At 41.2% G+C, this 144179-nt stretch overlaps 3 protein-coding genes across 3 annotated transcripts in view; 1 reads left to right on the top strand and 2 right to left on the bottom strand.

The window, feature by feature from the left end:
• LOC121713482 (guanine nucleotide-binding protein G(I)/G(S)/G(T) subunit beta-1-like) overlaps window positions 1-10361 on the top strand; it is a 12820-nt gene extending 2459 nt beyond the window's left edge. The window contains 11 exon segments of the mRNA XM_042098101.1: window positions 857-969; window positions 1414-1452; window positions 1677-1782; window positions 4498-4561; window positions 4794-4832; window positions 4834-4957; window positions 7678-7744; window positions 8218-8419; window positions 8788-9004; window positions 9450-9565; window positions 10260-10361. Coding sequence (XP_041954035.1) covers window positions 1712-1782; window positions 4498-4561; window positions 4794-4832; window positions 4834-4957; window positions 7678-7744; window positions 8218-8419; window positions 8788-9004; window positions 9450-9556 — 891 coding nt within the window. The 5' untranslated portion in view covers window positions 857-969; window positions 1414-1452; window positions 1677-1711 and the 3' untranslated portion in view covers window positions 9557-9565; window positions 10260-10361.
• Window positions 10362-18788: 8427 nt separating this feature from the next.
• On the bottom strand, window positions 18789-30727 carry LOC121714199 (transmembrane protein 198-like). Its single transcript, XM_042099424.1, has 5 exons — window positions 30456-30727; window positions 25277-25575; window positions 23735-24322; window positions 20526-20662; window positions 18789-19945 (listed from the first exon to the last, which is right to left on the bottom strand). Exons 2-5 carry the CDS (start codon window positions 25431-25433, stop codon window positions 19781-19783), a joined length of 1047 nt encoding a protein of 348 aa, XP_041955358.1. The 5' UTR covers window positions 25434-25575; window positions 30456-30727; the 3' UTR covers window positions 18789-19780.
• A 33126-nt stretch (window positions 30728-63853) lies between these two features.
• LOC121714016 (very low-density lipoprotein receptor-like) lies at window positions 63854-114333 on the bottom strand. Its single transcript, XM_042099140.1, has 12 exons — window positions 114317-114333; window positions 113834-113950; window positions 110925-110975; window positions 110816-110839; window positions 110337-110453; window positions 106028-106144; window positions 103119-103169; window positions 103010-103033; window positions 102531-102647; window positions 78132-78401; window positions 64704-64826; window positions 63854-64463 (listed from the first exon to the last, which is right to left on the bottom strand). The coding sequence occupies exons 2-12, from the start codon at window positions 113904-113906 to the stop codon at window positions 64408-64410; spliced, it is 1023 nt and encodes a 340-aa protein (XP_041955074.1). The 5' UTR covers window positions 113907-113950; window positions 114317-114333; the 3' UTR covers window positions 63854-64407.
• Between the last annotated feature and the right edge of the window lie 29846 nt (window positions 114334-144179).

Below are 144179 nucleotides of genomic sequence, written 5' to 3'. Positions count from 1 at the left end.
TGAGACATTCTATTATTGGGAAACCAGGTTGTCTCCCAGCACGTTAGCAATAGAATGATATTGTTTGTTTTTTTACCAAGAACCGGAATTTCTTCTATGTGTGAACATAGAGATTGCATTTTTTTGTCTAAAACTATCGCGCTAACTTGCTAAAAGTAGAACAATGTGCCTTTCTGTCCCCACCACCTGCAGCGATGGTTGGCACAGCTAGCTGTCTTGCAACCAACAGTAGTTTGCTAGCTGCAGTATTCGTATGGATGGCTCTGTTAGCTAGCTTCCTAGCTTCAATTGGGTACTAGATACATCTGTTAGCTAGCTTTTGTATTTATGGCACTATTAGCTATCTTGCTAGCTGCAGTAGCCTATTTCTTTGGATGGCGCTGTTAACTAGCTTGCTAGCTGCAGTAGCCTTTTTTATATGGATGGTGCTGTTAACTAGCTTGCTAGCTGCAGTAGCCTATTTCTATGGATGACAGTTTTTGTATCGATGGCACTTCTTAGCTGCAGTAGCCTGTTTGTATGGATGGAACAGTTAGCTAGCTTGCTAGCTGCAGTGTTTGTATGGGTGATCTCTGTTTGGCAATGTTGCGCTGTGTAAGTGTAGGCTAGTTTCATGTGGATTTCCTCAAATACCAACCTGCAGCATAAGAAAGTGTGCTGACAACAAGTTGCTGAGGAGATGTCGGCTGTGGCTATTCTCCTTCATAGGTCACTGTTGCATCAGTATGATCCCAGATCAAGTCTTTAAAAACCTGAATTGTGTTTTAGTTATTAGCCCTCGAACATTTCCTATGTGCATGTGTGTAACTCTCTCTCTCCCCTCCCTCCCCCTACCCCTCTCTTTCTGTGTGTTCAGATCAGTGCGTTTCCCAGAGCGAGGTCGGAGAGAAGCACACACACTAGCAGGGGAAAATGAGCGAACTGGACCAGCTACGCCAGGAGGCTGAGCAGCTCAAGAACCAGATCCGGGTCAGTCAAACACACGCACACACATGCTCACACACAGACACAGACGTGCACACACCACAGACGTGCACACACGCACACGCATCCACACATGCTCACACACCTACACACGTTTACTGCTCACACACATACACACATTGTGCTTTTTGTTCCCCTTCTACTCCATGACTTTGTTTATGTTCTATAAAAGTCTTCCCTCTCTCTCATCACCACCTATGTGTGTGTGTCTGTCTATCTGTGTTCTCTCTATCTTTCTGTCTGTGTGCCTTTCTGTCCCTGCCTGTCTGTCTGCCTTCCTTTCCGTCCCATACATACACTCGTATGCATACACATTCAATTATACTCTTGTCAGTTTGTCCTGGACCCACATACTGTCTAGTCAGGCTGGTTGCCTGAGGCTTACGTTTTGACTGAAAATGGTGTGTGTGTGTGTGTGTGTTTCCTCAGGATGCCAGAAAAGCTTGCGCCGATGCCACCCTGTCCCAGGTAAATTAACGTCACACACACCCACACACACAGGATGAGGATGTGAGATGGTGTGTGTGAGAGGGAGAGATGTAACTCTACTAAATGACTAGTGTTCTCTATTGTGTGCATGGGTGTGTGATTGTGTGTGAGATAGAGAGAGAAATGTAGCACCTAATCTGTTGCGTGATCGATGAATGTGTGTGTGTTATGGAGGGACTACAGTGTGTGTTGGGTGTGTGCAGATCACAGCCACATCGACCCAGTGGGGCGGATTCAGATGCGCACCAGGAGGACACTGAGGGGTCACCTGGCCAAGATCTACGCCATGCACTGGGGAACCGACTCCAGGTACCGCACCTCTCCGCCCTCCCTCTTCTCTCCCCCCCCCCTCTCTCTCTCTGCCTCTCTTTCTCCCTCCTTCCCTGTCTCTTTCTTTCTTTTTTTTCTCTCCACCAGCATCCCTTCTGTCCTCCCTCCTTCCCCATCTCTTTCTCACCCCCAGCAAGTTGCTCCAGGGAGACTGGCCCTGCAATTAAATGACATCTGCAAGTCGCTTTGGATGAAGGCATCAGCCAAATAAAGAAAGACCTCTCCATGTCTTTCCCTCTCTCTCTCTTTCTCTCCCTCTCTCTCTCTCTCTCTCTCTCTCTCTCTCTCTCTCTCTCTCTCTCTTCCTCCCTCTCTCTCTCTCTCTCTACTCCATCACAACCCATGGTTCCTATTCATCCCTCTGTCCTCTCCTCCTCTCTCCATCTCTTCAAACTTTTTTTTTCTTCTCTTTTCTTCTCTTTTCTTCTCTTGTCTTTTTATTCTCTTCTGTTTTTCTTCTCTTCTCTTTTCTCTTCTTCTCTTCTCTTATCTGTTCCCTGCTGTCTTTAGTGTCATCATTACCCGTCATTGTTTTTCAGCCAGAGAGAGAGAGATGATTGTTTGGGTGTGGCTGAATCCTCTGATTAACCATGATCCTGTTGGAGAGCAGTGTTATTTTCCATACTCTCTCTCCCTCCAACTCTTTCCATCTCTCTCTCCCCCCTCCCTCTCTACCTGCCCCTTGTCCTCTCATCTCCCTCTCTCCCTCCATCTCTCTCTCTTCTCACTCTCTCTCTCTTATTTCCCCCTGTGCACATGCATCAGCTGAATGTTGGGTAGCTAATTGCTAGCCAGCAGGTGTGGCCCTTCCCGGAGGGAGCCAAGCTGCTTTGTCATGTTGCTTCTCTGCGTCACACACACACACACACACACACACACACACCATCCACACACACACTCATAGCCACACAGACCAATTCTCCTTCTTTCTCTCTGAGTATGGTGGTCTGTATGTGTGTGAGAGGGTCATATGTGTGGATGGTGTGTGTGTTTGTGTGTGTCAGAGAGAGACTAGTGTGGACCCTGAGCTGTGGGAGTGTGTGGTTTAAATTTAGTTGCTAATGTTGGGAGTTAATTGTTGGAAGCACCTAGTCTTGAGCACAGAAACCAGGACACCAGTCTGCCAACACCAAAATAGCTTTGCACCTCGTCAGGATAGCCAGGGCTAACAGCAATAGCTATACACCTCCTCAGGCTAGCCAGGGCTAATAGCAAAAGCTATATACCTCATCAGACTAGCAAGGGCTAACAGCAATAGCTACGCACCCTCCTCAGGTTAGCCAGGGCTAACAGCAGTAGCGTTGCATCTCCTCAGACTAGCCAGGGCCAACAGAAGTAGCTTTGCACCTTATCAGACTTAATAGGGCTAACAACAATAGCTGTGCACCTCATCAGGCTAGCAAGGGTTTTGCAGCAATGACATTGGACCTCAGCAGGCTAGCTAGGGCTAACAACAGGGTGGGTTAATGTTTTGGTGGTAAGAGGCTAACGTTTTTATGCTTCTAGCAGGGTAATGTAGTATTTCTGGTTGTAGGGTAGGCTAATGTGTTTGAGGTTAGGAGCTAATGTTGTTGTAATAGCACAGTAGTCTAAAATTCTGGTGGTAAGAAGCTAATTAGCTGGTTGTTGCATTGGCAGCCAATGTGAACTGAGGAAATACAAATTATTTCCCCAATTAAGCTCATTGGGTATCGCATATTGGTGCTACCATAACATGTAGGATAACATGCAGGGTGTATATTATCATGCTATGTTCTAAATCAGTATACCAAGTGTGTATGAGAGTTGGTTTCGGGCTGTAATCTAGGAATGGACAGTGAGTTTAATTCCACTCTGTCCTTAGTGCTTGAGTATGCAAGGTAAGGCTGATGCTCTCAATCTCCCATAAGCATCTTACTACCAGAGAGACACTGTTGTTGTGGTATAGCATCTCGCTACCAGATAGTGTGTGTGTGTGTGTGTGTGTGTGTGTGTGAGAGACATGCTCCTAGAGAGATTGTGGTTGTAGTTTGACATTGAGTTTGTTTGTGTGAGTGTTGTTGAGTGTTTCTGTGTCTATCTGTCTGTCTGTGTATTTTGGAGATGGGTGTGGTGTGTGTGTGTGTCTGTGTGTTGCTCAGTAAAATCTAGATCTGCTCTTGCTGTCGCCATGTTCCTGTTTAGTGTGAAGATGAGTGGCTTTGCATATTCAAAACACTACAGACAAGCTGCGTGTGTGGGAATGCGTGTGTGGAGTTTGCATCTGAATAGGACACTGTGTGTGTGTGTGCGTGTGTAGAGAGGTTTGCATCTGCATAGACACTGTGTGTTTGTGTATGTGAGTCTAGAGATGTGGGCCCGGTTTGGCCGTGGTACTGATAACAGTCCTTCAGGTTAAATCCACCTTTCCATATGGAGTCAGCTTCACGTAACTGTGTGTGTGTGTGTGTGTGTACGTACGTACGTACGTACGTGACAAAAGCCAGTAAAGAATCATAGAGGCAATATTTGCATTTTGTTTTGCATGTCAACAAGGAAATTCCACTCAAGTCCATTTGATTATTAACCTTTCTGTTTTTCTGTTCTCTCTATGTCTCTCTGTCTCTTTTTTTCTCTCTCTTTCTTCTTTCTTTCTTTCTTTTCTTTCCTTTCTTTCTTTCTTTCTTTCTCTCTCTCTCTTTCTCTATATATATTTTTTTTTTTCTCCCCCTTTAGGCTTCTAGTCAGTGCATCCCAGGATGGCAAGCTCATTATTTGGGACAGCTACACCACAAACAAGGTAACACACACACACACACACACACACACACACACACACACACACACACACACAAACACATACGTTAGCCAGTGGTAGATCTTTGATGTTTGTTTTACTAAAGCACTGAGAGATCTTCGCCTCTGGTCAAACCCCTACTGCATGCATGAAGAGTTGAGCTGATTGGTTGGCTAGCCCTGACGTTTTTGTGTGTGGTGACTCCGTGTGGTGACTCCGTGTGTTCCGTTCCCAGGTCCATGCCATCCCCCTGCGCTCCTCGTGGGTCATGACAGTGCGCGTACGCCCCCTCTGGTAACTACGTGGCCTGTGGAGGTCTGGACAACATCTGCTCCATCTACAACCTCAAGACCCGTGAAGGCAACGTCCGTGTCAGCCGTGAGCTGGCAGGGCACACAGGTAACACACACACACACACACACACACACACACACACACACACACACACACACACACACACACACACACACACACACACACACACACACAGGATGGAAATTGGCACAAGCCAACAGCTATAAATGCTGGTAAAATATGAAAGTGGCTGGTAGATTTCAGACACAAAGTAACAATTGAATATTGAGTGCCTGGTGAATTTGCCAGTGGCTGATAGATGTACACATTTTTAAAATTTGATCTCCATCGCTGACAAACACACACACACACACACACTCATCACCTACAACGTGAAGTACAGAGAGGTTCTTTGAGCCATGAACTGAAGGCGGCTGCTCCACCCAGTTAATAAGGCTGCTAGTGGTATACACTGTGATGTCATTAAGCTAGATGCACAACAATCACACACACAAACACACACTAGTCATCTACAACCTCAAGATCAGCAAAGGAATTGGCAGGGTAAACAGGTAACACAGACACACTGCGCGCGCGCGCACACTCGCATTCAGGACTAAGGTGACATACTCACACACCAGTGTTATGCACAGCCTGTCCAAAATCAGCTGACACCCATGGTACGAATCAAACAAAATATTTGTAATTAATTAATGAATTAATAATTAACTAATGACATTATGGTCCTTTGCGTTCCAGTCAGTACAAATTTAACCAAAAGGCTTCAATCAAGTAATAGGCCCTAGTTATCAGCAAATATAATTTGCTGCCTGGGCTAGTCTAGCAACTCTCCGTTGGCTTGCAAAGCTGGAAAAATTAAAACTTCGATAGGGCCGATCACATCGTGTATAGAGACGTTAGGCGGGCTTAACATAATGATTGATGGCAGAGTTGCAACGGTTTGGCTTGAATTCCCTGCTACTTGAAAACCAAGAAGATGGATGTTGCTGTTGGCGAACCAGCGTGACACGAGTTAAGCTTTTTTTAAGTTGGCAAAAGTTTGAACTAGCCAACTAGCTCCGCTGGTGAGAAAACACATGGGACTCATGAGTTGTAGCGCTGTCCTATTGTGTGCAGAGGGAATTTGAAAGACAAACCGATTATCCCGCCCCTCGGACTGAGCACTGCCAACGGTGAGTCACCAGACCCTACATTTTAATGTAGGTCTGGCTCGTCAGGCTATTCTAAAGCATCACTGGCTGACTAAAGATGCAGAGAGTGTTAGTTGTCCCAGCTGGTCAAGCTGTGTGATTGGAGAATGGAGAATGGCGAGTGGATGAGAGTTGTGGACAGAATTCAAACCACCAGTGTTTGTTGTGCTTTCTGTAATAAACCGTTAAAGGTTCCGTAAGATTCCGTTCCGCAACAATTCAAGGTTCTAAAACTTTATGTTGAATTCAGAGCCCTAGAGAGAGATAAGGCTCTGATCAGACTGAATTTAACAGGGGTGGAATTCAATGGGAGCCTATGTGTAGTCTTATGGAAGCTTACTGTATTTTAACTGGCTATTAATTGATATATGCAATTTTGACACAGGATAATAAACAGGCCGGGTAAAATAATGCTGACACTACTGCATTGTTTCCATCGTATGTCACAACCCCCCCCCTCCCACACACACACACACACACACACACACACCTGTAGGCTACACACACACACACACACACACACACACACACACCCTCACCCTCTCCCTCCTGTAGGCTAAACTAAACGTTTGTCAGACTAGAGAGAGTTGTGTTTGTGCTGCATTTGTAGTGGATGCTTCAGATAGGTTAAGCGGTCACAGAGGCCAAATCTGTTCGGGTTAGAACTTGGGATACAAATTAACATGCAAAAAAAGCAGGTCACATCATTTTCTCTCTAATATGAAGTCACAGTTGGCTTGAAATATAGCATTGGTTGTGTCAGTGTATAGTTCGGTTTGCCTGTGAATGGACCCCACGTATCACTGCCACACACACACACACCACACACACACACCTTCATAAGTTCATTAGCACACCTGACACCTCACACAGATATGTTACTACTATACACACATACACACCTGCAGCACACCACATCACCCGACACACATACACGAAACCACACCACACTTGGAGCAGTAAGATGGGATCCAAGCACTCGGTGGATCCAAGCTGTGTGTGAAACTAAACTGTGTGGTGTGTGTGTGGACCTGAGCTTCCTGAGCTACGGGGCTGACTGCTCTTCACTCTTAATTACTATGTGATAAATGAGAGCCCATCCTCACACACACACACACACACACACATACACACCAGAGAACTATCGTCCCACTGGTGTCTGAAGCTGCCTCACACAAGTGGTAGCAGCCTGTAGATGTCCTGAATCAAGACAGATACACACAAGTACACGTACGCACGTACACACGTTTATGTCAGACATGGAAGACACGTCAGACTGTGCACACACACACACACAATTGCACAGGCAGGTGTGTGGCACACACTAACATGCATTACATGCAAGACTACACAAATACTCACACACTCATGCGCACACAAATACACACTTCCACACTCTCATGCGCACACCTGTAGGCTTTGTGTAAGATTACAAGACTACTGAAGAGTGGCAAAGAAATAAATGTATTCTCCTTCCCTCCTTCTCCTTTATCACCTCTTTTTGCCCCCCCCCCCCCCCCCCCCCCCTCTCTCTCTCTCCTTTGCCCTTCCTCCTCCCTTTCTCCTTTTCCCTCTCTTTCTCCCTTTCTCCTTTTCCCTCTCTTTCTCCCTCAGGGTACCTCTCCTGCTGTCGTTTCCTGGATGACAATCAGATTGTCACCAGCTCTGGAGACACCAGCTGGTGAGTTTGGGTACTGCAGCACATGAACACTTCAGCCAGAACACACACACGCACACACAGTAAAGGTGTGTGTGGTGGAGTCTAGGGCTGTCACTTTTTATTCGATATTCGAATATGCATTTGAACATGACATGAAATATCAATGTCAAACTATAAATGAACTATTCGGTTTTTAGTGCCATGTGTAGCACATTTTTACAGTCTTAGTTTGTTTTTTATTTTATTGTTTGCTATCTCATCCAGTAGCGAGTGCTCTAAACGTATTGTAGCGTTGGCCCATGACCAAATCAAGCCAATAATAGCCAGTAGCCACAATAATGACTGGAGCCAGAGCCCTCAATAGCCACCCTGTTAACCGTTAAAGATAATGTAGTTTGCCGACTCTGCAAAAAACAGTTTACTTACGCATTTGTGTGTGTTTGTTGTCTGCCTCCTTAACTGTGTGTGTGTGTGTGTGCGCTCCCCCCCCTCAGTGCTCTGTGGGACATTGAGACTGGGCAGCAGACGACCACCTTTGCGGGCCACAGCGGAGACGTGATGAGCCTCTCCCTGGCCCCGGACACACGCTCCTTTGTGTCGGGGGCCTGCGACGCCTCAGCCAAGCTGTGGGACGTCAGAGAAGGCATGTGCCGGCAGACCTTCACTGGACACGAGTCCGACATCAACGCCATCTGTGTAAGGCTCACTCACTCGCTTACACTCTCTCTCTCTCTCTCTCTCTCTCTCTCTCTCTCACTCGCTTACACTCTCTCTCTCTCTCTCTCTCTCTCTCACTCTGTATCTCCCTCTCTCCCTCTCTCTCTCTCTCTCACTCTGTATCTCCCTCTCTCCCTCTCTCTCTCTCTCTCTCTCTCTCTCTCTCTCTCTCTCTCTCACTCTGTATCTCCCTCTCTCCCTGTCTCTGTCTTCTGTCTCACACACACACACACACGCACGCGTCCATCACATATACAGCCACACACTTGTCATTATGGGCTTGGTTGTATGTTGCTGTATGTTAAGGCCTTGTGTGTGTGTGTGTGTGTGTCTGTGTGTGTGTTCAGTTCTTCCCCAATGGGAACGCGTTTGCAACGGGCTCGGACGACGCCACCTGCAGGCTGTTTGACCTGCGCGCTGACCAGGAGCTGATGGTCTACTCCCATGACAACATCATCTGCGGCATCACCTCCGTGGCCTTCTCCAAGAGCGGCCGCCTGCTGCTGGCCGGATACGACGACTTCAACTGCAACGTGTGGGACTCCCTCAAGGCCGACCGCGCCGGTGAGACACACACACACACACACACACTTGTACATGTGTACCATGTTCACACACACACTCAGTCACACTCAGGTCACACTCAGGTCACACACACACACACACACACACACACTCAATCACACTCAGGTCACACGCGCACACACACACACACACACACACACACTCACACTCACACACACTCAGTCACACTCAGGTCACACACACACACTCAATCACACTCTGGCATAGTTGCCAGCAGTGGCCTAATGTTTAGGTGACCCTGTCACATACTCAGTGTGTGCGTACTTTAAGTGCTTTTATGAGTGCTGGTGTGTATGCTTTGTCGTGTGTTTGTGTGTGTGCTTATGTGCTTCGGTGTCGACTGGGTCATGTGTTTCTATGTGCATCACTGTATCGGTCTGAACTCTAATTCACTCTCTCTCTCTGTGTGTGTGTGTGTGTGCAGGAGTGCTGGCGGGGCACGATAACCGCGTTAGCTGCTTGGGCGTAACTGACGACGGCATGGCAGTGGCCACAGGCTCCTGGGACAGTTTCCTCAAGATCTGGAATTAAAGCCAGCAGGTAAGCCAAACACCCGTGTGTGTGTGTGTGTGTGTGTGTGTGTGTGCGTGCGTGCTAGGTGTTCGGCCTTAAAGCGCACAGCTATATGGTAGCATATCAGTCCAGGGTCCAACATAAGATTGTCCTCCCATTGGTCCCTCTGGCCAACATATCGGATTTGTACTGCCCCCATAGTCCTTCTGGCCCCGAAAAAGTCACTTACATAAAACTGTTTTTATGGCATTGGAATAAAGCCCCTCTTTCTGTTAGCAGCTACGTTTAGCTCCAACCAGTTCGCATCACAGATGAGCCGAAATGACTCGTGCTAGTGATGGGCAGAAAATCACAGTAACTGGCCTGACATGCTCGTCTGCTTGCCCCGGGCCAGTAAACCTTGGTCAGTCCTTCACAGGGTCATCTAAATGATTTTGGAAATAGTGCATCTCCAAATCAACCCCATACTGTAGCATAGCACACAAACACACACACTTAGAGCAGCAGAGCTAGTGTTCCTTCATGACATAACAGGAAGTGATGTCATGTGAGCGTGGTTGACTCTCTGCTGCCCCCTGCTGTTTGACGGTAAAAGTGCAGCTCCCCTCTCCAGACTCTTGGCCTTTTTTCAAAGCTGTGTGTGTGTGTGTGTGTGTGTGTGTGTGTGTGTTTTCAGCTTGGTCCTCACCAGTACGTTCTGCTCTCTGCTCGTCTGTTGCAGGTGGCATCCGGACTCCAAAGTTGACTGGAAGACCATTCTAACATCAAACAAATCGTTCAATTTTATTGCATATCCAATTTTCTCAAACACAGCGGAAGAAAAGAAAAAAGAAAACCTCACTCACCCCACCCGCCCCCCTCCCCTCTCCCACCCCAAACTAAACTCGGAAGGGCAGAAAGCAGACAAACTAAGAGCACAAACCCCCCCCCCCCCCCCCAACCCTCCCTAGACGCATGAGCCTGATAGGGCGGGGCCACTCAAACATGATTGTGATTGGTCATTCCTCTCGGGACCATGATTGTGATTGGTCATTCCTCTCGGGACCATTCTGGCCTGCCCCCCAACCCCACCCTGACCACACCCACACGCCCCGTGCCCCGCCCATTTCCCTGCTCTCTGTTGGGTAGGTTGGTTTTGTTTGGGTTTGATTGTTTTGGTTTATTTCTTTGTTTTGTTTGTTTGTCGTCCCAGTTGATAACCGCAGGAATTAGTGTATCCAAGAATCACAAGAACGACACATCACACACAACCCAATACCACTTCACACACACACACACACACACACACACACACACACACACTCCACCCAATACCACTACACACACACACACACACACACACACCACCCAATACCACTGCTCAAACACATACACATACGAGCATCAGCCAATGCCACTGCTTCCTTTTCTGTCAAACTATTATTAGACTTTCTGACACAAACACACATACAGAACAGACACGCATTCACACACACACAGGTATGAATGCACACTGTCATTTTTAAGCCGATTTCTTAAGTCGTTGGCCAGATAGACACACAGATGATTACGTCAGCAGGCTTCAGTTCCTCCTGCTGCCAGGAGGCCTCAGTCCAGCCTTCAGGGTCATGTCCACCCCCCTCTCTCTTCTCTTTCTCTCTCTCTCTCTCTCTCTCTCTCTTCTCTTTCACTCTCTCTCTCTCTCTCTCTCTCTCTCTCTCTCTCTCTCTTCTCTTTCACTCTCTCTCTCTCTCTCTCTCTCTCTCTCTCTTCTCTTTCACTCTCTCTCTCTCTCTCTCTCTCTCTCTCTTCTCTTTCACTCTCTCTCTCTCTCTCTCTCTCTCTCTCTTCTCTTTCACTCTCTCTCTCTCTCTCTCTCTCTCTCTCTCTCTCTCTCTCACTCTCTCTCTCTCTCTTCTCTTTCACTCTCTCTCTCTCTCTCTCTCTCTCTCTCTCTCTCTCACACTCTCTCTCTCTCTCTCTCTCTCTCTCTCTCTCTTTCTCTTTCTCTCTCTCTTTCTCGTCTTTGTGTTCTCTTCGTTTGCACAACTGTAAGTGTGTGTGCTGTCTATAGGATCATGTCTCTAACCAAGCACATGCTATTCCCATCATGGAGTCCCAACCCAATCCAACCCAGCCTGACCCTGAACCCCCCCCCCTCCCCAAACCCCACCCCTCGCAGTCTGGGTCTTGTAGAATAATGAAATGAAGAGAACCCATCGTTTATTAATTTAATTTGTCTCTGGTTTTGTTCTTTTGTGGTTTCTTTTCCTGGGTCTGAGTTTGGACTGGTGTTATGCTTGAGGTGGTGGTGGGGGGGGGGGAGGGGGGGGGGCATTGGGCATCAGGCATCATTCCGGATTTCCTTTTGGAACGCAGGCGTCGGCGCGGCAACACTCCCCTGTCCGACTGAGCTCCGCCTGCCAGAGAGAGACCTGTTGTAAAAATCAATGTTTGAAAATAATGATATGAAAACTTTTTAAGTTAAAAATAAAAAAAAAATGATTTTGGTTGTCTGCCATGGATGGGGTAACTGTTAGAATCGCATGCTGTAGAATTGCTTATAAGAGGTGCATATGGAACTAAGTCCTTTTGATGTTTTTCTTTGAGAAAATAACCTGTTGAGTAGACCACCTTTCTCACTATGATATTTATGTTCTTTTGGTACTCTGTGCATAAATACCGAATTCAAATCAACTGTCAAAGCTATGCACCGAGACCACACACACTGATTACCACACACACACACACACACACACACACTTCCAAACACATTTAGCTGCACTTACACACTTCTGAAATGTAAAATCATTCTCTATCATACATGAGCCCACACACACACACTCAACACAGCCTCACACACAGGCAAAGAATAGAACAAAGAGCTTTTGGTTGTTTTTGTTTCCTGTAGCGAAGGAGCCCCCGTGAGTGTGTATGCGGACGGCCGAGCCCTTTTGTAAGCAGCAGGTGTTTGCGGGAGGCGTTTGGGCGGCAGACGTGCCGGTCGGTGTCGGTCGCCGTGGCTCCCCATTGGCTGGCCGGCCGCCAGGCCAGGCCCTCTGTAGCAGTAGCCCACCTCCCCCCCTCCCCCCACACTCTGTACAAACAATGTGCTGTTATTGTGCGATAGGCCTGGAGTTGGCAAAAAATACAGAAATAAAAAAAAAAAAATACAATTAATTAAATTCCCTTTCCTTTTCTCTCACGCTGTCTCCTCTCTCTCTCTTCCTCTCTCTATATATCTCTTTATCTTTTCTTCTATCCCTCTCTCTCTGTCTATCGCTCTCTCTCTCCATACAATTAGCTGTAGACCTCTGCACCCACCTGTACCCCTCACTTTTGTATTTAAGTTTAAAGTCAGTGTACAACCGAGAGCTGGATGCAGGATAGAAACTATATTAAAATGTACTGTTATTTAAAATGTAATAAAAAAGCAGTTTGAGACGATGTGGCGCCTTACTGCCTCATTTCTCTGGGAGGGGATGGGAGGGGGGGATGAGGGAGCTACCAGCCAATCGGAGTTGGAGAAGCTTGCAGAGAGGTGGGGCTTTCTGGCCCCTCCTACACCTCTGGCCCTGTCTTGACAGCTGTCATTAAAAGATCCCCATGACAACTGAACTGGAAAGCATGATGTCCTGTCAGGATGGTGGAAGCGTGAGATTTCAGTCTGAGATACTGTGTGGAGCGAGACCTGCACTTGCGACAGTCTGGGCTAGACAGGTCACACCGCAGGACTCCGCTAGAGAAGTCACACCGCATGACTCTGCTAGACAGGTCACACCGCATGACCCGGCTAGACGGGTCACTTCGCAGGACTCTGCTAGAGAAGTCACACCACAGGACTCGGCTAGAATGGTCACACCGCAGGATTCGGCTAGAGAAGTCACAACGCTAGGAGAGTTGGCTAGGACACTAGAACGAACTGAGGATCGAGGTGGTCAGCACACACAGCGCGAGACGAGTCTGCTAAAACGCTGGAGCGGGACGAGCTCCGAGGTCCAGTCAGAAACACCAGGGCAGTGAGGAAACATCCCAAGAGTCGGGACTCAACCACTAGACACACCTGTGTTATAGTGAGAAATGCTCATCAGACAGCCTGGAAGTATAGTCTATAATTAAGAATTAAGAGAATTATGGAAGTATTGTAAGTGCTAATGCGAGCTAACTCAGCTGTTGAGCTGTTTGGGGAACCTTAGAGCAGATCCAGACAGGCCACGATGCCCACTGAGGATCAGAATCCTCCACAGTCTCCCCCTATTCATCTGCCTGTTTGTGTGTGTGTGACTGTCCGTCTCAAAGTAGCACAGTAAATATCCATCCATTAGCCTCTTAAAGCAGGGATTGTGAACAGATTGCGGCCCAGGGCCCATCATTCTTAGTAAGGGAACAACCTGAGGACCAGCACTGAGTAAAACTAGTGATTCTCATAATAACGGCATTATTGAATCCATGGTCCGGGACCACCAGCAATACCTTCACTGTCCTTCAGTAGGCCGTGGACCCCTGCCTTCAAGGGTGGATTGTCTTGAAGGCCCTGCCCTACCAATGGAGAACCACAGAGAACTGGCGTGGAGCACCAGTCACAACCAGTGGTTTCTGAAAGAACATGAAGGGGGACCAGAAGTGCAGATGAGGCGCTAAGGGGAGAACCTGACGGGTGCTAAATGGGAACCTGAGATGTGCTGAGAGGGGAGAACCTGACGGGTGTGAGGCGTTCGGTCCCAGCTCCCACAGTGTACAAGCCCAAGCACAGACAACACTGCCCCCTGGAGCCGATTCCTGCCACTGCAGCCCAGCCCTGTACTCCCCAATGAGGATGATGACCTGGAAGATGTTCCAATTTTGCAGTCAAGGAGAATGAGAGAGTGGAAAAATCACCTGCTTACCTCCACATTCAGGTTGGATGAGATCACAGTGAAACAGCTGTGTGATAGTGAATTAATTTAGGCACAGGTGGACTCCAACCAAGTTGTAGAAGCATCTCGAGGACCATTGTAGGATGCACCAGAGCTCAATTGCAAATGTCATAACAAAGGGTCTGAATACTCATGTAAATGGAATATTTCAGTCTTTTATTTTTTATACATTTACAAAACACTCCAGACACCTGTTTTTGGAGTGTTTGAGTATTGTGTAGATTGATGAGAAAAAAAAAATTGAATCCATTGAGTCTGAAACATAACAAAATCAAGAAAACTTGAAAGGGTCTGAAAACTTTCCATATGCACTGTTAACTCTATGGAGTTCTAAAACTTTGAAGCTCAACATCTCAGAATGAAGATAGAACCTTATAATTCCAAAGGGACAATGATGTAAGTGGGATGGCTCACCATGAGGTCCAGAACATTTTAGTGGACAGTGTGATGCTCGACTACCATGTCACAGATCACTGATAAAGTCCAGGAAGGAGTGGGAACTGTGAGTTCTCTTAAGGCCACAAGCCCCGGGAGTCCTTTTACAGTGTGCTGTTGATCGTGTCATTCATCACTTCAAGTGTTGTTTGGGAGCCGTCCTTTCTTAGTTTAGATAGATAGAGAGATAGGTACTTTATTGTCCAAGTTTTTTTTTTTTCCAGGGAGTAGCCTAAAACCAAAGATTCTAGAGCGGAGTGGTAAATATGACATTTATTTACCAGGAGTGTCACAGGGTTTTCAGGCTCTGTCACAACAGTGCTCTGTTCTAGAATCTTTGCCTAAAACATGTCAGGTCTTTGTTGCCGTGACAACACAGACAGAGTAAACACAGAGATTTTGACCATTAACCCTCCTGTTATCCTTGGGGTCATTTTGACCCCAAGCAACGTTTAACATCATAAAATATATGGCTTATAAATATTTTGCTTCATGTTTCATGACTTTTCCTCAATTGAAGGGTACAACAGAGTTAGCATGACATTTGTACAATAATATGTTTTCAATGTCATGTACAAATATTTTGTAGGTACACTGATGTTCCTTGGGGCCAGTTTGACCCCAGCTGTATGAAACATAAGATACATTGATATTTGACACATTATGGATATTACTATTGTAATAGTATGAGAACATATTGTTATTATCATTATTACATACACAAGTACATTTTAAATATAAGTAATTTTGGCAGGACTGTATAAGTCAAAAGGGGAAGCAACAGCAAGCCTTTGGGCTGCTGACACTGGATGGGCAATATTGCCAGCAAGGGTTCCAAGGTTCATAAAGGGGTGTGTGTGTGTGTGGGGGGGGCGGGGTTTGTAGGGCTTTTGATGGTGGTTATTACACACTTGTTAGGTACCTGTCACAAAAAAAAACTGGGTAACAATATGAATTATAATCATTTTCTGAGGGTTTATTTAGCTGGGGTCAAATTGACCCCAAGGATAAAGCATGTCGGTAAGATTTGAGGGTAACAAGGGTTAAACATAGATGCACCAGTCATGTGGTGTTCTGGAGTTGAAGTACCTTGAAGCTGCTCTCTGGGACATTCTTAGTCATTTATAAGATTTACCTAGTCCATAGTTTCACAACTATGGACATGGATGGTTTCCCAGTATTTCTGTGGATTTAATTTTCATTCACGAATGTCTTTATGGTCAAAGAAATGTCATTAAATCCCTGAAACAGAAAAAAATCTCTGGCTACTCTGAAGTAAGGCCAGGAGATGCAGACTCCTCTCCCTCCACAGGACCCACAGCGCCATCTGCTGGCTAAAGAGGAACTTGGATTTGAAGAAGGAACAGAGCAGGTAACCCTTTCTATGAACTTTGTAATACTTAAAGGATAGTGATACTGACACATTTGGGTTTATGAAGCCTGATAATGATTGATATAAATCTACATAACTCATACTTTTAACTAATTCATACACAGTCAAGTCTGCTCTAATGAGAAGCTATTATATGTAATTATAGCTTAGAACTTAGTGTATCATATCACAATGCTTTCTAAAGCTTTATAATAATCTTTACTATTATGAAAAAGTAAAAGACACTTTATACACATTATGATAGTGTGAATGTAATGGAAAATATCGTTCCAAAATGTGTTGCTTACAACCCTGTACTACTATATTTGCAGTTGTTAAATTCCCCTTGGGGTGATTAAAGTGTCTATCTATCTAATCATCGAATCAATCATCTGTCAATCATGTGTTACTGGTGGGCGAGAGTGTGATCTATCAGTCAAAGGTTATATCAGGATTGTGTTTATGTGACAACACCGCCCCCTGGTGTATCCACAACATAGCATTGCACCATGGCTTATAGTTCATGTCGGAGTTGAGGATAAAGGGCCCTATCATGACCGTCTAAAGCGCATCGTCACTATGTGCTAAGCCACTCCCTAGGTTGTTAATTGCCACACCCCTGGGCGCATTGTTTAAAAAATAAATGTGCAAAATAAGAAAATAAACTTTGCGCTGGGTAGAAAACGAGTTTTACACCATGCGCCAGGGTGCAAGATAGGGCCCGAAATGTTCTAGAGTGGAGCCACAGGTTGATCTAGAGTCCACGAGTGTGTGGAGTGTGTGTGTACTTCAAGACTCGGCAACAGGAACTTGTCTTTCTCTAGCAGGGAGATTACAGGAAAATACTTGAGCACAGCAGCTCATGGGACAAGGGCTCTTTGGGAATGTTAAACCGCACACTCTCAATAACATCTCCAGTAATTGTTTAGATCTGGTCTTGATATGGATTAAGACTTGTGCATTCCACTCGGTTTATTAGAAATTTTAATCATTTTGAAAATCAGTTTGATCAGTTTACATTGAACTCCATCCATACGCACAGACTGGGCAGGAACTATGATCATTATTGAGTGTCATCAAAAACAAAATATTTCATGTTCTGCCTTAAGGCTCCGACACACAGCTGCGTTCCGTCAACGCATTCCAGTGGGTGTTCCCGACGGTAGCTATGCAAATTACTTGAAGTAAAACCGTAATGTGATTGGTTGGTGCCGTCCGTAGATTGGCTTGATTGGCCGGTGCCGTCTGTCGGTGCAGCAACAGCTGAACTCCTCAACGTGAGCAGCGGGAGAAACGCGACGCGACAGACCCACAATTCAGTTCGGCAACGGATCACGTAAGCCCATTTAAAGTGAATGGGATGCGTCTCCAGCAACGCGATGCACGCAGCTGTGTGTGGGAGCCGTAAGACACACAAAAAGCCCCAGCACACTCTGTCCATATACAGCCATACGGGACATTCGACCAGAAATATACATTTTCATATGGAAGACGTGTTATACTATGAGAAACAATAATGAGTGTTTTTATGCCTGAATAAAATACGTTTTGAGACACATTTCACGCTAAAACTGTCAGGCACTGCCACAGACAGATCTATGTCTGAATGATATCCTAATTAATTTTCTGACACAAATTACATTTTCTAATTGATCACATGTCCCTGATTGTGTCTAATATAGTTTTGTCATCCCCGTAAGTAGCCTAATATTACAGGAAAAGTGGCAACCGCCAGGTAGGCTACTAATATCACTGCAAATAAACACCTTTGCAACAGATTTTTACAAACACATAATGAAGGAAATATACCCCCACCTTCATCTTCTCAAATCATATTTTTTTTTATATCATGTTTCGTATGACAAGACTGATGGTGGTATGATAGAATTTACTTTATGGAATGTTTTATACGGGGAAACTTGTTTTGTGTTTTTCATGTGGCATGCATTAAATGCATTTTGCAAATGTAACAGTAGTGAAAAAGTAAAAATGACATTTATTTACCAGGAGTGTCACAGGCTCTGTCACGACAGTGACTGTCAAGCTTTAAAGGGATATTCCACCATTTGGGGGATTAGACCTACACTCATTTTCCACCTCCCCTTGAGTTAAACAATTGATTTTTACTTTTCTCCAGTTCATCTAGCCATTCTCCGAGTCTGGCAATACCACTTTTAGCTCCAGCCTAGCATAGATCACTGAATCGGATTAGACCATTAGCATCTCGCCTGCTAGCATCACGTTTAAAAATGACTAAGATTTCCGGTAATTTTCCTATTTAAAACTTGTCTCCTCTCACGTTAGAAGGTGTAATAAGACCAATGTAAAATGAAACATAGCAATTTCTAGACTGATTTGACATACTATAGGCCTACTCTCATTCAGGCATAATAATCCAGTCACTAACCAATTTGTCTGCTGCAGCTCAACCTTTTTGCTGGAAGTTTTAGCCTGATAAAATTATACAATTCAATGGCTCAATAACTCAACTCAATAAAAACTCAATGTATGTCAACCTGTGTCAAATGATTTCATTTCCCCTGAAAGGTGTATTGGACACTTTTTTTATGTGGCGTTTTATGAAAACGTGACAGGACATGAGGAAAACATGGAGATAGTTGTAAAATACTTTGTGTTCATGTTTTCATGAATATGGAATCAGGATTTGTAATTTTGAAAAGTGATGCTAATAAAGAAAACAAAAAACATCAGATGACCTAAAGAATGACATATTCCTTTACAGAACTAACAGAAATCAGTTATCTAGTCAGTTTAAGACTTTTTTCACCGGTATACAAGTTGTATTCATTATAACAATTCCAGGACAGATCATGTAAGATTCTAGTAGAATGTCCCATACAGCGAGAGTACACCTCCATACATGACAGTGGGCAGTAGGGGGCAGGCTGGAGTCAGCCCAGACGTGATGAGGATTGTTGTCACAAATGCAATGTGCCTCCCCTCAGTCAGGTTGGCAATCTCTCTGAGCAGCATTGGTTCCTGCTTTACGTTTCTGTCAGCTTTTAGTTCTGCTTTAGGTTCTTGTCAGCATTTAGGTTCCCATAAGCATTTAGATAGATAGATAGATACTTTATTGATCCCCAGGGGAAACTCATTTGTTCTTCTTTAGGTTCCCATAAGCATTTAGTTCTGCTTTAGATTCCCATCTGTATTTAGTTCCTGCTTTAGGTCCCCATAAGCATTTAGTTCTGCTTTAGGTCCCCATCAGAGTGTTCTTGCAATGGGATCGGACCAGTCGGAGTTCTCCTGTAGAACTATTAGAGGTCAGACTGATCTCCTGGAGTACAGGTCAGTGGGGTGGGGTGTAGTCGTGGTTACGGAGTTAGAGTCCGCGGCTTTGCTGAGGTTAGCGGAGTGGGGTGGCGTTGTGGCGTTACTGAGTGCTGCTCAGTTGTGTAAAGCAACATCACACGCACACAGTGGGATCCAGAGCTTCATCGACCAGGTGAGGTGTGTTGGGAGTATATGTCGGAAACACAAGGCAATCTCCATCAATGTGTGTGTGTGTGTGTGTGTGTCTCAGATGCGTAGCGTGGAGGTAGAGGAGGAGGGGGAAGTGAGCGGAACCATTGAGCCGGTCTCGAAGTCGAAGTCGATCATGGTGTGGTGTGTGTGTGAGGTGCTCAGGCTGCTCTGAGATGACCCAGTCCCACTCTGGCGTTCCTGCAGACTACGCAGGTAACTCTGCGAAAGGGAGGAGGAGAAAAGACATAAAAAGGAGGCGAGGAGGAGAAGACAGAGGGAGGAGAAAACATGAGTTTTACTGGTGCCAGCATATCTCCTGCGTAGCGTGTGAGTGTGTGTGTGTGTGTGTGTCCTCACTGGTGCCAGCATATCTCCTGCGTAGCGTGTGAGTGTGTCCTCACTGGTGCCAGCATATCTCCTGCGTAGCGTGTGAGTGTGTGTGTGTGTGTGTGTGTCCTCACTGGTGCCAGCATATCTCCTGCGTAGCGTGTGAGTGTGTCCTCACTGGTGCCAGCATATCTCCTGCGTAGCGTTTGTGTGTGTGTGCTTGTGTGTGTACTCACTGGTGCCAGAGTATCTCCTGCGTAGCATTTGAGTATGTGTGTGTATGCTTGTGTGCACTCACTGGAACCAGCATATCTCCTGCGTAGCCTTTGAGTATGTGTATGTGTTTGTGTACGTACTGGTGCCAGCATATCTCCTGCGTAGCGTTTGTGTGTGTGTGCTTGTGTGTGTACTCACTGGTGCCAGCATATCTCCTGCGTAGCGTTTGTGTGTGTGTGCTTGTGTGTGTACTCACTGGTGCCAGAGTATCTCCTGCGTAGCGTTTGAGTGGTGGTGGTCGTCGTGTCCTGTAAACTCCTTGAGGTCGACGGCGAGCTTCTCTCTGTCTGATATGCATGAGGGGGACCTGTTTCTGGCGGTGGCTTCCAAACACTAACATAAACAACACAACAACAACACATTACATTTATATAGCGCTTTTCTCGATACTCAAAGCGCATCACATGGATGGGGGGACCTCACTAGTAACCACCACCAATGTGGGAAGAGTGCCACCTACTGGCCACCCACCAACACCACTTCCACAAACACACACACACGGGTGAAATAAGGTTCAGATGGTAGACTCATCCGCTGAAGGCCAGTTTGTGTGTCCTGTCCTGCCTGGGCAACCTTTCTGTGCTACGCAGATGCTGTGGCCACCTGTTCCCCTGACTACTGTACACACACTGTCTAAGCGCTCACCTGTTCACCTCACGTCTAAGCGTTGACCTGTTCACCTGTGTCAGTGATGCGCTGGGCTTAAGCCCAGTGAATGGGGACAGCTGGCTGATTCACTCCTGCTGTCCACACTGTTTACCCCCCATCTGCTGCTGTTAGTGGAGCTAGTCTACTTAGTAGTGCTGTTGTTGTTAGTGTTGTTTTGTTGTTGTTGATAGTGTTGTAGATAGAGATAGATAGATAGTTTATTGATCCCCAAGGGGAAATTCAAGGTCTCAGTAGCATACAGACATCACACACAACATTCACTAACAGCAGAAAAAGTAATAAAAGTATATAATATAAAAAACACAACTAAGCAATAAGGACAGTAGAAGATAAAGAATATACTAAAAAACAAATTATACTAAATAACACAAAAATCTAAATCAAGTCTAAAACAGTATCCACATAGTGTGCTTAGGGGTGATTAAGTATAAGGCGCTTGTTGTCATTTCTTGTCCACTGTTTTCATATGTGTGGCTACTCACCTTCCATGTGTGTGTGAGTTTGTAAGCTTTGAGTCTGTGTGTGTGTGTGTGTTTGTGTGTAGCTACTAGGGATGGGCGGTATAGTCTTGCAGCACCTTCCACATTTATTGGCCTCCCTGGTAAAGATGAGCTATAAAAGGTGTAAGAAAATCATCTTTTGTCATCTAAGTTAAGACCAAAGATTCTAAAGTTAGAGCGCTACGCTGTAAGATCTTTGGTCAAGACAACAATGAGGAAAACTCCTATCTTGAAGGGAAGCGAGGAAGAAAAACAATCCTTAGAAAGAAAATAAATATTTTAGCAACAACACATGTACATGGTTTTGGCTCCTGCACCTTAATTTGGATGTGCACACATTCCCAAACTTAGCAACAACAAATGTGCCACAATTATTGGCACCCCTGTATTTAATAAAAGAGCCAATAAAAGTGCTCTTAGTCGGCTCCTATAATGTCTCTTGTTTGAGAGTACAAAACAGGGTCCAGATGAGAATGCTGGGCTCTCTGGGCATTCTCCTCTTTAGCTCACTCCACTGGTTTTCTACGGAGTGCAGACAGACCAGAGGACTGAGATAATCGTGGCAGAAAATGTATTTTGTGTTCAGTAAAACCATTTTTGATGCTAATCTGGTCATGTATTTTGGGGTCACTGACTGGCTGGATGATCATGACCTATACTACTTCTAATGTCTTGCAGATGCATCCAGATTTGGATTTAAAATGTTCAGGCATATGATACCGTTCATGATACCTTTGGATTAAAACAACCCCAGAACATCACAGACCCTCCACCATACTTATACTTGGGCATTGGCTTCTCATGGGTCATCCCTCTATGTACGGCAAAGCCACCTTGAATGTTTATTGGCTATAAGTACACTTTTCTTTTCATTTGACCATAGAACACGATTCCAGGCAAATTCCAAGTAGCATTTAGTAAATCCAGCCATTTGCAGTTGTAGTTTAATTGCAAGAAAGGCCTTTAAATGATCTGTTTGCATGTACCGTATGGTTCCTAGCGATTGCTTTACTGTTATCATCCATTCGTAAGCTGTGTGTATGTGTGTGTGTGTGTTTTACTGTTACCATCCATTTGTAAGCTGCGTGTGTGTGTGTGTGTGTGTGTATGTGTGTGTGTCAGGGTTGTCCGGTAATTGGCGGACATTGGACAGAAAAAAAATAAAAAAATTAAATGTCCGACAAAATTAAATCTCTCCGGTGAAATTGTCTTGAAAAATTTATTGAAATTGGCTAATAATCCCGTCCCCCAAACACAATTTGAGAATAAGCCTAAAATGTAGTCCTATACTAAAGCAAGAATACACTGTCCTTTGGCTATGTTTTAAAGGAACAGGCTCTACCATTTGGAAGTTATTAAACAACACGCATATGCTGCATTTCAAATAACAACAAATGAGTGAGACGGTTCAAACATGGCCAGGCCCAGGCAGACTAGCCTTAAAAGCTTTTTTCATAGGTCAGACGCGATGGATGATGGTAAATCGGTAACGCTTGAAGCCTAAGATGTCCGGTCAGCTCCACCACCACCAGAGAAAAAGCCGAAGTGTCGGGCGTATCGGTTAGAATCAGTGACGTTGGAAGTGGAGGTGCAGGGGGTGCGGCCGCACCAAGACACCTATCATTTTCCGTGTAGACAGATCCATGGCTACACTGGACATGCAACCAACGAGGAGATTGCTGGTCCGTGGATAGTTTGTGTCACAACGAAATGGTATCATGGAACCGCGGACCGAAAGAAAAAAACGAAACATTTTCCAGAATAGGAAATATTTCTTAATTTAGTGTTATCAGATAAAGAGGTATAACAGAGACTGGCTAGATCTTTTCTTGCATTCTATACGGCCTGATTATGTCATTCTTTAAACAACCTGTCTCCAATTTTCCTCAACTTGACTAATTAAGAAGCGATAATAGGATGTTTGACCGGCATATCATCAAAATGTCTGGAAAACGAAACCTCTTTGACTGGCACCATTTTTTTCAAGCAGAAGTGCTGGTGTGTGTGTGTGTGGGTCTGTGGGTATGTGTTTTACTGTTACCATCCATTTGTAAGCTGTGTGTGTGTGTGTGTGTGTGTGTGTGTGTGTGTGTGTGTGTTCCTAGCCATTTTTTACTATCCTCTGATTTGATTGGAACTTCTTAATTATTACTTTAACTGTAAATAAATATGCCCATTTTCAGGCAAGTTCAAGTTTGTCAGCTGTGTGTGTGTGTGTGTGTGTGTGGCTACTCACCGTCCATGTGTGTGAGTTTGTAAGCCGTGAGCCTCCACTGGACAATGATGCCCAGCACGACAAGAGCTGGCCAGACTCCCAGCATCACCCAGGTGTACCAGCACATCAGGTGTGGCTCCGCTCTGACCACGCCCTCCTCAGGCTCCGCCCACAACAGGCCGTCCAGCGCTCGCATCGGCAGCGTCCGAGCCTCCACGCCCACCCCTGCCGTTAGCATGGCAGCGCCCAGCGTCGCGGTGGACAGCACCACCATCGGCTTCTCCCAGAACAGCGTGAGGACGGCGGTGGAGGCTGCCGTTCCCACGGTGATGCCCAACGGCAGCCAGAGTGGGCTGAGGGCGCAGTACTGGCCCACGGCCAGCAGGGCGACGACAGAGAGCAACAGGCCCAGCTGCAGACCACTCAGGAAGAGCGCCACGCTCCGCACCAGCGCCGTCACTATGCCGACCAGCAGGGCCACGCCCAGACAGACACCCCAGTACGCCTCCAAACGCAGGTCAGGAGCCAGCAGCTTACACAGTGGGTAGGACACACACACACTCAGTGCAAACCCAGACACAAACAGCACCAGCTTAAAACACCGATAACCTGAAGAGAGGGAGGGAGGGAGGGAGAGAGAGAGAGAAGTGAGAGAGAAGTGAGAGAGAGAGGTTACAATGAGAGGAAGAGGAAACTAAACTGGCAGGGGACTCACACACACACACACAGACACCTGTGGAGTTTGATCCTTAGCAGTTGTAAGACTATTGTCATGAGTACTGCGACTGCTCCTGCCTGGAAATGCCTTCATGGTGATGCTGTGTATGTGTGTGTGTCTACTCTACCCTTAAGAACTAAGTATTATGCTTATTGAATGTTTCCACTGGTCCATGAGTTTGTGCATGTATTCTAGTTCTACTGCATCCTTCATGTGGACATAAATAAATAGTTAACATGTGTGTGGGTGGGGGGTTTGGGACTGAAGCATTTATCAGTTGCTACTCTTTTCTCTCTTTCTGTCACTATTGTATGTATAGTGTGCGTTTGTGTGTGTGTGAGTGTGTGCACGTGTCTATGTGCATGTGTATGAGCTTTAATGGGATTTGGTCAAAGGACTTTGAGTCACCCAGCTGACATTCACTTTGACCTGCCAGTTTCCAAAGCATGAGTGTGTGTGTCTGTGTGTGTATATGTTTATTTGTTTGGGTATGTGTGTATGCTCATGTGTTTGTTTGTGTGTGCATGTGTGTGTGTGCGCGTGTATTTGTTTGTTGTGTATGTGTGTGTATGTTTGTGTTTGTTAATGTGTGTTGTGCAGTGTGCCATCTGTCTCTCAGTGATCTTAGAATCTGATCCAATTAACCCAGTCTGCATCATCCACATGGTCACTCCAAAGACCTGTCGGAGTGTGTGTGTGTTTGTGTAAGTATGACTGCATGCTTCTTTGTCTATGTGTGTGTGTGTGTGTGTTTCTGTTTCTGTTTGTGTTTGTGTGCATGTGTGTTTGTGTGTGTGCATGTTTGTGTGCATGTATGTGTGTGTATGTGTGTGTGTGTGTGTTACCCCAGAAGCAGTAGAGTATCCCCAGCAGACACAGTGTGGCGCTGGTGAGCGCAGGCAGCAGCTGGATGTCTGCTCTCAGCTGGAGGGCGCAGGGCTCCAGGTCCACCAGCAGGGGGCGAGCTGTCTCCGTCACGAACATGGACGAGGCATCCGCCATGATGATGTCAGAGGTTGGGGGTCACTCCATATTAGCAGGCTATCTGTGGGAAGTTCTGCTGAGCTCTTCAGGTCAGTTCCTTAGGTTCCCTCCAGGGTGCTTGAGCAGGAGGCGGGTTGTCAGGAGCCGTCAATCACCAGATCTGCATCAGTGAGGACACACCCACCAGACATGAATCACATGTAGGGCTGTCACTTTTGTGAAAAAATCTTGTTCGATTTTTGAGACATAAGTGTTCATTGAATCGATTGTAAAATCGGTTTTCCATGTCTAAATACGTTTCCATTTTCAACGCCAAACATAGACCAATCCACGGACAACTAACAGGCATTAGGACGAACGTAAAGAGGGCGCTTGAAGACGCACAAGCCAGCAATATTTCTGATGATTTATTGGCTTTGTGCAGAATAACAAACAGGAGTGCAACATTCTCGAAAAACAAAAAGCAGTGAAACACATTACTGCAGGCTTCAACGTGGCTGTGTTTACGATTAGAAATGTCAAACAAATTTCGCCTACGTAGGAACTCACGACTGCACAGTTTGCATACCGCTTTGTCCTTCTCCATAGTTCCCAAAACCCGAAGTGCTTCCATATCGAACTTCTTCAAGTTATTAGGGCTTATCACTCATCTCTGTCATGTCGCACAGGTTGATCGCATTGTCCTCCATTTTTTGGCAAAACACCAGCAGCACAGCAGCCGATTGAAACAGCTGTTTCCGGTGTGTAAAATTGGTGGGAATTTTCTTTTTAGCTATCGCAATGCCTACTGCACTTTTGGAATTCTTTATTTTCTTTTTCTGTGTTTTCTTTTGTGCAATCGATTTTCCAACATAAAGTGACAGCCTTAGTCACATGGTACTCAGAGAAACAACCAACACTGTGTGTGTTTCTGTTTGAGTGTGTGTGTGTGTGTGTGTGAGAGAGAGAGAGAGAGAGAGAGAGATAGAGTGTTTCATAGTCTCTCTCTAAAAGGCTTCGGTGAGTCTGAAGAGCCTGTAATTCTTTGTTCATACACATGCACACAAGAACACACACTGCTCTGAGCTACAGGAACCACAGAGGCCATAAAACTACCATACACTAATGCTAACCACACACACATCCTGTTTTGGACCTGGCTGCACGGATATGAATAACCTGCTAATGAATGTTGCTCCATCTGTCACACACACACACAGCATACTGACTGAATGACATTAGCACTCCAAATACTGAGCCAACACAAGAGCAAGACCACACACACACACACACACACACACACACACAAACAGACACACGCACATCTCGACCAGCCATTGTTTCATAAGGCAAATATTGATGGAAGTTCTGTAAGAGCCAATTTAAGGCTGATAAACAGTCTGATGAGCCCAGAGACCAGGCAGTCAAAATAAGTGTGTGTGTGTGTGTGTGTGTGTGTGTGTGTGTGTGTTTGTCTGTCCAGTCTGTCTGTCCAACAGTATCAGACCGCTCTCATCAATGCAGCTGTAAAGCAGGTCACCCGGGTTCAGAACCAAAGCGCGCGTGTGTGTATCTCTGATTTCACTGCCAGCTCCACTGTGAAATCTTAATCCATTGTGTAAGAAATGTTTCAATTCAGTTCAGTTTCAAGGTTTGTGTGTGTGTGTGTGTGTGTGTGTGTGTGTGTTAGTGTGTTAGTGTCCATATGTGTGCTTCCTTAAGTTGAGATCTCTAGGAAAATAGCAACTCCTTCCATTTCCGTTAGTTGAACTTTGACCCCCATCTGGTCCTTTTGGAGATCCCCTGGTCCAGAAGCCAGACACACACACACACACACACACACAAACCTTGAAACTGAACTGAATTGAAACATTTCTTACACAATGGATGACAGACAGACAAGCACTTTCCTCTCTTAAAAGCATAAAGGTGAACAAACAAACTCGTCTACAAGCACCCCCCCCCCCCCCCCCCCCCCCCCCCCCCCCCCCCGCCACACACACACACACGTAGCTGTCCAGCCTGCTGTTGGCAGTGGGAGACACGACCAATCAGCTTATTACGTAACCACTGCTTCGAACAAGAGCTGCTGTGTGTTTTCAGGCCCCAGTACCAGCATGGTCCCAACCAATGGGTGTGCCATATGCACAAACACAATATCGATTTTCTGGGATTTTGATAATAACCATGATCTTTTGCAACGTTAAAAAAAGACTGCCAAGTCTCATATTATACTGGCATATTTTCTAATAGGATATTGATTGTTCCTTATCAATGGCATTAATAGAAACAACATACCGGACCGGTATTTAAGAAAAACAGGTCTTATGTATTTAAAACTGATGCATTCAAGCATAATTAACAGGAAAACACTTCACCACCAGGGCAAGTATTAACCATGGGTCAAAATGACATAAATTTCTTCTGAATTTCTGAGGGTATGTACACGTGACTCTGTGCACACATGTGACCACAACCTAAAAAGGTTCATGTAATGTGGCCAAGTCTTCTTAAGTACCATATTGTTTGTATTTAAGTTTTGCTTTTTATGGGATATTGTGATGATGACCTGTGAGATGTCCGACAGATTTGGGGATCACTGGATGCTATTTTGGAGGAATTTTAAGCCTCAAGCTTTTCGTTAATAGACGCACATGAAAGACAAACACTTGATGTAACATCCAGATTTCTGTTTTGATTTTCTACAGTTTGGTTCTCGCTGATTACCATTTACCATCTTTCCCAATATGAACGTGGACTACAAGCAGACCCTAAAATGAAAGTAACTCTGGGTCACTCTTTACTACCTACAGATTAAGGTCAGGGGTCAGATTTGGTGAAGGAGAAGTTCAGTAATTGTTCAACCACAATTTTACATTCTGAACTTGAATCTAATCAGCCGCCTGATAAGACACCAGGCAGTCACCAGAACAGTCTGGTGTGGAGCCTCTGCCTGAAGTGACAGGGGGATTTAATTACATCTAATCCATTGGCCTTGATTAGATCACTGTAGCCCAGGCCAGTAGCCATGCTCGGGGCTGGGGAGGTTCGCCTGAGAGCGGACCCCCCTCTGCACCCACCAAACCTCCAATCTCTTTCACTCCATTTTCTACAAGTTTAGAAATGTGTTAGATAACACGAGAATGAAGAACAAAACAATGTGTCTGTTTGATTCGGTTAAGTAACCCCCGACCCAGGCCTCTCTACTTAGTGCTACTACTCAACTTCTCTAGGTATCAAATAGGGTTGGGATAAACGATTATTTTTTAAACGATTAATCTAGCGATTATTTTTTCGATGCATCGATTAATCTAACGATTCATTTTTTCAGTCCGATTCGATTATCGAGACTATACAAGTGCAAAGTAATGCATTCTTAGTCAGAGGTAGCATTCAATAAAGTTCAGTAGTGTATGTCTAATTGAGTGCCTGTCATTTTAAGACGTTTGTGTGGGAATCCTTGCAATTAACATTAACACAGTTAAAAGGCTGCTGATGTGTGGATGCAATTCATAACGTAGTTAGTTCAAATAACGGTTCGCACTTCTCCTTTGGACAAGCACTTTTGAGTCTTGGAAAACACTTTTCCATTTACATCGGGATTTTGCAAACATTCAGAGTCAATAAAATGAGCCCTGCATGAGTAACGAATAAGCAGCTGCAAGTAAGCATGCTAAACTTGACACCCAAACAGTATTCTAACGTTAGCTTTGAGATACTGCTTGATTGCATACTGTAACTTAACTTAGTTTAGTCTCCTCAATGTACTGTGTTGTGATAAGACCTTAGCAGAGTTTACTTTAACTTTAATTCAGCAGTTTTAATGCTGCAAATTTGTAGCCTAGAAATCTAGACGCACCCTAGCGGCGTTGGATTAAGCATGGTGAATGGTTCGATTCCAGACTATATTTCAATGATATAGGATGGCCCGCCAGGCTAGCAAATTTGCAACAACAATCCTTCAACAATCGTGAATATTTTGTTAAATGCTCATGCAGAGGAGGAGCAGCGGGCTCTTTACGAGAGAGAGCGGGTGGGCGAGGAAAGACTGTGAGTAAAAAGTGCAGCTCAATGAAATTATTTTATCTTATCTTTAATTTAAATAGTAGGCCTACAACATAGAACATCAATATGTGGTGGCCGGTTTTGATTTCGTGGTCCCCAGCCACAGATTAGTCAACGTATGGAAAACACTGAAGGTGTCAAATTAAAAATATTTAGCAGCACATGCTTGACGAATCGACGCTCATATTTTGCGTCGACGCGTTGTCCCAGCCCTAGTATCAAACTTTCACTGCTGGGGATTAAGACATCTAAAATCCGTTTCCCTGTCCGAGCTAAGCCCCCTGGTCCTGTTTTCTCCCTCGGGCTCGGTTTCTTGGCCCCCGTTAAGCCCTCGCGCCCCTCACTCCTCCTGCTCGGGATCTGCGGCCGGCGCAGGCTCGTTCTGTCGCACTAAGCGGCTTTCGCGCTGCTGCTCGTGTCGCTACTAAATTTAATTACCGGGAGAATTAGGTGGTGTTTGCTCCATTCCCTGCCTTCCTCCCCGGACTGGGCTCTCGGGATTACAGTTGTGGAGGAGAACTACGAAAGCTCTCCAGGTGAGAGTAGGCTAGTGACCGGGGCCGGTCTCGGCTCGTGTCCCTATAGCCCCCCGGTCGTTACACCGCTGCGCTACCTCCCACATTAGGGAACACAATTTTAGATGTGCAGTTCTTATTCAGACCAACCTAACCAACCACTAATGTCACATTACCACTACGGGACAGTCTGTGACACTCCTTTTTGATCAATGAATTTGGGGGAAACGGCGCGTAGCCTACTTTTTTTTACTTTTTTTTTTTACAGAGAAGGCAGATTCAATTGTGTAAATCTAAAAGAAAACTTAATCTAAAGACCAGAAACTCGAATGAAAACATTACGCCAATAATCAAATAGCCTACGTTATTTGAGGAACACCTCAGAAGACGTTGCTTCTAGACTTAAAACACAAGAGCTAGGGGTTCATTTGTCCGACTCGACTATAATGAAACGTCAGAAAATTTAAATAGGCCTACTCACCCAGCGAAGAGAAAACTTCGTTTCGGACTTGATGGCATATTATCCAACACTAGGCTTTTTAAACCGATGCGGAATGTGAAGTTTGTTCTTGCAGTCTATTAAACGCAGCCCTTCATCAGTTGGCTGATCTAATAATGCATCTAGTCCTCCGTCTGTGATGCGGGGGTAACGGCAGGCAAACTGTCCGCCAGTCATGCACTTGAAGTTTAAATCTGCGTCTGCCACCACACGCTCAGCTGACGACGTTTGACATCATAGCGCGGCCATCTGCTGTGGCGGTAATGCGCGCAAAGAACCAGCTACAGAGTGGATGCGATTGCCAGAAAATCCACGCCTAATCGTCCCATTTCCTGTGCTGGCGATGAGCCCCGTCTTGCGCTGGAGCGAGGGATCTGGCAACTCGCGCTGTGGTTCGGAGAGGAAAGCAAGCGTTGTTTAGAAGACAAGTAAGAGGCCCGCTAATTTCCATTTGAATTGTACCTGCTGGCCGTCATCAGGGAGTCAGCCAACGGACTTATTTATTTTCAAATCTCACAAATCAGTTTTAAACCCCGTTGAGAGGCGCCACGCGTGTGTTTCCCCCCAGTAAACAACCTTCAAAATCGTATTCTTATCTCTGTAGCATTGTAATGTAAAGCATAGCCTACAGCAGGCCTAGTCCTACCGTAGCCTATACAAACATAAAATACAGAGATCTGATCTCCAGCATACGCGCTAGCAAACCTATAGTGGTTAGATCTATATCATGACTTCAGTTGGTATTTTCCTTAAATAAAGCTTTTTGTTTGAGTTAGGGAGGGACATACGAAATACATTTTAGACATGAGGTAGGCTATGTGGGCATGACTATTGAATGTCACTCAAATGAAACGGTCACAACCAGGGATGTAGTGGAGGCTAAACGCAAATAAACGCAGTTTATCCACCTCTGAAATTTCAGGAATAGGCCTGTTTATCCACCTCGTATTAGAGTTTATCCACCTCTCAAAAGAGTTTATTTATTAACTTTTAACACTGTGTTATCCAATATTATCCTATATTCACAATATGTACACTCATCAACACTCTAGGAACCATTTAATACCACTGGTATTACTGTATAAACATTGTACATTATCACCCGGAGAGAGGAAATACTCTTTTCTGATTGGCTGGTGGGGTGGCTATTCATTCTGAATAACAGGACACCGTTCCATATCAATGCTTATGAATGGTAACTATACATGGATTTCTATGCAACGTCACAAAAACATGCGTGCGCAACGAAGAGGCAGAAAGCACCATCGAACAGCATAGAGCAATGCAAAAGAGCAAAAGAATAAAATGAGTTTTTGTGCTGAAAACTGCACCAATTCGAAATCACGATGGTTAGAGAATGTTAAATATGTTCAATATCCCTAACGGAATGCATGTCTTCGCCAAAAATGACAAAATACGATGTTATATTAATAATCCAAATGAACGTCAAACTTTGAAATATAGTCTGAAATGAGATGTTATTATCATTGAGACAACAGGGGTATACAAAAAAATCCGATTGTAGCTAACAGCAGCCGACTATGTAGGTTAAGTTTATAACGTTGTGGACGGCCACCAAGCGTCTTCTGCCTCACGGCTGCGCGCGCATCTAGTTTTGTTGGTAAACGGGAAACCCGTGTATAACAACCATAGTAGGACGACGGTTGCAGCGCTCTAGAATCTTTGGTTGCAGGCTTCGCAACAATGGAATCAACTGTAAACAAGCTAACTGCCAACGAAAGTTGTACAACAAGCTGAACTAGTGAGCTTCTTTTTAAACGGAACCGCGTGTTTCCTTTGCGTGCTATAAAGGCATGGCTTTACAGTGGCAACTGGGTGATAAGCGGGATAACGGCCTTCGAGGTGTGTCCAGTTATACGGAATTAATGGACTTGGGCAGAGGTTTTTTGCCCCTCGCCCTCGTCCATTAATTCCGTATAACAGGACACCTCGGCGGCCGTTATCCCTTACATAACCTCCACCATCATCAACATGTTCTGATTGCCTTTTTTAAAAATCTGATACAGCATGGCGCAGTCCACCTTACCGATCACAGAATTCATAGTTTAGGCCTACCTACCTCTTATTTTACCACTACATCCCTGCTCATGTAACGGATGCCAGCTAGCTTAGTTGTGCTTGTGGAACGTTGGTAAACCTCACTCCCCGACGCCTCAAGAGTGCTGCTGACATGCGAGCCAGTAGCCTGGACTATTGGCTCAATTGTTAGCGCGCTCGCCTCCCGATCCGAGGTGCTGCTGTTCGCGGGTTCGAGTCCAGGCGTGTGCAGGGCTGAATCGCACAGGTTCAACACAACGCAGGTTACATTGGTGCCTTGATCGGGAGTGAGGTTTAGCGGGGTGAGTGTAACGGATGCCAGCTAGCTTAGCTGTGCTTGTGGAACGTTGGTAAACCTCACTCCCCGACGCCTCAATAGTGCTGCTGGCATGCGAGCCAGTAGCCTGGGCTGTTGGCTCAATTGTTAGCGCACTCGCCTCCCGATCCGAGGTGCTGCTGTTCGCGGGTTCGAGTCCGGGCGTGTGCAGGGCTGAATCGCGCAGGTTCAACACAACGCAGGTTACATTGGTGCTGTGACCGGATAGGGAGTGAGGTTTAGGGGGGTGAGTGTAACGGATGCCAGCTAGCTTAGCTGTGCTTGTGGAACGTTGGTAAACCTCACTCCCCGACGCCTCAAGAGTGCTGCTGCTGCTGGCATGCGAGCCAGTAGCCTGGGCTATTGGCTCAATTGTTAGCGCACTCGCCTCCCGATCCGAGGTGTTCGCGGGTTCGAGTCCGGGCGTGTGCAGGGCTGAATCGCGCAGGTTCAACACAACGTAGGTTACACTCACAATGATGCCTTTTAAGGTGTAAAAAATAAGAAAAAGAAAATAGAAGAAAAAAAATAGAGCCCCATAGAGCTTCTCTTTAGGAGGATCTAGCCCAGATCGGGCAGACATGCTCCCAGTCACCTGTTATGTGTTTGCTGAGTCTCCTCTAGTTTTCCTACAGTGATGGGGGTGAGATCATTAGCAGTTATCTCCCCACCCCCCCATGATAATCTAATCTAGGGTGTAACCCCCACACACACACACATCACACTCTGAGGGTGGTCACAGCTCATAGTGGTGAGCCTTTAGATGTCTGTTATCTCAGGCTCCTCTTTAGGCTGGCTGAGAGGTGCCATGTCATTGTTCTGACTATCAATTATTCCAACCGCTCAATAGTTCGACAAATACACATTGGCCCGACAGCCTGTTTTTCCGACAATACAAAGCCCATTACCCCAACATCCCATTGGTCCAACCATTGGTGATGCTAAACTCCATAGGCTGGCTGAGACTAGACAGGCTAATTCACTCACTCATTCTGTAATGTCACACAGACAGGCTAACTCACTCACTCTCTAACGCAGTGGTCCCCAAACTACGGCCCGCGGGCCAGATACGGCCCGCCACTTCATTTTGGGTGGCCCCCCAAAACATATCCGTGGTATATAGCATCTGGCCCGCATGGGAGTACGACATCGTCAAACTATAACCTCCGTAATTTCCCCCATTCATTGTCTATGACGAGTCTTAACAGTACCAATGTAATACTCTTTTTGTCCACTGGTGGTTGTTTTGGCGCTGTTTCGCGTTTGCCATCGAAAACGGAATGAAATGTAGGCCTACCTGCAAACAATGTAAGAGGCCTATGCTGACTGCATCAGTGCTCAAAGTATTCTAAAAGTTTATCAATTAATTGTTAATAACTAACTAACTTTTATTCAAGTCATATTTCTGGGACTTTCTGGGATAATTATTTCTATTTTTATTCACTTGTTCAAATGTACAAATTCACAAAGTTCTCATCAGGTGAGTGAAAGTGGTCATTTCAGATGTTTTTGCCAGCACTTCATAAAACTCATAGTTTGAGAACTTCAAATTATTTGTAGGATATTGCTTGTTCACAAGTTGAGCTGTGTATGCAAAGACACAGAGTTCAGAGTTTTGAATTAAACATTTTGAATAAAATACACTTTTGGGACTACCTGCTAATATTATTTCTCTGCTATTAGTATTATTTCATTTGAGCTACATTTTACACTGATATTGTATGATGGCAATATAAACACAGCTAACAATGTAAATTGCAGTAGCCTATGATTAAATGTAATGGAATATTCAACTAAGGTAGACTGCTGTTGTTAACAGCACTAAGCTATTTATGCTTACTAATATACTCCGAGTCTCTGGCCCTCTCTTAGAGCCGGGCATAGTGAGCTGGCCCTCGGAAGAAAAAGTTTGGGGACCACTGCTCTAACGTGACACAAACATGCTAACTCACCCACCCACTCACTCTAACGTCTAACTCCTGTCCTGTGAGCAATCCAGACACAGCTCCATGACTCATGTCACCCATGCTGTAAGATCATGAGTAGAGAAACAGAGGTGTGTGTGTGTGTGTGTGTAGCTGAGTATAGCCCAGCTGTGTGTGTCTTTTGACCCATGCCTGTTAGTCTCATTATGCTGTTTTGGGTTTACATATTTCATTCAGATGAATAAGAGTGAGGGTCACTGTGTGTGTGTGTGTGTGGTCAGTAGAGGAACTGTGTTCCCACTGGCTTCATCATCATCCTCTTCCTGTGTGTATGTGTGTGTGTTTGTTTGTGTGAGTGTGTGTGCGTGCGAGATCCTCTTCCACTGTGTAGGTGGACAGGAAGTGGTGAGGGAGCTAGGGTGTGTGTGTGTTTGTGGATATCTGGGAGCTGAGCAGAGATTTGGCTGCGCAATGAACTTGTGCAAAGTGCAAATTTGAACAATAACAGGGTAAAGTTTTTTGATAATTTGAGGTGTTGTGTGTGTGTTTTAGAAACATAAAGTCATGAATGATAATGAAAGATATATATTTGTGTCTGGATATTTTTCAAATGGAATGCAGCTTTATCAGAATTTAGAAGAACAACAGTTTTAACACACATCATTGGTTACACCACACACATCACTGGTTACACTGCACACCTGGTTACACCACACACATCACTGGTTACATTGCACACCTGGTTACACCACACACATCACTAGTTACACCACACATCACTGAGTACATTACACATCACTGATTTCATCACATATCACTGGTTACATCACACACATCACTGGTTACACCGCACACATCACTTGTTATACTGCACACATCACTTGTTATACTGCACACATCACTAGTTACACCACACATCACTGGTTCACTTGGAAGAGATTATGGTTGTGGCTTGTGGGCGGTAGGATTTTCTGTTCGAAGACTTTCTGAGATTTGTGAACTTGTGAGCTTTTTTGTGAGCAATTACCCTATTTTAAAATATATTTTTGACCTATTTACCTTTATTATGATGGGGTGGGATTGGGAAGTGACATGGGTCGGACTCAAACCCAGGTCCCTGCACCTGGACCCGACTGTGGTAGGGGGCGCTGCAGCCAGTTGCACCACAGTGGCCCCTGACAAATAACCTTTTTAATGTCGATATATTTTTTTGTGTGTGCAAGGCTCTTGGAGTATGCATTGGGTGCATGTAAATCTACAACTTTAATTATAACCATCTATCAGTATTACTTGATTGGTTAGGCTGCAGGGCCGGCCCGAGGCATAAGCGAACTAGCGGCTGCTTGCCTCCAATCAAGTTCTTTTTTACATATTAAATAACTCAAACAAGTGACATACATGAATGAAGGAATGAATGAATGAATAATTCAAGACAAGAAAATTCTAATTTCATGAACAATATACCTGCCTATTGCTACTGTGTCTGCAGCGTTTGAGTCATGCGCATAAACTAGACACCTCGCGTGCATAGACAATTTGTGCGCATAGATACTGCATCAAGTTCAAAAGTCGGAAGAGACAGTAGCCAAACCAATGGGACATGGGACTTATCCTGCCTAAGAAAACTAAGAAAAGTGGCACTGGAATGCCTGTCGAAGTAGAACCTCCTACCGGCGAACTCGGGGGAGCTCGACCTACCACGACCTCACCAAAATTAAATCGGAGGATAATGGCGGCGCCCGTGGAGTCACACGTTGTGAGAGGTACAACTTCAACTAATAGGCTATAAACTTCTTTGCGTGTAAGGGTCGTTTTATACACTGCAATTTTAACACAACTTGTTTTTCATATTATAGCGTAAACTTATGTTGTTATTATCTGTTAGCATGAAGATAATATACTGTAAAAGTATACCCAGTTACCTTACATAGCGATATGCAGCGCTTTTACATAATAGCTCCAGAACAGACTAAATATATTCATTTATTCATTGCCGGTTTGTCCACTGCAGAGTTACAGGCACCGAGGAGCGAATGGTAAGTATTTATTTTTTGGAACATTTTATTTATGATTATATTAATGTTTGTCTATTTTGGTTTTATTTTGCAGTTGAATGTTGCTCATTTAATGCACATTTGCAGATTTGAAAGATCTGTTCTGAAAGATCTGACAAAAAACCTAGCAGTTATAATTGACCAGGACCTATCACTAAAAAATCACATAAAACAGATCACCAAAACTTCATTTTACCATTTAAGGTACATTTCAAAGATAAGGAAGTCATTATCCTTACCAGATGCCGAGAAATTAATCCATCCTTTTGTCACCTCAAGGATAGACTATCGCAATGCTCTATATGGCTGCAATAATACCTGTAAAGAGCTTACGGCTTATACAAAATGCAGCTGCTCGCACACTCACTAGGACCAAAAAATATAAACATATTTCCCCCCATCCTAGTGTCTTTACACTGGCTACCTGTTGCATTACTTCAAAATATTACTTCTAACATACAAAGCCATGAATGGCCGGGCACCTGAATATAAAGATCTCCTAGTCCCATACAACCCACCTAGACCACTACGATCACAGAATACTGGACTTCTTGTAATCCCAAGAATAACAAAAACTACAGTAGGAGGCAGAGCTTTTTGCTACAGCGCACCCCACCTCTGGAATAATCTCCCTCCCTCTCGATTAGCAGACACCCTCCCTATTTTTAAGTCTAGACTTAAAACATACCTCTTTAGTGCCTCCCATAGTATGGAACTTCAACCATCTCAGGGTTTTTTGGAATGGACCACCCTGCTGTGTCCTTGTGTGACTGGCACCCCAGTCATGCATGCGATGGTGGTCACTGACCATACCTGTGCATGGTGTCTAGAGTTTTTCCTCACCCCTGTTACTCATGGGCCTTCTCTGATTGTTTAACACTCTGCAAAGCGCCATGAGACATGCGCAATGTTTTGGCGCTCTATAAGTGATATTAAATTGAAATTGCTGAAAAGTCATATACTTGTTTACAACAAATACAAACGCGGTTGTATTTTGTAATTTTTCAATTCAACTTCAGTAAACCACACTTAGTGCTTCACTTTGAATATGAAAGTTTAAAATATATCTGTGATTTTAGTGCCCTCTAATGTTAAAGAGCACTATGCAACAATTTTAGCAAAAATGACCTTAATTATGTAGGTTGAGAGTCGTTCTGATGGTTCTACAACACTTTCTGGGTTGTTTGGTGGGTGCTTCGTCTCCCCCTATCACTTCTCCGCGTAAAAAACAAATATGCAACTTTCTGGACCCGGTCCGGGTAAATCCGGATGTGACTCAGCGGAAGTATCCAATCGCGCCTTGAAAATGTAGTCAGATTGTAGTTTCAAAGAAGACTGCAAAATAGACGCCGAATTGGCTTTGTTGCTGTTGAAATGGTAAGTAGCCTACCCTTGGGTGAACTTTGTCTTTGTAATGTGGTTTGATAGTCTCTTGAACAATGTGTTTCATCAAAAATGTTCATAAAAAAGTTGATTTATGTCAGTAATTCCATTCAAAAAGTGAAACTTGTATATTATATTCATTCATTACACACAGACTGATATGTGGACTGTAGCTTGGTTTCTTGATGGCTAGCTCGCTAGCTAGTGGGGGTTTAGCGTAGCAGTCACTTGCTACCGAAGCTGCAGGGGGAGCTGTGTTGGGAAAAATGCGAGCCCAAAACCAGCAAAACCCAGAAACAGCAAAGGAATAACCAGACCTGCATAGTGCTTTTTTAAAAGGTGACTGGATTGGTGTAAAATAACAACTATATTAATACAGGGGTTTACCAAGCCCAGGGGGCCAGAAGTCTAGAGGGGAGCCCCAAAAGAGGTCAAGGGGCCAAAAAGCAATCAAAGCAAAGTCAATAAGTCAAAAAGCAAAAGGCTATGAATTTCATATTTGGGTATTGTCCTTCTCCAGCTGACCAACCCAAAAATGCACCAGAATACAGGAAATACAGGCAAAGTAGTTCATAATCCATCACTGTAATACATAACCGTATTGTATTATTTTATAATGTAACATTATAGCGTGTCCAGACCACTCAGAGAAGCCACTGTTCTCATTCTAGAGGTTCTCATTAATGAAGGCTGGATGTGCCATCTAGTGGTGGTGGACTAAAAGTTCAGCTAATCTGAGAATGTTTTTTCATGGTTTATATCCCAGTCAGTTGTCTGAAATAGGTGAAAATAAGGAATAATTTCCAATTAGCAAGTGACTATAGAACTTCAAAAAGTCATATACCACTTGTTTTTCCATTTTCCATTTCACTTCCAAAATAGAATAATGAATGAACGCAAAATTACACAGACCAGGGACCTTGATATAGTCCCATTACATTACATTTTTAACCTCCATGTTGACATAATGTTGTATCTTTAGTTTGTAATAAACAGGGACAATCATAAAATAATAATTAATAATATGTTATTCACTGCATTAAGAAGGAATATGATTTGCATATGTATTCATTTTATGAAGATATTATCATTATCAAGATTTGTACCTGACAATATCTAATACAACATCTGTAAATAAATTGTTACATACACATTATTCATGAATGTAACATAAATTACTCATCAAGCATCATTAAACGTATTCACTTTCACTCACATTCAAAGTCTTATTCATGTAGTTCAAAATATCCTTTACATTTTAAGCATTTACCTTTACATTTTAAGTATGTCATACCAACCAATAAACTGTCATGAACAACATCACAATTCTTTTAGGTTAAAAGATGTCTTATATGCTTCAATTCTATTAATTAAAATTTGTACATTTATGCTTTTTCTACAGAGACAAGACAGTTGACCTGGGATCATGTGAAACATCTAATACAAAACACAGTTATAACACATGTTACTGTACTAAAACAAAAGGAAAAATTGTTGCAGCTTCAAAAGCTAAATGCAAAACTCCCAAAATTAATGAAGCTGCAAAATATAATGGCACAATTTCTGCAGAAATCACTTCAACAAGAAGCTAAAACCAGATGCATCAACCAACGTAAAAAAAAAAGAGACAATATTCAAAATATAGGTATAGGCAACCAAATGTCCATGAAGCTGCACTAGTTCAATATAAACAAACCCTTTTTGCAAATGCAAAAGCCATACAGGCGCAATGTGTATGAAGTGACGAAACAAAAATCCAAAGCTAGATACAGACAGCCACACGTGTATCAAACAGCAAAAGAAAAATCTAAAGCCAGGTCCAGACAACCAGGCGTGTATCAAACAGCAAAGGAAAAATCCAAGGCTAGGTATAAACTTCCAAATGTCAATGAAGAAGCAAAAGAAAAATGTAAGGATAGATACAAACAACATCATGTACAAGGACAAACAAAGCTAGCAGCAAAAGCAGCAAAAGCAAAATATCACACTGACGCTGTCAACAACAAAGCAAAAATCTACTCCCGCAAACGATATCAACATAATATTGTTGTTCAAAAGAATACAAAACAAAGAGCATCTTTTCAACATGTAGCTATACAGTTCAGAAAAATGCAGATATTTACAATGTATTGGCTACATTTAGAACGGACAAAGATGCCTTGTGTGAATATCCTTATATGTGCCACAGACTCTGTTGGCGTACAAGAGTTTACTACACTAAAATGAGATGATTCCTTTATCCGCAAATTTTTACCATGTAACAGAAATATACAAAAATGGCATGCAATGACTTTGTCACACCTGAAAAAGACATATCAAACATGGCCATATGCCACCTCAAGCAGTAGCAAACAATCTCTCCATTCCACATGTGAATGGATTACAACCACTGGTTACAATGACCAGGAGAGTCACCTCATTTCTCCAACCATTGCATTCATGAAAATATTGTCACTGCCAAAAGGCTGCCAAAGAGGAATACATGGACCAGTTGTATGTGTTCCATCTGATGTACATAAGGCAACACAAATCTTACCTCGCAGTGTGGATCATAACGGCGTAATGAAACTGTAACGGAAATTAAGCTACTCAGGTCAGGTCACTATTTGTATTGCAAAGTTGATTAACTCAAACTCCGTCGTTGAGTCAACTACTCGAAGACCCACCATCCTGGCTGTCAAGTTAGGGATTGGAACATATCTCAATCAGCAACTGTTCAATCTTCATAACACTCTTGATTCTGATCCCACCTACATTTTCTGGGCACAGTCTGTGAAGGAAATGAAGGAGATCTCAGCTTGTGTTTCTGTCACAATGCGCAAATCTTCAAACACACACAAGGACAAAAAAATTACATCTGACGAACTACTGGACAAAAACTAGATCAAAGATGTCTTCATAACCGATGAAGGATATAAATTCATGAAAACAGTCAGAGGTACACCAACATTTTGGGAACAAACCCTCCGCAACCTAAAAGCAATAATACGCCAGCTAGGCGTTCCGACATTTTTTGCATCCTTTTCAGCAGCTGACAGATGATAGACAGAAATCGTCAAATGCATATGCATCCAGCAAGGCAATTTATTTTTATTTTTTCAAATGGAAATACAATTTGTCCTACCTCAACCATTTATGTGACCTTGGAATCATATAGCTAGGCAAAATTTTGATGAAAACATGGACTGGTCGACATACTGTCAACTGATCAATGAAAACATTGTCACAGCTTCTTGGATGTTCGATCACCGAGTCAACACCTTCCTAAAAGATTTCCTGATGTCAAAAGCCAATGTCATAGGTGAAGTATCAGATTACTCCCACAGAGTAGAATTTCAAGCCAGAGGTTGGCCACATCTACTGTACACTGTCTAATCTGGATAAAAGATGCCAAGGAATTCGGCAAAGACGATGACATCAGTGTGTGCAATTTTATTGACACACATATCACCTGCTCTAAACCAAACTCTCAAACAGACTCAGAACTCCATGAGCTTGTTACAAGTTACAAACCCATTCCAAACACCATTCCAAGTCATGCAGAAAAGGAAACAAGACATGCAGATTCTACTTTCCCTGTCCACCGTCATGTAGGACTTTAATAGCCATTCCATCTCACCCGAAACCAGAGCAAGACCTTGAAGCACAACAACAACTCAAAAGATACTGGGATATTGTCTTTACAAATCAAGATGAAAACATAACAACAGAAGCTCTCCTAATGCAAGCAGGTATGAGCCAAAACAACTTTGAAAAATCAATTTGTGCAATAACGAAACAGCAACCATCTCACAGATTTCCCAACAAAGCCCTGCAAAAAGCCCCAATAAAAGAACAAGTCCTTAAAAACAACAAAACAAAGTGTAAAGGTGTCGTTATTTGCGCTCTTTGCCAAATGGAGTTGGCATACCACACCAGCACAACAACAATGTGGGAGCATCTAAAATGGAGGCACCCCAGCAAACAGCTGCTAGATCTAGATAACAGTAGCAAGCGGATTGCAGTAGCTTTTAACGTTATCTGTCTAACATTAGCTACTCACGAGTCACGACTTAACATTAGTCATGCTGTGGTCGTTTACAAGTCAAATGCATAACATTTAAAACATCAGTCCTAGTGCTACTGGACATTAGTGCAGCATTTCACACATCATCTTGGTGTATTAATAGTGATCTAAATTTCAACAGCCACATGAAAGCGATAACTAAATCAGCTTTTTACCACCTCAAAAGTATTGCCAAACTTAGAGGGCTGATGTCAAAAGATGATTTAGAAAAACTCATTCATGCATTTATCTCCAGCAGGGTTGATTACTGCAATGGACTTTTCACAGGCCTTCCTAAAAAGACTATCAAACAGCTTCAGGTGATACAAAATGCAGCAGCTAGGGTTCTCACAAAAACTAAAAGAACTGACCACATTAGTCCAAAAGTCCCTGCACTGGCTTCCAGTAAGTCACAGAATTGACTTTAAAGCACTACTGCTTGTTTATAAATCACTAAATGGAGCAGGACCTAAATACCTCTCAGACATGCTTCAGCAGTACACACCCTCCAGACCTCTCAGGTCTCAGGAGAAAAACCTGTTAGTAAAACCTGCTGTTAGAACTAAACATGGTGAAGCAGCTTTTAGCTGCTATGCGGCTTAGCTCTGGAACCAACTTTCGGATGACATTAAAAAGGCCCCAACTGTAGCCAGTTTTAAATCTAGACAAACTGTTCGCAGATGCTTTCTGCTAGCTGCACTGAGTTATAATTTCTGAATCTGTCTTGAAAATTATTATGACCGCCGTGCAGCGAAGTGGCGGTCATATAGGTTTAGTCAGATTTTTTTTTTTTTTCTTTTTTCTTTTTCGCATGTCCAAATTTCCGTCAAGGATTCCCGGGACACTGAAAGACCGGGGTAGACGAAACTTGGTGGGCATGTAACCCCATATGGATAGCATGGAACCATCATTTTTCGTTTTGATCTGTAGCCCCCCCCGCTGGACTGCACCCCCCGAAAGGAGGGTAGGGCAGACAGTTTTCTGTGAATATCTTGAGAACCGTAAGGTTTAGGAGGACCATTTTTTTTTGTTTGTTGATCTCAAGGGGCCATGTCAACCCATTCCATAACCACTCATTTCATGTATAGCGCCACCTAGTTAAACACAAAAAAGAAAAAATGAGGTGTTGTACTGTAATCGCAGGTATCTGTGACCTAACATAGTCAAAACTGCACGAAATCGGAAGTGTAGGATCATTATGGCACCCTCTGAATGCACAAGTTTCGTCGAATTCCGTTCATGGGGGGCCACACAATAAATTAATTTATGTTACTATACACCAACTGGCCTGTAGGTGGCCGGAGACAGTTTTCTGTGAATATCTCGAGAACCGTAGGGCCTAGGAGGTCCACCTTTTTTTAGTATGTTGGTCTTAAGGGGGCATGTCAACCCATCCCATTACCACTTATTTCATGTATAGCGCCACCTAGTTAAAAATTAAAAAGCAAAAAATTAGGTGTTTTCACCACAATATCTCTGGCTGACATGGTCAAAACTGCACGAAATTCAAAGTGTAGGATCATTATGACACCCACCGAATGCATGCCAAGTTTTGTGAACTTTCGTTCATGGGGGGCCTTACAATAAAATAATTTATGTGTACATTTAGTGACCGTACACCAACAAGGATTCCCGGGACACTGAAAGACTGGGGTACACGAAACTTGGTGGGCATATAACCGCACATGGATAGCATGGAACCATCGGTTTTCGTTTTGATCTGTAGCCCCCCCGCTGTACTGGACCCCCCGAAAGGAGGGTAGGGCAGACACAGTTTTCTGTGAATATCTTGAGAACCGTAGGGCCTAGGATGACCAATTTTTTCCGTATGTTTGCCTCCAGGGGTCATGTTAACCCATTCCATGTGCATAAACAGATACACACGCACACACATACATTCACAGTAATCATACGTATGACACATACTCACACAGTAGACATATGTACGCATGCATGCACATGCACAAACACACATACGCAGGCAAACACACAAGCACGCACACACACACACACCCACACACATAAACATAAACATGTACACGCACACAATTCAAGAATTTCTCAGAATTATGAACAGGCAAGATGGGGGTGGGGTTGTATAAAATTAATTTTACATGTGAAATCTATGAACTAATCATGTTTTGGTACTTGTTGTCTAGCAGATACCAGTGAGAATTGAGCGTGAGTGAGAATTTAGTGAGACAGTTAGAATCATATAGGCCTTTCAGCGTGATTTATTTTTGTTGAAAAAATGTGCTGGACTGGGCGGCAGTCATATTTTGTACCGCTCTGCGGTACATCTAGTTGATATTCAGTGTCAAGCTGTTAGATTGACACCACTGTGCCACCTCATCAACCTGATCCAAGTAGAGCTGTTCATTGTTGTTACTAATCAGGCCCAAGATCACTGTGTCATCTGCAAACTTGATGATGGAGGTATGACTACTGTTGGCTTTGCAGTCATGTGTGTAGATGTTGTACAGCAGTGGACTCAAAACACAGCCTTGGGGAGCACCAGTGCTGATGGTTAATGAGTCAGATGTCAGACCCCCCACTCTAACCACTTGTGAACGGTTGGTGAGGAAGTCAAATATCCAGTGACACAGGGTGGTGTTCAGTCCTAAGGCCTTCATCTTTGTGACCAAGGTGAGAGGTACTATTGTGTTGAATGCTGAACTAAAGTCAATGAACAGCATCCTCACATAATTCCCATTCACCTCCTCCAGGTGAGTTAAGGTGGTGTGCATGAGGTTTGAGATGGCATCCTCTGTAGACCTGTTGGCTTTGTAAGCAAATTGGAGGGGGTCGAAGGAGGCAGGGAGGAATGAGCAGATAATGTTTTTCACAAGCTTCTCAAAACACTTCATCACTGTAGACGTCAGGGCTACTGGGCGGTAGTCATTCAGACATGATGGACTTTTGTTTTTCGGTACTGGAACAATAACAGACTGCTTGAGGCAAGTAGGAACTGTCTCTTGAGCCAATGATGTGTTAAAGATATAAGTGAACACAGGAGCTAACTGAGCAGCGCAGGATTTCAAAACCCTGTTAGAAATTCCATCCGGTCCAGCAGCTTTTCTACAATTAACCCTCCTAAAGGCATTGCTCACATCGACCTCAGAGACACAGAAAGGTGCATCCTCATTTGCTTCACATGCTGCAGCTAGTTAGTCTGGCGAGCCAGACCCACATTAAAATGTAGGGTCTGGGCACTCACCGTTCGCAGTGGTCAGTCCGAGGGGCGGGATAATCAGTTGTCTTTCAAATTCCCTCTGCACGCAATAGGACGCAATAGGACATTTGTTTTCAAGTAGCAGGGAATTCAAGCCAAACCGTTGCAACTGTGCCATCAATCATTATGTTAAGCCCACCAAACGACTCTATGGGCCCTATCATGACATTCTAAAGTGCATCGTCACTTGTCAAAAGTCTATTCAAATTTAGTAGGATGTCCAGTTCACATTGGGAGGGGTTTTGTTATCAAAAGTGGAGCGCATGGCGTAACAAGGTGTTCCTAGGTCTTTTAATCAGTCATATGGGTGTGTTTGGGGCGTAACATCATTTTAAACCAATGAGAATGACATCTGTCATTCCCTTTAACGGCGCAACGCGCGATATGTCAAATAAATACATCGGTATTTTGGCATTCAACGGCGCATTTGAAGGAGGCTGCTTGCGAGACCGTATGAAATAGCCATTCTTAAACCATGCATTACTAAAACCTAGCATAGCCTTCACGCATTTGCACTCGTCTATTATTTGAACTCATTGGCAAAGTGAAACTAACTTCACCAAGGTGTCAGTCAACGAAGACCGTTATATGCAGTTACTTTCACTATTGACTGACAATGGGTTACCATCGAAAACATAGGCTGGAAAAAGCAACACTTACCTAATATTGCTCAAATGACTGAATAAAACATTTATCCTGCAGAGGAGTTGCTTATATCTCGTGACAGTGCGTCTTCAGCTGTGCTCCATAGGTGTCTCTCGCCTCTCCCCTAAACACTTTTAACGTCATTACCAATTTGCACATGATGGTGAATAACTACTCATCATGAGATGTACAGTATTTCGTAATATCTTTATTCTAATTATGTTTCCCATTGTAATCGTGCAATTTGTAATGCTTTGCATGGACGTGCGCTGGTGTGCGTTCATGAATGATAGAAGGATGGTGCGTGCACCTGCCAATATGACTGTTGACATGCGCTCTTAAAATAGCATATGAACAACTCGCCATTGACTTCTGACCAGGTTTAGGTGGTGTATGATAGCGATTTTTAGACAACGCGCTAGTCCCCTCCCTAGGTTGTTAATTTCCACACCCCTGGGCGCAATGTTTAAAAAATAAACGTGCAAAATAGCGAATTAAGCTTTGCGCGGGTGAATAACGAGCTTTACGCCATGCGCTGGAGCCCAAAATACAGCCCTATACACGATTTCAATGCCCTTATTAAGTTTCGATTTCTGGAGCTCACAAGCCAACGGAGAGCTGCCGCTAGGGGCGCGTCTAGATTTCTAGGCTAGCAGCTAGTGCAAGATAGTCTGTGTTTTTCATGTCAAAGCGAGCATAAAAAGCATTAAGTTCATCAGGGAGGGCTTTACTCACATTCATCATAGGAGGGGACTTTCTTTCAAAGCCAGTGATGGTTCGGAGTCCTTTCCACACTCGTGCTGGATCACCCTCCAAGAAATCAGCTTCAACTCTGTCTCTATAGCGCCACTTAGCATCTTTAATAGCTCTACGTAAACTATAAGATGCTGCTTTGTAATCCGTCATCAGAGGCGGACAGAGTACACAGCTTCATTACTTGAGTAAAAGTACAGATAGCCTTTGCTAAATTTTACTCAAGTACAAGTAAAAGTACAACAGTCAGATGTCTACTTAAGTTAAAGTACTGAAGTACTTGTTTTTAAAAGTACTTGAGTATCGAGAGTACAAGAGTACATTTTCTAAATAGGCTATTGCATTACTACTGCCACAGTGCTTACATTTATGTACAGAAACGTCCTACATGGAGTTATGAAAAATGTTAATGTTAATACCTTGGAGAATGTAAATGTAAAAGGAATTGAAAGTAAAATCAAGTCATTTTCATCTTTTTACCATGTTGCCAGGGATGGGCAGTATTTCTAATACATGTATTTAAAATACAAAATACTATTTTGTATTTGAAACACTTGAAGCGAAAACTATCATTAACTTGTTCAGAAAATTGATATAGTCTGGCGAGGTGGAGCCACAGGTTGGCACATTCCCGGGATGGACCTGCTGCGTCTTCATCCATTGTTTCGTCCATGGTTTTGTCTCTTATCTAAATCTGACCATGGAGTTGACTTTGGCGGAAAGCTGAAGGTGATTGCTGATAGACTGTCCCAATCAGTGGCGCCTGCACAATCCAATCACGTTTGAGAGGGAAACAACAAATTGAGGGTTTCCGAGATTTTTCTTTTTTTCCTTTTTTTTAGAAGAAGTAACGGGTACTCACGGTTATGGATAGAAATGTAGTGGAGTAAAGAGTACAATATTTGCCTCTCAAATGTACTTGAGTAAAGTCATGAGTACTCCCCAAAAATTATACTCGAGTAAAGTACAGATCCTTCAAAATTGTACTCAAGTACTGTACTCAAGTAAATGTACTCCGTTACTGTCCGGCTCTGTCCGTCATATCCCCTGAAATAAGCCCAGCATTATAAGTCATGGTGCGTGTCTTTAATGCCGTGTCTATTCTCACTTCTCTATCCACCCATGGCTTCTGGTTAGGGAAGCTTCGGATCTTTACAGTTGGGATGATGGAATCGGTTAGCATATTGATGTAACTCAATGATACTGCCGTAAACTCATTGATGTCAGCAGAGTTCGTCTTGAACATCTCCCAGTCAACGTTGGGCGTCCTGTAGCCTGGCTAAGGGCGTCCTGTAGCCTGGCTTCCGATTGGTCAGTCCAGCGCTTGACCTCCTTCGTCACTGGGGGGTCCGTCTGACTTCTCTGTTTAGGCAGTAGGAAAACAGCGGCATGATCTGATTTTCCGAAAGCTGGGGGGTATTCCATCAACCTCGCTAATGAAGGCGGCGCTTAACAGAAATAGCCTGGCTTGAACTAGCGTAGACTTTCACTTGGGGTTGAAGCCGTTCCATTCACTCAAGTTAGCGGCATCTTGGCCTCATTTATTCAAGCGAGGTTTAGTTCAGCTTCATCTTTGCTCATGCACGAGGTAGAAAAGTAGACCAAAACAGTAGATTGACGAAAAGACGATATATGTTGTAAAATTAAGACAATACTAGATGATTTCTGTTCGATAGGCAAGCGCCATCTACAGGATTTTCATCGAAAGTCGTCAAATTTAACATCGAGAGAAAAAAATAGATTGCCTACAGAAATTGGAGAATAATGAAAGCATACATTTAAAACAACAATGCTAATGGTTTGAAATCAATTGCGAGTTTGATTGGCTTCACTCTTGAACACATAGACTATAGCCTACAGTCTATGCTTGAACAAAACGAGTGAATGAATAAATAGTATAAACTCAAAAACAACTTTGCCATATATTCAAAACTATCTATAGCCTACGTTCTTATATTAAAAGAATTCACTCCAAATTATTGTCTAGGTGTAGGTGGTCATAAAATAAATTAGTATCAACATAATAGCCTGTTGTCTCCTATAAGTCCCAAAGTGTTTGAAATAAATGATCTGAAATGCAATGGCTTTCAATTCAATTTATGCCTAGTTTTTGATCTGTGTAGCACACAGTTGATTTGACATTCATGAACAATCATCGACACATGAAGCCGTTTTAATTATTAGCTGCCTAGGCTACAGAATAATTATCCTTTGGCTTGCATCAGATATAATATAGCCCACTGGCAAAGCTGTCACTGAACAACCTACCAGATGTGCATGACCCTTTATCAGCAGTAGACATATGTCTTTCATCAAAGATTATAACTAAAAATGCCATTATCAAGGTGATAAACAATGTAGCCTTAATACTTCGTATGGGAAGCGAACCTGCGAACACGCAAGAATGTAATTCCTTTCTAACCTATCATTCATGGGCTTCTTGGGTTCATGGGTTCCTCGGCTTTTTTAAAACCATCATCATTCCGCGTCATTCACGTCACGTAATGTGTGAGTCAGAGGCATAGACAGTAAAAGTTCAGTTAGCCGTGTCTCAGTAAAGCATAGAATGTTACAGTCCCTGATGTCTCTTTGAAACTGTATCCTCGCTCTTAGTTCATCCATCTTGTTCACAAGAGACTGGACATTGGCTAGGAGAATGCTAGGCAGTGGAGGCCTATGGGCTCTATTCCTCAATCTGTTACGGGCCCCGGCTCGTTTTCCTCTGTGTTTTTTCCTTCTGCGCCAAGATGCGTCTCCATGGTTCCCTGATGCATCTCGGAGAATCTCAGTCAGCTAGGTAGAATCGTCGATTAAAACATCCCGAAACAAAAAAGGCAATTCATTTCCGATGTTTCTGAGTGTAAAGCCATCATACGTAATCAGTGCAGTGGAAAAGTGCAAAAAATTAGGGGTTAATAAAAGTTAAGAGTAACACCCATATAGGCTACTTCAACCCTTTATTTTCAAAGGTGATTCAAGTAAGGAAGAGCATGGCTCAAAGTAAAGTAACTAGGACTGAAACTACATCAATTCGTCAAAGTGAATAATTTGTGTCAACTCGCCATGTAGATTTATTAACGCACCCGTGATCTACATCTCCATTTACCAAATGTTTTAGACCGCACATTGAGAGATTTATCCATGGCTATGGATAAATCTATTGCCTATGGCTATACCGTGAGACTGAGACGCTTTTTGTTTGTTCGAAGTGCGTGTTTAGGGTGTGAGGGGGGAGTCGATGTGCTTTGATTCCAGCTTGTTAGTTGTAGTCTTTGCGATTAAAAACACGTGTGTGTGTGTGTGAAGTATCCAAACAACGATAACGCTTTCATTATGGCTGCTTTAGCCACAGACCTTGAGCTACTGTACAGTGGATAGGGTTCCATTTAGAAGTGTCCACTTCAATTGCGCTTTCCGTGATTTACACAGCTGCGTGAAATATACTGATATGCAAAACTATTAACTTTTTGCCAAGAGGTGGCAGCTTAAGTCCGCTTGATACTGTAAGCCATTGGTTCCCAAATGAGATTTTATTTGGGTCGCCAGCATAGCCTAGTGACAATTTATGTAATAGGCCTAGCATTGGGCCTACCTTAGGCTATAGTTTGTTAACAGTCACGGTTTTGTCATAACTCCCTCTATGCATTTGTGCATTTAGAATAGCTCTGGAACCGGGGGGCGAACACGTCGCAGGGGGGGCGCCAGTGATATCTCAATCGCAAAATTAAACAATATTTCTATTGGGCACCTACCATGGACTAGGCTGGGTGAACTCAGCCTGATCTGCCAGCGATTTCTTTTTCGACTTCTTAAAAGATTGCGCTTGGTCTGGCGAAAGACAGATTAACCATGGACCTCATAGTTGCAAAATGCAAGGGAACATGAATCAGCCTATTATTTGCACAAACAATAACGGACAGTAGCTCTTCAACTTGGCCCATTAAGATGTGTATGAACAGTCTAGCAAAGCATTTCATGAATGCCCTTTTGGACATGTCAGTTATTTGCACCACTGGGTAAAACAATAAATTAGACAATAAAGCTGAATATCGTATGAACTAGATGACTAAACTTATGCATATGTAGAAGAAGAAACATTCACAAAAATCCATGACATGACCTCTCTTCTTGATAGCTGTTGAAAACTGCATGGAACTGACAAGGATTGTTTTGTTTAATAATAAATAAATAAATACATTATGCTGCTGCTTTCCCAAATAAAATGTAGCCTACAGGTGTACTGTACCTTTCATCAGTCCAGTTGCAATGGATGGACTGTGATGAACTGCCCTACTTGTGATTGTTTAGAGATTTTAAAGGTTTTATAACAATGCTACAAATTTTTTGGCAAATGCTACAAATCTATTCACCTTTGCAGCGCCAGTAGGCTACTTTGTGTGCGGCCGCAAACAGACATCCCAAACAAGCAGACACAAAAGTTTCAAGAGTGGGGGATGGAGTAGAAGATGGAGACAAATTCATTAATATGATTTATTTTTCGCAGCATGGATGTACAGGACTGTGTGGCGGTCATATTTTGTACCACTATGCGGTACATCTAGTCTTTCTAGCTGTATGCTTTTGTATCATAACATTGGTTAGAACTGTTTACATGCTCTGCCCCAGTATGCTGGTAATTGTTCATCTCACCAGCGCATGCGCCGTGGGCTGTTGGTTTTGTTGAACGTATCCTGCCTGTCTCCTGTGCTGCTTGTCTTAAAGCAACACCAAAGAGTTTTTTTTTTGTACCCTAAAATAATGTTTCCAAAATCATCAACTCGTAACAGGGTGAACGGCACTTCTGCATTCACTTCGCGACCCTCTATCGGTGATAACCAGACTATGCAAGTTTGCCGGGTAGCGGACCTGTAGTTCGATGTAATGAGACATAAGAAACTACAAATTTGACTTGCTTTTGATCATGTCACAATACAGCATATATATCGTTATTTCCAAAGCCGGTGCTGGATAAACAAATAGCTTGCGTGTGACAGAGGAAAAGTGCTTTGGTCTTGCTTTAAGTTATGCTGATTAAAGTTGATGCCGAATTGCCACACACTCTTTCGGTTGTGGGTTATTCCCAACTGGCGTAGTGGCAGCGCAAGTTCACCGAACCCAGCCTGTCACAAAGCAAACGTGACCCCGAATCAACAACCGGTGTTATACGGTAACTGGCTGGACTGTTTACTTTGCCTCTGGAGTTAACGTAACCGCCCCCTTATTTTGCAGATGTGCTCAGCTGATGATTTAGCCTCCGATAGCCTACATGGGGCCTGTACTACGAAGTGCGGTTACTGGCTTATCGGGGTAACTTTGAGAGTAACTTCCCGATTAGCTCGTAGGTCTACTACGAAAAGTGGATAGGTTTTAACCGAGGTATGCTGCCATGGCAATTTACACTGCATCTTAAACCTGCTCCGAGCAGGTTATGTTCTTGTACCAGAGGTTTCCGTTTAACCACACCCTTTATAAGTACCACCCCTCCACTAACAACTTGTCTGCGTAGCTGAATGATCCATACGACGGAGCGCCAATCGTGAGGGGCTCTCTTCGCAGAGCAAGGGTTTTTAGAGATGATGTTCTTTATGAAAGATATATTCTCAGCCGAGGGAATTCGTTATCATTGTTAGCTGATCGAGGCAGACATCTCTAAAGTCACCCGCCGTAGCAATGCCCTTGCGATAGAGCAGATAATGTGCCTTTCGTTGAGATATTTTGCCAGTGGACAATTATTTCATCGGTGATACTGAACATTTGAGCAAGAATAGTCTACTGTATGTCCGAAAATAAATCGGACATACAGTAATACATTAAAATCACCATTTTAACATAAAACTATATTACTCTGCAAATAAAGGCTGCACATTTCCACAGCACCAGGATCCGACCGAATGCCTCCCACAACCCCCTCCATAATCGGCCTTCCACTATTATTTGTGATGGCCAACTCCTCTGCTAGGCCTACTGTAAAACACTCTGGTGCCTTTCCTCCTACAGTAGTGTTCAAAGACACCTTTTTCTTGTTAGCTGTAAAACAGAGGCCAAGTGAAGGCTATAAGCATACAACATTTTCATAATTAAGAAATAATAATGCAAGCTATAACCATATAAACCTACCATTCTGAATAATGTTTTTGTGTTTCATTTTCACCTGCTGCCATGTGCGTTTGGCACTGGTGTTGCATCTGAAATGTTCACAGGATTAGGCATAGGCCTACACTAAATCAGTCAATGGGGGCCAGTGTTGCGCGGTCTGCCTGAAATTAAGCGGTCGTTATGAGTCATAAACAAAATATTTTAATGATATTTGGGTCATTTGCGGGCAGGTCAGTTAAAATTAATTAAATATATATTTTCTACAAATAGGCCTACTTAAAATATCACGAGAAGGCTAGCTAGCATCAATACAGTAAAGCATCAATACAGTAAAGTCAACAGTAAAGAAGCTGAAGACGCGAGTTAAAATAATAAAGACACCCCTTCAGGAAAAGCGATATAGGCTATGGGAAATATTGGGAAAAGTTCTTAAAGAAGATGACAGTAGTACAAGTTTCTTGTACTATGGTATATGGTCTATGTAGGCCTACTTCTTGCGAAGCCATTTAAGTATGACAGCCAAAACGGGCAGCCTACAGGAATAAATGTTATGGCACAGACTACACAGCCATATCTACCGGTATAGGTTTGCGCATGCATAAAAGTTACCTTAGTTCGTTGTGTTTACTTTAAACAGTGGATGTGCTTTAGTAAAGCTTTGTGCTTCATTCAGCATTATAAACCAGTTCTTACGCTAACATTTTGACCAGCAATGTATCTCTCTTGCCTACCTTGCCTCACCATTTCTGTTTTCGAAAGAAAGATGTATGTCCATGGCCTTCAAATCTTATCCTAGTGTTCTAAGCCTTGGTGGTTGCGTGCGTGCTTGCGCTCTTATTCCCATTCTCTGTCCTGCGCAAACATATGTCCTGCATGCCTACTGCGTGTAGTTCTACTGCATAAAGTTTCGCAAATAAATTAGTTTGTTTTACAGAAATGGCCTACTGTCACACTGTATGCAGGCTATAACCAAAAGCACACATTTTGTAAATAAGCGGGTCGGATCGCGGGTCGGGTATAATTTTGTCCTAATTAATATTCGCGGTCTGAGTTGCGGTCGGGTTGATTAAAATATCGGGCGACCGCGGGCCGCTTGTGACCAAACCCGCGCAACACTGATGGGGGCTACTTAAACATTCAATTATCCTTTAATCTATATACCCACTTCTGAATTGTGTTGCATCTGTAGGCCATTTTATGAACTTAAAATAGGCAATTTAATTGTTTCAACTCATTTCAGACATTCTGCAAGCTATTAATCCTCTGTAACACATATTTGAGGACATGTGGAAATTAGGGCTGTCAAAATTAGCGCAATAATAACGATCATATATTAATTTGATTAAGAAAAAATGTCGCAATTAACGCACGTTGTCTTTGACCCCTTGAATGACCCGTATTGAGGTGTTTGGTGTTTGCACAGGGAGCGCGACACTGATGAACAGTAGCTGTGCCGCTATGCTGTGCCGCCAAGTGGTAGTCTCATAGAAGGGTGTGCAGCCAGATTGAAAAGAATCAAGTCAAGTCAGATTTATTTTTAAAGCGCATTTACATGCACATAGTGCAATCCAAAGCGCTCCACAAACAGGACACATAACAACAAGACAAAAAATGCCGGATGGAGCGGCGTAGTCGCCAGCGTACCCATGACATCAAGACAAGACAAATACATTTAAAAAATAACAAATACAAAAAATGCCGGACGGAGCGGCGTAGTCGCCAGCGTACCCGTGACACCAAGACATACAAGACAGACAACAAAACAAATACACAAATAAAAAAAGAAAATATATTTTAAAAGGGGGAAAAAGTGATGTTAAAATTAGTCCAATGTCCAAACCAGCCGAAAATGTCCAAGGGCAATGATCCGCGAAAACTGCGCACAGAGCTGTGTCTTCACAACCGATGCAATGCCAACAAAGTTCTTCAGCAACTGACCAACCCGGTGAACTCACTGGCAGTCCGGAGACAACGCCAACGTCAGAAGCTAGGCCTGCTAGACTGCAGTCTGGAGATGATGGAGGCACAGTCCAAAGTACTGAGCGATCGTGCATATCCGCAACTCGGTGGACCCAACAGCGACCGTCTGCCGCTCCGTGAGAATGCAGCTCCTCATCGTTAACGCCAGTCTGCAGTTGGCAAGGCAGCCCGCAGGTCAGCAACAGCTCGGCAGCCATGGTAGATCTCTCGCAGAGTAGAGCCTAGGTCCGGCTGTCCCAAGAGATCCCCTCGACCAGACAGTGAAGTGCACTGTTCACGGATGGATGGAAGGATGTCCGATGCCCAGCTAGGGCAAAAGCTAGCCATAGCAAGCTCCCAATGGACAAATGTCAACGACATCAGCTGACTTAGGAGTAAAAAGGACTAAGAATAACACGAAAACTATCAAAAATAGCGTAAATAAATAGGGAAAACATTTAACTAGACAAACCAATACAAAAAATAAACATGACATTACATAAAATTACGAACATTACATAAAAACAAACAAAAACATGATGCCAGACGGAGCGGCGTCTCTCGCCAGCGTCCCCGTAACCTAGCAACCAATCAGCAGCACAGAAGTTGAATTATGGAGAAAGAAGGGATAATGGATGGGAAGTTTATTTTCAAAACTTTGCCAGATAGTACACTTGACAAAACGAAAGTTATATGTAGCATTTGTCGAGCTGAGTTTAGTACCGAAGTACATCCAGTCTGAGGTATCACTTGCAAGTTAAGCACACGGATCCCAGCGTAAGCTTTGCTTCTGGTAACGTACGACAAACTACACTTGACAGCCGTTTTAGAAGCAGATCGATAAATACGTCGACCTCCAGTAAACTGACCCACGCTATAGCTAAATGGATAGCCACAGCATGCAGACCAGTTTATATAGTGGAAGACTAAGGTCTCCGTGATATTATCCGGATTGCCTCCGGTGACCTCACGTACGAGTTGCCATCCAGGGCCACAGTCATGTCCAGGATACACGAGTGGTATGACACAGAGAAGGCAAAACTACCTACGAATTTGGACAACACAGCTTCTGTCGCGCTTACTGGTGACTATTGGACATCGCTAGGTAATCATAGCTATCTTGGAGTAACAGCTCATTACATCGATCAGGAGTGGAAGCTGCATTCACATGCATTGACTGTAATGAGAACTGATGAGAGGCATATGGCTGATGTATGCGCGAGTCATTTTATGGATGTAGCGGGTCAGTGGAACATTGAAGAGAAAGTGAGCACGCTGAACACAGACAGTGCTAGAAATATGATTGCAGCTTCGAAACAGCTACCATTCGAAAATCTGCCGTGTACGGCTCATAGCATTCAATGCTCAGTCACAGTGTCTCTACAAAACAGTGCATTTGACGGTGCACTTGCTAAATGTCGCAAAGTGGTTGGCCACTTTAAACATAGCCCACCTAATACTGCTGAACTCAAGTTAGTGATACTTGACCCATGAACCATAGCCCTGTTGTCTATGGTCAGCTTGTGCTGTTAATAGGAAAAATAACTTGTAGCCTAATTTTGACATAATGTTGACCGAGTATGGAGAGACTGCTAAAGCTGGCCTAATGGAGCATATAGCCTACGTTACAGTCAAGGCCATAAAACCCCATTAGTTCAGCTTTAGCTGCCTAACCATATCTCATATTTCACCTTGACGTGAATTAGTCCCTCTTCAATTTTCAGTTGTTTAAATTTTGCAGATACTTTACAGAACTCCTTGGAGGTGAAAAGTTTGTATCCTGTTCAGTCGTGTTGCCTGCATTATGCCATCTGTCCCGGGTGATGAAGACTTCTGAAGATGATCCAGCACACATTGTAAAGTTCAAGCAAACCTTCAGTGCGGACATTACGAGCCGCAAAGACAAAACCAACCTTACATGGCTGAAGATTTCAACTGCCCTTGACCCGAGGTTTAAGGACCTCAAATGTCTACACAGATCTGAAAGAGCAGAGGTGTGGGCATTGATTGCTGGTTTTCTGAAGGAGGAGATACATGGACAGCAACCAGTGGAAGAACCCTCATCTGAGCCACCAAACAAGATGGCAGCTCTCTTATTTGCTTCTGACTCTGAGTCAGACAAGGAGCAGGATGACATTGAAAACTGCCTAACCCGCTATAGGGCTGAGCCAGTCCTCTGCAAGGATGAGTGTCCCTTAGAATGGTGGTGCAAACATGCTTGTATCTACAACATGTTAGCATGCAACACCTGCCACATCTGTACCTTGTGAGAGATTGTTTTCCCTCTCAGGTCATGTTGTTCAGAAAAAGCGAGCTGCCTTGTCATCTAGAAATGTGACCAAACTTGTGTGTCTTAGCAGCTGGCTTAGGTCAACTAAATAGAAAGTTTAGAGATACCAATATCAATCTGTATCATTCAAAATAATGTGAGACTTAGTCTCTCAGAGTTCACCGAGTTCTCACTTTGAATTTGAAAGGTCTACTTTCTGTTTTGCCCACAGAATGTCAACATCCATATCAGAATTTTTGTTTTGTTTTTAGTTCCACTTGAAAGGTCTACTTTCTGTTCTGCCCACAGACTGTCAACATCCATATCAGAAATTATTTTGTTTTTTGTTCCACTTTACATTCAATAATTGTAAGTGACTTCTTGATTACAAATACAGTGACAGCCAGTCAATAAAACCCCCTTGAGATCAATTGGTCTAGTTTTTACTTATTAAGTACATTTGGTATGAATGACAATGTGTCATTACATTTGATAATCTCATTTAACTTCAATTGGAGTGGATTTGAAATAGAATTTAAAAAATGTGATTAATCGTGAGTTAACTCACCATTACTATGCGATTAATCAACTAAAAAATTTTAATCGTTTGACAGCCCTAGTGGAAATAAAACTTTATTTTTAGGCATTTAGCTACCCGATCCGCAATACGTTGCCAACAGCCTTGACTTGCTTTGTTTGCTGCCGACGTATTTGATTTTTGTCGTAGAGTGTTTTAATTCCTCGTAACTTGTCATAATAATTGTGCATTCCTCATCTGTAAAATAAGATAATTGCCTCATCATTGAAAGTGGTGACTTGCATTGCAACCCGCCCCTTTTATGTGAAAGTGCACAAACTCCAATTAGGTTAACCCTGGTTCAACAAATCAACTTCTAATCAGCGTCGTAGTACCGATTAACAGCACTTAAGATAACCAGGTTTTGTCAACCCCGGTTTAACAAAGTAACCCTGGGTTACATCTGGGTAGGTTAAGCTCCCTTCGTAGTACAGGCCCCAGGTCGCAGATTCGTCCGTTTAACTCAAGTTCAAATAGAAATGCTTATGATGCTCCACTTTGTTGTTTAATAAAGGTTTACAACACGATGTGTCGGTGTTGGAGGTGTCAGGTTGACTGTAGTAGGCTGCATGCGCTGGACTATGAATATGCCACCAAATAAATAAAACTAAATAAACTCCAGGTGGGTCTCGAACCTCTATTAAATTAAACTGCTTGTATGATAACCTGACATCTACCTGCTTGCGCCACTAACCAGCTGACGCTTTGCAGCGAAATTGGTCATACTTATGTAGTAAAAGAGGTCACCTAGTATGTTATTGTGTTTGTAGCAGGTTAGCACAGTGGATCATGGTAACTGGCTACCGTGTTATCTTGCTACATTGCCCAAGCCGTTTACTTAGGCTTTTCTCACTTCTCCGCATAGTCTGTCTGCCTCTCCATGTTTGGGTACTGTCTGTCTACTAGCCACTTTTTACCACTGTCTTACTGCCTCACTGTTTGCGTGCTATATTAGCACATATAACCCCTCCCTCCATGCCACAGCTGGATTGTGGCCACACTTATACCTTTTCTTAATATAGTTAAACTATATATATCTATCTAGATAGATAAATAGATATAGTTTTTTCTATAGTTTTTTTTATATTACCTTGCCTACTCTCTGATATGTCCATATTTATTTTATGCTGGTCTCTAGACTTTATTCTTGCACTTTTGCACTGTTGGACTTTGGTTCATTTGCACCATCACCATGACACTCACTCACACAGAGCACCTTACCTAACCTTACTATGCACAGAGAATCACAGGCTCAGTCCCTGCCTCAGTCATTGCAAGCGCCTCTTGATTGATTAATCACCCACTATGTGGATACTGTTTTTAGAATTGTTTTAGATTAAGTGTTATTTAGTATAATTTGTATTTTAGTATATTTTTAGTATATTCTTTAACTTCTACTGTCCTTATTGCTTAGTTGTGTTTTTTATATTATATACTTTTAATTACTTTTTTCTGCTGTAAGTGAATGAGACCTTGAATTTCCCCTTGGGGATCAATAAAGTATCTATCTATCTATCTATCTATCTATCATGGTTAAGTTTAACTGATTGCTGCCAGGCTGTGGCCGTCTCTAAAACGTTTCACTGATTGCTGCCAGGCTGTGGCCGTCTCTACTTGAAGTGTCTCTAACACAGGATTATGAACGCCAGCAAATAAATAAAATATAAAAGTTAAACTATGAGATTCGAACTCGAATGACAAAATTATAATCTGCATATTAAAGCTGCAGTTGGCAAGATTTTTTTGATCATATTCGCTGAAGCCGACACTATGCGCTGTAAGGAGTCCTAATGTTTCTATACTGATCAAACTCCTGGTCATGTGAACTGTTGATTAATTACCCTACCACATGATGGTATGACCTCATGGTGGGCCCATTGTCACATATTGCTGCTACAACAACTTTTGATTATATCTCTAACCTTTGCCTTTTTCACAGGAGAAACTAACTAGGAAGCAGGAAATGTAATTAATGTGTACATTGTCATGTCTTGATTAATGCACCCTCACTACAACAATGGTCTCAAGTCTCATCAAAGTACTTCTCATGTGACCCAAAATCAGCTGACCTCCAATCATGTGAATGTAACCAACCACAAACTAGGTAGCCTATTTAAGCGAAGTTTACAGAGCATTCTAGGAGCCATTCTGTAGTCAGAATCTCCCGCACCACTCTGGTGTGTAGCCATCATCCTCTGAGCTGGTATGTTCATTCTCTGATTGCTTCATATGGTTTCCTAAATGTTCCTTTAACCTGTTTTCGTAACTTTCACATTATTCATTTAGATGTACCTTCTATAATGTATTGGATGAATAGCTTGTATCTGACAAATAAATTGTGATGTTCTGACCCGCATAGCCTTACTATTGTACTTGTAGTCCAGAGTAGCAGTTTAGGTAACGTTACTAGCATAAGTCAAGTCAAGTCAAGTCGGCTTTTATTGTCAATTTCTTTACATGCACTGGTCATACAAAGAATTGAAATTTCGTTTCTTACTTTCCCATGCAGACATAGACATGCTTTAAATACAGACATAGACATACTATGGACATAGCCATAGACAATAAACATTAAATTAAAGTGCAAGACTGAAATATAGAACATGTATGTATCAAAATAGAAATATAGGACATATATATAAAAAAAAAATAGAGGTAGTTGTGTTGTATATTTCTATAGTCTTAACAGTTACATGAAGTTTAAACTTGTGCTTGTGTGACCTGTATATTTACATTGATATGCAGTAATTCAAGTATATCAGGCTTGATGTGAAGCAGCAACACGTTTGGCTGCGCAGTCACAGTACAGTTCCACATGGCGGTGTTGGGGGGGGTTTGGTAGACAGGATCCTAGTTTCCTAGGTTCCTGGTTGGCTGGTGGGTGGGGGGGGCTGTCAGTGATGGGAGAGTGGGTAGAGTGTTCAGCATCCTGATTGCTTGGTGGATGAAGCTACTTGCCAGTCTGGTGGTGCGGGAGCGGAGGCTCCTGTACCGCTTTCCAGAGGGCAGGAGGCTGAACAGTTCGTGTGCAGGGTGGGTTGTATCCTTGACAATCATTAGTGCTTTGCGGGTGAGGCGGGTGGTGTAAATGTCCTGCAGGGAGGGGAGTGGTACTCCAATGATCCTCTTAGCTGTGTTAACAGTGCGCTGGAGGGTCTTCCTGTTCTGATCTGTGCAGCTTCCGCCCCACACTGTGATGCTGCTGGAGACGATGCTCTCGATGGTCCCTCTGTAGAATGTAGTCATGACAGGAGGCGTGGCACTTGCCTTCTTCAATTTGCGCAAGAAGTAGAGGCGCTGCTGGGCTTTCTTCGCCAGTGATGCTGTGTTGGTCGGTTGGGATTAGTTATCGCCGCCGTAGAAACTAAATCACCTGGGAGCTGGCATGTTATTATGAAATGACCAAGCATTACACAGCGGTGGGCAGTTTGTCAGCGATGGTCCTAGATTGGTCGCGAAAACCTAGCACAGCCTGACCCCCTGTAGCATAGGAATTTGCTTGACTGGCTAACACGCTGATGAGTATAGCAGTCCGGATCAGCATGTAACCTCTGACCACTTCCAGACCAATACGTGTTATGTTTAGGAACCGCCCGAATTAATCGGCAGATGGAGGAGACCTATAGTATACATTCCTAAGCTTGAGCGCGTGTCACAAGAAAACGAGTTCGCATTCTCATTAACAATATGTATTGTGGGCGTATCAACCCACTAAGGATAACAATGTTACAATGAACCGAAACTTTTCTAATATTGAGCGGAGTCAGATTTATTAGGTTTAACGGGTTTATAATCAATTGACATATGTCCAACAGCGCGCGGACAGCTTCACGATTTCCTTCGACCACTCCCTGTTCCCTCATTGGTCCTGACGAGTGACGTCATTTACAGCGCTGACAGAACAACATAAATCAGCCGGTTTTAGAAAAAAAACCTGGAGCCTGTACTACGAAGGGAGCTTAACCTACCCAGATGTAACCCAGGGTTACTTTGTTAAACCGGGGTTGACAAAACCTGGTTATCTTAAGTGGTGTTAATCGGTACTACGACGCTGATTATGAAGTTGATTTGTTGAGCCGGAGTTAACCTAATTGGAGTTTGAGCGCATTCACATAAAAGGGGCGGGTTGCAGCGTATGAGGAATGCTTATTTTACGGATGAGGAATGCACAATTATTATGCCAAGTTATGAGGAATTAAAACCCACTCTACGACAAAAATCAAATACGTCGGCAGTGAACAAAGCAAGGCACGGCTGTTGGCAACGTATTGCAGATCGGGTAGCCTAAATGCCTAAAAGTAAAGTTTTATTTCCACATGTTCTTCAAATATGTGTTACGGAGGATTAATAGCTTGCGAAATGTCTGAAATGAGTTGAAATAATTAAATTGCCTATTTTGAGTTCATAGAAATGCCTACAGATGCAACACAATTTAGAAGTGGGCATATAGATTACAGTAATAGGATAATTGAATGTTTAAGTAGCCCCCATTGACTGATTTAGTGTATGCCTAATCCTGTGAACATTTCAGATGCAACACCATTGCCAAACGCACATGGCAGCAGGTGAAAATGAAACACAAACACATTATTCAGAATAGTAGGTTTTATATAGTTATAGCTTGCATTAATATTTCTTAATTATGAAAACATGTAGGCCTAGTATGCTTATAGCCTTCACTTGGCCTCTGTTTTACAGCGCCCATAGACATGAACTACGACGAAGTATCTTGCTCCGCCTTAACAATCTTTGTTGACACTGCGCAATGTAAATGTGGAATGTTATATCTGCATTGCATTGATGAGCTTTGATTGGCCCAATGAGCCACGTAGTCACGTGAGCAGGAGATCCCTGTTGGTTAGTTGGCTAGCGATGTTGGAACTGATAATATGTACTATTACTAATTCTAAAACAATGATGTTTTTTGATACTTCAGCAAAGATTGTTAAGGCGGAGCAAGATACTTCGTCGTAGTTCATGTCTATGGGCGCGAAATGGGGATCGAATCCTGTCTGCATAAAGAGGCGTGTCGATGACGTATTGACGAGCGTACGTTGCAACCGGCCAACAGCAGCTGCATAAATAACCGGCGCACACCTGATATAAGGTTGATTTTCTCCAGACTGGAATGCTCAAAAATGCACCTGAAATGTTCAGAAGGGTTTGAGGATCATGAAAACGTGCCCGAAATTCACATTCCTAACTCTATAGAACCAAGACCTTAGCATATGTGGTGAAATTCTGAGCTATGTCCATAGACTTCAATGGAGCAGTCGCTGCCTCTGCTCTGCATAAAGGGGGATTTTGACCCCCCCTCGTGCGATCCGGGTTCCCGGAAGTGGCTCCTGATGAAACATCTTGCTCCGCCTTAACAATCTTTGGTGTCAACTCGCCGCGTACGTGCGCCATTTTAAAATAACGGTGGCCAGCGAGGGACATATGCGAAATACAGCTCAGTCTTTGGCGTCTGCATGCATAGAAAAAACATTTAGCTTTGGATTCATCTGCAGAATTTCCCTACATTCAGCAATGTAAGTTATGAGCCCATTACAAGTCATATGTCTTCCTAACAATCCAACATTGAAATTGTATTTTCCAACAAAATAAATAAAGAGAAAAATAACTTTGGGTCTAGAAACTAGAGATAGCTAGCTAACTAGCTCGGTAAATAGGCAAAATGAAACTATTTATTCCGTGTCCGAAAGAGTGTTTCATTGCCATCACACACAAGCAATGGCAATGAAATAGTACACAAAATGTTATTAATATGTTGTTATTGCTTATTCAGAGAAAAGTTTATGCTTCGACGTGCCTAGGAGTCCAGAACTAGTGCCAGACAGTTTTGATGTGTGACGGCTCCCGTAGCTCTAAATGAGGCAGCGCTTGAGACGTTGCTTGCTATATAACTCCTAACCACTAGATGGGAGAATTTCTTACACAGGGGGGCTTTAATAAACAACTATAGTCTTGTTTTGGATCAAAATAGAGTTTATAGACTCTTTTATAGACTCCTTGCTTGGTATTCCTGCCCTCGGGTTCTGTAAATGGAAAACAAGCAATGAAATAACTTTAAATCCAAACAGTATTTATTTTCTTTCCTTTTCGTGATTTCGTGGAACAAGCATTCTATTTAACTTTAGTTACAGATATCACAGCAATGTAAATTGCTAAGCTTTTATCACTCTTCACACTATACACACACTAATGATCCCACTAAAAGGGTTCCTTTTATGACTCAACAGGACACCACAATATATGTACAGTATCTGCCTGAGATCATTATAGCAGGACCAGACAATAGCAGTATCTGTTCCTGTAAATTGCTAAGCTTATCACCCTTCACACTATACACACACTAATGATCAAAAGGGTTCCCCTTATGACTCAACAGGACACCACAGTATACAGTACCTGCCTGAGATCATTATTTTACATTTTTGTACATAAATCAAAATACTTTTTTACTTTTACTTACTTTACATTTTACACAAGAGTACTCAGAAATCTCAATCTTCTGCACTTTTACTGTTGCATGTATGCAGAAGGCCTTTGTACCACTAACACTACCACTTGTGTTGACGTTATGAATGTGACAGTTTTGCGCAGAATTGGCCATAAAAGATTACACTGTGATGGTTTCCTCATAGATGTTGCATTCTGTGGTCTTGTCTGGTCCTGCTATAAACAACAAGTATGAATATTACTGAGTTTAGTTATGCAATAGTATTTCTGTAATGTCCACACAGACAAAATTGATATTATTGTTAAGTTATTACAAAACTATGTGTAATAGGATAGTGACTCAAAAGCATGATGTATCATTTATAACATTATCCAATCAACAATTGAACATTTTTTTATCCGATTTTACATTGTAATTAAATAATTTTAAAGTAGGCCTAATGCATTCTCATTTACCTCCCTGTTTTCCTCTAAAGGTGAACACAATGACCACCATGGTCATGGTGATGAGAACAAGGCTAGTGAATCCTGCAAACATCTGGTAGGAGAGAGGCACTGGTGGTGTTTGTGGCTCTGAACCTATGAATCGAGAAATAAAAATGTCAAAGTCTGTATCCAAAATCTCCAAGGACATACAGTATAAAAATATCTCCACTTCTCCCTTCTGTCATTGCCCAGGCTGCCTTCATGTCATGCAGAATGCACCCCTTTGCAAAAACCCGCTGATTGGGTCTTAGTATGTAAGGTGGAAAAATACTAACATTCACAATCTTTACTGTAGTCCGTATTATTTTGAATTAAACACCTAGCCTCCATGCCAGCTGACCAATTACAGGCCAGCTGGGTAGAAGGACATTGACAAGGCTACTGGGTACACTTGCCATAACACCTCAGTCCAGCAGATGATGGTAATGCACTCCGTTTGCAAACTGCCGAAAAAAACTCACAGAAGAGGAAGGCTTGCTGGCCCGCCAGAGGCTGTTTCCCAAAGACGAGGGTCCTCGAAGATTCATGCTTCATATTCAGTCATATTCTCAGCTGGCACATGACATGGAATGTGCAGTGGACAATACTGACAACAACAGCAGGGATCTACCATAAATCGTAAAAATTATGGCCAGGGTCTTTTATTTACTTAGGGCTTTATTTGGGGCAGGCGTAAGCTACTGTATATTGAGCAGGCCTTTATTTCTATGTGCGTTTTATTGTGAGACATGCGTTTCGTTTGGAGCACATACCGCTATCAAAAGCAGAAGAGTTGAAAGAGTCAGGATTTTCACCCGCTGTTTATTGCGAGACAAGGCTGCCGCTTTCACTCATTCAAAATGTGTGCTGTGCTTGTAATGGAAAGCCAAGTAGCCTAAATTGAGTTTGAATTGCATGATTGACTTCATTAAATTCGTAGGCTGAAATGCCTCCAGTCGCGGCAACAATTGTGTTAAAATCTAGTAGTAGCCTAGGCCTACTGCTTCAGCCTCTGGCAAGCTCAGAAGGGGACGGCAAGCGACTGAGCTTGAGAGTGACGTGTTGGAGACTGATGGTGTAGGACAACGACTTTTCATTGACAACAAGGTATTAAACCAACCAACAATATAAAATATTAAGAAGAGCTCTTATTTCACTGAGTTAAATCGAAACAATGTCTTCTTTTGCTCGTGCACTGTAAAACGATAAAATGGTCCCACGCCACACTTCACCGTGAACTCTTCATAAATCAAAACGGAAACTCGTAGGTAACTGAGTAGCCTATAGCACCAAATATTGTCCCTGGGTGTAATGTTTAATTGCTGCCACACAGTGAAATTAATTTAATTGCTTCAAGACACTATGTAACGCAACCTGCATTAGTTTAATCGACAACAAATTAACGTGATTGACGAAATTCTTAATGATCAATTATCGATCGCCGATTAATCATGCCCATCCCTACCCCGTAGGCTAACTTCCAGCAACAAGGTTGAGCTGCAGCAGACAAATTGGTTAGTGACTGGATTATTACGCCTGAATGAGAGTATAGTTCCATGTCAAATCAGCCTAGAATATCGCCACGTTTCATTTTCTATTAGTCTTATTACACTTTCTAACTTGGAAAGCGACAAGTTTTAAATAGGAAAATTACCAGAAATCTTAGTCACTTTTAAACGTGATGCTAGCAGGCGAGATGCTAACGGTCTCATTCGATTCAATGATCTATGCTAGGCTGGAGCTTAAAGTGGTATCGCCAGACTCAGAGAATGGCTGGATGAACTTGAGAAAGGTAAAAATCAGTTGTTTAACTCAAGGGGAGGTGGAAAGCGTGTAATTCCCCAAATGGTGGAATATCCCTTAAAGGCTACGCAGAGACTAAGATTCCGCGGATTTTGCAACAACACGCCAACAAACACGGGTAGGCCTATGCAGTGTTGAAAACGACGAAAAAATGATGTGCAATAAACTGACAATTGGAATAGCCCAGGATATTTTGGACTTGAGACTTTGAATAAACAAACGACAATTCTGACTGCAAGTCCCAAATTGAAACGAGCGATATGCTAATGGTCCCGAATTTAAGGACGTTTCAGAATGCCACACAGCTACAGACAACGATTGGCAGACAGAGCGAAATGTCACTTATGCTGCCCAGAGACTGTTTTTAAGTTTTTATAGGGCCCCATCTTAACGATCTGAAACGCAAGTATCAAAGGCAAAACGCAGTAGCTTTGTCGGCGGATCAGAGCGTCATCTCACATTGCCTTTAACAACAGGCGCGCTTGTTCCATGGCGGATTGCTATGGATGTATTGATTTTTCTTCTTGACAAAATGTAATACAGAAATGTCACAGAAAAATACTTTCTGATGTTTTGGGATCACTCTCACTGAATCACAAGGTTATGAATGCATGATGATATTTTTGCAGTGTAATCTAACATTAGACCGAGATTACTTTGCAGACGATGCAGCTCTTCAGATATAAACTCTCCTCTCCTGTGCTGCTGGGGCATTTGGGTTAAATGACATCGGCATATGCAGCTCAACGTCACGTCTCCTTAAGTCCTCTAATATTTCCTCATTTATGTCATCAACACATCCATGATTCATGGAAATGTGTAAGCTAGATTTATGTCTATTTTTTCACATCTTCATGGACACCACAATGATTTCCCTCGTGTGGTAATATTTGTCCTTATGTATGGTTTGCAGAAATGGGAACTACTGCGTCCGTATAGATGAGAGGAGCAAAGAGTATGTGCTTTGTGCAGCACACGCTACATTATGGCCAAGCACCTGGCCGTACCTTACCATCAGGCAACTCAACAACGAGAAACAGTTTCCTCTGTGTGTGTATTCACACCAAGTTAACCTACCATAACTTTCCGACTCTGCACAATATCCCATTAACTGCATGACAGTAGGCTATTTACAATACTTTCTGTAAAGTTTGTAAACACGTTATCACATTTGTTTGAGCAGGAGAGAGAATAACAATGCATGGACGCAGCAACTACAGAAATTGTAGCCAAGGCTACTTGCTGCTTTCTTTTAGGCTACTAAAATATCTATGGTTGCTCGTTATCAGCACATGATAAGCTGATTTAAGCTGCACAGCTGGAATAATGCTTAGGCTAATGTTAAAGCGCACACAATGTTTAAAGCCATACACAACAGTAAATTGGAACAAAACTAAAGGTAACTTTAGCCTTTATAGGGCTGTCTAAAGTTGTCCAAATTAATAGGTCGAAATTAGGCGTTGTTGTTGTAAAGATATTGCATGTGGATTTTGTACTATGTACTACTGTAGGCTACTTTTTAGGTGACCATAATACATGATTAAAACCGGGAAACTCAAGGCTTTGAATGTTTCGGTGCATGCACAGGGGTGTCTGTAGATCAGTGTGCATAGCATTCATTCCTGCAGATGCCCCTGTGGCCATGCATACGCCCTTAAAATAGCATCTGAATAAGCGTCACTGACTTTAGACCAGGTTGTCCCTGGTCTGTGGCGGATTGTTTTCTGAAATGGCACCAGGAAATTTGCACCGGAATACGCCTCCTCTTTTCACTGAACGCCCCGGTGAGCGCAGATCTGCAATCCCTACCGATGCACCTGTGGAGGGAAAATTCAAATGTGCGCCAAATGCAAAATAGGAAAGACACAAGCGCCAGTATACAAAGTCAATTGTGCTTGAGTGCACGATAGAGCCCAGAGTCTTAACACAAATAGCTATTAGGCTAATAATTTTGATCTGTAAAAAAAGTCACATGCAGCCATGCCTAAATTCTGCTCACTGCACATTTATTAAAGGATAATGTATTATAATATAATATTCAATATTCATTATTGAATGCTTAGCTGGAATAATGTTTTTCCCTATCATCTTATTTTTTAAACATGCCTACCTACGGGCATGCAATTGGGCTATGGGTCTTCTACAGGAATAGCATGTTTGAATGGGCACTGCAAGTATAAACTGCTCACAATGTAGTTATGGCAATGTGGTTACCACAGAACAAAGACCTATTTTATTCTTATTCTTTCTATTCTATACACTTTTATTTCTTAAACAAATAAATTATTGTATATGAAGAGCCTTTTATTAGGAATCTAGATATTAGGCCTATTCAAATACATAATGCCCCACCTTGATTAGAACCTTGGTATGGGAGAACATTTTCACATTGTGTTTGTTAAAAATGACATGAGCGGATATATCAGTTATTAGTTTTTGAAAAACTCAAATATCGAAGTTATCAGCCTTCAAAATCCCATATCGGTCAGGCTCTATAGGAGATGGAAACAAATTGACATACACACACGCATGCACACACACACACACACAGGCACACACATACAAGCATACATAAAAGTTGCAAGAGTAGGGGGTGGAGTTACCCTGGAAATCCAGAGTTCTTACGAGAGCACAATGGAATTGTCTCTGCGAGACACTCTGGCAAAGAGTAATGATGCACGTTACTTTTACCCCAACATTCCGGGAAACCAGCTAAACTGATGAAGACAGCGCTGCAACGTTAGAGGACAGTACACATTGGTCATAGTGTTATCAGATTGTGTCGAAGTCCGAAATAATATAGAGTAAACATGGTCTAGTGTTTTCCTATTGCGTGCAGTGAGATTTTTTAAATGCATGCTTGTTGCCGCCCCTCGAGTTGGGCCATTACATTGTTCTTTGCCAGACCCTTAATCTTTCTAGATTATCAGGGTCTGGATTTTCCAGGCTAGGGTGGAGTAGGAGATGGAGACAAATTGACAAACGTGACAAGCGGGAGAGGATGTACAGGACTGAGAGGCGCCGGCGTTCCTATTTTGAACCGCTATGCGGTACATCTATTGTAGTTACTTTTTGTGTAACACTTTTAAACTATTGCCATTTTTATGTGTTTTAATTATTACTTAAACACGTTTAAAGTATTGCCCTTTTATGCTATTACCTTGTGTGTATACATTTTCTTTTTTTATTCTTTAATTTTTGAATTATTGTTTGACTATTGCCCTTCTATGCTTTTATTTGCTATTCCTGTTTGCTTGTGTTTATGTAAAGCACATTGTGTATTGTGTAAAATACCTGTGTATGAAATGCTCTATATAAATAAAGTTGACTTGACTTGACGTGACTTGGTAGGTAGAACTGAGCCTTGCTGAGTCAAATCCTTCAAAAACGAGACAAGGCTTCTTCTTAGCTGCAGGTGTATGTTACTGAAAATCATTCCTCCAAACAAGGATACAAGGAAGTTTGTCACATGCATATAGTTACTGGAAGAAATGCAGTGAAATTATGTCTGGTGTCAGCCTATTTGTGCATTTATGGGGGGGGGGGGGGTGCAGTAGAAGAGGGGTTTAGTAGATTAAGTGGCAAGGGCTGCATAAGAAAGGTGGGGGGGGGGCTGTATGTACGGTAGGCTATTTGGAGGTTTCTTTATCTGGTAAGTGAAATCTGCATTAAACGTGTGCTTGCTTGTGCCAAGGCATATATATATATATATATAGGCTACTGTATGTAGGCCTATTGGTGTTGTGGCGTGGCTATGTTGTAAGAATGCAACTTCTCTCTGGAACACCTTATCAGCCGAAGAGTAACCTTCTGCATAGTGCGCAACAACCCCAAAACCTCGGATGCGCATTATAACTTATTTCGGTAGGTCAGCACTTGTGAAGCGCAGGCTTTTCCCAAACTGGTGGTGCTTAAAATGCTATATAATACAACTGTGTTCAAAGCAGGATGAGGATAACCTAAGGTTGTATGTGTGTGTGAGCAGACAATAACTCCTTTGAAAATAAGCCATTTAACATTGTTTCACATTACATCCCATTGAACTCATTCCATGTAGCCTACAGAAGGATTGCAATAATAATGATAATAATAACTTACTATATTGCAGAATTCAGTGTCAGTACACCACCATGCAGTAGTAGAAGGCAAGCAGTAGGCAGTGTGCTGTACATATCTATCAAACCACCTAGATGGTGAGGGTGGCACAAAACAAGGTCAGGGAAGCCTTCATGCATTGTAGAATGTTTTGTGGTCGGAAAAAGTTGAAACTACAATAAATAGGCCCATTGAAACTACAATAAATAGGTCTAAAAATTAGGTTTATTGTGTGACAGTACTGTTCATGTTGACATTTTAAGCAGACTTAAAAGTAACTCAAAAGTTACTTTCTCTAGTAACTAATTACTTTTGATATACAGTAATTGGTAAGGTAATTCAATTACTTTTGAAAGAAGTAACTAGTAACTGTAACTAATTACTAATTTTCAGTAACTTTCCCAACACTGGTTGGGGATGTGTGTTGGAGAAGCTTCCTGATGAAATAATGTGCTGTGTATGTAGGGGAGGGGGGGGGGGGGGGGGGGCAGTGTACTGCAAGTATGGTGAAGGGACTTACTATTGCAAGCAGAGTACTGTATGTATGATGTATGTGAGTGGGAAGTGGAGCAGTGACTGTGTGTGTGTGTGTGTAGTGTGTGTGTGGGTAGGTGGGGGCAGTGTGCTGTAAGTATGTAGAGGATGTGTGTTGGAGAAGATCCAGACAATGTGCTGTGTATGTGGGGGGGGGGGGGGCAGTGTGCAGCAAGTATGTAGAGGAGGCTTACTGTAGCAAGCAGTGTGCTGTATGTATGTGAGGTGATGACAGTGATGATGTAAGTGTGTGTGTTTTTTGTGTGTGTGTTGGGGATGGGGGGGGGGGGGGAGCAGAAAGGCTAGGCAATCAAGGACATGGGTAGATAGATGGAGGAGAAAACAAAAATAATAAATAAAAAGTTCCTCCATGGTGTGAGAGTTCAAAGTTGTCCTGACCTGAGTCCATACTTCATTTAGGCTAGTGAAAATAAGACAATGTTTACATTTAAATGAAAAACATTGAATAATACAGTGAACTGCCTTGTTTAGTACAGATTTTAAATCCTCCATAAATGTGCGCACAGGATTATGGGTATTCTGAGCACACTGAGGATACACACATGCATCCTCAAAAATTCGGCAAAACGAAGGACTTTGTCCTTGGTGGAATTTGATGAATGCTTAACATTGGAACAGTACCTCAGCGGAGTTCATAATGTAGCACCCATAGATATTAGAAAGCTACAGTAGATACCGCATTGGGCTCCAGAACGTACTGTATGTAAATAGTGGCACCATCATGGTGGGGGTAATGATAACTGGAGGCCAAAGGAGAAACAGGTGTCTCTGATTGCCGGCAAGTGTTGTCCGTAAGGTGTTTGCCCCTAGCAATATGGCGGCCACGTTCACATATGCCACCTAATAGAACTTGACAGACAATGCTGTATCTAGCTTTCTAATGGTAGCACCCTCGAAAAGGCGGCCGTTGGGGCTGAGTATAATTCCTGCTTCCTGAGTATAATTCCTCTGTGTGAGTAACCCAGCAAACAATTTTCGATTCAGGGATCCGCAGACGTTCATGGAAAGATGCGGGAATGTTTGCAGCTCATTCACTGCTAACGTTCCCTCACGGTTGTTCAGGAAAGTTTTCTTGACAGTGCCGGAACATTCCTTCATTGGTTCTGGGAGCAGAGAAAAATTGATTCCGGGGATGTTCGCAGACTGTTCTTTAAACCATGTTTAAAACTCGAGCAGAGAAAAGCCAAAGCCTACTGCAGGCACTGAGTATGATTTCCTTTGGGAGATACAGTATATCAGCTCACGATAGGACGTTTAAGTGCAGGTTTCAAATCTGATGGTCATTCATTCATTATTTACATTCATCATGCCTTCTGCATGTAATCATTGGTAGGCCTACTTACCTCATGCCTGTGATGGTGATGGCTGTATCCTCCTCCTTCATATCACCGTTAAGAATCAGCTGTATATATGGGTTATAGTGCCTTGACGTTTACAGTGTTTTATAATAAATAATAACAATAAACTAGCCTAACTAAACCATTTTCAATCCATATCCCGTTGTGTTATTATTCAAAACACCAGCAAGAGAAGGCTAAACTGTCTCAACCATATTGTTTAAGATCAAAACAATAATAAACGTGGCAACTGGCCTTCAATGCATGCTGGGAACTAACTAAAGCTAAATTATGAAGTGTTGCAACCTCAACACTCACAAACACACAAACACAGGCATGTTAGGCAAAATCAGCTCTGTATGACACGATGACAGATCTACTCCACTGATTATACAAAAATTCAACCTTAATTAATCCTTCAGGGAACGTTCCCTGATAGTTGCACAAAACTATACCTTTAGGGAACGTTCCTTAATAGATAAAACATGTATCCTCAATATAACCATCAGGAAACGTTCCCTAAAGGTTCCCTAATAGTTGCACAAAACTATACCTTAAGGGAACATTCTGGGAACATTCCTTATTGCATAAAAATGTATCCTTAATGTAACCATCGGGGAACGTTTCCTAAAGGTTCCCTGACAGTTGCACAAAAACAGCTGTAAGGGGACATTCTGGGAACGTTCTCTGAAGGTTGCACAACACAATAACTTTACAGAACGTTCCCAGAATGTCTTTTAAAGGTTTATTTTTTGTGACCTTCAGGGTAGGGAATGTTCCCAGAACATTGCGTGTTTGCTGGGAACCTTCTTCTGTTGTGAGTTTTTGTTTTGGCAGTTTGCAAACGGAGCACATTACTGCTATCTGCTGGACTGAGGTGTGATGGCAAGTGTATCAAGTAGCCTCGTTCTGGTTTACAATGGCCGCCGGATGAATAAGGCGAATTGGTTTAGAGCAGTGTTTCTTAACTGGTAGGTCGGGACCCAAAAGTGGAGCTTGTGGTAAAATAAAAACACAAAAAATGCATATTTAAAATGCTACCTTATTAGATCTAATATCAGACCTTTCAGATCGGACAAAATGGGACAGAAACCCCAATGTGTGGTGTGCAGTGAAATCCTGGCACATGAGCACGAAACCATCAAAACTAAAATGCCACATAGAAACAAAGCACCCTTGTCAAAAAACAAACCTGCCAAGTGCTTTGAAAGGTGACATCAGATTCAGGAGTTGATGCTTCACAAAAGTAATGCCAAACATCACCATGTTATAAACAAGTAGGTCTACAGCAGTATTGGGAGCAACGCATTACAAAGTAACGCATTACTGTAATTTCACTACTTTTAGCGGTAACAAGCATGTAACAAAGTATTTTTTAAATCAAGTAACACTGAAATTTAAATGAGTTTGTTCCTTGCGTTACTCTGTAAATGTGAATCGTAAATGTAAATGAGGTTTCTAGGCCAAGTATACTTGCGTATACAAGGAATTTGGTCATTTATCCCATCTGTGAATTAGTGAACACACAGAGCACACAGTGAGCACAGTGAGGTGAAGCACACACTAACCTGGAGCAGTGAGCTGCCTTGCTACAGCGGCGCTCGGGGAGCAGTGAGGGGTTAGGTGCCTTGCTCAAGGGCACTTCAGCCGTTCCCACTGGTCAGGGATCAAACCGGCAACCCTTCGATTCCAAGCCTGAAGCCCTAACCAGTAGGCCACGACTGCCCTCTGTTTATCTTGTGTGAAAAATTAACAACTTCAGCAGACGAGATGACAAATGCATATTTGTTGCTTCTGATCTAACGTCGCCCAGCTGTAACAGTGTTTCCTGTGATTGTGTTTCATGTTTCCATTACAGATACATTTTTAATGTTACAGTTAATAGCAGTCTCCTCACATTCCTCCATATTTCGGATGTAAAACACACAAGAGTTCAGGCTACAATTTAAATAGACATCTTAAAAGCCTTTCCCTTTCGTTTCCATCTTGTAAACTCCAAGTGGTAGTCTGAAAAGTAACAGGTTGAGCACCACAACCTTCTGCATATTCTCAAATTCTCGGATGCGCATTAGAACTTATTTCCGTAGGTCAGTCACTTGTACAGCGCAGGCTTTTCCAAACTGGAGGTGCTTAAAATGCAACTCAACCACCGTGCTTCTTAGGCCTAGTGGTACTAGCCTAGGCTACTAGTAGGCTGGTAGTAGGCAGTATACATATTTATGAAACCATATGGCGAGGGTGGCATAAAACAAGGTCAGGAGGGCCTTCATGTAGAATGTTTTGGGGTTGAGAACTCAGCACAAATAATAGATTAACCAAACGTGACAGTACAACGAATCCTTGTGATACCGGGTTGGAGGAGCTAGGGGGTAAGTGTTCTTAACAGTCTTCTGTAATAAACTCCGGGTTCGCTAACTACGTTGTCAGTGCTTCATTTTATTTGTAGGGACCCTGAGCAAGCTACTGAGGAGGTTTGGCGCTGTTTTGAACAATATTACTGCAGGGTTGCCAACTTTGGGTGTTTGGCTGGAGTGAGATTTTGTGAAGTCATAGTGCGTGTGCGTTACATTTTTCCCTAAACCTAATTAAAAAAATGTTTGTTCCCTGACTCTTGCTATGTATAATCCCTGATTTAGGCCTATATAAAAAAAAAACTAATAGAATGGAAAAGTTTCTTCAAAATGTACAATTAATTTATTGATTACACTTGAAAACAAGACCAGTGTGTTTACTCCGTGGCATGGAAGGATTATGAGCCACTGCGCCCCTGGGCACAGACAAAAGGGCCGCCCTGCCCACCTGAAAAAAGGTAGTAGCTCAGCAATTCTAGGGGGGTCCGGGGGGTAGAAAAAAAATAAAAATAACCCCTTAAATGATGACTTCTGGCGAGTTTTGTGGAAAGAAATGGACAGATTGAGACTTACAAATATGAATGTGTGTATGAGTGTACGTATGTATCAGGGATGGAAATAAAATAATTTTTTCCACCTACCATTGTGGCTGAGGGATTCCAAAATCTACCAGCCACTCAACTTTTTTACCAGCCACTAGAGATACAGTATTTGATGACAAATCATGACCAAAATGATCACGGTTATTGGTATTATTGCAATATGATTAAAATGTGCTGACTTTTTTTCTAAACCTATGCCATCAATGTTGAACTCATAATGAACTCATAATTGGCCTGCCCTTCATGCCCAGTAGCAACAAAACTAAAGGACAACAAAACAGCTAGTGTCAAAAGTGGTGTGGCTCCTTTAAGACCCAGTCCACTGGTGTGAGTTCTGGAGCCATCCAACTTATCTAACTCTATACTAGCCTATATCATCTAATTTTAATATTATATCTAGGCTATATTTAACATTTATTTTTTCTATTTGGCTTGTTATGAAATCATTCATTGGCCAATTTAAGCACACTTAAATACATGCATGCTTAGCATTTTGTGAAAAAAAAAAAAGAATATATGGCTACATAGACAAACTCTTAGCCATGAGCTATATATCCTCTGATTTTAATATTTACAGATATATGTATTTAAGCACAGCTCAGTTTTAAGACACTTAAAGCCCAAAGTTGGAGACCATATAGAAATTTGCTACCATTTCAAAACCGATTACTCTGGAACGGCTTATTGTAAAGGGGATTGCCCTACACCTTTGTGTTCGGTAAGCTCTGCTGTTTATTCTGGTTTACGGTTTGTCATGTAGTTGAACGAAAAGTTTGTGAGATAGGCTATTCCACCCTATATGAATTGAGATGAGCGCAGAGCTGTAGAGTAATAGCCTATGATTATTTCTTGAAAGTTAATTTCCTCGCGAACCGTTTATCACAGCAAATAGCGGCTATAGCACCGTATAAAAGTTATTTAATGTGATATCTGTGTGATGACTAGGCTAGCCTACTTTGTGAGTAGTTCAACAGAGAAGAATGGGCGGCCACACTGCGTCCGTCTGCCTCATAGGTCTAAATAGCAACGTGTTGGTGTCGCAGACCGGATTAAAATAGTCAGCGAATCAACAGAAAACTGCGCTGAGACCTACCTGCTGTTGGTCTAAAGACATATATGTATGCCTTAAACTCGTCTCTTGTTATTTAGAAACAATGCTGTGGTCTAGTCTAGTCATCAACAAAAAATGAACGGATTGCAAAAAAAAAATAATGGATTTGGCGTGACATTTCTTGCGTGTGCGTGAGAGCGTGAGATTGGTGCTGAAAGCGTGAGTGTCACGCCAGATGCGTGAGAGTTGGCAACCCTGAATTAAATTACTGGTTAAAAAATGCTATTTGAGAAGAGTTAGTTTACCACCCTTAGCTAATCTACTGTTTGTGATTTGGGGCTATAGCGTATACCGGGACAAGCTCTGTAGCGGTTGATCAATGAAAAATTCTGTCTCCACATCTTATTTGATGTGTTTTAATGCAGAAAAAGACCCTAGGGTCAATTTTCACTGGAGTTACACTTTAAGTGTTAATAACTGTTTTGTTGTTGACTATGACACCACGGTGAAGTTAGTTTCACTTTGCCAATGAGTTCAAATAATAGACGAGTGCTGATGTGTGTAGGCTATATTCTGCTAGGTTTTAGTAAAGCATGGTTTAGTGTAATACCTGTTCCATATGGTTGCACTGTTGCGCTGTTTGCTATTAAAGGGAATGACCGATGTCATTTTCATTGGTTTAAATGATGTTACGCCCAAAACACACCCATGACTGATAAAGAAACATAAGAACTGCCTTTTTGCGCCAGGTGTCCAACATTTGATAACGTTTGATAACAAAACCACCCCCAATGTGGACTGGACAAACCCCTAAACTATTCGCCATTGACCATGTGTTCTAGATCCCCGAGATAGGGCCCTGTGTCTTACCATGTAGCTCACCGTATCCGTTGGCTTCAACGCTAAAAAACATATATGGGTCGCGACTTAATGAATATGAGAAATTGTGGATACCAAAGCCAGACCAGTTAAGAACCACTGGTTTTGAGTATTGCATAAGGCTTGTAGGATTTAAAGATCTCCTTTCTGGGAGATTCAGGCCTCTCTTGCTTCTTGGGTCTTGCTCTGAGGAGGCCATTTCTGCTTTTGGTCTCTCTCTCTCTCTTTCTTTCTCTCCCTCTCTTTCTTTTGGGTTTGTTTTATTTACATTTGATGCATTCTTGGTTTATATAGCCTATTTTGGCATCTAACTTGTTTGGAGTTATTTGGTTATCTCATGATTCATCTTTTTTATTTGGCTATCCAAGTTCACTCTGTTCAACTGCCAACTAACTTGTAGTGTTACAGTAACTACTTGGTTATACTTTGCATTCAGTGTAATTGACATTGGTTCCATTAGGTTGGGTTGCTGTTTAATAAACTGCTCATTCATCCATCATTCACATATCTCTCCTTGTGTGCTATGCCACTATTGTGCCACTAGCTAGCTGCTAAACTAAATTATTAACATTGGAAGTCAGCTGATTGATTTTATGGAGTCAGATTAATGATAGTTTCTTACAATATTTACCACTGATGCATTGTTCTGTCCCATGACACGATGTGCTTAACCTTGGCAGCCAATGCAATTCTCTTCTCAAGACGCATCTCAGGCTGTGTTTAAAACATAATAAGCCATAACTCACCGTAATGTGCACCAAGTGTGTACTCTTCACTCGTAAGAGTTTGTCCAAGTATGTTGAATGCACAGGTGATGGAAGCAGGTGGGGTTACATTGATATTAAAGAAGCTTGCTTTGACCGTGATCATGTCTGGGTCATATGTGGTGATATTTGTTCCTTCCGTAATGGTCAAGAAAAAATGGCCTCTTTGGTGCCACTCATGGACACATCCAACCATGACATTATCATCACTGTCCATCCATCTGGCCACCCTGAGGTGGGGATTGGAGAAGGCTGAAATGGACAAGGGAAGAGCTTTGACACTTTCAGTTTAAATTGTATTTGCTAACAAATGCAAAGAAAATATGGGTAATACCTTATATGAACCTATTCATAAAGCATTATAAACACATTGATAAATGTTATAAACCGTTCATAATACAGTACCGTACAGTACCGTATCATAATTATTGACATTAATATACAGGGTGAAATTTGTCGGGGGGGATTTACCCCCCTCTGGTCTTGATATCCTAAGGGGCATTTATCCCCCTCTGCCCCTCATATTGATTAATACTTCATATAAGTCAAGTGCTGTGAGAACAGTCTAGTACAGGGGTGGGCAAACTGCGGCCCGCAGGCCGGATCCGGCCCGCCGAGCATTTCATTTGGTCATCAGGCTGCTCGCTATTTTTTTCCTGCGATAGAGACGACGTTGGTTAGCTTTACTGCAAACTGCTTTTCACTCTCCTTAGAGAACATTATGTCAATGTCAAAACATCATGTTAAATAGAGATAACATCATGTTAAACTAAGTTAACTCTTAGTTATCTCCTTTGCAGCAGATCTAACGTGAACATTATGCAGATCCATTTAATTGGGAATACGTCTGCACTCACGAGAGGGAGAGAGAACCGCAGGTTCCAGCTGGCTTGTCATTGTTGATAATTGATATCTCCTTCTTATAAGAAAGTTTTAAAAGGAAATCATGAAGGCAACAGTAGTTCCCACTACTGACCATTTAAAAACTGTGAGAGGGCCCAGCTGTAGGTACAGCACTAGCCATAGCGGAGCAGGCAGAAGATCATTGAGAAATAAACGTGAATTAAAGCGACTGTCTTAAAGCGACAGTGCACAATTTATACATTTGTTAAACAGCACAAGATAATATCTTCATAAAATGAAGATAATATGACAGATAATATCTTCATAAAATGAATACATATGCAAATCATATTCCTTCTTAATGCAGTGAATAACATATTATTAATTATTATTTTATGATTGTCCCTGTTTATTACAAACTAAAGATACAACATTATGTCAACATGGAGGTTAAAAATGTAATGTAATGGGACTATATCAAGGTCCCTGGTCTGTGTAATTTTGCGTTCATTCATTATTCTATTTTGGAAGTGAAATGGAAAATGGAACAAAGTCAAAGTCAAAGTCAGCTTTATTGTCCATATACCACTTGTTCACATGAACAAGTGGTATATGACTTTTTGAAGTTCTATAGTCACTTGCTAATTGGAAATTATTCCTTATTTTCACCTATTTCAGACAACTGACTGGGATATAAACCATAAAAAAACATTCTCAGATTAGCTGAACTTTTACTCCACCACCACTAGATGGCACATCCAGCCTTCATTAATGAGAACCTCTAGAATGAGAACAGTGGCTTCTCTGAGTGGTCTGGACACGCTATAATGTTACATTATAAAATAATACAATGCGGTTATGTATTACAGTGATGGATTATGAACTACTTTGCCTGTATTTCCTGTATTCTGGTGCATTTTTGGGTTGGTCAGCTGGAGAAGGACAATACCCAAATATGAAATTCATAGCCTTTTGCTTTTTGACTTTGCTTTGATTGCTTTTTGGCCCCTTGACCTCTTTTGGGGCTCCCCTCTAGACTTCTGGCCCCCTGGGCTTGGTAAACCCCTGTATTAATATAGTTGTTATTTTACACCAAACCAGTCACGTTTTAAAGAAGCACTATGCAGGTCTGGTTATTCCTTCGCTGTTTCTGGGTTTTGCTGGTTTTGGGCTCGCATTTTTCACTACACAGCTCCCCCTGCAGCTTCGGTAGCAAGTGACTGCTACGCTAAACCCCCACTAGCTAGCGAGCTAGCCATCAAGAAACCAAGCTACAGTCCACATATCAGTCCACATATCAGTCTGTGTGTAATGAATGAATATAATATACAAGTTTCACTTTTTGAATGGAATTACTGACATAAATCAACTTTTTGATGAACATTTTTGATGAAACACATTGTTCAAGAGACTATCAAACCACATTACAAAGACAAAGTTCACCCAAGGGTAGGCTACTTTCCATATCAACAGCAACAAAGCCAATTCGGCGTCCATTTTGCAGTCTTCTTTGAAACTACAATCTGACTACATTTTCAAGGCGCGATTGGATACTTCCGCTGAGTCACATTCGGTTTTACCCGGACCGGGTCCAGAAAGTTGCATATTCGTTTTTTACCCGGAGAAGCGATAGGGGGAGACGAAGCACCCACCAAACAACCCAGAAAGTGTTGTAGAACCATCAGAACGACTCTCAACCTACATAATTAAGGTAATTTTTGCTAAAGGAAAACCAAATATTCATCATCATTTGGCTGCATTTCCAGTATTGGCGTTACGTAGTCGTTTGTCCACCAGATGGCGCATCGTTGCAGTGAGACGTAATTTTGTTGGAAGTTAATCTAAAGTTTGTTGGAAGACAACACTGTAGTTTACCGCAGAGAACGTCTAATAAGGGTAGGATGATTTCCACATGAAATGTAATTCCCCGAAAGCCGAAATAAATCTGAGAATGTTTATCAGACATGCTTGGTTTTTACTGCAGGTAGGCTACGTTAATCTTATACAAGTTATATCAATAGCCTAGGAAGTAGGTAAAATAATGTTACCGTTAGCATTGGTTGAGTGATGGAGGCCAATTATTATTGATGTATAGAAAACCATATGCGGTTATAGGAGCCTAGGATACCAAGCAAATTGATAACAGCACTAATTGTATCTTTCGACTGTCATCTCATTCTCTTCTGACCATAACCTAGGCTACTAATAGGAGCTAAGTAAGTTAGCCACAACGCGTTCGCTAACGTGATAGTTTTCTAATAGAAAATACCTGAAAGATAACCTGTCTATGATGCATCCTAAACACCAGGCTGGGACCTTTCTGCTCAAAGTCTCAAAAAGCATCTGAGTTAACGTTCATTCCCAAACACCCACTAGGCTACTTCAATCCTCTATTTTCAGGTGATTCAAGTAAGGAAGAGCATGGCTCAAAGTAACTAGGACTGAAACTACATAAATTCTTCAAAGTGAATAATTTGTGTCAATTCGCCACAATGTAGATTTATTAACGCACCTGTGATGATCTACATCTCCATTTAAACCAAATGTTTTAGAGCGCACGTTGAGAGAAGTATCCAGGGCAGGGCTGTACCTACACATATTTGTTGCACATGCTACAAAAATCATTCTTTGCAATGGATGATAGTGACAATTTATATATAGTGACAATTTATGTTGTGTAATAGGCCTAGCATAGGGCCTACCTTATATAGCTTATAGTTTGTTAACAGTCACGGTTTTGTCATAACTCCCTCTATGCATTTTTGCATTTAGAATAGCTCTGAAACTGGGGGGCGCCAGTGTGTGGATATCTCAATCACAAAATGAAACAATATTTCTATCGGGTGCCTACCATGGACTAGGCTGGGTGAACCCAGCCTGATCTGCCGGCGATTTCTTTTTCGAATTCTTAAAAGATTGAGCTTGGTCTGGCGAAAGCCAGACTAACCATGGACCTCACAGTTGCAAAATGCAAGGGAACACAAATCAGCCTATATTTGCACAAACAATAACGGACAGCAGCTCTTAAACTTGGCCCGTTAAAATGTGTATATGAATAGTCTAGCGACACATTTCATGAAGGCCCTTTTGGACATGTCAGTTATTTGCACCACTGGGTAAAACTGCATTTTGTTTTAGACTACAGGCAGGGGCGCCTTAATACCACCCGAGGCCCTGGGCTATATGTTTTTTAAGCCCCCCCACCACCACAAATATTAATTATGATTAAATTATACCCTGCCCGCGATCTGACCCGACACATAGCGTGCGCTTTTGGTTAATAACATGCAGTGTAGCCTATCATTATTCAGCCTATGTAAAACCTTTACATAAACAGGAACAGAAACCCCTCGAATCACGTCCGCCTACCCATGACATCGCTTATCAAAAAGGCTAGCCTACTGCACGAAAACAAGCGTTGAACTTTTACAACACTGGCTGTAGGCTAAGTTAAAAGATGGGTACACATATGGACATATTGGGTTTAAACGCTTTTTAAAAGTGCATGTGTTTGTCCTGTCGGGGGTTCCCCAGGAGTTTTTTTTAATTCTGTCTACTTAACACACCAGTTTAACGCAGTTTGGGAGGGACAGAAATACTTTTAGCCTACAGAACAAGCTGGCTCATGTGACGTGAACATGGCTACCTTATGCATTATCACTACACTACATGGAGACATATCTCACGTTAACAATGGAGAAAACATAACATATGAGATGCAGATCACTAATTCATTTATTTGCGCCACAGCCCATGTTCTGCGTTCACTTCAATGAGACAAGTGAAATACATGTTTTTAAAGCCGTTTCATTTCCAGGCTATTTGCTACGATATTTACCTGCTATGCCTTCTGTTTTCATGGACAGTTACAGGAATCCACGTCAGATCGTTTATCGTTGCTTCAATCCTACCCACATTATCTCCAGAGTTTGTATGATAAGTTTGTCAGTCAGTTTCAGCCTCTCCTCTAGCTCCTCTACACGCGTTGGGATTTATTACGTTTTGTTACATTTTGTTACACTTTAGAATTGGAGAAGACAAAGGGGGCCTCTGCATGGATGTAATTGTAGAGCAGTACGATGTGCTCAATTATTTAGGCTAGCTCCAGAGTAGGCTAATGATGCCGCGAATACGGACACGCCGTTTATTATTAGCCTATTGATTATCATTATTATTATTAGGAGGCCCCTCATTGGTTGAGGCCCCTGGGCTGAAGCCCAGGTAAGCCCCTGCATTAAGGCGCCAGTGACTACAGGTATTTCATTTGTGCATTGACAATTAAGTTGAATATTATATGAACTAGATGACTAAACTCTTGCATATGTAGAAGAAGAAACATTCACAAAAATCCATGACATGACCTCTCTTCTTGATAGCTGTTGAAAACTGCATGGAACTGACAGGGATTGTTTTGTTAAATAATAAATAAATGAATAAATAAATACATTATGCTGCTACCTTCTGCTTTTCCCAAATACAATGTAGCCTACAGGTGTGTACATGACCTTTCATCAGTCCAGTTGCAATGGATGGACTGTGATGAACTGCCCTACTTGTGATTGTTTAGAGATTTTAAAGGTTTTATAACAATGCTACAATTTTTTTGGCAAGTGCTACAAATCTATCACCTTTGCAGCGCCAGTAGACTACTTTCTGTGCAGCCCGCAAACACACATGCCAAACAAGCATACACAAAAGTTTCAAGAGTGGGGGATGGAGTAGAAGATGGAGACAAATTGATTAATGTGATTTATTTTCGCGGAATGGATGTACAGGAATGAGCGGCGTTTTTTTAGGGTAGCTAAACCATGTGTAATAAAATGACTTTTCATACTTCTAAATATTTTTGAGTTACTCAGAATGCTTCAATAGTTTAGGCTACCTTTTCTTGTGTATGTATGTGCACACACGCACGCATCTGTAGTTTTGTGATTTTATTTTTTAAATTAATAAATGTATTACATTTGTATGATTTTACTGTTGTTTCAGATGGAGGATGACAAGACCTACACAGACCTCTTTGCAGGCCTGAAGAGGTAGCTGACTGCTGATGAGCTTGCACTCACAATGTTGAAGACCAAGTGAGGATGGAGGAAGAAGGTATAGATTTAGGTGGCGTGCGTAGGGTGGTGTAGACTGCCACTAAAACACTGTGAAATAGACTTGTTATGTTGTTTTTTATATGTCGTTGTCCCAGGCATATGTGGTTTTACCAACCGGAACAGGTGGGAGATTGTGCTTAGTAGGCCGTCGTATGCAGGGGCATGAGACGAAGAGACCCCAGAAGAGTTTCATAGTTTTCTGGGATTGATCATTGACATGGGACTTCACTTCCCTCCCTAATATCCATTGCTACTGGGGAACCAAGTCTCTGAAGGGATCAGGGAGCGTTGACCAAATGAGAAATACATATTGTGTACACTTTTTCTCCATTGACATTGCTGTTGTCAGTAGTTTCTTATTATTTCACTGGTGTTGAACCTACTGTAGGTTTGGTAGCTACAGCCAGAAAGACTTTGGCGAAAATCTATCACAACAGCTGACAGGCATTTCCGTCAAAATTTCAGCCTCGCATTCAGCTGCTCCAACTACTACTCTGTCGTCTTTTCATCAAGTACATATTCCTGTACAGCAGGAGCCAAAGAAAAATTGTTGGCTTTGTTATAAAAACAATACATAATAACACTAAAGTAGCTTGTATGGCCTGGAGTTTAGCGGTAAACAAAATTGCTGTCAGATTTGGCATTCTACAGAAGGGGATGCGTTTCGTTATGAGTTATAAGTCTTCTGTGTTTAACCTTCAGGTTCCCCACCCCACCTTTCCCTATCCTCCTCTGTGTGTGTGTGTGTGTGTGTGTGTGTGTGAGTTTGTGTGTATATGTGTGTATGTGTTTATTCTCAACAGGCTTGTTCTATGTAATCCACTTTCAAATGTTTAGACACATTGATTTTTGAGTGATGTTGAAGTTGATTGTATTCCTAGCTTTTCATAAACTAGATGTACCGCAGAGCGGTACAAAATATGACCGCCGCCCAGTCCAGCACATTTTTTCCTCAAAAAGAAATCACGCTGAAAGGCCTATATGATTCTAACTGTCTCACTAAATTGCATTATCCACACTCAATTCTCACTGGTATCTGCTAGACAACAAGTACCAAAACATGATTAGTTCATAGATTTCACATGTAAAATTCATTTTATACAACCCCACCTCCATCTTGCCTGTTTATAATTCTGAGAAATTCTTGATTGTTTGTGTTATGTTTATGTTATGTGTGTGTGTGTGTGTGTGTGTGTGTGTGTGTGTGTGTGTGAGTGAGTGAGTGAGTGAGTGAGTGAGTGAGTGAGTGTGTGTGTGTGTGTGTGTGTGTGTGTGTGTGTGTGTGTGTGTGCGTGCGCGTGCGTGCTTGTGTTTGTGCCTGCGTATGTGCCTATGCATGCAAGCGTACATATGTCTACTGTGTGAGTATGTGTCATACGTATGATTACTGTGAATGTATGTGTGTGTGTGTGTGTATCTGTTTGTGCACATGTGTGCACATGAAATGGGTTAACATGACCCCTGGAGGCAAACATACGGAAAAAAATGGTCATCCTAGGCCCTACAGTTCTCAAGATATTCACAGAGAACTGTGTCTGCCCTACCCTCCTTTCGGGGGGTCCAGTCCAGCGGGGGGGCTACAGATCAAAACGAAAAATGATAGTTCCATGCTATCCATGTGGGGGTACATGCCCACCAAGTTTCGTGTACCCCGGTCTTTCAGTGTCCCGGGAATCCTTGTTGGTGTACGTCACTAAATGTACACATAAATTATTTTATTGTAAGGCCCCCCATGAACGAAAGTACTCAAAACTTGGCATGCATTTGGAGGGTGTCATAATTATCCTACACTTTTAATTTCGTGCAGTTTTGACCTTGTCAGTCAGAGATATTGTGCTGAAAACACCAATTTTTTTGCTTTTTAATTTTTAACTAGGTGGCGCTATACATGAAATAAGTGGTAATGGGATGGGTTGACATGCCCCCTTAAGACCAACATACATAAAAAAGATGGACCTCCTAGGCCCTACGGTTCTCGAGATATTCACAGAAAACTGTCTCCGGCCACCTACAGGCCAGTTGGTGTATAGTAACATAAATTAATTTATTGTGTGGCCCCCCCATCAACTGATTTAGACCAAACTTGGCGTGCATTCAGAGGGTGTCATAATGACACCAATTCCAATTTCGTGCAGTTTTGACTATGTTAGGTCACAGATACCTGCGATTACAACACCTCATTTTTACTTTTTTGTGTTTAACTAATAGTAACATAAATTAATTTATTGTGTGGCCCCCCATGAACGGAATTCCACAAAACTTGGCGTGCATACAGAGGGTGTCATAATGATCATACACTTCCAATTTCGTGCAGTTTAGGTCACAGATACCTTCAATTACAACACCTCATTTTTACTTTTTTGTGTTTAACTAGGTGGCGCTATACATGAAATGAGTGGTTATGGAATGGCTTGACATGGCCCCTTGAGATCAACATACAAAAAAAAAATGGTCCTCCTAAACCCCACGGTTTTCGAGATATTCACAGAAAACTGTGTCTGCCCTACCCTCCTTTCGGGGGGTCCAGTCAAGCGGGGGGGTTACAGATCAAAACGAAAAACGATGGTTCCATGCTATCCATGTGGGGTTACATGCCCACCAAGTTTCGTGTACCCCGGTCTTTCAGTGTCCCGGGACTCATTGACGGAAATTTGGGCATGCGAAAAAGAAAGAAAAAAAAAAGAAAAAAAAAAAAAATCTGACTAAACCTATATGACCGCCGCTTCGCTGCGCGGCGGTCATAATAATACATTTTATAGATGTATATCATTTTCATATTACACTAATTTATATAAGGAAGTATCTGTTGAATCAAATGTATTCTATGTCTCTATTCAGAATTGATCTTCAATAAATATACAGTATACTTGTATTACTGGTAAGGTACATGTTTTTCTTTTATATATCATTATTGTTGACTGTAGCATTTGCTTATATACAAATAAATGGTTTATTCTTATGGACCAAATAAATCTAAACCATTGTCTGACTTCATTATTAGTTTTTATGCATACTTTTATGTTTTTGGTGAGAAAGAGAATGTGAATTCTGTCAACATTCTAAATCCCGTTTTCTGCATTTTTTTACACTTATCACTTAATTTATCATAACTTTTGAAAGGTTAATGATATTCCAATTCAGTCTTTTTTGTTAAATAGCCCACAACTTGCTGAACATGTCATACACTTTACACTATATTTTTCTCGTATAGAAATATAGTACAGCGGCTAAGGCCAGATTTTTACCTGAATCGTTCAGTTTTTGCAGAAAGCACGAAACTTGGTACAGGTATAGTACTACCCCTAGTGATCAAAAATTGAAATGGACCCCAACACATAGCGCCCCCTAGTGGCCCCTATCTTGACTTCAAATATGGCCACCAAAATATGCCCTTTTTTTCTACATTTATAATGCTATGCTGCTTTTAACACATAATATGACATGTCTACAGCCATCTTTCAGCATTATGAAATACATAATGAGACAATCATGCATAATTAAAATGGCAGACATGTTAGATTTTAAGGAAGTAGCCATACATTCTGACACTGAGTCAAAAACTGGGGTGCGTTTGGGCTATGTGTGAAGTTTTGACTGTGTGACTAAACCCTGCACTTGCCTGGTCTAAATCCTTCTAATTTGCCCCCTAGAGGCTGGCATGCTAGCAAGGAGGCTAAAACCCTTAGATGCTAGCGTCTGTCAAGTCTCTTATGCTTGGCATAAAACATATGCTGCCTTTTGGGAAATTAGCTATTTTGTCTTCTATCCTAGAGTTAGATAAATTAGTACGCACCCAGTCATAGTTAGATAAATTAGTACATAACCCAGTCCAACACATCCTACTGTTAGCCTAATTCAATTGAGGTGGGTGGGGCCAATTAGCATATGCTAAAGTTTCTTTTAAGGCTTATAGTGATTGTTTGAAAAGGTCTATTTTGTTTTATTGTAGTTTAATATTTTGCATCCCATAAAATGATTATGCCTGTCAATGAAGCTAATTTAAATATGTAATACCTTATGAGTTTAGCTCCCTCCTGACACATTAGGGCTCATGCTAGTCAGTGAACCAGCACTTTTAGGACACGTTCAGCGCCAAGTCTGGTGGAAACACCAAAAGCTTAAGACGGGTAAAGTTGAGTGTCGTCCGCATAGCAGTGATAATCAAATTCATGGGAGCGAATGGTCTCACCCAAGGAAGTATGTAAATAGAGAAAAGTAGGGGCCCTAATACTGATCCCTGATGCACACCTGTGGTGAGGTCATGTGCCCTTTAAGGTAGGATTTAAACCAGTCAAGGGCTTTCCTAGACATTCCAGTTCAGATAGTGTAGAAAGGAGAATGTCATGGTTAACAGTATCGAAGGCTGCAGATAAGTCTAGTAGAATGAATACTAATGACTTAGCAACTTAGCAAAAAATAAAAAGCAGTTTCAGTAGAATGACTCTTGAAAACAGACTGCATAGGGTCTAGCACAGTGGTCCCCAAACTTTTTCTTCCGAGGGCCAGCTCACTATGCCCGGCTCTAAGAGAGGGCCAGAGACTCTGAGTATATTAGTAACCATAAATAGCTTAGTGCTGTGAACAACAGCAGTCTACCTTAGTTGAATATTCCATTACATTTAATCATAGGCTACTGCAATTTACCTTTGTTAGCTGTGTTTATATTGCCATCATACAATATCAGTGTAAAATGTAGCTCAAATGAAATAATACTAATAGCAGAGAAATAATATTAGCAGGTAGTCCCAAAAGTGTATTTTATTCAAAATGTTTAATTCAAAACTCTGAACTCTGTGTCTTTGCATACACAGCTCAACTTGTGAACAAGCAATATCCTACAAATAATTTGAAGTTCTCAAACTGTGAGTTTTATGAAGTGCTGGCAAAAACATCTGAAATGACCACTTTCACTCACCTGATGAGAACTTTGTGAATTTGTACATTTGAACAAGTGAATAAAAATAGAAATAATTATCCCAGAAAGTCCCAGAAATATGACTTGAATAAAAGTTAGTTAGTTATTAACAATCAATTGATAAACTTTTAGAATACTTTGAGCACTGATGCAGTCAGCATAGGCCTCTTACATTGTTTGCAGGTAGGCCTACATTTCATTCCGTTTTTGATGGCAAACGCGAAACAGCGCCAAAACAACCACCAGTGGACAAAAAGAGTATTACATTGGTACTGTTAAGACTCGTCATAGACAATGAATGGGGGAAATTACGGAGGTTATAGTTTGACGATGTCGTACTCCCATGCGGGCCAGATGCTATATACCACGGATATGTTTTGGGGGGCCACCCAAAATGAAGTGGCGGGCCGTATCTGGCCCGCGGGCAGTAGTTTGGGGACCACTGGTCTAGCAGGTTGTTCTGATATAGTAAGTCCAAGACTTGCTTGAAGACCATTTTCTCCAAAAACTTTGACAAGAAAGGAAGAAGGGAGATAGGTCTGTAAAAACAGGAATGTTAGAGGTGGTGGCAAATGATACATTTTCCATCTTTATCCTCCTTGACTGATTTTTCACTAGTTTCACATTTGGCTAGGGTCAGTGTCACTACTGGTAGCATAAGCCAGTACCTGGAGCCTACAAACATTGCACAGGTAGTCCAACATCTCCAGAATGGCACACCAATACGTTCCATTGCCAGAAGGATTGCTGTGTCTCCCAGCGCAGTCTCAAGAGCATGTAGGAGATTCCAGTAGACAGTTGCTCAAGGAGAGCTGGGTAGGATGGTAGAGCGTCCTTAACCCAGCAGCAGGACCAGTATCTGCTCCTTTGTGCAACAACAAACAGTAGGAGCCCTGCCAGAGCCCTACAAAATGACCTCCTCCAGGCCGCTGGTGTGAATGTCTCTGACCACACTGTCAGACTTTATGAAGGTGGCCTGAGGGCCCGATGGCCTCTGGAAGGACCTATGCTTACTGCCCAGCACTGTGCAGCTCAATTGGCATTTGCCATAGATTACAAAATTGGCAGGTTCGCCATTAACGCCCTGTGCTTTTCACAAATGAGACCAGGTTCACCCTGACGTTTAAAGATGTCTTGGAGAATGTAATGCTGCCTGCAACATCATTCAGCATGAATAGTTTGGTGGTGGGCCAGTGATGATCTGGGGAGGGATATCCTCGGAAGGACGCACACACCTCTACGGGCAAGACAACTGCACCCTCTCTACTCTTAGGCATCAGGATGAAAACTTCAGACCCATTGTCTGACCCTGTATTGGTGCAGTGGGCCCTGGGTTCCTCCTGGTGCACAACAATGGCTGGACACATGTAGCGAGAATGTGCAGGCAGTTCCTGGAGGATGAAGGCATTGATACCATTGACCTGCCCCCCCACACTCCCCTGACTTAAATCCGATTGAATACCTCTGGGATATTTTGGTCCATCCAACACCGCCAGGTTGCACCACCGACTGTCAAGGAGCTCAGTGATGGCCATGTCCACATCTGGGAGCAAATTCCCCAGGACACCATCCGCCATTTCATTAGGAGCATGCCCCGATGCCATCAAGCATGTCGGGGCCATACGAACTACTGAGTACCATCATGAGTTGCTGCGCTGAAATTCAAGCAAAATGGACTAGCTTGCCGTGTCATTTTTTCCTCTTAGATTTTCGGGGGGTCTTTGAATTCAGTCCTCTGTGGATTGATCATTTTCATTCCCAAAAAACAAAGTGGCATCCTTTTGTTCCTAACATATTACCCAGTCCATATCAGTTTGAATCCTACCTCACAGGATGCTCGTTTAACGTATCATGGCTTGGACATCTGTCCGCACCTCACCATCTCACCACAGGGGTCTCCCAGGGCTCAGTACTGGGCCCCCTTCTCTTTGCTATCCACACCACTTCTTTGGGACAGATTATACATTCGCACAGCTTCTCATACCACTGCTATGCAGATGACACATAGCTTTATCTGTTCTTTCCACCTGATGACCCCTTGGTCTCTACACGGACCACGGATTGCCTCTCAGACATATCTTGATGGATGAAGGCATACCACCTCCAGCTAAACCTCTCAAAAAACAAACTGCTGGTCCTCCCAGCTAAACCTACTGCTCCCACCTACTCGAATGCCCTCATACAGGCATTATATGCTACCCCCCGACTGTTGCACTCTTCAGACAAACATTGTCTAGCTCTGCCACCGGTACGCTCAGGTCAATCCAAACTTTTTTCATCTGTTGTTCCTCGTTGGTAGAACGCGCTACCAGTTCCTACTAGAGCAGGGACATCCCTCTCCATCTTCAAAAAACTCCTGAGGACCCAGCTCTTCAGAGAATATCTTCTCTCGTAGCACTACTTACAACTAGCTAATTCTAGCACTTACCACCTGACTTAACTGTATAAAAACAGTACTCACTTATGCACTCTTCCCTATTGTACTCTACCTTTTTGAATTGTTTTAAATTGTTCTAGAATTGTTGAGAGAATTGTTTTAAAAGCGTTAAACTGTTTACCAGGTTGTAAGGCGCTTTGGCTAAAAATGCGTCTTAATGTAATGTAGATATCCTAATGTAATGTCCAGCATGATGTTTTTTCCCTATTGAAATCTGATGTGTTTTATTCTTTTCTGAAGTGTATATTTTTTTGAGCAGTGTATAGTAAGTAAGAGTTAAGGTTTGCTCAGAAAGAGAAGAAGGTAGAATAAGAATGTATTGATGATGTATAGTTACTTCAATTAACCAAGATATAGAATAATTGCCTTATTTTCTTACACATAGTGGCCATATTGGAATCTTACCAGATTATACTTGATGCCTTGTATATTATTGAGGTTGTCATGTGATAAAATGATTGTTCAAACTTTTAAATTGTTTTTGAATGATATTTCTATCATGAATAACAATAATGATGGTCTATATTTTCACATTTGGTATCCTCCATATTGGATTTCAAAATTGCCAACATCAAGTTTGTTTGGAAATCCTGTCAATAGCTTCCTTGACCCTAACAATTGAGTGTTAGAACTTAAAATACTTTTTTATCTTGTTTAATTTTGAAGTTGTATCAACAATTCTATTAAGAATGGTAGCCATATTTGAATTCAAGATGGTGGCCACTAGGGGGTGCTATGTGTTGGGGTCCATTTCTATTTTTGATCACTAGGGGTAGTAGTTGTTGTGTATGGATATACAAACTTCATTTCCCATAATGCCATGAGTTTAGGCGGGGGCTATATAAGGTAGAGCTCCCCATCCAACGCTCTTCTCTACTGCAAGGAGACTCAGAAAGCCTATGTGTATTGTAAGTATACCGTAGTTAATAAAGCCAAGTTTATTGTTCAGCACTTTCATGTCCACCTCTATCAATGTGTATGCGTGCCCTCACTCGGACACAACATACTGGCGACGAGGTGTGGAATAGTTAACCACGACTTTGGAAGCGGGACGAAGATGCTAGAACGACAGTAAAATTAGCAGAAGAAGCACAACGATGGCAGTGTACAGCAGCGAGACGGGCTTGTGCTTCGATGAAAGCAATGAAAGTTTCAAGACGTATGAGCAAAGATTTGCACAGTTTGTGGAAGCCAACGGAATTGAGCAAGGGAAACAAAGGGCTGTTTTCTTATCTGTGGTAGGTGCAAAGACTTTCTCATTACTGACAGACTTGCTAGCACCGAAAAAGCTGTCTGACTGCACATTAGAGGACTTGTTTAAAGCACTGAGAGAATTCTATGTGCTAAAGAAAAATGTATTAAGTGAACGTTACTCATTCCGTGTTCGAAGGCAGCAAAATGGAGAGACTGTAGCTGAATATGTGGCTGCGCTAAAAGGACTTGCAACAACCTGTGAGTTCGGTGACAAGTTGGATGAGCAGCTCAGGGACCAGCTAGTTTATGGAATTAGCAGTAAAGAGCTACGAACTAAGCTGTTGAGTGCTGCATATGGAGAAAAGCTGAAGTGGGCAAAAGTCATGGACATTGTGCACAATTTTGAGTCCACAACCAGCAGTCTGAAAACGATTCAGCAAACACCGCTTAGAACCGACAGCGTGAGCAGCTACAAGGGGAAGGCTCACGCGCGCCAAAAAGAATCTGAGAGGAAACAAAAGCCAAACGCGACGAGCGGCGGAGACAACGTGTGCTACCGTTGCCAGCGAGAAGGGCATTCGCCTGCCAACTGCAGATACAAAGATTTCCAGTGCAGAGCGTGCAACAAGAAAGGGCATCTGGAGCGAGCATGCAGAACCAAGGAATCCGGCAAGCACAGCGGCGGACAGCGACCGTCAGCGAGGGGCACGCCAGCCGAGCGAGACACCCTCTACGTCGTGAGAGAACCGCCAGACAAGGGGACAAGTGCAACGCGGAGCCAACGGTCAGCATCGCCCTTGGAGGGAGCGGCATACGCGCCAGGACAGCCACCAGGAACTGAGAACTGTGCAGACACTGAATTACCAGGGGTCACAAAAGACTATGAACTGTTTACAGTGAAAGGTGACAGTGAGTATGTGAAGCCATACATGGTAATGGTGAGATGCAATGGTATTAAGATTAAGATGGAAGTTGACACAGGTGCAGCAATGAGTGTAATGTCAGAGAAGCTGTACAACAAGCGGTTTAAAAAGTGTAAACTGCAGCCATGTGATGTGCGGCTTAAAACGTACTCCTCAGAACCAATTGTACTCATGGGTCACATTAGAGTGAAAGTACAGTGTGGTGAGCAAACAAAACAACTCACGTTATTAGTGGCAAAAGGAAGTGGTCCAACACTAATGGGCAGAAACTGGATTCAGCACCTGCATTTAGACTGGTCTAGAGTGAATCACTTACCAGTTACTGATCCTCTCTCAGAGATGTATGATAGATATTCTCCTGTGTTCAATGCAGATCGTGGGGTCATTTCAGGTGTGAAAGCAAAGCTGAGAGTCATGGACAATGCCAATCCAAAATTCTGCAAGGCTAGATCTGTGCCTTATGCACTTAGTGCTGCTGTTGACAAACAATTAGCCAAATTACAGGAAATGGGAGTTTGCACTCCAGTGGAGTACAGTGAATGGGCAACCCCAATTGTGTGCATTCCAAAAACAAATGGTGATGTCAGAATTTGTGGTGACTACAAGGTAACGATAAATCCATGGTTAGAGGTAGACAAATACCCTCTTCCTAAAACACAGGATCTGTTTGCCCAGCTAGCTGGGGGAAAATACTTCACCAAGCTAGATCTTACCCAAGCTTACCAGCAGGTGGAGCTAGATGACAAATCTAAGCAGTACCTGATCATTAACACACCAAAAGGGCTTTACCAAATGAACAGGTTACCCTATGGAATAGCTAGCTCACCAGCAATATTCCAACGTATTATGGATCAGATTCTTCAGGGCTTACCAAAAGTTGTATGCTACCTTGACGACATATTGATTACGGGGTCAACCGAGGCCGAACACTGGGAAAATGTGGAGCAGGTGTTACAACGCTTACAAGACAGAGGCATACGGGTGAACAGAGACAAATGTAGCTTCAGTCAGCCAAGTGTAACATACATGGGGCACAAAATTCCCTGTACCTGAGAAAGTGGAAGCGATAGTCAACGCTTCAGTCCCTAAAAATGTCACAGAGCTTAGGGCTTTTTTAGCCTTACTGACCTACTATGGGAAGTTTCTTGAGAATCTCTCAACCGTTATCAAACCAATGACAGTGTTGCTACAGAAGGACAGTCAGTGGAACTGGTCCAGCCAATGTCAAGCAGCGTTTGAGAAAGCTAAATCACAGTTGGCATCGTCTAGTGTTCTCACACACTTCGATCCACAATTGCTGATTTTACTGGCTTGCGATGCTAGTGCCTATGGTCTAGGAGCAGTGATATCACACCAAATGACAGAAGGTAGTGAACGACCTATAGCATACGCTTCACGTACCTTGAGTAAAATGGAGATTAACTACTCACAAATTGAGAAGGAAGCGTTAGGCATCATTTTTGGTGTACAAAAATTCAGGGATTATCTCTATGGCAGGAAATTTGTTTTGGTTACTGATCATAAGCCACTGGTGAAAATTTTGGGACCAACGACAGGAGTACCAGCATTAGCTGCTGCGCGTTTACAGAGATGGGCTTTATTGCTGTCAGCTTATCAGTATGACATAGGGTGTGTTCGAAACGGGTAAAGTTGCTGCCTTTTAAGATATCTAACTGGGGAGCAAGGCAGCAAGTGCGGTTCGAAACCGAAAAAACAAATTCTGCTGCCTTTTAAGATATCTTAGAATTCCCAAATAACGGTCATTTTTGAAGGCAGCATCGATGCACACTTCATGCTGCCTCCTACCCATAATCCCTTGCGGCAACGTCTGAAACAGCTGTGAAAGGTAAACAAACATGGCGGATGACATCGGTAATGGCTGCTGAATCTGTTTAAAATGTCATTTGTGTGATCTTATTTTGCTTAGATTTGCAGATTACAGATTAGAAATAAACAATTTACTATCTGATTATGCCATTGTTGTAACCATTAATAACGTCTGGTCTGATATATCTGCCGGCCGTAAAACTAATTTATACCGTTAGCCTGCTAGCTTACGTAAGCTAATTTAGTTTAACGTCAGGCCTTTGCTAACGTCATACCGTAGTGTTAACCAAAGATTCTAGAGTGCTACGCTCATTTTTAAAAGATGCATTTAATCCAAAGTCATGTCTAGTGAGACAGCTCTCTATGTAGGGAGGGAGGCAGTAGGCAGCTGTCTCCCGTTTGGAACACACCCATAGTCTACAAAGCCTCCTTAGAGCACGCCAATGCTGATGGCTTATCGCGTTTACCTTTGCAGAAAGAGGCGCCACAAAGCAACCCTAAATTCAGAGTGTCGTGGCTAGAATCAATCCCTGTGTCAGCAAAAGACATAAAGAAAGAGACAGACAAAGACAAAATACTTACCAAACTACTAACACAAGCCGGATGGCCAAAATATGTGAGTGAAGTTGACTTAAAAGCATACTGGAACAGACGTGATGAACTTACAGTGGAAGCAGATTGTGTTTTGTGGGGTTTAAGAGTAATAATACCTACCTCATTGAGACCTCAGATGTTGAAGGAACTACATGAAGAGCACTTGGGTATTGTTAGGACAAAGGCCTTAGCTAGAAGCCATTTTTGGTGGCCCACTTTGGATAATGAAATTGAAGCCATGGTAGATAGCTGTCCTACCTGTCAAAACCACCGACATGCACCTAACAAAGCACCAGTGCACCCGTGGAAATGGCCAGAGCTGATTTTGCAGAAAAGGGGAACCACCAGTTTTTGTTGGTTAGTTATGCATATTCACGTTGGCCAGAGGTCAAATTAACCCTTAAAGGTGTAGGTTTTTGAACGTTCTAAGTTCCGCAACAATTGAAGGTTCTAAAATTCTATGTTGAATTCAATGAACCCAGATATTCTTTAGAACGTTCATTTCTCAACATTCCCGTACTCCTTTAAGGGTTAATGACAAGTACCACTGCTACAGCTACTATTGAAGCTATGAGGAGTCTGTTTGCAGCTTATGGGCTCCCCCAAGTGGTTGTTTCAGATAATGGCCCACAGCTTGTGTCAAAAGAGTTCGAAACATTTTTGGAAGCGAATGGAGTTAAACATATCAAGTCTGCTCCATACAATCCAGCATCCAATGGATTAGCTGAGAGGTTGGTCCAAACTTTTAAGCAGTCACTGGATAAACAGAAAGATTCTGGGCGATCATTACAACACTGCATAGATAGTTTTCTATTCAGTTACCGAAACACTACCGTGTTCCTCTACAGGGAAAACTCCTTCTCAGTTGTTCCTAAAGAGAAATGTCAGAACCAGGTTGTCACAAGTGACACCAAAGTTTTCTGTGCAAATGCAAGAAAAACAAGCAAATGTGAAAAACAACCAAACCCGTGTGAGAATGTTACAGCCAAATCAAGCAGTGCTGGTTAAGAATTTCCGGGGAGGGGAAGGAAAGAAATGGAAACATGGTGTAATTGAGCGAGTGCTGGGTCCTCTTACTTACCTTGTAAACATAGATGGACAAATAAGCAAAAAGCACATTGATCAACTGATTGCTACTAAGATTTCTGGTGAATGCAAAATTACTGAGAATGATGAGGTAATGGCAGAACAATTGTATGATCCTCTTGAAACAGAGATTGTACCCGGTCTTGAACTGGAAGGAGATGAATTAAATGAAATTGTGAATGAACCAGTCAGCACCCGACCACAGAGAATCAGGCGAGCTCCTGAACGTTTGACATACTGAAATGTTATGAGTTAATGAAGTTATCCTGTAAAAGATACAGAGGATTTTTTTGTTATGGTTGAAAATGGATGGACAATGATTTATAAGTGTAAGTAAACACTATTGTTTAGATCCAACGCTCTTCTCTACTGCAAGGAGACTCAGAAAGCCTATGTGTATTGTAAGTATACCGTAGTTAATAAAGCCAAGTTTATTGTTCAGCACTTTCATGTCCGCCTCCATCAATGTGTATGCGTGCCCTCACTCGGACACAACAGTAGTATAACTGTGCCAAGTTTCATGCTTTCTGCCAAAACTGAACGATTCCGGTGCTTAGCCGCTGTACTAATATGATGAAAATTCATTTTTATGCGAATGAAATTCAATTTTAACGAATTTCGGTATACATTTGGAGAGGATTTTCAAAGACTGTTCATTACTATATCAACATTACCATATGTATTTTACATCATTTGATAGAACTGACCCTTCTGATTACAATGGTATGTATATCCCATTGATGGTATGTATTATACTCAAGAAATAAGTTTTTTTGTGTAAGGAGGTCATCCAGCACCAAAAATGGAATGTTCGGCACGGACACGAAAGGGTTAAACACCCATTGAACCAGCGGAAACCTGAATGCAATAGCAAAAATATATTTTGTGTAGTCATTTTATATCAGAACCCCTGACATGCATTTTGGGTAACCAAAAGTAGTTTTTTTTTTGCACTTCTGGTTAGACACAAACTGCATTTCATTGTCTTTGTACTCTGCACAATGACAATAAAACTGAATCTAATCTAATCTAATCTAGATGTATTTTAGTATAAGTAGGCTATAAGTATATATATACTCTTTTGATCCCGTGAGGGAAATTTGGTCTCTGCATTTATCCCAATCCGTGAATTAGTGAAAAACACAGCACACAGTGAGGTGAAGTTTTGACAGATGTTGCCGCTTGCAGATTTGTCACTTTCTGATATACTAGAGACGCACACAAATATGCATGACATGTTTAAAAGTCAAAATTGTATGTAGTACTACATGCACTGGACCATTAATATGCCACCCAAAAAACAAACACCTAAATAGCACGTGGGTATAGAACCACGAATAAATTGACTTGTTTGCTTGGTAATCAGACGTCTATCAACTTGCGCCACGAGCCAGCTGACAGCACTCACAGAAATTGACTTCAGTTGTATGATTAAAAGAAGTCAGCTAACATTATGATAATTGTAACAAGTTAACATAGCTGTTCATGTTATCTGGCTACCATGTTATCATGCTACCGTTGCCCAAGCCATTTAGTAGGCCTTCAAAGTATCATGGTTAAGTTTTACAAACGTTTCACTGAGGTTAGGCTGTGGCCGCCCCTACCTGAAGTGTCTGTAGAGCAAATAAATCAGCAAATAAATCAAATAAAAATGTGTATCCTTGTGTTGTGTAGCCTATCCTTTTGTCCAGCCTATTCTTTTAAGAATTCAGTTCATGAAACACAGGCATTGAAACTGCAATGGGCAGGAGAAGTCTATAACGTGTCCATATTTTACAAAAAATTTGCGCACAGGAGGAGTCAAAACTCTAAGGGTTATAGGCTATTAACGTTAATGTTGCATGGGTTTGATATTTTATTGATATTTTATTTCCCAATTCACACGTTCATGCTTCTCCTGTGGCGCAACAGGTTAATGCTTATATAGCCTATTGCTTTTTCACGCAGTCGACATGGGTTCAATCCTCCCCATTACACGTTTTTTTTAATTATTATTTATTTATTTTTAGACCAGCAACGCTTCCTCAATTTAGGCTACAGATACTAGGTGGCCACAGAGAGCCTGACCAGCAGTCAGTGAAATGTTTGAAAACTTAACCATGATACTTTGAAGACCTATTGGCTTGGGCAACTGCTGTAGCAAGACAACACCATCAGCCATGCATGTTACAGTTTTTTTCAGTCGCTAACAAGCGTTTGTCTAACCAGTTGTCACATTTTCAAAACTCTAAACACAATTAGCACAGCGTCTTTTGTGGCCATACCATTCACGGTACGTATACGTTTTCACACAATATGCAGCCAGTGAACACATTTCCACAATGCTTACATTTTCTTAACAGACAAGCTATACCTCCCAATAAAACTATGGATTGTTTTTGTAGTATTTACAAATGTTAACACACAACATCCCACAATAGCAAACACAATATTCCAAACCTTAGACACAGTATAAAAACCTCTGCTTCTGCTCTGCTTCCAAATGGTTTTATCCCAGGTTTAATCAGATCTGATCAGATGCGATGTTGATGAAAACGTGTGGCCTAACTCTGAAGATCGCAGAGATTAGATACAGTAATTTTGTGTTATTTTTAGTTCCCCCCCTTTTTATCTGGGCTTTTTGCTGTTGTTTTTTGTTCAGCTTTTATGTGTTTCATGGCTATTTTGTTTACTGTAAGCAATACTGTAAAACTTTTTCTGTTCTATCATACTGTAAACAGTATTTCTACTGTACCAGTAAACAGTAAAGGGAAAAAAATGATTTGCTTTTTACTGGAATGCTTTTGAATGTGAATATTACATGTGGACATACAGTTCCCAACCAAGAAATTTAGTGTAAAAACGGTGGATAGCATGTTTTGCATGCAAATACCTGTAAAACTGGAACATACAAGTCTATGCAGTTTTTGTAATGTCAACAATAGCCAGTATTTTGAAACCTGGTGTACTTTGTTTGACTGCATGTACCTTGTGAAGTGAAAACAAGTGTTATTCTTTGACAGAATAATTTCATTTTGAGTCAGATTTCCAGTGTTTTGGTAAAGTTGGTGTGTGCAGAGAAAGATGTGTTCTGTATTGAAATGAAGAGTTAGTATATATTTAACAAAATGTGTTTTTGAGAAGAAAATTATCCATTTGGCCAATTGTGTTTTGTAGGTGTGAGTCTGTGTTAAGAGTTTAGAAAAAGTATCTGAAGTATGGGTAAGCGCTTTTTAGCGATTGAAAAAAACTGTAGGCTAACTTGCTACAATCATCAGCTGACTTCTTCAAATTGTATAGACTAAGTCAAATAAATTTCACTATGACTTATCAGCTGGTTCGTGGCACAAGTACGTGGATGAATGGTTATCATGTAGCTTAAGTGGTTTCATTTAGGAAGCAGGTTCGATACATGAGTTATTATTAGGCTATTTGTATTTATGTTTTTGGTGGCATATTCATGGTCCAGTGCATGTAGCGTACTACAGACAATTTTGACATTTAAATATGTCATGCATAGGCCTCTTTGTATTTGTTCGTCTCCAGTTTCCATCAGAAAGTGACAAATCTGCAAGCGGCCACATCTGTCAAAGAAACGTCATCACTCGTGAAACGTCACCAACGCAGCCAGTTAACATGGGTGCCAGTTGCCATGTAACACCAGCGCAGTGAGCTGCCTGCATCAACAGCGGCGCTCGGGGAGCAGTGAGGGGTTGGGTGCCTTGCTCAAGGGCACTTCAGCCGTGCCTACTGGTTTTTGGGTAACTAATAGTCCTTTTTAGAGTCTCCATAAGGATACTGAGCAAAATCAGGGTTCCCGTGGATCCTTAAAAAGTCTTAAATACAACTTTCTGTTTTTGAGGCCTAAAAAAGTCTTAAATTGTCGGGGATGTCTTGAATTTTCGAAAGGGAGGTATTACATTTGCGTATATGGGACCGCCAGCGAGTGAGCGAGTGCAAGAGAGCGAGTGAAACCATCCGGTTTTGTGTATTTAAAACGCAATTGTATAAGTGACTATATAAGGCTACAGGAGGAAGTGTGGTTGCAGAGTGAAGATGTTTTTCACGGGTGTGGTTAATAAAGGTGTGAAAAAGGTAATATGTACAAATATGCTTGACGTTTTCATGGTGTAGCCGAGGCCTGAGAGATACGAGAGAAGGACGCGAATACTGCTGGTCAAATTATGCGCAGTGCTTCTGTCACTCGTCTGATAATTTGCTGCGCAATTTATGAAGGAACCACGGACTGACAGAAAAAGAAAACAAACGTTTTCGCAATCAGGAGGAAATACTGTACATGTTAAGTTGATCTGTTTGCATCTTTCCAGCGTGTTGCTGGCCTAGGAAGAAAATATCTGTCTAAGTTATAATACCTGTAATATCTGTCAGCAGCTTGCTTGCCTTTCCCAGAAGGCCTACTTCGCAAAAGTTGTGAAATATAACCGCATATTTGTTTTTAATGTCGGCAACTGGCTACATAAAAAAAAACCCGTGCGTGCTTGAGATGAAACCAGCAGTTTTCAGCAGTATCCGAGGAGGACCTGTCTCTTAATTAATTTAAAACAAGTCAATGGTTTTACAATGTTTCAGTACAGCTTTGGTTAGTTTAGATACAACTGGTATGCAAATATGAAGTAGTGGATTAACTTTAATTTGCTGTGCTGCATATGGGACAATAGATGCACATAGTAAATTATATAAAGTAGGCCTATTAAAATATTTAAATAGCTTAGTCTAACTTAAAAAAAAAATATTGAAGGGAATCCAGTCCAGTGCACATGTCTTTGGCAAGTAGTCTAGGCTACTACAGATACAGGTGAAGAACAGTCAGCCTCAGCCAGTAAGCACAACCATATATGTACAGCCAGCTTCAAAAGCAAGCAGCCCAGACCCTAAAATTGGGCATTTACAGATGTGAAGGTAATTCACACACAATTCTTTTTCTTTCGCCAAAATATATTTGGTAACTTCTGTAGACATCCAAAATGGGGTGGGGTTAAAATTAGTAGAAAAAAATAAACTGTTGCATAAAACAATTTTAAGTTGTCTTATGTATCTTTTTGCTGTGGTATAGTCTTAATTTTTCCATTTAGATGTCTTGAAAAGGTCTTAAAAGTCTTTAAATTTGCACTGGGAAAATGTGCAGATACCCTGAAAATGCATGGACATAGCTTTACAAAAATAGTGTAAAATATACACATCTTTTATTCTTTATCTACTTTATAGCTTCACAAGACCTGGTGCTCAGTTGTGTTTCTACCATAAGTGACCTAGAGGGCTAAAATGTGGTCAGTTTGCAAGATTTTTGTAACCTGGAAGAACACAGAGCAATTTGGGCACAACCAATTGGTTCACGAACTACGTTAAAGAAGCAGGATTGAGGGTGTTCAAACTGCTAGTAGGGCATATCTTATTACATTTGCACAGGAGAGAGAAAGCGAAAGAGAAACAATCATGTTAAAGGGAAAAGTATACACCCACTGCAGTTCCTCTCGTCACTCCTGTCACGGCAGTCGTCATCACCATCACAGACGAAGCGCTGGGGAATGCACCTTCCATTCCCACACTGATACTCATTATCACTGCACCCATCACTGACTGGAAGAGGTCAGAGAGGTCAAAGGTCAGAGGGGTCTGGTTAGATCTAAGCCTGACTTTTAGCATAATACTTTTCACAACAGGTAACCTTAAAAAGTGTTATCCAATGAAAATGTTGTTTGTATGCCTACAGTTTGACCACCCAACAAAATAGCAAACCTGTGTGTAAACTAGCCTAAGTAATCTCTCCCTAAATTATTGATAGACCGATTGAGTGATCAATTGGTAGTGTTTAAGGGGAGCTGTCCACTTATTTTCATATACTTATTTCACATACATTTCATAAAAGATATTGGACCATGAACATTACAATCTGAATATTGTTACAGTAATGTGTGGTGTAAATCAGATACTTAACTTACTTTGATTGATGAAGTCAAACAAATCTTTTTTAAAAAGAACAACAAAAATGTTTATATTTTTCCTCTAGTCCATAAAAAGGGCCAATCATTCACTAATACATCAACCCACCATTATAATCCTCATAGCCAAAGACGTGCTCAAAGTCGTGTGAAGTTGGAGCTGAAATGGAAACAAGACGGAATAACAGAGATTTAGCACTTATGTATATCTATCTATAAATGACAGGAACATCTGTCTGTCTGTTTGCCCGTCTGTTATTTACATATCTCTCGAACCATTCATCTGAATGGTTTCAAATGTGGCAGGTGTCTTGCTACAGGCACGCATAAGTAGAGTGCCAAGTTTGACTTTGTTTGGATAAGTAATGCAAAAGATATAGTTAAATATATCTGTAAAAGAATTGGCTTTCTCATTGTATGAAATTTGCAACGATGTGACTCAACAATCTCTGGTAACCTATAAGTGACGTCACGCTCTGTCTGTGGTGGCAATACTGCAAAGTTTGGTATCCGATACCGATCAGATACCAAGTAAATATAGGGCCAATATTGTTGATACAGATACAAATACCGATATTTTTGACTAAAAGCTACTTATGTACTTTTATGTAGGGGAAAGCAGTATGTCATAATTTGACATCAATGAAATATCAATAGGCTAAATTTGAATACATTTTCATGACCACTAAATCATTTTCTGATTTCCACGTTTAATGATTTACAACAAAGTCCTTTTAGGCAAGTCCCTCCACTCGGCGGCCATATAGCAACGCTTTTTGGGCACTCATCGGGCATCCTCTTCAGCAGAAATGCGCGTGCGCAAGACTTCACGACACCAATCTTGCTCCAGCGGCGAGTTCACAACACATGATTGGCAAGATGTCTTCACAACACACCATATGATTGGCTCAATGTATTCACATCACACCACATGATTGGCTCAATGTATTTACATGTCGACGTTTTGCCGAGGAAGGGGTGGGATATGTGTAGACAACGGCCATATTGGCGTTACAAACTAACCCCATGCATTTCTATGGAGGATTTTTTGAGTGCTGTGTCTCCTCATTAGAAAGTCTCTGTTTACAAACATTGCACAAAAGGTGTGGTGCTTGTACAGTATGACTGTAGACTAGTCCTTAGTGAAACGGGAGTAATGTATAGTGAACGTGAAACTGACAATAAAGTATCGATCCCATCATGCTGGTATCGATCCGATATAAATACCAATGTTGGTATCGATACTATCAATATTTGAATCGATATGCCCATCCCTACTGTCTGCCACTCATTTTCTGTAACACTATGCTGTATAGCCTACCAGAGCTCTCAAAATTAACGTGATCGTGTAATGACAATCAAAAACTGCATGTTAAAATATGCTACTCGCAAGAATAATTTACTTTCAGAGGCTGCACCATAATTCATTTTAAAACTTAAATGTAGATCTAATTAGAAAAAAATAAGCCCTAAGCTATTTTAAGTTAGAATGAAAAACTCAGAATGCAGTGCCTAATTTAGAGATGGGTTTTATTGTAGGTCTAAATGATCAATATTCGGTTTTCCTTTACTGAATTTGTAATTATGTACCGGCCATTATAATTGCCGATACCTATAGTATGTGCATGCCTGTGTGTGTATATGTGTGTATGCCTGTGTGTGTGTGTGTGTTTGTGTGTGCATGTCTGTGTGTGTATGTGCATGTGTGTCTATGCGTGTGTACGTGTGTGTGTGTGTGTGTGTTTATGTGTGTTTATGTGTGTGCGTGTGTGTGTGTGTGTGCATGCGTGTGTGTCTATGCATGTGTGTGGATGTGTGTGTGTGTACGTGTGTGTGTACGTGTGTGGTGTGTGCGTATCTGGGTGTAGGCTACTTTGAAACTTCTGCGGGGTAACGGGAGCATTTGTTTTTAAAAGGTGTTTGAACGTCGGAGGTAGCGAATTGCGACACAGGTACGATGCTTTCTGGAAACAGGTGTAACAGTGTTGTTGTTTGGTCGCAAGTTGCGTCGTACCATGGTGGTTGAGCAAAATCGTTGCTAGCTTTTCTAGAAACTACCCCCAGATGGTAGGCTAGAGGAAAAGGGGGAAGGGTAAGATGGGATGACCAGGGGGTCGTTTCTAGAAAAGTTAGCAACGGCGTTGCACAACCACCGTGGTACGACGCAACTTGCGACCAAACAGCGACATTGTTACACCTGTTTCCAGAAAGCATCGTACCTGTGTCGCAATTCACTACCTCCGACGTTCGAACACCGTAGTTCCAACAACGTTGTTGATGATGCAGCGATACATATCATTGGTGGAAACAGTGGCGTGTAAATACCCCACCCCCTAGAAATTGTCTGTCACGGCCTATGTCGACATTTTTCTAATTTAAACCGAGTTAATGCTGGCATTATCATTGCCATCAGCAAAAACCTAAACCTATGCAAGCATATCTTAAACATCCATCGAACCAGCGGAGACCTGAATGCAATAGCAAAAATATATTTTGTGTAGTCATTCTATATCAGAACCCCTGACATGCATTTTGGGTAACCAAAAGGTTTTTTTTTGCACTTCTGGTTAGACACAAACTAAATTTCATTGTCTTTGTACTCTGCACAATGACAATAAAGTTGAATCTAATCTAATCTAATCTAAATGTATTTTGGATAACCAATGGTCCTTTTTAGAGTCTCCATAAGGATACTGAGCAAAATGCATGGACATAGCTTTACAAAAATAGTTTAAAATACGCATCTTTCATTCTTTATCTACTTTATAGCTTCACAAGACCTGGTGCTCAGTTGTGTTTCTACCATAAGTGACCTAGAGGGTGTGGTCAGTTTGCAAGATTTTTGTAACCTGGAAGAACACAGAGCAATTTGGGCACAACCAATTGGTTCACGAACTATGTTAAAGAAGCGGGATTGAGGGTGTTCAGACTGCTAGTAGGGCATATCTTATTACATTTGCACAGGAGAGAGAAAGCGAAAGAGAAACAATCATGTTAAAGGGAAAAGTATACACCCACTGCAGTTCCTCTCGTCACTCCTGTCACTGCAGTCGTCATCACCATCACAGACGAAGCCCTGGGGAATGCACATTCCATTCCCACACTGATACTTAGTATCACTGCACCCATCACTGCCTGGAAGAGGTCAGAGAGGTCAAAGGTCAGAGGGGTCTGGTTAGATCTAAGCCTGACTTTTAGCATAATACTTTTTCACAACAGGTAACCTTAAAAAGTGTTATCCAATGAAAATGTTGTTTGTATGCCTACAGTTTGACCACCCAACAAAATAGCAAACCTGTGTGTAAACTAGCCTAAGTAATCTCTCCCTAAATTATTGATAGACCGATTGAGCGATCAATTGGTAGTGTTTAAGGGGAGCTGTCCACTTATTTTCATATACTTATTTCACATACATTTCATAAAAAATATTGGACCATGAACATTACAATCTGAATATTGTTACAGTAATGTGTGGTGTAAATCAGAAACACATCAACCCACCATTATAATCCTCATAGTCAAAGATAGAAACAAAGTCGTATGAAGTTGGAGATGAAATGGAAACAAGACGGAATAACAGAGATTTAGCACAGGCATTGAAACTGCAATGGGCAGGAGAAGTCTATAACGTGTCCATATTTTACAAAAAATTTGCGCACAGGAGGAGTCAAAACTCTAAGGGTTATAGGCTATTAACGTTAATGTTGCATGGGTTTGATATTTTATTGATATTTTATTTCCCAATTCACACGTTCATGCTTCTCCTGTGGCGCAACAGGTTAATGCTTATATAGCCTATTGCTTTTTCACGCAGTCGACATGGGTTCAATCCTCCCCATTACACGTTTTTTTTAATTATTATTTATTTATTTTTAGACCAGCAACGCTTCCTCAATTTAGGCTACAGATACTAGGTGGCCACAGAGAGCCTGACCAGCAGTCAGTGAAATGTTTGAAAACTTAACCATGATACTTTGAAGACCTATTGGCTTGGGCAACTGCTGTAGCAAGACAACACCATCAGCCATGCATGTTACAGTTTTTTTCAGTCGCTAACAAGCGTTTGTCTAACCAGTTGTCACATTTTCAAAACTCTAAACACAATTAGCACAGCGTCTTTTGTGGCCATACCATTCACGGTACGTATACGTTTTCACACAATATGCAGCCAGTGAACACATTTCCACAATGCTTACATTTTCTTAACAGACAAGCTATACCTCCCAATAAAACTATGGATTGTTTTTGTAGTATTTACAAATGTTAACACACAACATCCCACAATAGCAAACACAATATTCCAAACCTTAGACACAGTATAAAAACCTCTGCTTCTGCTCTGCTTCCAAATGGTTTTATCCCAGGTTTAATCAGATCTGATCAGATGCGATGTTGATGAAAACGTGTGGCCTAACTCTGAAGATCGCAGAGATTAGATACAGTAATTTTGTGTTATTTTTAGTTCCCCCCCTTTTTATCTGGGCTTTTTGCTGTTGTTTTTTGTTCAGCTTTTATGTGTTTCATGGCTATTTTGTTTACTGTAAGCAATACTGTAAAACTTTTTCTGTTCTATCATACTGTAAACAGTATTTCTACTGTACCAGTAAACAGTAAAGGGAAAAAAATGATTTGCTTTTTACTGGAATGCTTTTGAATGTGAATATTACATGTGGACATACAGTTCCCAACCAAGAAATTTAGTGTAAAAACGGTGGATAGCATGTTTTGCATGCAAATACCTGTAAAACTGGAACATACAAGTCTATGCAGTTTTTGTAATGTCAACAATAGCCAGTATTTTGAAACCTGGTGTACTTTGTTTGACTGCATGTACCTTGTGAAGTGAAAACAAGTGTTATTCTTTGACAGAATAATTTCATTTTGAGTCAGATTTCCAGTGTTTTGGTAAAGTTGGTGTGTGCAGAGAAAGATGTGTTCTGTATTGAAATGAAGAGTTAGTATATATTTAACAAAATGTGTTTTTGAGAAGAAAATTATCCATTTGGCCAATTGTGTTTTGTAGGTGTGAGTCTGTGTTAAGAGTTTAGAAAAAGTATCTGAAGTATGGGTAAGCGCTTTTTAGCGATTGAAAAAAACTGTAGGCTAACTTGCTACAATCATCAGCTGACTTCTTCAAATTGTATAGACTAAGTCAAATAAATTTCACTATGACTTATCAGCTGGTTCGTGGCACAAGTACGTGGATGAATGGTTATCATGTAGCTTAAGTGGTTTCATTTAGGAAGCAGGTTCGATACATGAGTTATTATTAGGCTATTTGTATTTATGTTTTTGGTGGCATATTCATGGTCCAGTGCATGTAGCGTACTACAGACAATTTTGACATTTAAATATGTCATGCATAGGCCTCTTTGTATTTGTTCGTCTCCAGTTTCCATCAGAAAGTGACAAATCTGCAAGCGGCCACATCTGTCAAAGAAACGTCATCACTCGTGAAACGTCACCAACGCAGCCAGTTAACATGGGTGCCAGTTGCCATGTAACACCAGCGCAGTGAGCTGCCTGCATCAACAGCGGCGCTCGGGGAGCAGTGAGGGGTTGGGTGCCTTGCTCAAGGGCACTTCAGCCGTGCCTACTGGTTTTTGGGTAACTAATAGTCCTTTTTAGAGTCTCCATAAGGATACTGAGCAAAATCAGGGTTCCCGTGGATCCTTAAAAAGTCTTAAATACAACTTTCTGTTTTTGAGGCCTAAAAAAGTCTTAAATTGTCGGGGATGTCTTGAATTTTCGAAAGGGAGGTATTACATTTGCGTATATGGGACCGCCAGCGAGTGAGCGAGTGCAAGAGAGCGAGTGAAACCATCCGGTTTTGTGTATTTAAAACGCAATTGTATAAGTGACTATATAAGGCTACAGGAGGAAGTGTGGTTGCAGAGTGAAGATGTTTTTCACGGGTGTGGTTAATAAAGGTGTGAAAAAGGTAATATGTACAAATATGCTTGACGTTTTCATGGTGTAGCCGAGGCCTGAGAGATACGAGAGAAGGACGCGAATACTGCTGGTCAAATTATGCGCAGTGCTTCTGTCACTCGTCTGATAATTTGCTGCGCAATTTATGAAGGAACCACGGACTGACAGAAAAAGAAAACAAACGTTTTCGCAATCAGGAGGAAATACTGTACATGTTAAGTTGATCTGTTTGCATCTTTCCAGCGTGTTGCTGGCCTAGGAAGAAAATATCTGTCTAAGTTATAATACCTGTAATATCTGTCAGCAGCTTGCTTGCCTTTCCCAGAAGGCCTACTTCGCAAAAGTTGTGAAATATAACCGCATATTTGTTTTTAATGTCGGCAACTGGCTACATAAAAAAAAACCCGTGCGTGCTTGAGATGAAACCAGCAGTTTTCAGCAGTATCCGAGGAGGACCTGTCTCTTAATTAATTTAAAACAAGTCAATGGTTTTACAATGTTTCAGTACAGCTTTAGTTAGTTTAGATACAACTGGTATGCAAATATGAAGTAGTGGATTAACTTTAATTTGCTGTGCTGCATATGGGACAATAGATGCACATAGTAAATTATATAAAGTAGGCCTATTAAAATATTTAAATAGCTTAGTCTAACTTAAAAAAAAAATATTGAAGGGAATCCAGTCCAGTGCACATGTCTTTGGCAAGTAGTCTAGGCTACTACAGATACAGGTGAAGAACAGTCAGCCTCAGCCAGTAAGCACAACCATATATGTACAGCCAGCTTCAAAAGCAAGCAGCCCAGACCCTAAAATTGGGCATTTACAGATGTGAAGGTAATTCACACACAATTCTTTTTCTTTCGCCAAAATATATTTGGTAACTTCTGTAGACATCCAAAATGGGGTGGGGTTAAAATTAGTAGAAAAAAATAAACTGTTGCATAAAACAATTTTAAGTTGTCTTATGTATCTTTTTGCTGTGGTATAGTCTTAATTTTTCCATTTAGATGTCTTGAAAAGGTCTTAAAAGTCTTTAAATTTGCACTGGGAAAATGTGCAGATACCCTGAAAATGCATGGACATAGCTTTACAAAAATAGTGTAAAATATACACATCTTTTATTCTTTATCTACTTTATAGCTTCACAAGACCTGGTGCTCAGTTGTGTTTCTACCATAAGTGACCTAGAGGGCTAAAATGTGGTCAGTTTGCAAGATTTTTGTAACCTGGAAGAACACAGAGCAATTTGGGCACAACCAATTGGTTCACGAACTACGTTAAAGAAGCAGGATTGAGGGTGTTCAAACTGCTAGTAGGGCATATCTTATTACATTTGCACAGGAGAGAGAAAGCGAAAGAGAAACAATCATGTTAAAGGGAAAAGTATACACCCACTGCAGTTCCTCTCGTCACTCCTGTCACGGCAGTCGTCATCACCATCACAGACGAAGCGCTGGGGAATGCACCTTCCATTCCCACACTGATACTCATTATCACTGCACCCATCACTGACTGGAAGAGGTCAGAGAGGTCAAAGGTCAGAGGGGTCTGGTTAGATCTAAGCCTGACTTTTAGCATAATACTTTTCACAACAGGTAACCTTAAAAAGTGTTATCCAATGAAAATGTTGTTTGTATGCCTACAGTTTGACCACCCAACAAAATAGCAAACCTGTGTGTAAACTAGCCTAAGTAATCTCTCCCTAAATTATTGATAGACCGATTGAGTGATCAATTGGTAGTGTTTAAGGGGAGCTGTCCACTTATTTTCATATACTTATTTCACATACATTTCATAAAAGATATTGGACCATGAACATTACAATCTGAATATTGTTACAGTAATGTGTGGTGTAAATCAGATACTTAACTTACTTTGATTGATGAAGTCAAACAAATCTTTTTTAAAAAGAACAACAAAAATGTTTATATTTTTCCTCTAGTCCATAAAAAGGGCCAATCATTCACTAATACATCAACCCACCATTATAATCCTCATAGCCAAAGACGTGCTCAAAGTCGTGTGAAGTTGGAGCTGAAATGGAAACAAGACGGAATAACAGAGATTTAGCACTTATGTATATCTATCTATAAATGACAGGAACATCTGTCTGTCTGTTTGCCCGTCTGTTATTTACATATCTCTCGAACCATTCATCTGAATGGTTTCAAATGTGGCAGGTGTCTTGCTACAGGCACGCATAAGTAGAGTGCCAAGTTTGACTTTGTTTGGATAAGTAATGCAAAAGATATAGTTAAATATATCTGTAAAAGAATTGGCTTTCTCATTGTATGAAATTTGCAACGATGTGACTCAACAATCTCTGGTAACCTATAAGTGACGTCACGCTCTGTCTGTGGTGGCAATACTGCAAAGTTTGGTATCCGATACCGATCAGATACCAAGTAAATATAGGGCCAATATTGTTGATACAGATACAAATACCGATATTTTTGACTAAAAGCTACTTATGTACTTTTATGTAGGGGAAAGCAGTATGTCATAATTTGACATCAATGAAATATCAATAGGCTAAATTTGAATACATTTTCATGACCACTAAATCATTTTCTGATTTCCACGTTTAATGATTTACAACAAAGTCCTTTTAGGCAAGTCCCTCCACTCGGCGGCCATATAGCAACGCTTTTTGGGCACTCATCGGGCATCCTCTTCAGCAGAAATGCGCGTGCGCAAGACTTCACGACACCAATCTTGCTCCAGCGGCGAGTTCACAACACATGATTGGCAAGATGTCTTCACAACACACCATATGATTGGCTCAATGTATTCACATCACACCACATGATTGGCTCAATGTATTTACATGTCGACGTTTTGCCGAGGAAGGGGTGGGATATGTGTAGACAACGGCCATATTGGCGTTACAAACTAACCCCATGCATTTCTATGGAGGATTTTTTGAGTGCTGTGTCTCCTCATTAGAAAGTCTCTGTTTACAAACATTGCACAAAAGGTGTGGTGCTTGTACAGTATGACTGTAGACTAGTCCTTAGTGAAACGGGAGTAATGTATAGTGAACGTGAAACTGACAATAAAGTATCGATCCCATCATGCTGGTATCGATCCGATATAAATACCAATGTTGGTATCGATACTATCAATATTTGAATCGATATGCCCATCCCTACTGTCTGCCACTCATTTTCTGTAACACTATGCTGTATAGCCTACCAGAGCTCTCAAAATTAACGTGATCGTGTAATGACAATCAAAAACTGCATGTTAAAATATGCTACTCGCAAGAATAATTTACTTTCAGAGGCTGCACCATAATTCATTTTAAAACTTAAATGTAGATCTAATTAGAAAAAAATAAGCCCTAAGCTATTTTAAGTTAGAATGAAAAACTCAGAATGCAGTGCCTAATTTAGAGATGGGTTTTATTGTAGGTCTAAATGATCAATATTCGGTTTTCCTTTACTGAATTTGTAATTATGTACCGGCCATTATAATTGCCGATACCTATAGTATGTGCATGCCTGTGTGTGTATATGTGTGTATGCCTGTGTGTGTGTGTGTGTTTGTGTGTGCATGTCTGTGTGTGTATGTGCATGTGTGTCTATGCGTGTGTACGTGTGTGTGTGTGTGTGTGTTTATGTGTGTTTATGTGTGTGCGTGTGTGTGTGTGTGTGCATGCGTGTGTGTCTATGCATGTGTGTGGATGTGTGTGTGTGTACGTGTGTGTGTACGTGTGTGGTGTGTGCGTATCTGGGTGTAGGCTACTTTGAAACTTCTGCGGGGTAACGGGAGCATTTGTTTTTAAAAGGTGTTTGAACGTCGGAGGTAGCGAATTGCGACACAGGTACGATGCTTTCTGGAAACAGGTGTAACAGTGTTGTTGTTTGGTCGCAAGTTGCGTCGTACCATGGTGGTTGAGCAAAATCGTTGCTAGCTTTTCTAGAAACTACCCCCAGATGGTAGGCTAGAGGAAAAGGGGGAAGGGTAAGATGGGATGACCAGGGGGTCGTTTCTAGAAAAGTTAGCAACGGCGTTGCACAACCACCGTGGTACGACGCAACTTGCGACCAAACAGCGACATTGTTACACCTGTTTCCAGAAAGCATCGTACCTGTGTCGCAATTCACTACCTCCGACGTTCGAACACCGTAGTTCCAACAACGTTGTTGATGATGCAGCGATACATATCATTGGTGGAAACAGTGGCGTGTAAATACCCCACCCCCTAGAAATTGTCTGTCACGGCCTATGTCGACATTTTTCTAATTTAAACCGAGTTAATGCTGGCATTATCATTGCCATCAGCAAAAACCTAAACCTATGCAAGCATATCTTAAACATCCATCGAACCAGCGGAGACCTGAATGCAATAGCAAAAATATATTTTGTGTAGTCATTCTATATCAGAACCCCTGACATGCATTTTGGGTAACCAAAAGGTTTTTTTTTGCACTTCTGGTTAGACACAAACTAAATTTCATTGTCTTTGTACTCTGCACAATGACAATAAAGTTGAATCTAATCTAATCTAATCTAAATGTATTTTGGATAACCAATGGTCCTTTTTAGAGTCTCCATAAGGATACTGAGCAAAATGCATGGACATAGCTTTACAAAAATAGTTTAAAATACGCATCTTTCATTCTTTATCTACTTTATAGCTTCACAAGACCTGGTGCTCAGTTGTGTTTCTACCATAAGTGACCTAGAGGGTGTGGTCAGTTTGCAAGATTTTTGTAACCTGGAAGAACACAGAGCAATTTGGGCACAACCAATTGGTTCACGAACTATGTTAAAGAAGCGGGATTGAGGGTGTTCAGACTGCTAGTAGGGCATATCTTATTACATTTGCACAGGAGAGAGAAAGCGAAAGAGAAACAATCATGTTAAAGGGAAAAGTATACACCCACTGCAGTTCCTCTCGTCACTCCTGTCACTGCAGTCGTCATCACCATCACAGACGAAGCCCTGGGGAATGCACATTCCATTCCCACACTGATACTTAGTATCACTGCACCCATCACTGCCTGGAAGAGGTCAGAGAGGTCAAAGGTCAGAGGGGTCTGGTTAGATCTAAGCCTGACTTTTAGCATAATACTTTTTCACAACAGGTAACCTTAAAAAGTGTTATCCAATGAAAATGTTGTTTGTATGCCTACAGTTTGACCACCCAACAAAATAGCAAACCTGTGTGTAAACTAGCCTAAGTAATCTCTCCCTAAATTATTGATAGACCGATTGAGCGATCAATTGGTAGTGTTTAAGGGGAGCTGTCCACTTATTTTCATATACTTATTTCACATACATTTCATAAAAAATATTGGACCATGAACATTACAATCTGAATATTGTTACAGTAATGTGTGGTGTAAATCAGAAACACATCAACCCACCATTATAATCCTCATAGTCAAAGATAGAAACAAAGTCGTATGAAGTTGGAGATGAAATGGAAACAAGACGGAATAACAGAGATTTAGCACTCATGTATATATTTGCATTGCTGATCCAAACAAAGTCAAACTTGGCACTCTACTTATGCGTGCCTGTAGCAAGACACCTGCCACATTTGAAATCAATCGGATGAATGGTTCGAGAGATATGTGAATAACAGACGGACAAACAGACAGACGTTCCTGTCATTTATAGATAAATATATCTGTAAAAGAATTGGCTTTCTCATTGTATGAAATTTGCAACGATGTGACTTAACAATCTCTAGTAGCCTATCAGTGACGTCACGCTCTGTCTGTGGTGGCAATACTGCAAAATTTGGTATCGGATACCGATCAGATACCAAGTAAATATAGGGCCAATATTGTTGATACAGATACAAATACTGATATTTTTAACTAAAAGCTACTTATGTACTTTTATGTAGGGGAAAGCAGTATGTCATAATTTGACATGAATGACATATCATTGAGTAAGAGTGTCCCCACACTCTTACTCATTAACACTGCAGACAACACTGCCTGGAAGAGGTAACTATGCATAGCAATACTCAGGCAGAAGATCTAATACTTATTTTACTTTGGCTACTTAGTTTTATCAAGCAATCTGACAAAAAGATGTAGACTTATAATGCAACAAGTTTTTTTTCTGTATGATAATGATTTGGACTATTAGGAGCCAAATGAAGAGTCAAATCTAAATTGCCATAAGCAACCATGTGTTTTAAACAATATACAACCCCAAAACAGAAAAAGTTGTGGACATTGTGTAAAATGCAAATAAAAACAGAATGTCATAATATACAAGTCTCGTAAACCCATATTTAGCAGCAAAAAGGACATATACAACATATCAAATGTTGAAAATGAAAATTTGGACTATTTCATGGAAAGTATATGTTAATTTTGTATTTGATCCCAGCAACATGTTTCAAAAAAAGTTGGGACGGGAGCATGTTTACCACTGTGCTGCTTCACCTCTTCATTTACCACAATTCTGTAAATGTTTAGGAACTGAGGAGACCATTTGCTACAGTTTTGATAATGAAATGTTGTCCTATTACTCCCCGATAGATTTCAGTTGCAACATATGGGGTATTCTTAGTCATGCTTTTCATTCCATTATGCACCTAATTTGACAAATCTGGACTGAAGACAAGGGCGTGGGAAGGGGGGTGCTGAGGGTGATGCAGCACCCCCTGCTGGCAGGAGATAGATTTTTAAAAATGATTATATATATTTTTAAATAATTACTAATTCGCTGTCTGACATTATTTATATTTTTGTATGTGAAATGATGAGTCAAATAGCAAGGGTTATGGATAGGTTTGAATATAGGCTACTAAAAATTAACGGTTATAGAGATCAACGTGAACGTGAGTCAGTTAGGCTACTGTAAGAACCGTAGCGTGGTTTCAGCTATGTGAGCTGGACTCTTCCTCTATGGAGAAATACTATTTAAATATGTGCAGAATTCATTTTGGCATTGTTTTCCTGAAATATTCAAGGTCGTCCCTGAAAAAGACATTGACTGGATGGCAGTATATGTTGCTCAAAACCTGTATACATCATTTAGAATTGATTGTGCTTTGCCAAATCTACAAGATGCCCATGCTGTAGGCATTAATGCTCCTCCACACCGTCATAGATCTCGGGTTTCGAACTGAGCACTAAAACAAGTTGGATAGGTTGGATACTTGGATAGGCCCTCTTCTCTTTAGCCCCATGATTTCCAAAAAGAATGGCAAACTTTAATTGGTCTAACCACAGGACCTTTTTCCACATTACCTCAGTCCATTTTAAACAAGCTCAGGCCCAGATAAGAGGGTGGTATTTTCTGTATCATGTCTCCATACAATTTTAGCTGTTACAATTTTGGTTGCAGTTTTTTAATTGAGTATCAAACTGGGCACATAGACAATGGTTATCAGAGGTTTTCCTGAGCCCATACAATGACAGGTCTGGAGACAGGTCTGGTGTTGATGCAGTGCCATCTGAGGTCCAAAAGACCACGGCCATCCAATTTGTTTTTCAGCTATTTCCCCTGTTTGCAAAGATTTCTCTGGATTCTCTGAATGTTTTAATAATATTATGTCCTATAGATGATGAACTCCCTAAATACATCACAATTTCATGTTAAGAAGCATTAAAATTACATTGTTTCATAATTTGCGCACACAGGTTTACACAGAGTGATGAATACCCCTACATCTTTACTTCTAAGAGACCCTACCTCTCTGTGATGCTCTTTTTCTTCAATTTCCCCTAGGGATCAATAAAGTATCTATCTATCTTTTTCATACCCAATCGTCTTGCTAGTTACCCTAATTAGTTATGAAAAATTCTTCCTTTTGTTTTCTTTATCATTACACTTTTTTTTCCCGCATTTTGTTACCCCCGTCCCAACTTTTTTTGAAACACATTGCTGGTATCAAATTCAAAATTAACATATATTTTCCATGAAATAGTCAAATTTGTCATTTTCAACATTTGATATGTTGTCTGTGTCCTTTTTGCAACTAAATATGAGTTTAATTGATTGGCAGATTATTGCATTCTGTTTTTATTCACATTTTACACAACATCCCAACTTTTTCTGTTTGTGGGGTTGTAAGGTACTAAGTAAGTGGCTAGCAAGTTCACATGTTTGAGTCCAGGCCAGTCTGGCGCTGGTCAGATACTGAAATACAGATGAATATGTTTGTTCAATAATGTCTATTCAGTACACCAAATAAGGAAGGCCTAAATAAAAATTGATATACTAAAATATGTACCCGGTAGATTTTGGTATGTAGTTTGGTCTTTTCATGTAGCCTTGGCAACTAGCCATCTAGTATCCTTAATGCAGTCTTACCATGTATTGTTATTGCTATTATATTATTGATTGAATGGACATTATTGTTTTTTATTGCTATTTTCCTTAATTTTTTCTTAATTTCTTTAATTTCCTTCATCTTTTCCTTCATTGTTTATTTCATTAGGCTATTGATTGAATTGACATTGTTGTTTATTATTGCTATTCTCCTTAATATAGTCTGACCAACATCTTAAATTGTTCCCTGTTAAATTTAATTATTACACGGCTCTTCACAAGGCAAGTAGAGCGCTCCATTGGCTTAAATGGGATTTCCCAAAGTTCTATGGTAAAATATTTTCATGTAATTATCACTGCAAACATATACATGTAATTACCGCTGTCAATGGCAACGGGTTTTGTGCTTCTGATACGTCTTTCATATCACTATGCAAGGACTGGAACTTCATTCAAAAGTCAAAGCAGACGGTTGATCAGCTGTGTTCTAAAGAATGTTTGATTCAAGTTCAGCGTGTGTTGTTGCAAACTATTTGTTTCTCAGCAAATGCCACGATGAACGGTAACAAATAGGCTAGGCTATGTAGGCTAAAGTCTTATCGTGGGGAGGTTATTATTTCGTTTTGGCAAGTAGCTGTGTAATAAGCGGGATAATGTATAGAACACTGGTCATTATTGGGAAAATAAGTCCCTTCAGGGCGGAACAAGACCTTCCGCTGCGTGTCAGGGTCCGGTTCGCCCTGTCGGGACTTATTTCCCCAATAATGACCGGCGTTCTATACATTATCCCTTACGTATTATATTGTTTCGTATTTGTATGCCGCTTGTCTGCCAAATCCCATAACCATAACCATAACCAAAACCATAGTATAGGCCTGAATACTATGCACATGAAATGAGCACCTCAACATGTCTTTTGCAATCATTTAACCCGCCATGGGCACTTCACTGCACTTTCGTGTTGTAGTCTGTGAAATGGGTCTTAAAGCGATGGTTCGGAGTAATTTCACTAGGGTCCTTTGCACCATGACCCCGTGCCAAAAACCCTCCCAGAACCTGTTTTCCCTTGGTCGAACCCTGGTCGAGTAGCGCTGTCAGAAACTAATGACTTTCTGCAGGCGCTAATGAAACAAACGTAGTATCTTGTAAATGACCCCACTAATAATTCCCAGAATGGTACGAAACTTCTACAGTAGTACAACTATGTTCTTTACTCATAAAACGAGGTATTGAAAAGTTTGTAAGTACACCAGGAGTTTATTTAAATAACACTTGCCGGTAACGCTTTAGAATAACATGTGCTTATTAGGTATTAACAGTGCATAATAAGCAGTTAACAATTTATTACTAACAGTTAGTTAACTGTTGTTATCCTTTAATAACATTAACTAACGGTTAACATGCCGCTTGTAAGTGTTAATAAGCAGCCTTTTAAGTGACTTACAAGCATATTTGTTAACAGCTAACATGCAGCTTGTAAGTGTTAACAAGCAGCTTGTTAATGCTTGTTAATGTTGTATAAGACAAAGAGGTGGATAACTAATACGCTTATAAGACCTTTCTTATTTATTTGTAGTAAATTTTGCAGCCCCCCAATCTAAAGCGAGGACCATGTAGCCTATAGCTCCACAAGCCCAACCTTCTATCTCTACTGCATCTATCTGTCTAGCTTGGTTTAGCTGTGCGAAATGCACCTTCAAAATTGCTGCAGTGAGCAGGAATTGAACCTTGGTCTCCTGAGTCATAGAGTGATTTGCTACTAACTGAGCTAAACTAGGCTACTTTATTGTAACAGTATTGATGAAATTGTTCATTTTGTTCACAGCTATGCGCTGACAAGTGACTAGCAGTTGAGGAGCTTTGCTTAAACTTAATATACTGTTGCAAGTTCACTTGAGTATAAACTATCCACTTTAACTAATGTCAGTAATGTTGTTCATCTAGTTGTCATTTTAAAGAAATTACACTTCTCCATTTAAAATGTTACCTTAGATAGGCGGCTAGCTAATTCGCTAGCAACTGGACAGTAACTGACAGTAGCATGGTCTGATATTAAGTTATTTTGTTTACAAATTTTCCCCAAAAACCCTCAACAAATCCAGAAAGACATAATGACCAATTTTTGTTCCCCAAGTCTCCCATTGACATTGATGCAGCAACAGACCACAAATGTTCGCCTCTGTTCAAGGCAAAGGTTTCAAATCGATCGCGAACATTCGCCTATGTTTGCGACATTGAACGCACCCACTTGTCGTCTTTAACTCTCGGTTGCTATGTAACCAAACTATAAACAAAGCTGGCATAATATCAAAGATCCTTGATTAACCCCCTCTGATAATATCTTTAGACTGCTGACAAACTGACTGTTCACTGAACAAAGATTATGGAAATTAAACGCCACTTTTTTTTTTTTATCAGAAACATATTTGTAAAATGTATAATGGTATGATCTAGAACATTAACAGAATATAGAATCAAGATGATCATTACTGTACATTCAAAGACAGGAACGTGGCTCAGTCAGTAGCACTTCACTCTTTGCCACAGGAGACCGGGGTTCAATTCCTGCTCGCTGCAGCAATTTTGAAGGTGCATTTCTCACAGCTTAAACAAACTAGATAGATGCAGTAGATATATAGAGATAGAAGGTTGGGCTTGTAGAATAGGCTACATGGTCCTCGCTTTAGATTGGGGGGCTGCAAAATGTACTACAAATAGGTAAGAAAGGTCTTATAAGCGTATTAGTTATCCACCTCTTTGTCTTATACACCATTAACAAGCAGCTTGTTAACACTTACAAGCTGCATGTTAACTGTTAACAAATATGCTTGTAAGTAACTTAAAAAGCTGCATGTTAACCGTTAGTTAATGTTATTAAAGGATAACAACAGTTAACTAACTGTTAGTAATGAATTGTTAACTGCTTATTATGCACTGTTAATACATAATAAGCACATGTTATTCTAAAGCGTTACCCACTTGCCTGATAGCTTCTACTCTGCTGCTATCTACCGCTGCGTCTACGTTACTTCAGTAATTTGGGAAAAGCCCGTAAAAGTCCTGGCAGGAAACGATTACATCAAAGTTTTTTGGTATATCCAGTTTTTAATATTTTTTTTCGAAGTGTTTACAACTTAGTGTTAACTCATAATTGTTGCAAACTGGTTCTACGAACAAAATATTGCATCTACATCTGGATCTACATCCTTATGCATGCTTCCTGCCAGGACTTTTACGGGCTTTTCCCAAATCACGGAAGTAACGTCGACGCAGCGGTAGATAGCAGATAGTAGAATCCATCAGGCAAGTGTTATTAATAATAAACTCCTGGTGTACTTACAAACTTTTCAATGCCTCGTTTTATGAGTAAAGAACATAATTGGGTAACACTTTATAATAACTACACACAATTCATCATTTATTAAGCCTTTGTTACTTATTAGTTAATGGTTTGTTCATCATTAGTAATTTCTTGTTCATACATAATTTATCATCAGTAAAGCATTTGTTCACACAATTATAAATGGTTTGTTTATAGTAAATAAGCCTATCCAAAAAATATGTTTCTAAGTGCATGATTTTTACTTAATAATTAATGAAACAACCACTTATAATGAAATCATTTTCTTATTATAAACCAGTTGCAAACTATTACAAAATGCTTTGTTCATCATTTGTAAAGCATTGTTCCTATGTTAATTCTCATAAATAGAGTATTTGTACACACAGTTATAAATGGTTTGTTCATAGTAAATAAGTCTATATCTAAAATATGTTTATGAATTATTGTTAATACTTAATAAATTATGCAATAATATACACATGCACTAATGATTAGTTAGGGTGAGGATACATATTTTAGAAACCACTTCCTAATACTATAATTCATGATTAACTCAGGGGTTACAAGTGGTTAGTTAATGATATTTTGTGAGCTTATCTAAAGTGAGGACTTTCTATGCCTTGCAACACATTTTCAAATGAGTTGTAAAGATTATTTGAACTCATTGGCAAAGTGAAACTAACTTCACCAAAGAGTCAGTCAACGACAAGACAGTTATATGCAGTTACTTTCACTATTGACTGACAATGGGTTACCACCGAAAACATAGGCTGGAAAAAGCAACACTTACCCTAATGTTGCTCAAATGACTGAATAAAACAACATTTATCCTGCAGAGGAGTTTCTTATATCTCGTGACAGTGCGTCTTCAGCTGTGCTCCATACGTGTCTCTCGCCTCTCCCCTAATCACTTTTAACCGTCATTACAAATTTGCAAATGATGGTGAATACTCATCATGAGATGTACAGTATTTCGTAATATCTTTATTCTAATTATGTTTCCCATTGTAATCGTGCAATTTGTAATGCTTTGCATGGACGTGCACTGGTGTGCGTTCATGAATGATAGAAGGATGGTGCGTGCACCTGCCAATATGACTGTTGACATGCGCTCTTAAAACAGCATATGAACAACTCGCCATTGACTTCTGACCAGGTTTAGGTGGTGTATGATAGCGATTTTTAGACAACGCGCCAGGCCCCTCCCTAGGTTGTTAATTGCCACACCCCTGGGCGCAATGTTTAAAAAATAAACGTGCAAAATACTGAATTAAACTTTGCGCAGGTGGAAAACGAACTTTACGCCATGCGCTGGTGCCCAAAATACAGCCCATAGGCTTATTTACTATGAACAAACTATTTATAACTGTGTGAACAAATGCTTTACTGATGATAAATTAGAAATTACTAATGATGAACAAACCATTAACTAATAAGTAACAAAGGCTTAATAAATAATGAATTGTGTGTAGTTATTATGAAGTGTTACCCATAATTGTACTAAGTTTCGTACCATTCAGGGCGTTATTAGTGGGGTTATTTACAAGATACTCTATAGGTTCCATAAGCGCCTGCAGATGGTAGGCTAGAGGAAGTGGGGGGAGGGTAAGATGGGATGACCAGGGGGTCGTTTCTAGAAAAGTTAGCAACGGCGTTGCACAACCACCTTGGTACGACGCAACTGGTGACCAAACAGCGACATTGTTACACCTGTTTCCAGAAAGCATCGTACCTGTGTCGCAATTCACTACCTCCGACGTTCGAACACCGTAGTTCCAACAACGTTGTTGATGATGCAGTGATACATATCATTGGTGGAAACAGTGGCGTGTAATACCCCACCCCCTAGACACTAATTCTCAGTGTTTGACTCAGTTTTCAATTGACTAAAACACATTTTGCAAAACACCACACACAAATTTCTACCTAACACACAAAAATCTAACAGGAAGTAACTTGATTTAGTTTTTCAAACACAACCCATCAAAATGCCACACTAAATCACCAGTGCTTCACTCTCTCTCTTCACATGTGTAAACACTCTTTACACCATCCAATCATTGCCATATAGGTCTATGAATAGATATACTCTCTATATAGGTATGGACCCTTTCAATCTGCTCCTAGAGGATTTCCGGTTGAAATATTCAGAACCAATTACAGTAATCGGACTTTAGCTTACAGTAATGTTCTACAAAAAGTTGACTTTATGTAAAATTTGTCTTTTTACTGTATTTTTGTTTGTCCCCATGTTACAGTACCATTAGCTCAATACATTTGTCTGTGCCTCCAGAAATGCCTTAGGAACGCGGATTGTGTGTTTCTGCAGTAGAAAGGGTCTATAGGCCTATGAATACATACTGTACACGACCCCCCCCCCCCCCCCTCTCCCACACACATACACACACACACACACACTTATCTTTGGAAAAAGCAAAGCAATTTGATAGTATAGTCAGTCATTTCAGTCTTAGGCAAAATCAGTGTTTTCAAAACTCCATGTACATCTGGTGGTCACTGTATTCTGCTTTGCTTTTGTTCTTGTTACCTGTAAAATACTGTATTCGCAACAACAAATTATTTGGGAAAAATCACTATTTTTGGTTTCAATATTGCTTGCATTTTTACTGTGTATTTCAACTTCTCTTTGTTGATACCGTAACTTTCACTCTTGTATGGAAATACATATAGAAAGCCTAAGACAGAGGAGCTTTAGGTTTTGAGCAACAGTGTGTACATGATGTATCCAAAATGTCATATTATGAAAAAAGTGTTTGTAATGTGAGGCAAATGTTTGGTTTAAAGTTGTGTTTGCGATATTTTGATTGTTGTGTGTCGTTTTACAGGAGATTTGAGGCATTTTGCATTTTGTGTGAGCAATTGTGGGTTTTGTGTGTGGAGTTTTGAAAAATAGACACAGAGTTTTGAAAATGTGTGTAAACAGTTGTAAAAAACTGTAACTGTTTTGTAAAAGGGTGTGATAAATGTGTGAACCCAATGAAAATGTGTGAACACATTTGCACAAGATGACTTCTGCTGTGCAAAGAAAGTGTTCATGAAGACCAAGTGGATCCCAGTTTCCTCAAGCAGGATAAAACAATCGAGAAAAACTGTAAAGATGTGTTTATGACATTTTGAATATTGTGTGTAATTTTGCTGGAGATTTGAGGCATTTTGCATTTTGTGTGAGCAATTGTGGGTTTTGTGTGTGGAGTTTTGAAAAATAGACACAGTTTAAAAATGTGTAAACAGTTGTAAAAAAACTGTAACTGTTTTGCACAAGGGTGTGAGAAATGTGTGAACCCAATGAAATTCAGAATTGGCTGGTGATCAAAAAGTTAATTTAGAACCCTGCCCTTATCATCCACAAATAGACCCTGAGTTGTTGGAAGGCTGGTTTCCCGTAAAGCCTACTTCTTTCTGAAAAAGTGTGTGTGTGTGTGTGTGTGTGTGTGTGTGTGTGTGTGGGTGTATGCATGAGGGGTGGTTCAGGGGTGTAAGCAAATGCATTTACTTAAAGTAAGTAAACAAGTAGGTAAATACATAAAAGAAAATGCATAAAAAATAAACACAACCCCGTTTTTGAAAAAAAGTTGGGTGGCTGTGTAAATGTAAATAAAATTGAACACTATGATCTGCAAATCATGTATACATTTAATTGAGAGTAGTACAAATACAGCATCAGTGGTTAACACAGAAATTGTATTGTTATTTATATGTACACATTTTCAAAACTGTGTCTATTTTACAAAACTCCACACACACAAAACCCATAATTGCTTACACAAAATGCAAAATGCCTCAAATCTCCAGCAAAATTACACACAACATTCAAAATGTCATAAACACATGTTTAAAGCAAACATTGGTCTCACATTATAAACACTTTTGTCATAATATGACATTTTGGATACATCATGTACACACTGTTGCTCAAAACCTAAAGCTCTTCTGTCTTTCATAGACTTTATGTATTTCCACAGAAGAGTGAAAGTTATGGTATGTACAGAGAGAAGTTGAAATATACAGTAAAAATGCAAGCAATATTGAAACCAAAAATAGTTATTTTTTCCAAATAATTTGCTGTTGCGAATACAGTATTTTACAGCCAGCAAGAACAAAACAAAGCAAAATACAATGACCACCAGATTTACATTTTGAAAAAGCTGATTTTGCCTAAGACGGAAATGACTGACTACTATCAAATTACTTTGCTTCTTCCAAAGAAAAGTGTGTGTGTGTGTGTGTTTTACATAAAGTCGACTTTTTGTAGAACATTACTGTAAGCTGAAGTCAGATTGCTGTAATTTTCCTTTCAAAGTATCTGCGTTGGTTCTGAATATTTCAACCGCAAATCCTCTAGGAGCAGATTGAAAGAGTCCATACCTACATATAGAGTATACTGTATCTATTCATAGGCCTATACTAAGGCAATGATTGGATGGTGTTCAGTAAAGTAATGAGTGTTTACACATGTAAGGAGAGAGAGTGAAGCACTGGTGATTTAGTGTGGCATTTTGATGGGTTGTGTTTGAAAAATGAAATCAAGTTACTTCCTGTTAGATTTTTGTGTGTTAAGTAGAAAATTGTGTGTGGTGTTTTGCAAAATGGGTTTAAGTAAATTGAAAACTGAGTCAAACACTGAGAATTAGTTATGGTTTTGCAGATTTGGTGTGGGGTTATGATGTTTGGACGACATGTTTAGAAAATTGTGTGACAAGCAAAGATTAAGTGTGTAAGCAGTTGAATAAAACTGTAAGAGTCTGTAAATGTTCTAGAACTGAGGAGACCAGTCAATGGAATATTGAGAATGAGTGGATGAGAAAGGGATTTCAGCTGTACAACAGTCTGGGGTCTTCTTAATCATGTTTTCATTCCACAATGCACCCAATGGGAAGGTTCTGGACTGCTGACAGGTCATTGTAGCATTTTGCTCTTTCTATACCAAATCATGGTGCCATTTAACCTAATTAGTTGCAAAATATTCCTCCTTGTGTTTTCTTTAGCATTATACTTTTCCAGCTTTTCATTATATTTTCCATCAAATAATCAAATTAGTAAGTTTCAACATTTGATATGTTGTCTATATCCTTTTTGCAACTAAATATGGGTCTATGAGTATCTTTAGTGTAGCATATTGACAATGTACATTTACAATATAAGTACAGTACAAAAGTCATGAAATCAATACTTACTTATTATAGACAAAAGGGTCCATATCAAAAAAAGCGTAAAACTCCTGCTTGCAATCATCCTCTGTATTTCCTTTGTGTAATTTATGTGTTCAGACTGAAGCAAGTCTAATAAGTTACTTGTTCTTAAGAATATGCACCCTCACCTCACTAAGAACACTTGTGGTGGTGTTTCATTTCCTCTTTTACTGCGGATAGAACAAAAAGACTTGTTAAAGCAGAAGTATCAAAGAAACGTGTGAGTGAGAAGAAGTGTTTGAGACATTATGTATGACAGTAAATTGAGTGCTTCTTGTTTTTCATCTGTCCTGTGAGGTTCTTCATTTTGCAATATTCTTTGCATAGGTCTTTCTTAACATCTAACTTCAATTTCTTCTGCCTTGAGCATAACAGAAACATTTGGTGACAGAGCTCGATCTTGAAGTCAAAGATCACCGCTCATCTGTCGAGGTGCAGGATTGGTAGATAACTTATAGAAGTCTGTGCAAAAAAGGTTTTCACTCAAAATCTGCACAAGCTTTCGGTCGGCAGATCTTCTTCAGGCAGAGTAAAACAGAGACAGTGATAGATCTACAAAAACTCAGACATAAAGCAGATATTGCAGTGGCACACTGCAGAGTTTAAACCAGTGTGTCTGTGGAAGATCCTAGATTCAACACAAACATAACAGTCATAAACAGACCGACATGAACCGACAATGAAAATAGCATCTGATCCAGTGGACCAAGACGAAAAATGTAACCAAAATGCCAAAAAACATATATTTTAACATAACCATTTTGCTGGGTTGATGGGGTCAGGTGGGGCTTGAAAATTCCCCACCTCCAGAGTGGGAAATGACAGAAAAAGGTTGAGAACCACTGGTTTAAACAGATGTGTGCATACAGGTATGAACGAGAACAACACCTGTCACCCAGGAAGTAGTCCCTTTTCTGAGAAAGTGAGAGTGATGTCTAATATGATGTCTGCCACAGAAAGTGAGTGTGAAGACTAATATAATGTCTGCCACAGACAGCATAAAGAATCTGCATCACCAATATGGAGCTGGTCACTTTGACCATGAAGGACCCAGCCTAGTGGCACCTGCAGGAGTACGGATACACAGAGTGTGCACCATCAGTCTACCCTTATCCACAGGGACGAACACCTGAAGTCACAAGGGCAGAGTGGTGATTGCTGACCTAACACACACTGGAACGGGGTAAACCCTGTTGCTGAGTGGTGCAGAGAGTTCTGGGCATACTCTGCCCAGTAAAGGTAATCCAACCAGTCGTGTTGCAGTGAATGGTAGTATGCCGTGACCAGGGTCTGTGGGGTACTGGTAATGGTACTAGCTTACCACTAGGGAGCTGTCTGGTTGACTTAATTGTGGGGTAAACTTAACAGGATCAAACTTGGTGTTGGCTAACAAATGCACCAGCTGGCCTTCTTGATTACAGGGTAGCCAGTGGCTGGAATGGTGTGGGCCAAGGTGAGTAGTCTCTGTTGTAAAATTGCCGGAACATAGGTCTTGTTGGAAGGGCAGTCTGCTAGAGTAGGATCAATACAAGACTTCCTCTCAATGTCTGTTGCCACATTCCACTTAATTGGGGCCAATATAGGCTCAGGTATACTATCGGAATTCCCCCTATTACCGTCGGTCCCGTATTTCCGCAGTCTTGCTTGTATGTGTCACTTAATATCCATTTCTATACAAACCAAGATGGCGGACTCTTAAAGAAACGCAACCACCCACACCATTTAATTTCATGACAAGAATACCCGGTCTAACCGTTCATGTGCCATTGAAACGGCGTAAATAGGCGACCCATCAGGCCAGCACTATAACTCCGAGCGTGGTAAACAAAATCGGATATTTCAGGCAGTAAATGCTCCCGTTAAGAACCAAACCAGATTTTGTTAAAATCTACACACCTATGGCTACTGAAAAATGTAAGGTTCATTTAGCAAATGTTATTTTGAAGTGTTAAAAAACATTGTTGTTTTAGAATTTCTGAACAAAAGTGGTGATAATTGGGGGTGTTACGATAGGTCTAGGAGTTTTCAAAGTGATGAGAGAGGGCACTTTCTAATGTTTTGATCCAGGACGATGGGTGACGAAGAGGGCCACAAAAGGACTACAAAGGGCTAGCCTATGACAAAGATTATACATGGCGGAGCAAGATATTGCATTAGGAGCTACATATGTTACGACCATGGTTCTATAGAGTTAGGAATGTGAATTTTGGGCACGTTTTCATGATCTTCCATTTCAGGTACATTTTTAGCATTTTTGAGCATTCCAGTCTGGAGAAAATCAACCTTATATCAGGTGTGCGCCTGTTATTTATTCTACTGCCTTTGGCCTGTTGCTACAGTAGGTACGCTCATTAATATGTCAACGACACGCCTCTTTATGCAGACAGGACTCGATCCCCATTACACACCCATAGACATGAACTATACGATGAACTATCTTGCTCCACAATGTATAATCTTTGCCTATGACACCACTCTTCTAGGGTCTCCTTGATGGTGAATAACTCTTGATTCCCTGTCATAATTTGCATCAGACTCGGTGAGCTTGCACAAGAAGAAGGCACAAGGGTGCAGCTTCTCTAGCTTACAATGTCTTTGAGACAGTATCGCTTCTAAGCCTATCTTAGAGGTATCCACCAGAGCAAAACTTGATTACTACGAAAGCCTAGCTTAACTGTGAGTACAAACTGATACAATTAAAAAATGTCTTAAGTTCCCCTTTTGTGAAGAGGGACATGACCGCACATGGTGACCAGTCTCTCCACAGTAGAGGCATAGTCCTAACTTAATTTTCCTTTCATGCTCTGATTCTGGAAGCCTGGTAGCTCCTAGCTGCATGGGTTCATCTGCTGCTTCTATTAATGACGGTAAGGAGTTTGGAAGAACCAAAGGAGCTGCTGGAGCAGGGCACTCACATGGCATATGACATAGGCGTTGCACCACCTCACAATTGTAGTACCCAAGCTGGAAAGCAAGCACTCCGGTGAGGCGAGTACTTGATGCTTACCAGTGTTGCGCGGTCTGCCCGAAATTAATGACTGCGGTCACCCACGGTTATATTTTAATGATATTCGGGTCATTTGCGGACGGGTCAGTTAAAATTAATTAAATATATATATATATATATATATATTTTTTAAAAAAAAACTTAAAGTAGGCTATCACGAGAAGGGTAGCATCAATATTTAACTCATAATTATGACCGCCGCGCAGCGAAGCGGCGGTCATATAGGTTTAGTCAGATTTTTTTTTTTTTTTTTTCGCATGTCCAAATTTCCGTCAAGGATTCCCGGGACACTGTAAGACCGGGGTACACGAAACTTGGTGGGCATGTAACCCCCCATGGATAGCATGGAACCTCCTGTTTTCGTTTTGATCTGTAGCCCCCCCGCTGGACTGGACCCCCCGAAAGGAGGGTAGGACAGACACAGTTTTCTGTGAATATCTCGAGAACCGTAGGGTTTAGGAGGACCTTTTTTTTTTGTATGTTGATCTCAAAGGGCCATGTCAAGCCATTCCATAACCACTCATTTCATGTATAGCGCCACCTAGTTAAACACAAAAAAGTTGTAATCGCAGGTATCTGTGACCTAACATAGTCAAAACTGCACGAAATTGGAAGCGTAGGATCATTATGACACCCTCTGAATGCACGCCAAGTTTCGTGGAATTCCGTTCATGGGGGCCACACAATAAATTCATTTATGTTACTATACACCAACTGGCCTGTAGGTGGCCGGAGACAGTTTTCTGTAAATATCTCGAGAACCGTAGGGCCTAGGAGGTCCACCTTTTTTGTATGTTAGTCTTAAGGGGGCATGTCAACCTATCCCATTACCATTTATTTCATGTATAGTGCCACCTAGTTAAAAATTAAAAAGCAAGGTGTCAAGGTGTTTTCATCACAATATCTCTGGCTGACATGGTCAAAACTGCACGAAATTGAAAGTGTAGGATCATTATGACACCCTCCGAATGCATGCCAAGTTTCGTGGACTTTCGTTCATGGGGGGCCTTACAATAAAATAATGTATGTGTACATTTAGTGACCGTACACCAACAAGGATTCCCGGGAAACTGAAAGACCGGGGTACACGAAACTTGGTGGGCATGTAACCCCACATTGATAGCTTGGAACCATCGCTTTTCGTTTTGATCTGTAGCCCCCCCGCTGGACTGGACCCCCCGAAAGGAGGGTAGGGCAGACACAGTTTTCTGTGAATATCTTAAGAACCGTAGGGCCTAGGATGACCAATTTTTTTTGTTAACAAAGTGTAGCCTATGCATTATGTAGGCTAAAGAAGAGAAATCTATTGTGCATACTGTAGGCTAATACTTGAAGTAGGCTAGTCTCGTAAGTGCGCACTTGAAATTGACCTAGCCTACAGTATTTGTATGTGTGCTTCAAATAAATACATTTATCTGTTTTCAAAGTTATGTACCAGAATTAGCTATAGAACCCCAAATCTGGTTTGCGTTGGAGAGAGAGAGCATGCACAAACTTTATGGTAGGCTACCAGCCAATTCAGTAGGCTAACTCAAGACTTCAGTGTAGGCTACTGCCTTTTCAGCGCCTTCTGCTTATGATGATTCAGTCTTCTGAATTCGTTTGTCCTTGCCATGCAGTTGTAGGCTAACGTGTCTCTAACGTTGCCTTCAGGTGTTCTATCAAAATGTTGTATGCCCTCATGGACAGTAGCTCCGTGATGCATCTTTCCAGGTCGGAGATTTTCTGGACAGCATGCCACTCCATCATAACACTGGCATTTAAGTCAGATCTAACCACATGGACGCACGAAAGAAACGTCACCAACACGCCCTCTCACTAGGTGTGAATTTTAACCGCATGTTCTACTCCTCGTTCAGACACAGCACATTTACATAATGTCCGGAGGAAATACTAGGGGGGGAGTAGTATAAACACCGGGTAAATTCGGACTTCCATATGACCGGTTATGTCGTTCAGATATACGGCCCCACCGTTTAACATCGGCAGAACCTCCGGTCTTACACGTATGTCTGAAAGCGCTTAGTAATCCTACAGTACGTATGACACATACTCACACAGTAGACATATATACGCATGCATGCACATGCACACACACAGGCACATAAACAGGCAAACACACACATGCACGCACACACACCCACACACACATAAACATAAACATGTACACGCACACATGCACACAATTCAAGAATTTCTCAGAATTATGCAGGCAAGATGGGGGTGGGGTTGTATAAAATGTATATTACATGTGAAATCTATGAACTAATCATGTTTTGGTACTTGTTGTCTAGCAGATACCAGTGAGAATTGAGTGTGCATAATGCAATTCAGTGAGACAGTTAGAATCATATATGCCTTTCAGCGTGACTTATTTTTGTGGAAAACATGTGCTGGACTGGGCGGCGGTCATATTTTGTAACCGCTCTGCGGTACATCTAGTTGCTTTTTTCATAATCATTGGTTGAAGCATAGGCCTAGCCACATAGGTGGAGACTGTAGAGATGGAGACAGTAAAGAAGCTGGAGACGCGAGAAGTTAAAATAATAAAGACACCCCTCCAGGAAAAGCGATATATGGGAAATATTTGGAAAGGTTCTTAAAGAAGATGACAGTAGTGCAAGTTAAGTTCTATGTACAGTACTTCTTGTGAAGCCATTTAAAAGTATGACAGCCACAAAACAGGCACGACCAACATAGCCTACAGTAACTCGTCACAAACGGGGCACTGGTAGACTAAGCCCTCCCAGCCAAATTGAGTAAGTGCAATTCACAGACCTCAAACAAGCAATAGATAGCTTTATATACTGACCTGAAACATTTTTTTTAGACTAGGTGAAACAGTTTTTTTAGACTAGGTACAAGACCTAATGACAAGTCGCTCAGTAAAATAATGCTGATACTTTGCCACCTGCCCATGTTTTAGCCTACGTAAGCAGGCGCCTGCAGGAGTAAATGTTATGGTACACAGACTACACAGCCATATCTACTGGTATGTATAGGCCATATAGGTTTGCGCATGCATAACAGTTACTTTAGTTCGTTGTGTCTGTGACTTTAAACAGTGTATGTGCTGTACTTCATTCAGCCAACCAGTTCTTATGCTAACGTTTTGACCAGCAATGTACCTCTCTTGCCTACCTTGCTGCCTTCACCATTTTTGTTTTCGAAAAGAAAATGTGTGTCCATGGCCTTGAAATCTTGTCTTAGTGTTTAGCTTATCCCTAGCTGGATGCGTGCGTGCTTGCGCTCTTATTCTCATTCTCTCTCCTGCGCAAACATTATGTCCTGCATATGTGTAGTAAAGTTTCGCAAAATTAAAACTAAATTAGTTTGTTTTACAGAAATGGCCTACTGTCACACTGGGGCGCGTTTCCCAAAAGCATAGTTGCTAACTAAGTTAGCAACTTTGTTGGTTGCAATACCGGTGGTTGCAATGGCCGCTTGTTAATAATAAAAAAACAAGCATGAGGGCTTCGAAACAGCAGCAAGCTCTCACATGGAGGTTAGGGGCAAGATCCATGACCCGGATCAGTATTCCTGTAATCCTGATCTCAAGTTCAGTGGCTGAGTCCTGACACACTGGAGGGCAAAATTACAGAAAATTATTCCATGCAGAAGTTTTACCATTGTTTTACTATGGTCTACTACAAGTAAGAACCAATTTGATGATCTCTAAACACTAAATGGGTAAACTATCAATGTGCTCTACATATGACAACAGCATATTCATGTATTTTGGTGTAGAGTGACTTATCATTTTTTTTGTATGTCGCTTTTCATTTAGTAGCTGATTACCCCTCATGCTTTATTGTAGCCTACAGTACAAGCTTGTCTTTGAAACTTCAATAGTGATATACACAATAGAGCCATTTACAACAGACATCCCTCGAGGTTATGGTTCATTTAATTTCACTGCTGGTTATTACTTGCTTTCCTCTCTGGACTGGTAACTGTGTTCAATTGTGTTCTATACTACCTGTTCAATTGATAGCAGTGGCAACATGGATCTGTTTTAGCCACAATGGACATCAGTCTTTTTTCAGCTGTCTAGATGCAGCAAAGTATTATTCACATGTAACTAAGCAAGGAATCTGTCTGCTTGTCTGTGTATGTGTCTTGTGCATACAGTATGTCCACTTGACTTCATACTTAGCAAGTGTAATGCTGATGACCTGTGTAAGTGCAGTGTCAAATGTGAAACGCTTAAGATATCACTACTGTGAGTGAAATGTGAAGGGTGCGTAGTAATTTAATGTAAAGGGATTAAATGTCATTTCATATAATGCAATGAAATGTGGACCATCTTAGCTGAACATTGCTGCAAAATATGTTACTTAAATTTGAAAGCATATTTGTTTGAAATATAATGAAAATAAAATATAAGTTCGATTCAAAGTTCTATTTCATGGAAGCTGAACCTCTGACATTGGGTTCACCAGCCATTCTAGTTGAATAATGACAGATTGAACTTTTAACAGGATCATTTCTTCTTTATTGAATTTCCTTCGTGGATTCCACAGAGCAAGAATACAACAGAATTCTGGATAGTTTTCAGTGAACTGGTTTTTCTGCATGGTTGTGACCATGGTCATCAACATCATTGTTAACGCTAATAATATATCATACACAAGAAATACAGCACAACCCAAAGGCATTGAGAGTATCACAAGACATACCGAACACCACTAACAACAGAGTAGTTGAATAGCATATTTATAAGGGAGAAGAGTGGGACAGAGCAGAGAGTGAGAGAGAAAAGAGGAAGAGAGACAGTGAGAGTGAGGAACGGGAAGAGAGTGGCTGCATTGCCTAAATTAAAAGACTCAAGTTCAAACTGGATTTCCTTTCAGCGGAGCATGTAGGCCACACCGTGTTTGGATGCTCAGTCATAGATGCATATCACATGCATGCACAGACACAGACGGACAGGGGCAATTCCACACAAAACTGTCACATCCATAACGCCAACACAATGCCATGGTATGGTATGATGTGATAAACAAGGAGCAAGTTTAAATCCAAACAGTATTTATTTTTTTCCTTTTAATGATTTTCAGAACAAGCATCTATTTAACTTTCAGTTACAGATATCACACCAATGTAAATTATAAGGTAACACAGTTTTTCATCACTCCTTCACACACTATAGACACACTAATGATACTTAAAGAGTTCCCCTTATGACTCAACAGGACACCATATACACAGTATCTGCATCTGTACAGTATCATCATCTGTACTATCTGTACAGTGCAGTATCATCATTAATTTACAGTTTCATACATAAATGGAAATACTTCATATTTTTTAGGAAAATCAGGGTCAATATTCAACAAGGTACAATCAATAATCAATAACAGAGATTAAAAAGAACAGAGAAAAATAGGATATTTATCTAATCTCTTACACTAATAATTAGCAGAGCACTAATGCATATCTCAATCTATTTCAATCTTCTGCACTTTTACTGTTGCATGTATGCAGAAGGCCTTTGTACCACAAAGGAACCAGAAGGAAGTGCAGCATAACACTATTGCTGTACAACATTTTCTTATAAAAGTTGTACATTGGTTTCCTCAGATGTTGCATTCTGTGGTCCTGCTATGAATAAGTATTAATATTAGTGAGTTTAGTTATGCAATAGTATTTCTGTAACACAGACGGAATTGATATATTATCAATATATATATTGATATATTATGTCGTATTGTATACGACACTGTGTAATAGGACAACAAGTGACCAAGTGATTCAAAAGCATTATTTATCCTTTCTAACATTATCTTATCAACAATCACATTTTGTTATTGTAGTTAAATAATTTTAAAGTAGGCCTACTGCATTCTGTAACCATTTACCTGCCTGATTTCCTCTCAAGGTGAACATGATAACCACCAAGGTCATGGTGATGAGAACAAGTCCAGTGAATCCTGCAAACAACTGGTAAGAGAGAGTCACTGGGGGCGTTTGTGGCTCTAAATCTGTGAATAGAGAATTGAAACAAATAGAAATAGCAAAGTCATTATTCAGTACTGTATCCAAAATCTTCAAGGACATATTAAAATATCTTCACTTCTCCCTTCTGTCAGTGCCCAGGCTGCCTCCATCTCATGCAGTATAAGGTGGAAAAATACTGTATACATACTGTATACAAAATACATTCACAAACTTTGCTGCAGTTTGTATTAATTTGAATTAGATTCCTAGGCCTGAAGGATTTAAAGATCTCCTTTCTGGGAGATTCAGGCCTCTCTTGCCTCTTGGCTCTTGTTCTGAGGAGGCCATTTCCTCTTTTGGTGTCTCTCTCTCTCGCTCGCTCACTCTCTCTCTCTCTCACTCTTATCTATTTTGGTTTCTAACTTGTTTTAGGATTATTTGGTTATCTCATGGTTTATGTTTTATTTTGTTATGCAAGTTTACTCTGTTCAACTGCCAACTAACTTGTTGTAGTGTTACAGTAACTACCTGGTTATACCTTGCATTCAGTGTAACTGACATTGGTTCCATTAAGTTGGGTTGCTGTTTAATAAACTGCTCATTCATCCAGCATTTATATATCTCTCCTCATGTGCTATGCCATTATTGTGCCACTAGCTAGCTGATAAACTACATGCAGTGTTTCCCACATAATTGAATTCTATTTGTGGTGGTAGGTTTGCAGAATTAACTTGAATGCAACAGTTTTTAACAAATTAGCGCAGCATGGTTATGATGCTAACCAGATTTAAGCACAATTTAGTACGACCTGGAAAATCATTATGTGGTGGTCAGATTAATCATAGTTTCTCACAATATTTGCCACTGATGCATTGTTCTGTTCGAAGACATAACCTTCACAGCCAATGCAATTATTTTCCTAAGGCGCTCAGGATGCCTTAATTGTTTAAAACATAATAAGCCATAACTCACCGTAATGTGTGCAAAGTGTGTACTCCTCACTCCTAAGAGTTTCTCCAAGTATTTTAAGTACACAGGTGATAGAAACAGGTGGAATCACAGTTATATTAAATAAACTAGCTTTGACTGAGATGAGGTGTGGGTCAGTAATGGTAATATTTGTTCCTCCCGTAACGGTCAAGAAGAAATTACCTCTTTGGTTCCCCTTGTGGACACATCCAACCACAAAACTGTCATCACTGTCCATCCATCTGGCCACCCAGACATGAGGTATTGAGTAGTCTGAAATAGACGAGGGAAGTGGTTTGACACTTTCAGAGCTGTTTAACAGTTTGAGCTGTGCAGTCAACGTACTGCAGGCTACATAGTGTATTGTTTCTCCTTTGTTAAAGAAGCGGAATCAGAGATTAACAGAGCATTTCTAAATATCTTAAATTTACACAGAAGAGAGAGAGCAAGAGAAAAACAATCATGTTGAAGGGAAAAGTATACACCCACTGCAGGTCTTCCCGTCACTGCAGTCGGGATCACCATCACAGACCCAATTTTGACGAATGTAGTTTCCATCTGCACACTGATACTCAGTATCATTGCAGACAGCACTGCCTGAAATAGGTCCGAGAGGTCAGAAGGGGCTGGCTAGATCTAAGCCTGGCTTTTAGCATAATCTTTTTCACAACAGGTAACCTTAAAAGGTTTTATCCAATGGAAATGTTGTGTGTATGCCTACAGTTTGGCCAACCAACAAACTAGCCAATCTGTTTGTAAATTAGCCGAAGTAATCGCTCCCTTAAGTAGATAGACCTATTGATCAATCACTCAGTAGTATTTAAGGGAAGCTGTCATGTAAGCAACTCAAATATGTAAATGCTATACAGAATAACACAGACTTAGCACTTATATTTCACATACATTTCAGAAAAAATATTGAGCATTACAATCTGAATATTAGTAATTTGTGCTGTAAATCAGATATTTAACTTACTTGAACTGATGAGTTTAAATACCTTTAAAAAAGAACAATAAAAATGTTTACGTTTTTTGTCTAGTCCATAAAAACTAAGGGCCATTCATGCACCTCAGTTCACCATCATTATCCTTATGACCTCAACAGCAGTCGTGACAAGTTGAAGATGAAAAGGAAACAAGATATTTGGACCCTTGGTTTTGGCTTCTCTATGTAGCTTGTATATTCTTTACCTTTCATGATCTGCTCCTGTCTTTCTTATTTGAAGTAAATAGAGGGGAGCTGTGGTGCAAGTGGGACACAGCATCGTCATATACGGATTATACCCACGAGGACCCTGGTTCGATTCTGACCAATCATTTCCCAATCCCACCCCTATCTCTCACTCCCATTCAATTGACCTGTCGCTAAGCCCCGCCCTCCATTGTTACCGTGTGAAAACTCGGACAAACAAACCAGACTTAATTAGAAATACATTGTGGACAATGGCAGCTGACAGTATATGAAAGCAGGCTTTGAGGACGTTTTGGTCGAAAAAGGATTTACTTTCCTCCAGAAGCTATCAAAAGGGACTTAATTATGCTATGGAGGGGTGTATTCAAAACTTTAGAATACAAAGTGACAAGCAGTTGTGGCGAGTAGCCGTGCAAATAGGGTTGCCACCTGTCACCTGATTTTCCTGATTGTCCAGGATTTTCATGGTCTGTCCAGGAAAATAAAAATAAAAATCCTGGACACTGAATGTCCCGGATTTTTGTACATGATGCGCAAAATGTGTATTTCAGTTTAATTGAAGCGTGCCTACGTCCATAAACGTATGCACAGCCTTATTGGCTCTACAAAACTGACGTAGCATAAAATGGGGTGGTGGTGGTGGGGGCACGCACCGTGAGGTTCATTAGAAATGGTAAGGTGGAGACGGAGAGTGTGTGGGACAAGGAGAGACAGAGAAAGGAAAGTTTATTCCACATAAGCAAAAAAGCAGAACCTAATTATGTATTCCCCCTTTTTTCTCAATCAGGGCCGTTTCAAGGAATTTGGGGGCCCCAAGCAAAATGGACATGGAGCCCCCCCCCACCGCACGCAAAGCCTACAGGAACCACCACATAGCCATAAAGTTTAAGTTCACCCACAGTTTATATAAATACTACATTTTGACAGTGCAATACTGCAATTGCATATACTGTGCATTAGTTTTGAACATTTGCAAAAACACCACCGTACCATAAAATCCAATATAAATGTAAAAAAGTGCACAATAACTAAATCCAACATACTTAAACACACACACACACTCACATTAAAATTTTTCAGTTCTCACAAAGTGAGAAAATAAAACACTGCCATCTTATGCAGAAAAAGGATGCATTGTTCAAACTATAAAGAGTGCAGGTTGTATAGCAATTTAAAAAGCCAACATAAATACAAGTACACACACACACACACACACACATAAGATTAACCTTTCAGGTAGGGGTCGACCAATTATCGGCCTGGCCAATTATTAGGGCCGATATTTAGCATTTTTATAATAATCGGTATCGGTAATTTTTTCCACCGATAAGCCGATATTGAAATGGATAAAGAATGAAACGCGCTACTTTGTCTGTAAAGCGTCTCTCCCTCCCTGCATTTGCTACTCTGTGGTCGAGAGCATTGTCCCGCCCACTACATCGTCTGATTTGTTAGTTAGCACGAATGCAGCCAATCAGGATCGAAGACTGAACACAGAGAAAGTTTAGGATTCTCACTGAGGCAGACTGTAGACTGGGCTTCAGCTGTACGGAGCTATTTTTTGAAGGTAAGGAAGGTAGTCTTGCTGAAGTTGCAATGAATCACAATCATCTACACTGAAGTTACAAAAACACCACTTTGTAAGCTATTGTCTCTTTGATCCGGATCAATAAGTAAAGCACCCACTTCCTTCATTTAGCGAATTCCCGATTGATGCACGTTAGTGGTGTGCTGTTTACTAGTCAGCCTACAAACTCGGGTGATGCGCGTCGGGAGTTCTCTGCCTCCCTCGTCCGTTAATTGTGAATAACGGGACACCTCGATGGACATAGTACAAACAAGTCCTAAATTATGCGATAGCGAACGTCAAAAAGTCTAATTGCTCCTTTTTGAAACGGACTGTCAGAAAAGACTACATGCACCCAGGGCCAGCCGTAATTTAATCCGACCTGAACTAAATCGCGTCCTGAGCTGGCTAATAACGTGGCTTTTAGGCTCTCAAAAGTGTAGCTTATAGCCTACACATGAACACACATTTACATAGCCTAAGAACTATTTAAAAACTGTTTTGTTAAACTATTCAACCGTAACACTTGCCATCACGCATGCACCTCTTCCTCTCCTTCTCACTCTCTCATGCACTCACACACACGATGGCAAAGCATCCTCTTTGTGACAGGTCCCTTAACAAGCACATAGCCCATTGTGTAGGCCTACTCTATGAAAATAATTGCTATCACTCAGCTCTTGGATTAACATGATAGGCCTACACAGGATATACACTTGCAAGTGATGCAAGTTGATAGACAATTGTGTATCAAAAGAAGAAAGAAAAGTTTGGTTAATTAAATGCTTTTGAAATTTTTGCAGCATATCGCCTTTACTATCTACCCCCCTTTTTGACAAATGACATATCGGTTATCGGCCTCCTGTTTTGGTAATAATTGATATCGGTATCGGCCCTTAAAAAACCATATCGGTCGATCCCTACTTTCAGGCCATCTTCATCAGTGGAGGTATCCTTAGGAAGAGCCTGAGGGCTGAGAAATTTAAGCAAAGCACCTTGAGGGAGAAAGAAAGCATTTCCATATTTTGATATTTAGAAGGAATGCAGCTGCTTTCACAACTACCAATGCTTACTGTAAAAACATCCCAAGCTAATGTTATACATTGACCTAGGCCTACTTGTAGCTTAACATAGCATTTAAGCATTCTGCTGTTTGAGAATTATTGATGCTTTAAAGACAGTAAACAGCTGGCGTGCATGACTACTAGACATGAATGTTCCAGTCTGCTTTGATGCACGGAATTTATTTATTATTTATTTATAGTGGTTTTCCTAACCCCCATTTGGTAAATAGATTATCACGGTCGAATAGTTAGTATAGCAGAGAAGCTATGCCACTTTCATCAAAACCTATTACAAAGCTATAGCAATGTTATGTCATTAAATACGATAAACAGTGATTCTGGAACAGATCTGCGTCTTCCTTATCCCGTTAATAAACATATTACAGTATGTAACCATATTCCGTCCGTTCGGAAAAAAAAAAGAGTTGCGCTAACTGTTCTAGTTTGTTACAAGCAGCATGGGCCGTCAGGCAGGTAGTTAACATAAACATTTTTTGCTAGGCTAGCCTTCCTGCTGCGACATTACACCATTTGTACAAGACAAGTAGAGCTATTTTATCCAGTTTTATCCAGCCTGAGGAAGAGCGCATGTTTGAATCTGCAAGCATGTTCACTAATGAACATTTCTTGACGAAGCTGGCCTATCTTAGCGATATATTTGATATATCTTAGCGATACATTTGAGTTAAATGTCCAGTTACAAGGCAAAGACAAGCACCTACCTCACCTAGCAAATAAGATTACTGCATTCACCAAAAAAACTTGAGTATGGGACAGGCGCCTCGATCGCGACAGTATTATGCCTTTGAGATTTCTGAGCGACATCGCTGAAACGTCTGATTGGGAGCCACTCTTGTGATCCCATGTATTAAATAGTAGGCCTACATCACATCCCTGCATTTCAAAACTATTTCCCAACCAGCAGTGCTCAGTATGACTGGATTATGGATCCATTTAATGCAGCATGTTGGTATTTCATTGAATATATTGTACAATTCTGTAAAATGGCCTATGCTTCCTAATATGTTGCTGGAAAACAGAAATATGTGTGTTACAGTATGTATTTATTTATTATTATATCTGCAGCAACAGCTGATTTTAACTCTGTTGAAGAGGATATATTTAGAACTTGTCATTATTTCAATAAATTTGACAATTTTAAGCTTGACCTACCACTTTCTTAGAGCGATGAGGGACAGGTGGGGCTCGAGAATGCTCCCTTGATCAAAGTGGGGAATGAAAGAAAAAGTTTGAGAACCACTGACCTAGTTTGTTAACTACCACAGTCACGAGTTGGGTCGCGATAGTCTGTCATTTTAAAAAAGTGGGTCCCCAGAAAAAAAGTTTGAGAAACACTGCTTTACACTTTCTCAAAAGTAAGACACGTGAAGTAGCACTCAGAAATAGCACTGTTCTGCACTTCCTTCTGGTTCCACAGGCCTTCTGTATACATTCAACAGTAAAATGGCAGAAAATTGACCTTCCTGAGGGCTCCTGTTTAGGTGTCAGTGCTCTGCTAATTATCAGTGTAAGAGATTAGATAGATATCCTGTCCACCTGAGGCTGTACTATCTCTGTTGCAGATATGCCTTGTTTAATATCGACCCTGTCTTAACATACAGTAAGATGTGGCAGCATGTTTTGTTAGTGACATGCTTGAAATGTTTATTAGAGGCTACTACTGCCACCTTGTGTATTACTGTGGAATGACAGTGCTTTGTGCCCAAATGTAAAATATTTCTATTTATGTCGAAAACTGTGAAATAAGTTGGGATGGTGTGTAAAACATATAAAAAACAGTATGCTGTGACTGGCAAATACTGTAAATCTAATTTGAAATTTGATATTATGTACATATGATCAGTGTTGTGCAAGTTACTTTAAAAGCGTAATGCATTATTTATTACTTGTTACTGTCATCTCAAAGTAATTTGTTACATTACAATATTACTGTCTTTGAATTGTAAGGCATTACACTACGTTTACATTACTTTCACCAAAATAACAGGAAATATGGATTTGGTGTTCTCAATAGATCTTCATGTGTTCAATGCAGCTCATTACACGGCAGGAGGTGATGTGGTATGGCATAATGACTGAGCTAGGCTTAAGGCTAAAGAACAATATAATTGTTGCAGTTATGGCTCCTGGGACAATGTAGGCCCCAAAGGCCAAAGGTTGCTCACAACTTAATATAGTAAAATATAGCCATAGTGAAATTGTATGTTGACTTGGTTCTCATCATTGCTGGTTGCCTTTCCTTCCACTTACAGTGGTGTAGACTTAATGCAAATAGTTTGAGAATAATGGCTACGATCTTTGTCTGTAAAAGCAACATTTTAGTTATTCTCACTGCTTGAAATGAGAAGTATAGCCTAACCATGTTAGATCTGTTGCATGAATGGCAGAGATAACTCAAATTCCCTTTCTCTAAACAAGGCAATCAAATTTCAGGACCAGCATAGATGACTTTTTTTAATTCTTGGATAATCTTCTCTGGTGCCAATTGAGCATTTCTCAATTTTGGATTAAAAAGCAAAGTAACTTCAGTTACTGAGAATTGTACCGAGTAAAATATTACTGAAATTGTATTGGTAATGCCTTACATTACTGCATTACAGCAAAAAGCAATGCATTACTGTAATTACATTACTTTTTTAATGCATTACTCCCAACACTGCATATGATATGATGTACAATAGATCTGTGGTTAAGTGGTGGGCGGGACCCCCAGGGGGGTCGCCAAAAATATGGGAGGGGTCGTGAAATGATTTGAGTCTGAATTAAATAATTAATAAATAAGGTTTTTAGACCAACATGTTTAGAAATTAGGATATTCACTAGTCACCAGACTTGGCCAATGCTTTTTGGGGGGTCGCCAGACAAAAAGTTTAAGAACCACTGCTATAGATGATGAAATCCATTCATTTCGCAATTTCATGTCGAGGAGCATTAATCTGATATTGTTGCATTAATTACCCACACTGGTTTTCAGAGTGATGAATGTCTCTGCATCATTACTTCCAAGGGACTCTGCCTCTTTGGAATGATATTGATATACCGAAGATCCTTGATTACTCCACTTTAACCCTCTCTGGTTATACCTAATCAGTGTGCCGGTTAACCTAATTTGTTGTGAAATGTTCCTCTTTGTGTTTTCTTTAGCATAACACAACTTTTCCAGACTTTTGTCGCTCCGTCCCAACTTTTTTGAGACGTGTTGCTGGCATCAAATTCAAAATGAGCGTATAAAATGAGCGACAATCGACATCAGTCTTTTTTTTTCTGCTATCTGGATGCAGCAAAGTATTATTCACATGTAACTAAACAAGGAATCTGTCTGCTTGTCTGTGTATGTGTCATGTGCATATGTCCAATTGACTTCATACTTAGCAAGTGTAATGCTGATGACCTGTGTAAGTGCAGTGTCAAGTGTGAAGCTGTTTGGATGTGAAACGCTTAAGATATCATTACTGTGAGTGAAATGTGAAGGGTGCGTAGTAATTTAATGTAAAGGGATGAAATGTCATTTCATATCATGCAATGAAATGTGGACCATATTAGCTGAACATTGCTGCAAAATATGTTACTTAAATTTGAAAGCATGTTTGTTTGAAATATTATGAAAATAACATATAAGTTCAATTCATGGAAGCTGAACCTCTGACGTTGGGTTTACCAGCCACTCTACTACAGTTAAATAATGACAGATTGAACTTTCAACAGGATAAATTCTTCTTTATTGAATTTCCTTCGTGGATTCCACAGAGCAAGAATACAACAGAATTCTGGATAGTTTTCAGTGAACTGGTTTTTCTGCATGGTTGTGACCATGGTCATCAACATCATTGTTAACGCTAATAATATATCATACACAAGAAATACAGCACAACCCAAAGGCATTGAGAGTATCACAAGACATACCGAACACCACTAACAACAGAGTAGTTGAATAGCATATTTATAAGGGAGAAGAGTGGGACAGAGCAGAGAGTGAGAGAGAAAAGAGGAAGAGAGACAGTGAGAGTGAGGAACGGGAAGAGAGTGGCTGCATTGCCTAAATTAAAAGACTCAAGTTCAAACTGGATTTCCTTTCAGCGGAGCATGTAGGCCACACCGTGTTTGGATGCTCAGTCTTATCTTTGCCAATCCATATATATTAGTCTGTGGAAGCCTAGCACCAGTCTACCAGCAAGAATACCATCGAAGACCATTACAGTAAGTGTGGGAGATGCTTGTTTATATATATATATATATATATATATATATATATATATATATATATATATATATATATATATAATATTGGCGAATAATCTTTGATCATGCAAAGTCATTTTAATGGCATCTTTTGGATTTTTCTTTTTCCTATTTCTCTTAGATTTGGTATCGGGCGATAAGGAATACGCTTTGGCCTCCAAAACCCACCTTATACGTGAATGCATGTCACAAAAAAAAAAACCCCAAATGGGACCAGCACAGTTCCTACAACATAACTGCATCATTTGGTGACTTTGGTAGTGATACAACATCACAATTGAAATCACAGCTTGATAGAAAACCAGGAAAGCAACACAACCATATTTGCTGACATCTACAGTACAGTTTTATTTGTGAACTGCTCAACTCTCCATTGCATATAGTAACTGACATGATCCTATTCCTGGTGTTATGATCATATTACATCTTCATGGAATGT

This window comes from Alosa sapidissima, chromosome 7, assembly GCF_018492685.1.
Source record: "Alosa sapidissima isolate fAloSap1 chromosome 7, fAloSap1.pri, whole genome shotgun sequence".
Classification (NCBI taxonomy): domain Eukaryota; kingdom Metazoa; phylum Chordata; class Actinopteri; order Clupeiformes; family Clupeidae; genus Alosa; species Alosa sapidissima.
Note: the sequence above shows the minus strand (reverse complement) of the source record. Positions and strands in the feature narration are given on the sequence as shown.

Excerpts from the sequence above, each read along its gene's own strand:
- LOC121714199 (XM_042099424.1), bottom strand. The coding sequence starts at position 25,433 with ATGGCGGATGCCTCGTCCATGTTCGTGACGGAGACAGCTCGCCCCCTG. Across the intron at positions 24,323-25,276 it reads GATACTCTACTGCTTCTGGG|GTTATCGGTGTTTTAAGCTG; the intron begins GTAACACACACA and ends CCCTCTCTTCAG. Across the intron at positions 20,663-23,734 it reads CAAACTCACACACATGGACG|TGTTTGGAAGCCACCGCCAG; the intron begins GTGAGTAGCCAC and ends TGTTTATGTTAG.
- LOC121714016 (XM_042099140.1), bottom strand. The coding sequence starts at position 113,906 with ATGTGCATTCCCCAGGGCTTCGTCTGTGATGGTGATGACGACTGCAGT. Across the intron at positions 103,170-106,027 it reads GAGTGACGAGAGGAACTGCA|CTCCAACTTCACACGACTTT; the intron begins GTGGGTGTATAC and ends TTTCCATTTCAG. Across the intron at positions 102,648-103,009 it reads GTTTGACTTCATCAATCAAA|TCAGTGATGGGTGCAGTGAT; the intron begins GTAAGTTAAGTA and ends GACCTCTTCCAG.